Source organism: Triticum aestivum, chromosome 1B (genome assembly GCF_018294505.1).
Source record: "Triticum aestivum cultivar Chinese Spring chromosome 1B, IWGSC CS RefSeq v2.1, whole genome shotgun sequence".
NCBI classification, from domain to species: Eukaryota; Viridiplantae; Streptophyta; class Magnoliopsida; order Poales; family Poaceae; genus Triticum; species Triticum aestivum.
In genome coordinates, this window is record NC_057795.1 from 343,615,763 (window position 1) to 343,759,941 (window position 144,179).

A 144,179-nucleotide genomic window follows, 5' to 3' on the forward strand; every position below is an offset into this window, starting at 1 on the left:
TATACCAAGGCCGCTTGGCAAACCTCAGGCCATTCCGAGAAAGTTAACACCCGCTCACAACAGGAGAGAAGAAGGGGACGCCCGATGACATAGGAGTGCCGGATTGCAAAACGGACAACGGGGAAAATGCTCGGATGCATGAGATGAACACGTATGCAAAATGAAATGCACATGATGACATGATATGAAATGCATAAGATGACATGGCAAAGTGCAACACGCAAGCAAATGACATGGCAACGACGGCAAATAACTAGCAAACACCTGGCGCAACGAATCTGGGGCATTACACTTTTTCAATATTTTGAAAAATGGCAGGGCGCACTCAGCAGACTTAGAGATAAACCTGCTGAGAGCGGCCACGCAACCGGCAAATCTTCGTACATCCTTGACGCTCTTTGGTGCTTCAATCTGCTCAATGGCCTTGATCTTGTCGGGATTGGCTTCAATTCCCCGCTGAGACACGAAGAACCCGAGAAGCTTGCCGGAGGGAACTCCAAACACACACTTCTCGGGGTTCAGCTTGAGGTTGATCTTGCGCAGATTTGCAAAGGTCTCATCTAAATCCTGAATCAGTGTCGCCTTGTCCTTGCTCTTGACCACTATGTCATCCATGTAAGCTTCTACATTTCTGTGTATTTGCGGCTCAAAAGCGTCATGGACCACCCTTGCAAATGTTGAACCAGCATTCTTTAATCCGAAAGGCATCCGTACAAAACAGTATGTGCCACATGGAGTGATGAATGCGGTATTCTCCTCATCCTCTTCTGCCATGAAGATCTGATTATATCCTGAGTATGCGTCAAGAAATGAAAGCAAGTCACATCCGGCCGTGGAGTCAACAATCTGGTCAATGCGCGGCAAGGGAAATGGGTCTTTGGGACAAGCTTTATTAACATCGGTTAAGTCGATACAAAGCCTCCATTTCCCGTTTGCCTTGCGCACGACTACAGGATTGGCCAACCACGTGGGATCGAGCACTCCTCTGACAAGGCCTGCTGCTTCCAACTTCTTGATTTCTTCTGCGATGAATTCTTGGCGCTCCACTGCTTGTTTCCTGACCTTCTGCTTGACGGGCCGCGCATGAGGACAAACGGCAAGATGGTGCTCGATCACTTTCCTGGGAACACCGGGGATGTCAGACTGTTGCCACGCAAACACGTTGACATTCGCCCGCAGGAAAGCAACGAGCGCGCTTTCCTATTTAGGGTCGAGAGTGGCACTGATGGTGAAGGTACCACCAGTGCCGTCCTCCTTGGCGGACACCTTCTTGGTCTCTGGTGGAGCTGCCTTTGCCTTCTTACACTTGTCGGTGGAGCTCGATGGTGCGTCCTCGATGGTAGCGCAGCACTCCGAAGAGGTGCGCTTGCCGGAGTGGGCATCAGAGCTCTTGCCAGACTTGGTCTTCTTCTTCCCCCCAGGAGCTTCAGCGGCAAGTGACTTGCATTCTGCTGCGGCTGCTGCTTCCCGGTAGATCTTGTCGGTGCAGATAAGGGCATCCTTCTTGTCGCTGGGGACAGAGATGACGCTTATCGGACCTGGCATCTTCAGCATGTTGTATGCATAGTGAGAGGCTGCCATGAATTTGGCGAGCGCTGGACGGCCGAGTATCCCATTGTAAGGCAATGGAAAATCAGCAACTTCAAAAGTGACCCTCTCAGTCCTGAAGTTCAGCTCGCTGCCAAATGTCACCGGCAACGTGATCTTTCCCTTTGGCTTGCTCCTTCCCGGATTGATTCCTTGGAATGTGCCGGTCTCTTGGAGCTCGCTGTCAGGGATCTGGAGCTTCTGGAGTACCGCGGAGGAGATCAGGTTCAAGCCGGCCCCGCCGTCAACTAGCATCTTTGTGACCTTGAGGTTGCGGATAGTTGGTGAAACCAACATCGGCAAGCACCCGACCGCAGTTATGCGATCAGGGTGGTCTTCAATATCAAAGATGATAGGCGTGCTGGACCATTTCAGAGGCTTGCGTGACTCGACAGGTGGTTCTGCCGCATTGACTTCCCGCACCCATTGCTTGAGCTGGCGGTGTGAAGTATGCAGAGAAGCACCGCCGTCAACGCACAGGACCTCTGTGGCTTTCTGAAACTCCTGCTCATCGGCCTCATCATCATCCATATCTTCATCTTCGTCGTCATCTTCATCCTTGTCGCGGCCGCGGGGGGGGGGGGGGTCTGTCTCCTTGCCGCTGCTTGGCCTTGCCGCGGCGTCCTCCTCGGCCGGGACGTTTCTTGCCGGATCCTCCAGTACCTTCTTGGGCATTCTCCTTGTCGCGTCACTCGTACTCAGCCTTCTGCTGCTCGACAAGCTGCTCGACCTTCTTGCAGCTCTGGAGATCATGGCCCTTGGTGCAGTGGATCTTGCAGTACTGCTTGTCGGAGCCGCCCTGCTTGTCGGCGACCAACACAGCCTCGCCGGAGCTACCAGCTTTGGTTTTCTCGGCACCACCTCCATTGCCGGACAGCTCAACAACTAGCACGTCTTTGCCTTTCCTCTTCCTGTTGTTTCGCCGCCAGTTTCTCTTTGCCGGGGCAGCATCTTCGCTGTCAGATCCTCCTGCTCCTGTATTCTCTCCGGGGAGTCTCCTCCCTTCCTCAGCACGTGCACACTTGTCGGCCAGGGCATATAGCTCACTGACGTCTCTGATTTTGCACATCGCCATCTCCACCCGCATCCTGCGGTTACGCACGTTCTGATGGAACGCGCTGATGACCGTGGCGGGGTGGACATCTGGGATTGTGTGCTGTACACGGCTGAATCTCTGAGTGTACTTGCGCAGGGACTCTCCTTCCTTCTGGACGAGTATATGAAGGTCGCTCTCTTGGCCATGAGGTTTGTGGCCGCCTGTAAAGGCGCCGACAAACTGATGGCATAGATTCGCCCATGAGGATATGGAGTTGTCCGGCAAGTGCATCAGCCAGGATCTAACATTGGGCTTGAGCACCAGCGGGAAGTAATTGGCAAGGATCTTGTTGTCCCGTCCCCCGGCAGCTTGCACCGCAATGGTGTAGATGCTGAGGAACTTCGACGGATGCGTCTTGCCGTCGTACTTCTCTGGTACGTCTGGCTTGAAATTCTTCGTGCTGGGCCACTGGACTTGCCGCAGCTCACGAGTGAACGCAGGGCAACCTACCGCGTACGACAAGTCGCCTGGTTCCCCTGGCGCATGCATGTCGACAGCGGGCCCAGCGTGCTGGCCTGATTGACATCGCGCTTCTCTTTGGCGCTCGATGCGAGTACGAGCGTCTTCTTGCTGCCGTTCCTGAAGAACTTGGCGCTGATCGCGACGAGCTCGCGGATCTGATGATGTGGTGGAGTCAGTGTCAAGGTTGACCCGGCGAGTCGGCGATCTTGGCCTTCGGGGTGGAGAATGCACGATGGTTGCACCCCCACCGCTCTTGTCGCCATCAGCTCGTGCCTGGCAATCTTGCCGCGGCTTCGACGTACTCGGCTGCCGTGGAGTGTCGCCGTTGGCGAAGCCGATGAGACTCTGAATGGTGGCCCTCCAATCGTCAATCTTGTCCGCCGTCGGAGGGTAATCTAGGAGCAGTTGAGCTCGGGCCAACGCTTCTTCTGGAGTCTTCGGTGGCGGCGGCGAACGGTGCGAGGAGCGGGATATGCTCAGACTCCCAACTGGGTTGGAAGGAGCAGTATCCCGTCCAGGCGACCGCGTCTTGCTCGTGCCAGCATGCTGGCGTGCATGCTGGTCTTGAGCGCCCTAAGATCCACCAGCTCGATCTTGATCCAACGAACGTATGGTACCACGAGTACCATGATGCTGTCGGTCCCGCGCCTCCTGAGATGGGTGCGGTGCATGTACGGACGCCGAAGTTTGCGCAGCCTTGTCCTTGGACCTGGCAGCACCGTGAGGTCCCTCATCGACGCCCACACCTCCGCCGGCGTCTACCCCACCACCCGTTTGCTCCGGTGGTGGTGGGATCGACATGGACGGAGCAGCCACCTCCGAAGCCTTCTTCTTCGGCGGCATGTTGATGAAGAGGATGAAGATCTAACTCGCGTGAACGCCGGATCAGGTTCACACAACCTCGACGCCCCCTACCTGGCGCGCCAAAGATGTCATGGGAAACGAACACCTATGGGACCGGCGGACCGAGCCCCTTCCGGCTCGGCAGGGGGCGGAGATCGCACGAAGAGCAGATCGAGGCGAAGCACGCGAGTGGTTTACCCAGCTTCGGAGCTCTCCGGAGAGATAATACTCATACTGCTGCTTGTCTGATTGTATTGAGTTCTTGCTCGGGAGCACCGAGTGCTACAGTACACCTCAGCTGCTAACGAGACCGAGTGTGAATGCTTTCTGGTTTCGAACCCTTCAAACCCCCCTCCACGTTGCGCATGGGCCTCCTTTTATATGCTCAAGGGGTCACCGACAGGTGGCAACATAGACAAGGGAAAAAATGGAAAAGGAATGTGGTTGGTACAACTACTTGTATAGTGTATCATACCTAACCCTGACGGCAGGGGACAAAAGCATTAAATGCCCGTCCGTGTCACCCAAACAGTGCAAGAAAAGGACCGTCATGAGCGCCGCCGCTTGCCACGATGGCCATCTTGTCATCTCCGCTTGCCACCTTGCACCGCTAGCTGCATAGCCTCTTGCCACGCGCGCCTGGGAAGGTCCCAGGGCGACACGTTGGTGGATGTGCTGGAGCGCGGGTACAGAGTGGTAGCTTTGTCACGGCAAGCGCCTTGCCGCGATCGTTGTCTTGTCGCGTCTGAAGCTTGTTGCTCACTGGGTCTTGCCGGGACGCGCGGCGCGTCGCGGCAAGTTCCTTGAGATGCCTTGGTTGGCCTTTCTGGCAAGCTCCTCTTGCTGGGGTCATGTCTCCTCGTCTTGAACACTTTGTTCTTGAATGGCTCCAAAGGAACCACGGAGGACCTTGGCGGTCACCCGGCAAGCCTTGCCGCGGGGCGCTGCAACTGCCCGTGACCAAGTTTGGGATACTAAGGTACCCCTACTTTAGTACACCGACAATTACCCCACTGTGGAAGTTTGCAAGCAGTTGTAAAATACTCTAAATCCATGGTATAAGATGTATCATAGATATCAAATAGGACACTAGGAGAACTACGTGTACAGTTATATTTAAACCTCCGCATAAAGGAATCAGTCAATTGGTAGTACTGAGGACACTTATCTTGTAAGAAGTCCTCCAGCTCAGCAATACGCACATACGCATCAAATTCCTCCTTCAAGCCTGCTTCGACCATAAAATCGTCGGATGGCCACTCACGAGTTCGTACATCTGCGTCCCTCGGTAATTCAACATCTTGCTCATGTATAGCAATCCTGGGTCCTTTCTTTACCAAGGAACCACCTTGGTACGTTCTCCTAGACATAATTCTTTTTCTGAAAAACTTCTAAAATTTTACTAACTTCAAAATAAAAGTTAATAAAACTAAACAAGATTGGTAGCAACTACTCCTACAAGTGCCTAGAGCATATATCATGCATTAGAATTACTTGGGACCTCATAAATTTGACATGCAAGCTCAAGAACATGGTCACCTATGCAGCAAAAATTTGCAATGAATAAAGCACTAGAACAAAAACTAATTGGACCAGTGGAGGAGTCACATACCAAGCAACAATCTCCCAAAGCAGTTTTGTGAATGGAGCTTTGAGCAAGGAGATCGAAGATCGCAGCAAAATGGGCTAGAACTCATTTTTGAGCTGGATGGGGATCTTTTTGGGAAGAAGATGGAGTGTGTGGGTGCTGGCATAAGTGGAGGGGGGTCACCCGGGGCCCACGAGACAGGGGGGCGTGCCCAGGGTAGGTGGTCGCACCCTCCACTCTCGTGGCCTGGTGCTTGCCCCTCCTGCATTGATTTTAGTGCCTAAAATCCTCAAATATTCCATAAAAAATCATACTAAATTTCCAGGGCATTTGGAGCACTTTTATTTTCGGGATATTTTTTAATGCACGGATAATTCAGAAAATAGACGAATAATAATATTTTTTCTTTATTTATTCTAAATAACAAAAAGTAAAAAGAGGGTACAGAAGGTTGTGCCTTCTAGTTTCATCCATCTCATGATCATCAAAATGAATCCACTAACAAGGTTGATCAAGTCTTGTTAACAAACTCATTCCGAATAACACGGAACCGGAGAAATTTCGAATAACACTAAGTTACCTCAATGGGGATATGAACATCCCCAACAATAAGAATATCATACTTTTTGTTGACAGTAGGAAGAGGAAATTCAAAACCTCCAATAATGATAGTTGGAATTTTTCCAATAGAATTGATGCTATGCACTTGAGATTGTTTCCTCGAAAAGTGTACCGTATGCTCATTACCATTAACATGAAAAGTGACATTGCCTTTTTTGCAATCAATAACAGCCCCTGAAGTATTCAAAAAGGGTCTACCAAGGATAATTGATATACTATCATCCTCGGGAATATCAAGAATAACAAAGTCCGTTAAGATAGTGACATTTGCAACCACAACAGGCACATCCTCACAAATACCGACAGGTATAGCAGTTGATTTATCAACCATTTGCAAAGATATTTTAGTAGGTGTCAACTTATTCAATTCAAGTGTGTGATATAAAGAGAGAGGCATGACACTAACACCGGCTCCAAGATCACATAAAGCAGTTCTAACATAATTTCTTTTAATGGAGCACGGTATTGTTGGTACACCCGGATCTCCAAGTTTCTTTGGTATTCCACCTTTAAAAGTGTAATTAGCAAGCATGGTGGAAATTTCAGCTTCCGGTATCTTTCTTTTGTTTGTAATGATATCCTTCATATATTTAGCATAAGGATTTACTTTAAGCATATTAGTTAGGCGCATATGTAAGAAGATAGGTCTAATCATTACAGCAAAGAGCTCAAAATCTTCATCATCCTTTGTCTTGGATGGTTTGGGAGGAAAGGGCATGGATTTCTGAACCCATGGTTCTCTTTCTCTACCATGCTTCCTAGCAACAAAATCTCTCTTATCACAACGTTGATTATTTGATTGTGGGTTATCAAGATCAACAGCCGGTTCAATCTCTACTTCATTCTTTTTGCTAGGTTGAGCATCAGCATGGACATTATCATTAACATTATCACTAGGTTCATGTTCATCACTTGATTGTGTTTCAACATCGGAGACAGAAATATCATTGGGATTCTCAGGTGTGTCTACAGTAGGTTCACTAGAAGCATGCAATGTCCTATCATTTTTCTTTTTCTTCTTTTTAGAAGAACTAGGTGCCTCTAAATTATTTCTCTGAGAATCTTGCTCGATTCTCTTAGGGTGGCCTTCAGGATACAAAGTTTCCTGAGTCATTCTACCAGTTCTAGTAGCCACTCTAACAGCAAATTCATTTTTATTATTTAATTCATCAAGCAAATCATTTTGAGCTTTAAGTACTTTCTCAGCTTCAGTAGCAACCATAGAAGCATATTTGGTAATGAGTTTGAGTTCACCTTTAACTCTAGCCATATTATTGCTCACGCGTCCTATCTCGAAAGCATTATTCTTTAACTCTCTACCAACATAAGCATTAAAACTTTCTTGTCTAACCATAAAATCATCAAATTCATCTAAGCATGGGCTATGAAATTTAGTAGAGGGGATTTCAACTTGATCATATCTATAGAGAGAATTTAACTTTACTACTTGTGTCGGGTTATCAAGACAATGTGGTTCTTCAACAGGCGGTATATTAAGACCATGTATTTCTTCAATAGGAGGTAAATTCTTAACATCTTCAGCTTTAATACCTTTTTATTTCATTGATTTCTTTGCCTCTTGCATATCTTCGGGACTAAGAAATAAAATACCTCTCTTCTTTAGAGTGGGTTTAGGAATAGGCTCTGGAATTAGCTCAATTGGTGCAGGAATTGCCTCAGGAATTGGCTCAGGAAGAGTCCAATTATTTTCATTGGTCAACATATTAATCAATACTGATTCAGCTTCGTCGACTGTTCTTTCCCTGAAAACACAACCAGCACAACTATCCAAGTAGTCCTTGGAAGCATCAGTTAGTCCATTATAAAAGATATCAAGTATTTCATTTTTCTTAAGAGGATGATCAGGCAAAGCATTAAGTAATCGGAGAAGCCTCCTGCAAGCTTGTGGGAGTCTCTCTTCTTTGTTTTGCACAAAATTATATACGCAAGGCAGCTTGTTTCTTATGAGCAGGGAAATATTTAGCAGAGAAGTAATAAATCATATCCTGGGGACTACGCACACAACCAGGAGCAAGAGAATTATACCAAGTCTTAGCATCACCCTTTAATGAGAACGGAAATATCTTAAGGATATAAAAATAGCGAGATCTATCATCATGAGTAAACAGGGTGGCTATATCATTTAACTTGGTAAGATGTGCCACAACAGTTTCAGATTCAAGGTCGTAAAAAGGATCAGATTCAACTAAAGTAATAATCTCAGGATCAACAGAGAATTCATAATCCTTATCAGTAACAAAGATAGGTGAAGTAGCAAAAGTAGGGTCAGGTTTCATTCTAGCATTAAGAGACTGCTGCTTCCATTTAGCTAATAACTTTTTAAGATCATATCTATCATTGCAAGCAAAGATAGCTCTAGAAGCTTCTTCATTCATAACATAACCCTCAGGAACAACAGGCAATTCATAATCATTGGGAGAACTTTCATCATCGCTATCATCAATAATAGCATCTTCAATAATTTCATTCTCTCTAGCCCTAGCAAGTTGTTCATCAAGAAATTCACCTAATGCCAAACTAGTATCACGCACAGAAGTAGTTTCATCATAAGTATCATGCAAAGCAGAAGTGGCATCATTAATAACATGCGACAGATCAAAATTCATAGAAGTAGCAGGTTTAGGTGTCTCAAGCTTACTAATAACGGAAGGAGAATCTAGTGCAGAGCTAGACGGCAGTTCCTTACCTCCCTTGTAATTGAGGGATAAATCTTGGTTCTTTCATCTTTCAAGTTCCTCATAGTGATCAACAGATATAAATCCCAAGTGACTCAGAGAGAATAGAGCTATGCTCCCTGGCAATGGCGCCAGAAATTGGTCTTGATAACCCACAAGTGTAGGGGATCGCAACAGCTTTCGAGGGTAAAGTATTCAACCCAAATTTATTGATTCGACACAAGTGGAGCCAAAGAATATTCTTGAGTATTAGCAGTTGAGTTGTTAATTCAACCACACCTGGATAACTTAGTATCTGCAAAAAAGTATTTAGTAGCAAAGTAGTATGATAATAAAGGTAACGATAGCAAAAGTAATATTTTTGGGTTTTGTAGTGATTGTAACAATAGCAACGGGAAAGTAAATAAGCGAAGAACAATATGTGAAAAGCTCGTAGGCATTGGATCAGTGATGGATAATTATGTTGGATGCGATTCCTCATGTAATAGCTATAACATAGGGTGACACAGAACTAGCTCCAGTTCATCAATGTAATGTAGGCATGTATTCCGTAAATAGTCATACGTGCTTATGGAAAAGAACTTGCATGACATCTTTTGTCCTACCCTCCCATGGCAGCGGAGTCCTAGCGGAAACTAAGGGATATTAAGGCCTCCTTTTAATAGATAACCGGAACAAAGCATTAGCACATAGTGAATACATGAACTCCTCAAACTATGGTCATCACGTAGAAGTATCCCGATTATTGTCACTTCGGGGTTGTCGGATCATAACACATAATAGGTGACTATAGACTTGCAAGATAGGATCAAGAACACACATATATTCATGAAAAAATAATAGGTTCAGATCTTAAATCATGGAACTCGGGCCCTAGTGACAAGCATTAAGCACAGCAAAGTCATAGCAACATCAATATCAGAACATAGTGGACACTAGGGATCAAACCCTAACAAAACTAACTTGATTACATGGTAAATATCATCCAACCCATCACCTCCAGCAAGCCTACGATGGAATTACTCACGCACGGCGGTGAGCATCATGAAATTGGTGATGGAGGATGGTTGATGATGACAACAGTGATGAATCCCCCTCTCCGGAGCCCCGAACGGACTCCAGATCAGCCCTCCCAAGAGAGATTAGGGCTTGGCGGCGGCTCCGTATCGTAAAACGCGATGAAACTTTCTCTCTGATTTTTTTCTCCGCGAGACAGAATATATGGAGTTGGAGTTGAGGTCGGTGGAGCCTTAGGGGGCGCACAAGACAGGAGGGCGCGCTGGGGGGGGGGGGGAGGGCGCGCCCCCACCCTCGTGTACAGGGTGTGGGCCCACTGGTCTTGATTCTTTCGCCAGTATTTTTTATATTTTCCAAAAAGTGCGTCCGTGGATTTTTAGGACATTCCGAGAACTTTTGTTTTCTACACATAAAACAACATCATGGTAGTTCTCCTAAAAACAGCGTCAGTCCGTGTTAGTTTCATTCAAATCATGCAAGTTAGAGTCCAAAACAAGGGCAAAAGTGTTTGGAAAAGTAGATACGTTGGAGACGTATCACGGAGCGACTGTTGGAGACGACGCGTCTTGAAGAAGCCAGTCCTGACGAGCCTTCGGGACTCTGAGCCTCGGGAGCCTCTGGAGATCCGGGCGGCTCGGCAGGGTCCATCTCCATCTCCTCGAGGAACGCGCGGTGCCTGGACACCTGAGCTTCCACAATGCTCCTCATCAGGCGCTGGTGAGCAGCGACCGCGTTTGGAAGGCTGAAAGGCATGTGAACGTAGCTGTGAGGTGGACCCTCGCAACATCCCACATGCGAAGGCCAGAAGCGCTCCTGAGACGCGACTCGATTGAGCCCTGGGTAGTCGATGCAGACGGGCAGCCCACCATCCTCGCCTGGATGGGGAGCTATGCCGGGTAGGCGGCGACTGCCACACATGACTCTCGACTCCTGCAGCTCCTAAGTGACCCTGGTGATGAACTCTTGAGGGTTGGTCCCTTCTTGCCTTATGCCTCCTTGAGGGAAGCGTGCCAAGAAGCACGCCTCCAAGTGGTGCACGAGCGCCTCCCTCGTGATCTTGGCAAAGTCAGTGGCCCTCGAGGAGAGAGCCCCCGAGCCTTGCCCGAGGAGGGCGCCGGGCGCGCCTTCCTACGCGCTGGAGGGAGGCGCCACTTGGATGGGCGCAGGTCCTGGCGCGGTGTCTCTGGAGGCGCCTGACTCCTGAGGCCTTGAGTTGGGTGATGTCTTCTTCTTCTTGGGAGCTGCTTCGGGGAGGTTTCCACTCTTGCTTTTTGGGTCCTGGACTGATGCGGCTTGAAAGGCACGCTCGAGAGAGCACACTGCATCCTTCTCTTCACAGGGGACTGTGATGACTCCGCTGATTCCCGGCATCTTGAGGACATTGTAGCCATGGTGAGTCACTGCCATGAACTTGGCCAAGGCTGGATACCCGAGGATGGCATTGTATGGCAGCTAACGTGGGCAACGTCGAAGTCAATGAGCTCGGTACGGTAGTTCTTGTGTTGTCCAAAGGTGATAGGGAGGCGAACCTGCCCTATCGGGATAGTGTAACCATCAGTGACTCCTGAGAAAGGCTTGGTCGGCTGAAGCTGATCATATGGCACTTGGAGATTATTGAACGTCTCAATGGATAGGATGTTGAGTCCTGCTCTGCCGTAGATGAGGGTCCTGGTAACTTGCACATTGCTGATGACTGGGGAACAAAGCATTGGGAGGACACCGGCTGTTGCCGCACACTTGAGCTGATCCGCTGAGCTGAATGTGATTGCGCACGTGGACCACCTGAGGGGGCGCGTGGCCTCGAGCTTAGGGAGGACTGCATTCACCTCGCGAGCAAACTGCTTGAAGATGCGCTGAGAGGCTGGGGCCTGGGCACCACCCAAGATGCAAGCGATAGCACGCGGCTCCTGGAAGCCCCCAGCCCCCTCGTCCTGATGATGGTCGTCATTCCTTCTTGGCGGTGGTGGCACAGGAGGAAGGCTTATGTTGCCTTGTGGGCGATCCTCACGAGGTTGATCCCTCCAAGCTCCCTCGTGAGGCTGGTCCTGCCAGCAGTCCTCGCGAGGCCGGTCACACCACCTTTGGCGAGGGCCACGATCATCCCATCTTCCTCCACCTCTTCCTACACCTCGGCCATAGCCCCGGTCGTTGCGCTCGAGGCGTCAACCGACACGGCCTTTTCACACGGCCCCGAGCTCTTGGCATTCGTTGGTGTTGTGGGTGTGGAGATCGTGGTACACGCAGTACCGACTACCCTTGGACGACTCCGGCTGGTCCCTGTCGCGCTTCGTATCTGGCTCTCCTGCGAGCACAGCCGCCCCTTTGCGCTTCACATCCTTGGCCTTGGCTTTCTTCTCTTCTGGATCTGCAGTTGGGAGCTCGAGAAGGGAGAGGCGTCCCTCCTCAACCCTTGCACACTTGGTCGCCAAGTTGAACAGCTCCAGAAATGTGCACAGATATTCGTCAATCGCCAGTTCCTCCTTCATCTTGACGTCGCGGACGCCGTCGGAGAATGTTGAGATGATGGCCTCCTCGGTCACTTTGGGAATCTTGAGGCGAGCGCTTTTGAAGCGTTGGATGTACTTCTGCAGGGTCTCCCCGGGTGGCTGCTTGATGTGGCGCAGGTCACCCACGGCCGGTGGACGGTCGCGAGTGCCCTAAAAGTTGGCGATGAAGCGGGTGCGCATCTCGTCCCAGGAGGAGATCGTGCCGGGAGGTAGGTTCAGGAGCCAGGTGCGGGCGCCGTCCTTGAGCGCCATGGGAAACAGTTCGCCATGACCTTTTCGTCCCTGTTGGCCGCTTCGATGCCCAGCTCGTAGAGCTGCAGGAACTCCGCGGGGTCGGCAGTGCCGTCGTAGCGAGGAGGCAGGTCCGGCTTGAACTTGCCCGACCAGGCGACACTGCGTAGCTCAGTGGTGACGGCACGGTAGCCTGCAGTGGCCATCGAAGCTCTTTGCTGACGCGGGGCTTGCTCCTGGGGATTCCCGCGCGCCGCTGCCAGGAGCAGCGCGGGGTCCTGATGCGCTGGCGTAGGGATGTGGTCATGGCGTGCCGGTGCAGGAAGCACACGAGCACCTTCTTGGGGACGAGTGATTACTTGGCGGCTCCTTTCTTGTCGTGCAGGCGCTGGATGCGGTGGGTCTCGTCCAGGTGCCGCGCATCTTGGAGCCAGGGTGCCTTCTTGGGTAGGAGGTGGCGGAGGCACCTCCTGAGCTGCATCACCCGCGCAGGACGGAGAGCGAGGCAGCAAGAGGGACGGGGCGGGGAGCCCCCTGCGGCGCTGACGAGCTCGGTGATGCGAGCAAGCCACTCCTCGTAGATGTCGTCGACGAGACGGTAGTGCAGGAGCTCATGCGCCAGGAGAAATGCGGCATGCGCGTCCGTGGGAGCATGACGGGCGTGCGACGACGAACCAGCTGGGGTCAGCGATGGGTGGTGGTGCGGCCTTCCCGCCGCACCGAGGGGTGCAGCGATGATGCCTGCAACTTGTTCCCCGCCAGGCCGGTAGCGGCAGGCGACGGAGAACGACGGGGACACCCGCCGACGGGAGCCGTTTGGGCGACGCGGGCAGCGAGAGCAGCCCGATGCTCGGCATGAGCCCGGCCAGCGTCAGCCATGGACACGACGGACGATTGAACATGGAACATCGAAAGAAAGATTCTGGTGCACCCCTACCTGGCGCGCCAAATGTTGGATGTGGGGTTCCGGCAGACCCTTGAGGTTCGAACTCTGGGGTGTGCGTGAAGATCTTCCCCCTAACAATCCACGTCCAAAACGTCTCGTGAGAATCTAAGCTAAACGATGAACAACACGAGGGACACAAGACTTACTGGTTCGGGCCACCGTTGTGGTGTATACCCTGCTCCGGTGTGTGGTGTGTTGGATTGCCTCAGGAGCTGATGATGACAGTTGCAGAGGAAGAACAGCTGGTGTGGTGTTCTCGTAGGAAAAGGATTCGATCCCCCCCTCTACTGTGGTGGCTATCTCTATTTATAGAGGACTTGGTCCTCTTCCCAAATATTGAGTGGGAAGGGCGCCAACAATGGCCATTTTAAAGGGGAACATCTAGTACAAGTTATCCTGACTAAAGTTGGTCTTCGGCTGCAAAAGGCACTGGCGATGACGCCGTCTTGGGCTCCACGGTGACCTCCATCCTGCCGCTCTGCTGGTCTTGGTCTCCTTGCATCAAAATGGTAACCTTTGCCTGATGCCTCGGTACTCCACGCATGTGCTTGCCCTCTTTGCACCAAAGAGGAAACAAGGACACTGCGCAGGCCGGTGCCCGCCTGGTCTCGATTCGTCATGGTTTGCGTCATGAGCACCTCGCGAGGTACCCTTGCCTTCATCTCTCCGCCTCCTCGCGAGCCTGCCTGATGAAGCCGCTCCTGAGGAAGCCTTGCGTCGTCCGCCCCGCGAGGATTGGCCCCTCGCGAGGGTCTTGGGTTTGCATTGATGAACATGGGCCGTACTCGGCCTGCACTTGAGCCACGCCGCAGGCCGCAGGTAGGCAAGTCTGGGGACCCCCATTCCCAGAACGCCGACACGCTTCGCGTCCTCCTTGTCCCATATAAGTTCCACCACTCTATAACCACCGGGACCGAGTTGGTGGACCCCTAAGTTCAAGTCCCGCATATCTTTGCCCCACTAACTTGATTCCACGGTTGCGCTGCTCTCGCACTTGATCTTGAACTCCTTGTAGTCATCTTCGCTGATCGAAGGATTTTTCGACTTGATCTTCTCATAACTATCACCTTTGTCAATCGTTCTCTTCACCATGCTTCTCCAAGTAGACAGGGTCGTGCTCATCTTCATGAGGGCGGCACTATTCACTTTATTCCCTGAGAGGCGTGTGTTTGCGACGTCACGTGGGAACTTGTATTGTTCGTGCAGCTTCGTGAAGAGGAGGCGGCGCAAATTCCCTCGGTCAGGATGCCTTAGGTTCTCGGTGTTGGTCAAGACGGTGCTTCGGAGAATGCACCCGAGCTGAACCGCGTACCCCTTGACTAATTCTTTGGGCGCCGTTGGATGCCCCTCGGAGGACACTTCAGTAAATTCCTCCTTGACGGTGCCGAGCATGTTCAGGCGCCAGTCCTTTCGTTGCCTCTTCGGTTGGCTGCCATCTGTGCGTGCGCCGCCATCATCACTGGTGGCATCCTCGGCGGCAACATCAGTGGTGTCATCCCCGACGCCACTAGGGGTTGTGTAGTCAGGATCGGTGTCTTCCTTGACGTCCTCACAGCGGTGAGGTTCTTCCTCTATCACCTGGGACAGCTCCGAGAACTGCTTGCCCTAACTGTCAGCCTCATCGTTGTGGGCCATGTTTCGCTCTAAATAGGAAAAAGTTTGGCCAAAAAGTTGGTTATTGTCGAGGAACAAGATCATGGTCTCATCATTTAGGGTTTGTCGACACCGAGGCATCCTAAAAGCTAAGCTTTTATCATTTAGGGTTTGTCGACGCCGAGGCACCCTAAAATCCTAAGCTTTCATCATTTAGGTTTTTATCGACACTGAGGCACCCTAAAAGCTAGGGTTTTATAATTTAGGGTTTATGAACGCTGAGGCACCCTAAATGCTAAGTTATGTTTTCATCATTTTGGGTTTATCGATGTCGAGGCACCCTAGGTTGACTAATATATATGGGTATCTTCTAATAATATACCTTATCAAGGAAAGGGAAGGAGAATTCTAAGTTGGGCCTAATCGCTTGGCTCTATTGCATCCTATGGTTTAATGTAGCAAGAATAAAGGGGCAGTTGATCCTACTTAATTAAGTACTAAGATACCCCGGCCCATGCATTAGTCGCAAGTACCCCATATGTCCTATTTTAGCAAAGTCATGCTAAAATTCATGGAAAATTTCAGCATGACCTTTGCTAAAAATAGGACATATGGAGTACCCGAATTTGCCAGAATGGAAGTTAATCGACATTCCGGCAAACTCAAGGGCCTCTTGGGGTACCTGCAAAATCATTATCCCCGCGTAATGAAGTCGCCAGTTGGTCATTTTAGAAGATCACAAGTAGCATCATCACAACTACAACATCATCAGTAGCAGCAGCAGTGAATATAGGCATAACAGCAGCAGCAGCAACAGGTTTATTCTTCTTCTTCATAAACACTAATTGTCTAATTGAGCAATACATCGACAGTGTGAACAAATAAAAACACAAACTACACCTACATATTTGGGTACCTCTATGGTAGTAACATGCCATGCTCTACCTAGAGCTACTGCAGCACGATGAACCCCTTAAACGGTATACTATGAGAACCCAACGACCATATAAACATCTAAATTTATATATACTTAGCATTCATGGCAGTTCTAGCTACAACATCAAAATCAAGGAGAGATAGGTCAGATTACACAAATAGGTTCCATATTCTGAGAGAAAAGAACAAGTGATAAAATGTATAGCTGGAGCTTTTAAGAAAAAGTTGCAGAAGCTTGTAAAACTATACTTTGAAGTTGAAGCTTTTAAGAAGAAGAAATCCAGCCGGATAACTATAAGGTAATGATGTTCAGAAGATGGCAGATAATGATTTCCTCCTTAAATCACTGCACTGTTGATTGTTCATTCTCCAAATTTACCATACAAAATTGACTCTACTCCATGCTTGAGAACTTTCTTCTGCACTGTCAGACATGAGGAGGGTAAAACCCTCTGATATAATTCGAACCAAGTGACAAACTGACACAACATGATTGGGGAACACCCAGAATAAATCCAGACGCCAATACATGGTACATTGGTTGTCTGTCATTCAGCAAAGAGATATCTTCAGAAAACAAATAGGAGTACTGTACTAGAGTACTCTGAATATCACCACTCTCATATCCTAGATAAAACCAAAATGACATATCATTGTTTAGTTCGGCTAGCAGAATTTGTTGTGTAGGTAGTCACATTCTCACATCTGGACATAAATCCCCTCACTCACATCTACACCTACCAATATCATATGGTTACGGTAGCAGATGATTCCTGGACTACACTCTTAAAATCATTTTGGGATCAGTGGAAAACAGTTAGTGCCAAATTCCTGCTCCACTTTTCTGTCTTGTTTTTTCACTAAAAAACTGATATGGGAAAAGTAGTAAATAATTAGCACTAGTTGGCTGGTACAGTAACAGATGGCAACCAATTGACAATGTGGAGCAGAATTTTGTCAAGGTGATGTCAGTCATGATGGTCATAACCAATTACGGTATCCAGAACTAGAAAGTAACAAACGTCTAACTTCCATATAACTCATGATGGCGCAAAAAATTCAAATGGTGAGTAGCTTGGGTTGGCATGTCTCAGACTCATTTGTGCACTGGTAACTAGTTTTTTACAGCAACCAACAACAACACTAATCAGGGAGCTGCCTGCATATTTCTAAAAGAGAAGGAAAATTCTGTTTGCTTGTAAACTTGCCGGAGGCTACAAAACTAGTGTAAGTTGTCGCTGTTCTACACACACTTAGTTCCAATTCATGACCATTTCAAGTTAAATGTTCTTCCTGTCTTCCAGGCCCATCTAAGCATGTCCGCACACTCAATAACTCTGTGACTACTTCTAATGGAGGAGAGGAGGAACAACAGAGGTGGCAACTCACATTTGCTTCTGGTGGGTGTTGAGGTAGGACTTCTCGCAGTACTCAGAGGCGGAGTAGAGCTGCGACCGCAGGTTCTTGATCTCCTGCATCAAGCTTGGCCACAACGCGTCAAGAAGGGGAACGGGCCGGATCCCCGAAAGGTCCTAAAACAATTTATAGCTTAAAAAAGAAGAACAGGGAGTTGGAAGACAGAGGATGGCTCACTGTGGAGGAGTGGAGGACTGCATGATCTGCAGCTTTGGGACGGAGGCGCCGTAGGCAACCGATGCAGAGGGGTGCAACGGCGGCTTCCCGTTGTCCCAGCTACGACAAAGGGCAGAGGGGCAGATGGGCCCTGGAGGAAGCTGGGCTGCGGCAGGAGTGGGTCCCGGCGGCAAGGACTGAGACGGAGAGGCGGGCCCGGCGGCGGCGCTGGAACCCTAGCGCTGGCCCTGCTCGAGTTCGAGCCGAGCAAAGGAGGGTTGTTTGCCTGTTCGGTCGGAGCACCTCGTCGGAGCGGGCACGTCGGTCGTCGGAGCGGGTGTGGAGCGGGCGCGGGGGTCGTCGGAGCGGGTGTGGCGAGGGAGGGAAGGGGGATCTGGCGAGAGAGGGAAGGGGGATCGGCCGAAGGGGGATTAGCTAGAGGGGGAAAGGTTAGTAATGGCGCACCCCCTAGTGGTGCGCCATTAGTAATTTTTTTATAGCAATGGCGCACCTCCTGGCAGTGCGCCATTAGTAATCTTTTTTTTGGATAGCAATGGCGCACTCCCTAGCGGTGCGCCATTAGTAAAAAAATTAGGATTTTTTGTTGCCTAGTGGAGGGCCGGCAGCGGCGGCTTGAACCCTAGGTCTTGCTCCGGGGGGGGGAGGGGGTGGGTGGTGCGCTCGGCCGATTCCGTTCGGGGGAACCGGGCGAGGAGACGGGGGATGCTGCGGGGGCTCGTTGGCGGCGCTGGAGCGGGGGAGGGTGCGGGGGGTCATTGGCGGCGATGGAGCGGGGGAGGGTGCGGGGGGTCGTCGGCAACGAGGGGAATCTGGCGAGGGGGGATAGCGATCGAGATGGAGGGGGATTTGGCGCGGGGGGTGCGCCATAAGTAACCTTTTTTATTATTTTTAGTTGCGTCTAATAATTTTTTAGAAAATGACGATCAAATTTGAAAACATTTATGAATGTGAAAAAATATGATCAAATTTGTTATTTGAAAATATTAATGAATATGAAAAATAATCATCAAATTTGTTATTTGAAAATATCATCAAATTTATTATTTAAAAATATCATCAATATTTGTTTTGGATTTTAGTTACATTCCTTTGTGAATTGGTAAAACATTTATGAATATGAAAAAATATCATCAAATTTGAAAAAATATTCATGAATTCAAAAAGTGCCCATGAAATTTAAAAATATTCATGAGTTCAAAAAATATTACCAAATTCAATACTTTTTGTGAGTTATAAATTCAATACCATAATAAACATAAATAAATTTCATGAGGACACTAGAACAGAAGAAATATCATTTCAATATGTCGAAATACAATCGAGAAATGAAGGCTACAATTTAAATACAATCAATCTTAGCTAGCTATCTGTTCAAAATCTTCTTGCCCTTATTTTTCACAAATGGAGTTCTTCTCTTGAACGGACATCCTATAGGTAGGGTGGTCCTGCTTCTTCTTATGGTGTATGCTGGTACTTCATCGTGGTCATCATGTTCCATCTTCGGGTCGCCGTACTTGTCGAAGTCTTGCTCATTGGCGACTCCATCCATTCCGATCAAATTCCTTTTGCCTCTCCTCATGACAACACGACTGGGCTTTCACGGGTCGGTAATGAAGAAGCATTGGTCCACTTGGGAAGCCAGTACCCATGGATCATTTTTCGTGGTGACGTTTGCGCCCGCGGTCTTGGATTTGGCTTCGGGTATAACCATGGTGGTGAAATATCGGTCTTCTTTTAGGACGCTCTTGGCCCATCTGACAGGGAACATCGGGACCTTCTCTCCAGCGTAACTCAGCTCCCAGATCTCCTCAACCCTTTCGTAGTATCTGTCCTTCACTACAAGAAATATGTCAACTTGTGACCACCACTATTGGTCACTGAATGGTCACTGTTTTCAATTTGTGACCTTTTTGTGACCAAAAACATAAGGTCAAAAGCTGGCCGTCATTAACTGACTATAGCGACCTTTCTTCTGGAATGGTCGTAGATGTTTATGACCAAAATATGTCTACTTGGCGTTTTGTTCACTAGCAGCCTCCCGAGGCCACGTAGGCATCCGACGTGGCAATCTGATGTGGCACAAGAATCAGCCCGGTCCAATTCGGTTTTCGACATGGGCCTAGCCCAACAATACAACCTTTTGTTTTTATTTTTACCAATTTTTGGTCAGGTTCATGGGCCAAGCCTAGCATTGTAGCCTTTTTTATTGTTAGTTCCCATGGACCAGGCCCACCAATTCAGCCTTTCTATATTCTGGGTCGTGGCCTTTTTGGCTCCAAAGTTTCTGATTTTTTTTCAAAAGATGGGCCCACTAATGAGATGGGACCAGTTCTAATAAGTGGGTTATATTGTTCAGATCTCAATTTTCCAGTAAACAAATAACAATACTAAATCAAAGCAGACAGAAAATAAAATGATTCAAACAGAGCATAACTAATCCGGAAAAACATGGTTCACATCATGAATACAATCAAACAGAGCCAAACTTGGCACATTATTACAATCAACCATGGTTAACATCAGGTTTACAATAATAAGAAGTTCACATCTGGTAACACAACTATCAAAAAAATATAACTAGATATGATATATAACTATCTCTAATGAGCCCGACTTGTTCATCCTGGACCTCAAGACAAAACACGAAGGAAGGCTAGCATCTGCAAGTTATCAAACAAAATGGTTAGGAACAAAATAAAAGAAAATCTAACAGCATGTTAGAACAAGCAAAATGCGACTTTTTCATCATTTAAGCATAGAATGACAGGGTCAACAACATTTCGATGTTTGTTAAATGAACCAGAATTTCAATGTTTGAACAAAAAAATATATACAGTAGATCATATGCGGTTTAAATCACCCCCTAAGGAAAGACACGTTGACACCAATATTTGGCAACATCTATAGAAATTGGACCTCGTAAACATGCAATGTGGAATTTGTATCTCAAAGAAGTACACAGTACATAGATTTATCAAGTTTAATTACCATAGAGAAGCCAAATGCTAGTAACTCATGATTAGTACACAAGACCTGATTCAGCAAAGTAAACAAGAAGGTGGCTACAATAAAAAATAAGCTCATCAGAGAGAATAAAATGAGTGGAACTACAGTACATCCTCTACATTGTCATGTTCACAAGATTAAAAGTAAGCTCAGCATAAGCATATGAGTTTTGTTTGGCACCACCACATCAAAAGACAGTTAAAAGTACGCAAATTGGACTAGTTACCAGAAGCACAAGATCAGGTCACAAACTTAAACTGTTATACAGGAGGATAAACAATCATGTACTTATTTCCTATAGAGCAGGAAGTTGGGCATGTTATTAGTGAAATGTGGGGCATCAAGCAGAAATAGACACCATGATAGTTCTCTACACATAATACAGATAATCAGCACACAATATGGAGGATGGTTTTTCCCTACTTCAATCCAATATCTGAGATGAAGAGGGAGCATGCATGTGGATGGGACCTGGAGGGCAGGGGCCGGCATGAGCGAGAGCAGCACCCGGGCCACCTCGTGCATCGTCGGCCGGTCAATGGGGTGCCACTTGGTGCACAGCAGGGCCTGGAACGCCTTCTGGACCAGCCCCATGTCCGTGCATGTCACCGACACCTCCGAGTCCACCGCCTCCATCACCATGTCGTCATCGGCTCTCGACATTATCTACACACACATAGAGACAGGGTGGTCAAATGATCATACCATGACAGTATATAGAAACCATTGAAGCACATCATGCATGCTGAAAGATCGTAACATGGTTGACAAAAGATAACTTCAATCTCACTCTTATCAGTTACTTGCACAATGCAATGAAAAGATAGCTGTAATATGATCTGAGACTCGGGATGAGTAAATATTAGGATCTATGAATTCGCACAACAGAGGATACTTCAATATTACATATTCTACATAAAACTAAACTAGAGCCTCGTATCCTACTACACGACTACAGCCCAATATGTTCAGGTATGCTTAATAATTAACCTACATGAGCACTTCAAGTCAAATTACCATCATAATAAGTATGAAGATAAAGGAAAGCAAGAAATAGCAAACTAGAAACCTCAGGAGGCGAAATAAGTAGCATGGTACTGAGAATACAAGTACTGAGAATACATGTATGCTTAATAATTAACCTACATCAGCACTTCAAGTAAATTGTTGTTATGGGTGAGACAAGAGCACAGGTGGTGCTTCTAGAGAGGGAATTATGGGCACTCGGAATAAATTAACAGAGTTTGTCCATGGACTGTCACATGCAGCAACATAGCACTAGTGCTCTTGTGCTTGAGCAAGAAGAATATATATAATACACGGGCAGCAGAGTTCGTGCCAATAGAATACAGCGGCAGTGAGTAGTAGTAATTAACAGGCAGCAGTTAGACAATTCACATGAACATGCTAACAAGTTAAGGCAGCATTGAAGCAACGGGTAGCAGTATCCACAAAAGCAACAATATAAGCTATGACAAGCTCACTTGAAACTTGGCATATAAACAAAGTGATGGGTGAGACAAGAGCAGCAGGTGGTGCTTGGCCTCCAGGTACCCCATAACCTCGCCCGTCGGCAGCTGGTTCTTCCTCACCTATACCAATACACAAGCAGTCAAGAACACAAGAAAATGAAAAGAATACTCAGTTTCGATGGATCAACATACAACACAACCAAGGCAGTTATAAGAAATAAATGACGGTCTTTCATCAGCAACATGGAGGAACATAAATGGAGGAACACCTAGAGGGGCATTTCTTTTCATTTCGATGTTTCAGACATCTATCATTGTTTCACTCAGCAAATCCAGAGAGCAAACATACAATGTGGATAATAATCAAATTAAGCATTTCAGAGGGCCAAACCAGCCAATGATTTTGTGGCCTACGAAGCTAATGGCACACTACCACACCAGTAAGCAGAAAATCAAATTTCTCCCTTAGGTGTAATGTTTGGCACACTACCTACTGGTGAGTCAATTCACTTTACGTTGCTATTGAAATTAAGTTCAGGAGTAGGATGCACCTAAACTTAAATAAGTTGACATTAGAACTGACACACACAGGAGGGACTAATAGTCAACAGTATTAACGCTGAAATACTGCAGTATCTGATTCGAACAAACAAATTACTTTAACAATCTCCAGTCACACATGTTGTCTGGAAAACACAACACTAGGAAATCCTCATCGTCTTGCATAATCCTGACTGCATACTGCAATACCCATCCAACAATTTTGATCGGTGAAATAGGCAGACATCAGACAACTTGCAGGTTGCAGCTACTTATTTGGGTATTATTCAGAGGTGTGTGTGTGGTAACACCCTAACAGTAAAGACTACCTGCTACTTCTGCCAAAGGAAGGAGACGCACGCGCCAAGTGGAAGCTCCCCTGCTGCTTGTTCTGGCAGCACGCGACAGCGGCAGCCCCTCACGCACCACCTGGTCCGCCATAGTCGCGTGTTGCGCCACCGGCCGTCGTGACGGCCTTGACTTGCTGGCCATCGCCTGATTTCGCTCCCCCACCCGCTGCTCCGCCTGCAGGTACATATACCAATAACTTGCTCAGGTCAAACAAGCTAGGGCACAATAAAAATTCATGAGACCCTCTCGAACAAGCTTGATCAAAAGAAAAGGTGGAGATCACATAGAAAATAAATGCACAACATAAAAAAACTTCCTGTTTCACCCAACAACAGCGTCATAAACATGTACAAACAGAGAGTTGCTGAATATTATGTACTTTTCATATGTAGCATCCAATAGAACATCGATAAACATTATTAGCTTGCCACAGCAACTTAATTTCTTTTCAAAGGGAGCCACGGAATGTTTTTCACTGTGGGTGATGAGTGCATTCTGTAATACACGGTTGAAATTGTGAAGCACAAAACCAAACCAATCTCCAAAGGACGCCTACCGACCATGCTGTGAATTCAATTATCCTTTTTCAATTCTCCCTCTCCAAAACCACAAAGCATGTGACTGTAATTAACTGAAATACTCATATTGAAGTGTAATTTTGTACTTAAATTAAATAAAAAGCTGTCGCGAAGCTTGTGAGTGCACAGATATGGACGGCTAACTCCCTCCTATCGAGACAAGATCCTAACAACCTGTAGCTACCAAAAGGACCATACAATACCAGATGAGGTCAAGCAAATAAGCAAGGAGGGCAAAACACTGGCTACAGCACATTCACTGCTCATGTATTTCGTGAAGGTTGAAAAAGTTTGAGATTATTTGAGTATGAAACAATTGCTTGGCTTGTCATCGGGGGTATAGAATTTGGGAACATCTTTGTGTGATGAAAATGAAGCATAGCCTAACTATATGATTTTGTAGGGATGAACTTTCTTTTGCCATGTTATTTTGAGAAGACATGATTGCTTTGATTAGTATACTTGAAGTATTATTATTTTTGTGTCAATATGAACTTTGGTCTTGAATCTTTCGGATCTGAATATTCATATCACCAGTAAGAAGATTTATATTGAAATTATGCCAAAGTATCACTCCGCATCAAAAATTCTTTTTTATCATTTACCTACTCGAGGACGAGCAGGAATTAAGCTTGGGGATGCCTGATACGTCTCCAACGTATCTATAATTTTTGATTGCTCCATGCTACTTTATCTACTGTTTTGTAATATATTGGGCTTTATTTTCCACTTTTATATTATTTTTGGGACTAACCTATTAACCGGAGGCCCAGCCCAGAATTCCTGTTTTTTGCCTATTTCAGTGTTTCGAAGAAACGGAATATCAAACGGAGTCCAAACGGAATGAAACCTTCGGGAACGTGATTTTCTCACCGAACGTGATCCAGGAGACTTGGACCCTACTCCAAGCAGTGCTAGAGGCGGTCACGAGGGTGGAGGGTGCCCCCCTGGGCGCGCCCCCTACCTCGTGGGCCCCCTGACGCTCCACCGACGTAGTCCTTCCTCCTATATATACCTACGTATCCCCGAACGAACAGAACAGGAGCCAAAAACCTAATTCCACCGCCGCAACCTTCTATATCCATGAGATCCCATCTTGGGGCCTGTTCCGGAGCTCCGCTGGAGGGGGCATCCACCACGGAGGGCTTCTACATCAACACCATAGCCCCTCCGATGAAGTGTGAGTATTTTACTTCAGACCTTCGGGTCCATACCTAGTAGCTAGATGGCTTCTTCTCTCTTTTTGGATCTCAATACAATGTTCTCCCCCTCTCTCGTGGAGATCTATTCGATGTAATCTTCTTTTTGTGGTGTGTTTGTTGAGATCGATGAATTGTGGGTTTATGATCTAGTATTATCTATGAAAAATATTTGATTCTTCTCTGAATTCTTTTATGTATGATTGAGTTATCTTTGCAAGTCTCTTCGAATTATCCTTTTTGGTTTGGCCAACTAGATTGGTAGTTCTTGCAACAGGAGAAGTGCTTAGCTTTGGGTTCAATCTTGCGGTGTCCTTACCCAATGATAGAAAGGGTTGCAAGGCACGTATTGTATTGTTGCCATCGAGGATAACAAGATGGGGTTTTTATCATATTGCATGAATTTATCCCTCTACATCATGTCATCTTGCTTAAGGCGTTACTCTGTTTTTAACTTAATACTCTAGATGCATGCTGGATAGCGGTCGATGAGTGGAGTAATAGTAGTAGATGCAGAATCGTTTCGATCTACTTGTCTTGGACGTGATGCCTATATACATGATCATTGCCTAGATATGCTCATAACTATGCTCAATTCTGTCAATTGCTCAACAATAATTTGTTCACCCACCGTAGAATACTTATGCTCTTGAGAGAAGCCACTAGTGAAACCTATGGCCCCTGGGTCTATTCTCATCATATCAATCTCTATCACTTTATTTACTTGCTTTGTTTTTATTTTGCTTTTTACTTATTACTTTGCATCTATCTATCAAAAATACCAAAAATATTATTTATCATCTCTATCAGATCTCACTTTCGTAAGTGACCGTGAAGGGATTGACAACGCCTAATCGCGTTGGTTGCGAGTTGCTATCGTTTTGTGTAGGTACGAGGGACTTGTGCGTGGTCTCCTACTGGATTGATACCTTGGTTCTCAAAAACTGAGGGAAATACTTACGCTACTTTGCTGCATCATCCTCTCCTCTTCGGGGAAATCCAACGTAGTGCTCAAGTGGTAGCAAACGGTCCTAACCGGGTCTATTGTCGTGCCTCTCGCCGGTGCCTCCAACGAGGGAAGGTTATGGGCGTGATGTACCCTCGCCCTGTAGGCAAGCATAACCTTGTGTGCCCGTTGTTGTTGTTATGTGCACGTGTCCCAGAGTGGGATGGGCCACGGCGGTGGTCGTTGAGGTGTCTGGAGGTAGACACGGGGCCACCCATGATTTAGCCCAGAGGGGAGTAAGTCGGAGTGGCCGGGAGAGTGTCATGACAGTAGATCGGTTTTGTCGGAACACCGTTGGTCCACCCGAATGGGAGGGCGAGGCCATGGGTTCCATAGTGTGGGTACAGTGTACTAACCTCTGCAAAGTGTATATTAATCTATCGATAGCCGTGCCCGTGAATAAGGGCCCAGGTCGAGAGAAGGTCACACCATGAGTCAACAGTAATAAGAATAATGTGCTTAATAACAGTGAGATATGTTGGCCAAGTGTTGGTCAGGTTGTGATCCCCGTAAGGATCACGGGCCATGTAGTGGTCGGGTTGTGATCGCCGTAAGGATCACGGGCCATGTATTGGTCGAGTTGTGATCGCCGTAAGGATCACGGTTTGAAACAAAGTGTGGTCATGGTTGTGATCGCCATAAGGATCACGATGGTATAGATGATACTGAGTTGTTGTATATTCATGATGTTGTACGAGAATCGTGGATAAAGGTCAAGCTCCTTGTGGTCGTTTATTGATTACTACGGCATTGTTTATGCCAAGCTTGATTTGATCCTGAGATGATCGTGTGATGTCCGAGGTTGGTAAGTGATGCATGTGTTGGTTACGAGGTAACCGAGTAGAATAAGTGGTGCATGTAGTGACATCATGCTGCATGATAGTATTGTTGGATTAATATGTTCATTCCATGTTCATGTTATGTTAGCAGTATCATGTTATGTTGATGATGCCATGTTATTCTGATGATATCATGTTTAACCTATAATTGCCATGCTGTTGTCTGTCTTGAATGCTTCTGGATTATTGTGAGCTTGCAAGTACATTCAATGTACTGACCTGGCGTGTCATGCCAGCTTGCAGGTCATGCCGGATTTGATTGCTTGCTTGTTGTGGTTTCCGTTCATGCAAGCTAGGATAAACGTTCCAGCCAGAGTCCCTGCGGAGTGGAGTTCACCACCGTCGCCGTTGTTCCACTGCTAGAGTTATTCCGCTGCTTCGAGTTGTTCTGCTGCTTGGATAGACCAACTGAGGATGGCGTAGTATCGTCGTACCGATGTTATTCATTGTAATATCGGAGACCTTGTAATCATATTCGTGTAATAATAGAAGGCTGGTTTGTTCTATGCTAAGCAGTGCCATATTCCAGAAGACTTCTCCTCGATCTCTGGGCTGGAATACGGGGCGTTCAGGTTTCTCTGAGCCGGGGTGCCACAACCATGTTGTTGTGTGTTGCCAGAAGACAAGGTCTCTGGGCTGGCAATGCAAGGTAAACCAGTCGCTCTGAGCCGGGGTGCCACAGATGGTAATTGATTTATCACTAGTTTTAGAATGCTTGGTCGTGACAATCAACTGAAGCCACAACCAGAAGTCTCCATCGCGTAATACTTTACAGTCGGTCGCACCAACAGACTATCGGTCGGACCCACATTTCACCGAAGGGACATGCATCGGCTTGGTCTGACATGTAAGACCAGTTACATCACTGACTGGTGCGACCGCATTTGAGCAGTGTAGTACTCCCTCTATCTCAGTTTACAAGTATTGCATGTGTACCTAGGTCGTTAATTTGACCAACTTAATAAGAGGCATACATTACGAAAAATATATCATTACAAACTTCAAATATTCTATTTTTAATGATATATTTTTTATGTTAAACAATTTATTTTATATAAGTTACATTGACGACCTAGATACACGTGCAAGCCTTGTAAACTGAGATGGAGGGAGTACTTGAAATTTATGTTCCACTAAACTCATCGGGAGCCATTTCGGGCCTCGAAACCAAAACCATCAATTAATCTTTACCTTTGTCCCCATCACATTCCAAAGTACTAGTGGTACAATTAAGTGCAAGCCTGATCACACCTACTAGTACGTACCAAACCTGAACGTGTTCCCATTATGCAGGTTTTAGTATTAGTGCTAGTACTTAGGTTATAAAAAGGGGAACTACCTAACTGAAAATTACTCTACCTTCCTCCTCATAAGTCCTTCTTCTTCGTCCGTCCTTGCCATGGCCAGTGTGCAGAGCTCTAGGTCGAGAACAACTCATAAAAAGGGAGCGGCAACCAAGGCTGCAGAAAAAAGAGGGCTCGCTGCCACGCAGAGACCTCGAAAGATCTCTCATGGGCAGGCGATGGCTCCCAGGAGCGCCCTAGCCGCGGAGGCGAACATGCCGATCTGGTGGCGCTGGAGTCGTTATCCCTCGACGGCATGCCCAATCATCTCAATAAGCACCTCAATAAGCAGAAGGAGTTCATCCATAGCTTGGTGGATCTGCTGAAGGAGGGCCTCGACGACATGCCCGTTGAGCTCAATGAGCAGGGGGAGTTGACCGCCGGCTTGGTGATGCTGCTGAAGAAGAGCATTGCCTCGGAGAAGAAGGCGACCGGCGAAATCCTATAACTTCCGGAGGACAAGGCGAAGCTCTGCCACAAGCTTGACCTGCTGAAGGAGGAGAACACCGGCTGGAAGAAGCTGCATGAGAATAGTAGTTCCTCGATGAAGATGCTACAGGCCCTCATCATGGAACAGAATGAGGAGTTGGTGAAGCTCCGCATCGAGCACCCGGCTGCTGTCAAGGTATGTAATGCGGCCGTGGAACAGATGATGAAGGCTCGCGTCGAGAAATCCCACATCATGGACAGAATGAAGAAGATGGCAGAGGAGACGCGCAAGGAGATGGAGGTTGTGGAGGCGATGAAGAAGCATTTACGACTCCGCGGTAGCAACCCTTCATGTAGTAGAGAGCAGCGCCCCAGACTTGTGTGTGCGTCTTCCTTCTTTTTTTGGGATGATAATCTTCCTTCTTCTTTTGCCCCTGTGTTTCTTCTTTTGCTTCGGGCGTTCCGCTGCACATGTCACGTTCTCGGCGAGGCATGAACAGAACAATGCTAACAATGAAATGAATAGCAAATTAGATCATTTTTTATCGCCATATGGCATTGGGCTGCCGTGTTTCGTGCTCCTCTGTCGTACTACTCCAGTGGAAAACTTGAGTATACCGCATGGTTCTTTGCTCCTCCTCAGGTCGTCAACACATTTATACGAGCAGTCAAATCACAAGGCCCCGCATTCCAGCAGTAATGAGCCGTCAAATCACAAAGGCCCACGCCACTCTTGAAACTGACCAAGCTAGACTGCCCCGCCCTCTAGCCTTTTAAAAAATGTATATTTTTGTACAGTAGTAGTATCGATGGATTGCGCCATGGAGCAAAACTAACAAGATGAAATTAAAGAAAAAGTGGTACATATAGAAAGTGCTCTTAGCCAAATTATGCATATAGTACTATTAGAAAAGCTAGTACGTGCTTAAATGGGGTGCTAAATTATATTAAAGAAATTAGTATACCTATTTAATTCTTGGGTTCTTATTATTTATGCCACTAGTTGTGTATCACTACTCAGTTTTGCCATTAGAAGTTACAACTACTCAAAAATACCATCGATCCGTGAGATGCCTGCTCAAAAATGCAATTAGATATCTCAAAAATGACTTCGTTAAGTTAGATGTTTGCTCAAAAATGCCAATAGACATTTTTATTTTCAACTCAAACCGGTTGACCATGTTATATGACAAAAATAAGCCGATTCTCACAATCATAAGTGTGGCCCCGCTTGTCAGTACTAACCAAGCAAATAATTTTACAGGAAAATAAGAACGCTGTTGGGATCAAGTAGGCCCCACACTTTATTTTACTGTAGTGAGATAGAGGGAGAGCTGGCATGTTGGTCCATCGGTATTTATGTCATTATAACATGGCCAAAGAGATTTGAGTCAAAATAGTGGTGTCCAACACAACACACCCCTCAAATAAAACTAAGCACCCTGAAAAATTCTTTGACAACTAAACTGCTGGCTATATGATGTTGGCCATATATATTGTACGTATATAATGTGAAGAAACGAGTGGTGGTACTATACCAACTAAAAGATGAAATGTAAGAAATACGAGTATGTACATACTAAAGAGTTAAAGTAACGAGAAGGAACATAACATAGTTCTGCTGGGGGCTCAGCACAACACACCCCTCAAATAAAACTAAGCGCACCTGAAATTAAACTAAGCAACTAAACCGGTAGACACTGCATTAGAACCACCATAAGCAATGACACTGCCACCTTACTCGGACTCCTCGTCGACGTGCTCGACTTCATCCTTGTCCCTCTTCCTCTTGGGTGATACTTCTTTGCTTGAACCGCACACTTGCCTCTTGCTCTTCATCCAACCCTTGTAGATATTGAAACAAAGGTAGCCATCCATTGCAGAGTAGTGGATGTGGTCTATATCTAGTACATTCCACTCCCATGCATTATGAAACATGAACGAAGGTTTCTTCAGTGTACCGTACGAAGGATGAACCATGGCTCCTGCCAGGATCAGCATTGAAGGCTGATCACGGGAGGGCACCAGCCCTTTCTTCTGTAGGTCGAAGGGGTTTCCTACAAAGAGGCCTATCCGATCCACGACATCCCTGTCATTCCTAAAGTCTACAGTAACAAATTTGACTTGGGCGCCCTTCAGGAAGTTCTTAAATTCCTCGCACTCAACGTCAGATGGCATATGTGGTAGACCAAGCATAAGTCATGCACACAAACATGGATCATGGTGGGCTTCTTCTTCTCTGCCTCCTTTAGATTCTTCTCGCTTTCCAGGACTGTGGTATACTCAACATCTAGCCAAGCGACCCACTCATCCTTTGAGTTTTCGAACATGCGTCTGAAGCGAGCAAGGCATCCTGTCACCGTCTCGTAAGAACGGGTGTAGATGATGTCGAACTCATCGCTGGTGATGGTTCTAACCTTGTACTCACCACTGATCATGGAGATTTGGGACGCCATGGATTTGGGAGGAGGGTTAGGATTAGTGGAACTGCCGTAATGTGAAAGGACGGGACGACTAGGAGCGAACTGGAGTAATGTTAAAGGATGTCCGGGGACGAGTAGGAGCGAACTGCCAGGGGTTTTTGTAAAAATGTTGAGTGGGGCATGCGAACGGCAGGGTGGTGGCTTGCCTCGTGGATAAATGGATTCATGCATAGTACTATGGGGGCCCAATTAGATGTCATATCTACTCGACGCCCAATTAGATGGCTTTCGATGTCATGTCAAGCGTCGGGAAAATTGCAGGTGATACGAAGCCTTCCATTTTCCCATGATACGGGCTTCCGAGAGCCCTTGGATCTGAGATCGAATGGTTGTATGGCGTGATTCTAGACCTATGGGTGAATATCCTATCTTGGAGGGTTATTCTGCAAATTTACAGCAACTTACCATGCGACCGTTTGATCTCAGATACAAGGGTTGCCAGTAGCCCGTATCATGGTCGTGCCTACCATGACCGTCGCCTCGCTCACGCGGTCGCACCCTTGGAGATTTAAGACGGTGCGTTAGGCTATCTAATGTTGGCGTGTTATACATAGTCATCACTTAGTCACTCATACAACAAGGTTAGCTATAAGGTTGTCTATAAGAGTATTTTTTACTTCTCTCTATCTCTTTCTTGGTAGTATTTATTGCATTTGCCAAGGAGTGACCTCTTCCAATGAAATGGTAGTCTCAAGTCATTAAAAGCATGCACACCCCACATCTCTTATTGGTTGATATGTCAAGAAACAAGAAACGATGTACTCCCTCCTTTCCGGTTTATAGGGCTTATCTCAACTTTTTGTTTTTTTCCAATTTATAGAGCTCATCTCCATCTCATTTTTAGTTTCTGAGATGCATTAAATCTTTGAATGTAAGAATTAAAAAGGAACACACCAATGCATGTAACGTTTCTACTTAGGGCATCTCCAATGGTTGTAAGATAGTTGTTGGTAGACTTTGCCACATAGGATTTTTGATGATGTGTCATACAATAAATGAGGGAAGAGAGGAAGGTTGTATGTACATGAACCAACACCCCTTGCACAAGCTCCAATGTAGAATGAGAGAGCACCTTATTTATTATCTCACATCCTATTGGGAAAACTAGATACAACCCATTGGAGTTGTTGTATGTTAAGGTGTTGGTTGATGACATGGAATATTTTACAAACAAGCTAACATACAAACTGTTGGAGATCCTCTTATCTAGTGGCCAAGCATGCATGCACTGCAATTAATCCAATTTAATGCATGAGTTTAATGGGGTAGTTTTGTAAAGTACGAGATACATTCCTCCACTCACAAAATGCCTTGATTGATGAGATTTCATATTTGAGCCTTATAAACCGGAAAAGAGAGAGTAGAAGTTAATGCACCACGCCTAAGTGTTTTGGGATTATTTGGTTTTCGTAAGATGACTTGCACACCTAGATGGAGGGAGTAATTAACTTGCCACATCATACTTTATGCCTATGTGGCAGGCTTAGCACCTGTACAAGCAAGTACAATAGTGGCCCATAAGCCCGCTTACATCGCATTTTTGCGTATGTGGAGGAAAGAGGCAAGGAAAAAGTGTAGGAGTGGGCTCTCATGCAAGAGCCAGCCTCTACATGGTGGAGGATTGGGAGAGGCACCTATATACCATGGAGGTGGTCAGGAATCGGGAGACTCACACAGGTCATAGCGCCGCAGTTAAAATGATAAAATGGCAAGTCAAATCAGGGGCCCCACCTATCCAGCAGTAACTCGCTGTCAAATCACACAGCCCTATGTTTGCAGCAGCCTACTCCCTCATCTTCTCGCATCTCTGTTGAACTGACTAGCGGAACTTCCCCACCCACCGTGCGGTAAAAGCCCCGTTCTCGACTTTTAAATAGTACAGTATACTAATATTGTATCCATGGATTGCGCCATGGAGCAAAGCCTCGAGAAAACAGCGGCACACATGTACGAAGTATATAACATGCCCGTCGCGTTCGCGTGGCACCCCTGATGGTCGGTCGGTCTGGCACGCCGCTCCTAGAATGGAACGCACATCATATTGCGTTTGAACACACATGTGGGACCGCAATCGAGAACCGACCATAGGTACACTCCCTGGCCCCGCAAGTCGGGTGAGTTAATAGAAGAGAGAGACGAGCGATAGTACTAGAGAAGTGTTGTACAAACATTGGTGCCTGGACTATCCCTGCATGACACGGAAGATCAGTTCGTCCATGCATGTGACCACACTCCAGCAGACATGCCTGGATTGGCTATCATCTACATATCGTGCAGGCTGTGTTGTACAGGGCTATAGTTCTGCTGAGAAATCTAAAAAAAGGTTTCTTGTCATCTCGCAATATTAGGTGTCATGTGCTTCGGATCACTGCGAGGGTTATACAACGACAACTAAGTTCCTCCAAGGCGCTGGTCATTGGGGGTACATGCACGAAGACTACTCGGCTTCCATCTAGGTCAAGCCGGCTATGTTAATTAGGACATCTATCGAAGGACCCCTTTTCTATGAGTTTATCTTTAATTTGAGCTTTGATCCTCGTCTAGTTTGTCTCCTTTGGGCAGTGAGGTTATGGTTTCTTGTCATGTGGCATTTTTTCGTGTTATATGTTATAATCCGGTGCTTTAGATCAAAATGACGACAACTGCGCCTCCGGGGCACATGCATGAAGACTTCTCGATAGTCATTGACGAGGTCAAGCCGACTCCGGTAGACAAAAGAAAACTAGTAGTCCACCATATAGGCAGGAGCCTCCGTCCTTGCTTGCTAGTCTTGCTCTCTTCACAAAGTCTCGTCCTCTCTAGATCTAAACACGACAGCGGTGGGTACACTCTCTCTCACTACTCACCGCTGGTCACAGATCCAGCCGGATCCTCTCCGACCGGGAAGGTGAGAAGGTGCAATGTTCATGCGGTCGTCCTCGGTGATGGCTCTTACCCACTTCCAGCGCGTCCTGATTAGCGTGCCTTGTCGTTCTCTCCCAAGCACCGCTGGCTAGGGAGGGCCTCCAACTCCTTCTTCCTCATTGTCATAGTGTGGGCAGATCTGGTCTCCCGCTGCCCACCTAGCGACATCCCGGCGACCCTCGGGTATAACTTCCTTCCAAACCGGCCTTTCTCTACTTCCCGAGCTCCTGACTTCGATGCATTTATATCTTTTACTATTTCCCAGGCCCCCTCATAGATAGGATCGATTGGCTGTTCGAAAGCCACCTAAATTTTGACTGTTAAGAGGTAAAAGTAGTTCATGCACTCGAATCTAGTACTACTTGGTTCAAACAAGGAAGAAAGGGGGTGGGGGTAGGGGAAGATTTGTTACCTGAATCTAGGACTTGGTCAAAAGAGGAAATAATGGGGGCGAAAAGTAGTAGAGACTGGCTATCCAACTGGTCTCTTGGTCTAATAGGGAAATAAAGGGAAACGCAATACAAACTCAATATAAACCCGATCTACTAGTTGAAAAAGGAAATAAAGTGGGGACTGGGGGATAAGTCAACAGAGTAAGTCCAGCACTAGATTTGCTAGCCTCACACAGTATAAGGTGACTATACTAGCCGAACAAAAATGGGACCAACCCAGATATCATGTTCTGATGTTTGTTGCCCCGAGCCACTCTTATGTAATGCCACTGGTAAAATGTAGCAGTCGCACTGTTAAAAGTAAGGACACGTTAAACAATTGTTGTTTTGAATGTAATGCCTCCAGTAATATGAATCAATGGCACTTTTTTTCATGTCCTTCTAAATTTCCCATTAAGATAAGTTGCTTCTTTTCATTAGAAATGCAACTGTCCTAGTCCGCCTACTCTCCCGTGCCCAAATACCGACTCTGTAGCAGCTGTTAATGTAATGTTGCTGGTAAAATGTAGCAATGGCACCATTAAAGTAATGTCATATTTAACGGTTGTCATAGTTAATTCTAATGCCCACACTAATATCTAGCAATGCTGCTGCTTTAGAAATTGCTACTGTCCTTGTAGGATTGCTATTCAGATAAGGAACATGCTTCTTTTCATTTGATGTATGTTTCATCACTTGTTTATCACCCTCCTTTCCACCTTTTTTGTGCAAACAGAGACATACATTTCACGCTTGATCTTAGTTGAACTGCACAAATAATATCCAAATTATAGTTGAACATTCCAGGAGCTTCACAACCAACCTTGATGTTGCTCAATTTTATTGCAACTAATGAAGAAGAAGCTATGTGGGTTTCGTTTTCTGATGGAAATGGAACCGGGGCTGGAGCCCTTTTCTTAAGAAAATGAAGAAGAAGCTGCTAGCTCATGGGACATTGCTTAATTTTAGGTGAATTGCGCCAAAAGGTCCCATGAATTGAATCATCCATGTTGGTGACTGGTGTCATCCCTTCTACGATGGTGTTGACTGCAGATATGGTTCCCATAACGAGGTATGTTTCTTTTTGGTCTGACCGTTTGCCAAACATCCTGCATGTTGAGTCTGCTCTTGTGCTACTATTTTGGCACTGCCATGATAAATCAGTAATGTTATTATTTTGCACCTAGATTTTTTTATATCGAAAGAGGTGGTTTCCTCCGATTTCATTAAAGAAACCCTACCATAGAGAACCATTATCCGACAACATCTCAGTGTAAATGGGCAGTTATGGAACTATGGAACAGCCTGGATTTTGGCCCTTTTCTTTTTCTTTGGATTTATTTGGTTTTTGCTCTATTTTTCTTTTTGGAGTGGTTCAGTGGCCTTGCCACCTGGGAAATCATCCAAAATTCCCCTCCCAAGTGGATCATCATTCTCAAAACCTTGCCAAGATCATGTCACTCCTTGACCAAAGCCTAAACTCTTTTTCTAGGGAAAATTCCTTTTTCATTAAAGGAATAACCCTATCTGCCCTAGGTTGTGAGCAACCTATATTTTCTGTCCATCCAAAAATCCCCAAATAATTCTCATAATTCCTTTGGGTCATATATATATCAAATATGCCCAAACATTTCCTTGGCTAGTTAAAAAATAATCCCCCAATAATCCCTTTTCTATGCTGCCCTGAATGGCACTTTGCGAAGGAAGTGTCATTTATATTTCTCCTAGTGCCTCCCAACCTTTTTGGGCATGTTTATATGTCCAAGTAATTGCCCCATGCACAAGTTCAAATTTATTTGCCTAGCCAATCTTCCTCAGTGAATTTTCAAAGTTTCTATCAAACAAAAGGCTTCGTGAAGGAAGTACTAGCTAGGAGTACCCAAATGAGTTGATCTTTTGCGTACTACTTAATGTGCTCATATTAACCCCCTCCACCCATTTGCATCCCTATCCAATCATCTATGTGAGCACACGAGAAAATCTTTGTTTCTGGCAATATTTTCAGGTTGTGAAACAAGTGTATTTTATATTGCTTCAAAAATCCTGATAAGTTACCAGATCATTCTTATACCCATGAAACATCTCTGCACCCAATTTGGCATCATTTCATTGAGCCATTTGATCAACAAAACTATTCCAATTTTTTGTCCAGAGGAGATGTTTGTGAAGCAAGTACCAGTTTGGCTTTGCCAAATGGTATGAGACATTTTGAGCATCTTCATAAGACCAAATGACTCTGCCTTGCCCAATCTTAGCCCTAGTTGCTACTCCATGTGAGTGCACCATCATGATCTAGTTTCCGAACCATTTTGGTCAGTTGTGAAGCAACTGCAGTAAATCTTGGTCCATTTCTCCTCAAACTCTCCAGGACTGTAATCCTTCCTAGCCTAAACACTCGAGACATAACACTTGACACATAGCAGCCCCCTGTTCATCACATTGAGCTAATAAAGTTTACTGCAGTAAACTTCAAAGCTCACTAACCTTTTAACAAAAGCCTTTTTAACCAAGTTATAACGGTAGTTGAGACCTCCCCTGGATGGACTATGCCCTAGACAACATTGGCCAGCCATTTGGCCCCTCTGGATGCCAGTCTGCGCGGTGTCTACCACTTTGGCATGCAATGGCCGCGTCCAGATTGCTTTCTTGCTCGGGCCACTCCCCCTCTCGTCGTCTTCGCGCTCGTGAGCGTGCCTACCAGTTGGCCCGCGTCGTTGCTGTCCCCCTGGACTCACATCCCCCTCCCGAAGCCTCCTTGTCGGCGCTCGTCGGCGCTCACCCATGGGAGCACTGTGGCCGACTGAGCTTTAATGGCGCTCGGCTTCTTCCTCTGCCCTCCCCTTGACCTCTTCTGCCCATGAGCTCTCTGGCTCGTCCAAATCCTCATCGTCGCATTCCCCGTGCCCTCTCGTGCTCGCTGGCCCCGCCAGAGCGTCGGCCGGATGCGCATGGCGGCACCCGAGCCCATCTCCCTCGCCCACCTATATATAGGCCTCCCCCGAGCCTTCCGAGTTCACCACCAGCCTCTCCACACTCCACTACCCCGCCCAAACCTCTTCCCCGAGCACCGGAGCCCCTCTGCTCGTCCTCCGTCCGCCACGGCCGCTACCCCCTCCGGCCTAAATCCAAACGAGTCGAGCTCGCTCCCTCCGTTCTAGCACCACCAGAGGCCTCCCTGCTCCATCTCAAGCCTCCCCCACCCCTCCTTTGGCCGCTGGAGCCCCCGTGGCCGCGTGCCCAAGTTCGCCCAAAACCATCATCCGCCGCGACCGAGGCTCCGCCCTCTCCTGCGCTCTTTGGTGGCCGAGACCTATCTTATCGAGACCGCCCCATTCCCCTGATTACGCCGGTGGTTCGGGGTCTCCGAACGGGGGCCGAAGCCGCCAGAAACATCGCCGGAGCCCCGCCTCTCTCCTCTGCTGTGGCGGGTGCCACGTCCCTTCCCCGCGATCCCTTCTGGGCCACTCGGGTGCAGCATCGCGCGACGATCCCTCCGGTGGTCCGAGCTCCGCTGGAGCTGGCCGGAGTCGCCGGGGCTGGCGCTGGCAATGCCTGAGCCTCGCCTCTGCTCTGCTCTGTCGGGGGGAAGAAGAAGGAGGCGGGAGGAGGGAGTTGACCAGCGCGTAGACCCCGTGGGCCCCAGGCGTCAGCGACCTAGAGGCCGGCCCCACCCCGGCCACGTGGATAAGTGGCAGACCCTCCTGTAAGCCACACGCGTTGACCAGCCCATGCCACGTTAGATAAGTGAAAGCGCATTTCCTTTTTATGTTTTCGCTGACCGAAAGCGTATTTCTAACATTGCGTTTCCGCCTTATCCACTCAGGGACTTGGTTGTGATGTTACTTTTGAAGAAAAGTCCCTGAACTTCAACACCCCATAACGTTTTAACCGTAGCTCCAAATGAGGTGAATCCAAAGCCCACTTCTTTGTTTCATCGAGCCCGTTCTGTTGGTCTCATTTTCCCTATGGTTTGACACTGTGAAAATGACCATTTTTCCCCTGCCCTTAATCAGCCCCCTATGAGAGAGAATGATTTCCGACGATTCTTTCCGCGAGATTCTCGCACTTTCTCCTGGTGCTTTCTTCCACCCCAGGTTAGCCACACCCTCCATTTGCATCACTATAATGCAGTGACATGGTTTAATTCATTTTGAACTTGTTTAAAATATTGCTTTAGCAACATGACTCTGTGCATGGCATTGGAGTATTAGTGGTTGGTATTATGATTGTTTCATGATATCTGTTAGTATGTGTTGGAGTATTACTCTGGATATCATGCTACCTTTGGATTATTAGTAGTTAGTATGATTATTTTCATGATGCTAGTTGGTGTTTTGTTGCTCGGAGTATTATTTTCGGAGATGATGTTTACATGTGGATCTTAGCTGGATAGCTGTATTCTTGTTATTGGAGTAGTAGGACTAATGTTTCGGATTCATCATGATAGTAGTGTTATGCTATCCTCGAAGTATTTTGAGATGATGATATTATACTTGGATTATTTGTTGGACATTGCTATGACTTGGATTATGGTTTGATGGTTGACATCGGAGTATCAGTTATCATGGTTATATTTTTGGGGATAAATTTTGTCAGTAAGTTGGTCAGGTACCGCCGAATCGAACTTTTCTAGTGGAACCACATTTGCCGGTATGGGACGGCCCTAGTGCGGTCTATTGTCGTGCCTCTCGCCGGTTCCTCTAACAAGGGAAGGTTATGGGCACGCGCTACCTGATCAGGTAGGCGGACAAAGCCTTGTGTGCATGTTGTTTGATTTTTTGGATCCGTGTCCCTGTGTGGGATGGGCCACGACGGTGGTCGATGTGTCTTGAGGTAGACATGGGGCCACTTATGACTTAGCCCAGTGGGTAGTGAGTCAGAGTGGTCGGGAGAGTGTCATGGCAGTACGATTTTGTCGGAACGCCGTTGGTCCACCCAAATGGGAGTGCGAGGCCATGGGTTCTGTGGTGTGGCTATAGTGCGCTACCTCTGCAGAGTGTATGTTTAACCTATCGATAGCCGCGTCCTCGGTCATGGGCATGGGTTCGTACTAGGGTCACAGAATGACTTATAGGTCAAAGATATGTGGATATTTGGAGCAGTACAGATTGGCCAAGAATTGCTCGGGTTGTGATTGCCGTAAGGATCACGGGCTAGGTATTGGTCGGGTTGTGATTCCCGTAAGGATCACGGGCCATTTATTGGTCGGGTTGTGAACGCCGTAAGGATCACGGGCCATTCATTGGTCGGGTTGTGATCGCCGTAAGGATCACGGTTACAGTTTGGTTTTGATCATGAGGTGATTGAGATGGTATATTGCTTGGCCGGTTAGCCAAGAGTGATATGGTTATGGAGATCGGAGATGGTGATTTATCAGTATTGTAGTGGTTTCATATTATGCTTAGGAGTTGTTGTTATATCATGGTAGCTGTTAATTTAATTAACCTGATTAATGCTATGTTGTTGTCTTGCCTTGATGTTTTTGGTTATTGTGAGCTTGGAAGTACATTCAATGTACTGACCTGGCATGTCATGCCAGATTGCAGGTGATGCCGTGATTGATTGATTGCTTGTCGTGATTTCTGTTCGTGCGACCTAGATCGTGTCCTAGCCAGAGTCCCCACGGAGTGGAGTTCACCACCTTCGTCATTGTTCCGCTGCTAGAAGATTTCTACTGCTACGAGTGGTTCTGCTGCTAGCATAGAGCAAGTGTAGTATCGCAGGCGTAGTGTCGCCATGCTGATGTGCTTCTTTGTAACATCAGACTTGTATTATTATTCTTGTAATAAGAGCTGATTTGTTCTATGTCAAGCAGTGCCGTATTCTAGAGACTTCTCCTAGATCTCTGGGCTGGAATACGGGGATTTCCGGTTTCTCTGAGCCGGGGTGCCACAGGCTTGGTATCAGAGCAGGTCTGGCTGTAGGACGCCTAGTTAGCGCAAGCGGTAGAAACTGGTAGAAATCGGTAGTATAGAGTCTGGCTTGTTTATTGCATTTGGTTGTTGCATTTGTTTGTTGCATAGCATGCATATAGCCTTAGTATTTGTACTAACGGTTTATCTGGTGAGTGTAGCTGGCATCGGTTCGGATCCACTACAGCTCAACCTTTGCATTTCTCCAGTTCCTTTTTCTTTCGGTGTTTGGTGTCATTTCTGTCCCAGCAGAGTGATGCCAAGTGATCCCGACACTGTTTGCAAAAATGGTTCTCAGGTATCGCGGCGATGTCTTTCCTTCAGTCCCGTCTATCGTTTTAGTGATGGACATCCTTCTATCCCGGATCGTTCTTTTATTTTGTTGTCTTGGCAACCCTTAATGATCTTAGTTATCAAGAAAGGGCAATGTCAGCAGCCTCAGCTTTTCCCCGCTATCCTATTTCTTTGACGAGTACGGATATTTTTACATCCGCTTGATAATAATCTGGGTGCGACCTTCGTGTCCCACTGCATGGTTACCAAGTACGTCCTCGCCTCCGAGCTAGTTCAGGTTGCTACCTGGCTAAGCTAGCACTTGGTGTAGCGCTGTTTACACCAATTGTTCCACACATTTATTCGTCCTCGTGCACATTGTCACAGCATGCTAGATCGTAGAACCGGAGATCCTGCGAAATTTGTGTGCTTAAGTAGGCATGCATATTGTGTAACTAGCAGTAATATGTGACATTGATTGTGCGTGAATTGTTTGTTGTTGTGTGCTTTTGTTTAGTTGCGTTTTCTTTTGCTTCTTTCTTTTTGGGCCCCGGTGTTACATTATTTTCCCCCTATAAAGAGTTTCCCATCCACCGACACCGGACCCAAAGAAGCAATAAGGATTTGAAATATTTGAAAGAAGCTCAGCTAGACATTATTGGCTACCCATTCAACTGCATTATGGGATTAAAATCTGCTCAGAATACCAATGGTGTATTGAATTGTATCAGCATCGAGTCCCCGTCAGTGCAAAATCCTCACAGCAGTTATGATCCAGCCAGCAGAAAGACAAGTCAGGTACAAGACCAACGATATATTTTCAGACAGAGGTATGGATCATATACAAAATTTTGGCTCTGCAATGCATGATGTTTGAAATATGTTATCATCTGAAATAAAGCCAGAATGTGGTACGATCAAGCAAGGCAGCCAAACCATTTTTCTCATGCAAATAATCAGCCTCAGAATATTAAGGGCGTGTGTATGGATTTTAGTCTGCATATCAGTATGAAGTTTTGGATATAAGAAACTCAGTCTTCTTCCACACACTATCGGAAGAAATTTATGATGCAAGGCTCCTAAATTTTTCCTCAACATGCTATGTGAACTATTTCCGGCCCATGATACCCAGTCTTTCTCAACAAGACACCTCAGTAAAGGCTTCTGACAGACGGAAATGATTTTTTCTCAACAAGCAAACCCGAGGAGAATCTTCTTTAGTAGGAACTCAGGCTTCTCCAGCACAATAAATCATACCAAGCTTCGTGTGTAAGCTATAGAGCCTTCTTCTGCACGATATCCAGGCAAAAGATTTAAGAAGAACTGAACAAGTCTTCCTCAGCAAGCTACTCGGATGGCTTCTCTTGTAAGCCATTCAGTCTGTGTCAGTATCATACTATTGCACTACCGTTAGAGATTATATGATGAGTTGCCAATATATGGCAGCACCGCTCAAGAATCAGACTTGCAATAATTTTGTCAAAGGCACAATTCAAACAAAATATATGCCTACCGCAAGGATCGATTGATCGGTGGCATATCCTTCTTATATATGGTGAGCATGTATCCCCAGTCATATCAGTCACCCATACGAGATGCGACAGTAATCGAGCAGATATACCTAAGGAAAGTAAGGATCCAACAACTTCCCGAGTCAACCACAAGGAATAATGTCAAAAATATTAATCACCTCCATGGTCATACGAAGAACCAAGGACATGTGTGGCCAAGTTATTTCAGTAAGGTATCCTAACAAAGACAATCATGACCGTCAAAAGGATGAGACTGACAGCAACGTTATGAGAATTTTTGCATGACAATCCGGGTCCGGATACCCAACTCAGTTGGAGGCCATAATTCCATATGGATCCCCAAAGGCATACTCTTAGTGACCTGCTCTATTTACAAGGATTTTTCATATCCCACTGACCCGCTTGATATGGTTAGTGTGGGATATCCAAGTCTATTCTGTCAGACCCAAGATTCCTTGGCAACCTTAGCAGTTTAACTTCAGCGGCAATGTTAAAGCATATCACAGCCTATTACCACAGATGGGTATACCAACAAAATGAGAAAAATCAAAAGTCAAACATTTAGCTCAGACCCGGTATACTCACCAACGAAATCAAGTACATGGTCAGTCTGTTAGGAAAAGCATTGGTCCGTCAGCCCCTGTCGGGCCAGTCTCAAAATGTAAATATTTGAGGTATGACACAACTATAACTCCATACACCAACATATTGCTCATGATAGAAGGAAGTCAAATCTTTGGTACATATCTCATGCTTGAGCCAAAGAAATAAATCAAGATAAATCAGTGCCACCTGTGAGCAGTCAGATTGCATCAGGAGATGGCCATGATAATTCTCAGCATTTATTGAAACCAGAAGGCCTGCATTTATTTGAAGCAACCACATGACAGAAGCAAGAAGGTTTTCCTGACCAAAGGAAAAATTTATGCTCAGATCCATTGGATACCACCATAGATATGAGAAAATTCACGGCAGTAGAAGGATTCGGTATGTGAGCAAAAATCCGTCAGAATTTGTGGAAAGGTGAAGCAAACCACCCCAGAGCAAGGTAAGTTGATCATCTGAAATTCTCGGGGGAACAATAACTAAAGGAAAAAGGATACCCAAGTTGGAGGCGGTGTACTCAAGTCATACTTGTTCCCTGAGCAACCAAATCTCGAGGACGAGATTTCTGTAAGTGGGGAAGGTTTGTAACAGCCTGGATTTTGGCCCTTTTCCTTTTCTTTGGATTTATTTGGTTTTTGCTCTGTTTTTCTTTTTGGAGTGGTTCAGTGGCCTTGCCACCCGATAAATCATCCTCAATTCCCCTCCCAAGTGGCTCATCATTTTCAAAACCTTGACAAGGTCATGTCACTCCCTGACCAAACCCTAAACTCTTTTTCTAGGGAAAATTCCTTTTTCATTAAAGGAATAACCCTATCTTCCCTAGGTTGTGAACCAACCTATATTTCCGTCCATCCAAAAATCCCCAAATAATTCTCGTAATTCCTTTGGGTCATATATAGCTCAAATATTCCCAAACATTGCCTTGGTCAGTTCAAAAATAATTCCCCAATAATCTCTTTTCTATTCTGCCCTGAATGGCACTTTGTGAAGGAAGTGTCATTTATATTTCTCTTAGTGCCTCCCAACCTTTTTGGGCATGTTCATATGTCCAAGTAATTGCCCCATGCACAAGTTCAAATTTATTTGCCTAGCCAATCTTCCTCAGTGAATTTTCAAAGTTTCTGTCAAACAGAAGGCTTTGTGAAAGAAGTACTAGCTAGGAGTACCCAAATGAGTTGATCTTTTGCATACTCCTTAATGTGCTCATATTAACCCCTCCACCCATTTTCAGCCCTATCCAATCACCTATGGGAGCACAGGAGCAAATCTTTGTTTCTGGCAATATTTTCAGGTTGTGAAGCAACTGTATTTTATATTGCTTCAAAAATCCTGATAAATTACCAGATCATACTTATACCCATAAAACATCTCTCCACCCAATTGGGCATCATTTCATTGAGCCATTTGATCACCAAAATTATTCCAATTTTCTGTCCAGAGGAGATGTTTGTGAAGCAAGTACCAGTTTGGCTTTGCCAAATGGTATGTGACTTTTTGAGCATCTTCATAAGACCAAATGACTCTGCCTTGCCCAATCTTAGCCCTAGTTGCTAGTCCATGTGAGTGCACCATCATGATCGAGTTTCTGGACCATTTTGGTCAGTTGTGAAGCAACTGCAGTAAATCTTGGTCCATTTCTCCTCAAACTCTCCAGGACTGTAGTCCTTCCTAGCCTAAACACTCCAGACATAACACTTGACACATAGCAGCCCCCTGTTGATCACATTGAGCTAATAAAGTTTACTGCAGTAAACTTCAGAGCTCACTAACCTTTTAACCAAAGCCTTTTTGACCAAGTTCCCACGGTAGTTGAGACCTCCCCTGGATGGACTACGCCCTAGACAACATTGGCCATCCATTTGGCCCCTCTGGATGCCAGTCTGTTTGGTGACCACCGCTTTGGCATGCAATGGCTTCGTCCAGATTGGTTTCTTGCTCGGGCCCCTCCCCCTCTCGTCGTCTTCGCGCTCGTGAGCGTGTCTACCAGCTGGCCCGCGTCGTTGCCGTCCCCCTGGACTCATCTCCCCCTCCCGAAGCCTCCTCGTCAGCGCTCGTCGCCGCTCGCCCACGGGAGCACTGTGGTCGACCGAGCTTTGATGGCGCTCGGCTTCTTCCTCTGCCCTCCCCTCGACCTCTTCTGCCTGTGAGCTCTATGGCTCGTCCGCATCCCCGTCGTCGCATTCCCCGTGCCCTCCCGTGCTCGCTGGCCTCGCCAGAGCGTCGGCCGTATGCGCACGGCGGCACCCGAGGCCATCTCCCTTGCCCCACCTATATATAGGCCTCCCCGAGCCTTCCAAGCACACCACCAGCCTCTCCACACTCCACTACCCTGCCCAAACCTCTTCCCCGAGCACCGGAGCCCCTCTGCTCGTCCTCTGTCCGCCATGGCCGCTGCCCCCTCCGGCCTAAATCCGAGCGAGTCGAGCTCTCTCCCTCTGTTCTAGCACCACCAGAGGCCTCCCTGCTCCATCTCAAGCCTCCCCCACCCCTCCTTTGGCCGATGGAGCCGCAGTGGCCGCGTGCCCAAGTTCACCCGAAACGATCATCCGCCACGGCTGAAGCTCCGCCCTCTCCCGCGCTCTTCATTGGTCGAGACCTATCTTATCGAGACCGCCCAGTTCCCCTGATCACGCCGGTGGTTCGGGCGCTCCGAACGGTGGCCGGAGCCGCCGAAACCATTGCCGGAGCCCCGCCTCTGTCCTCTGCTATGGCGGGTGCCATGGCCCTTCCCCGTGATCCCTTGTGGGCCCTCAGGTGCAGCGTCCCGCGGCGATCCCTCCGGTGGTCCGAGCTCCGCCGGAGCTGGCCGGAGTCGCCGGGGCCGGCGCCGATAGTGCATGAGCCTCGCCTCTACTCTGCTCCGTCGAGAGGAAGAAGAAGAAGGCGGGAGGAGGGAGTTGACCAGCGCATGGACCCCGTGGGACCTAGGCGTCAGCAACCCAGAAGCCGGCCCCACCCCTGCCACGTGGATAAGTGGCGGACCCACCTGTAAGCCAAACGCGTTGACCAGCCCACGCCACGTCAGATAAGTGAAAGCGCATTTCCGTTTTACGTTTTCGCCGACCGGAAGCGTATTTCTAACTTTGCGTTTCCGCCTTATCCACTCAGGGACTTGGTTGTGATTATATTTTTGCAAAAAAAGTCCCTGAACTTTAACACCCCATAACTTTTTAACAGTAGCTCCAAATGAGGTGAATCCAAAGCCCACTTCTTTGTTTCGTCAAGTCCGTTTTGTTAGTCTCGTTTTCCCAATGGTTTGACACTGTGAAAATGACCATTTTGCCCCTGCCCTTAATCAGCCCCCTCCGAGAGAGAACGATTTCCGGTGATTCTTTCCGCGAGATTCTCGGACTTTCTCCATGTGATTTCTTCCACCCCAGGCAAGCCACACCCTCCATTTGCATCACTGTAATGCAGTGACATGGTTTAATTCATTTTTAACTTTTCCAGTGCAACCACATTTGCCGGTAAGGGACGGCCCTAATGCGGTCTATTGTCGTGCCTCTCGCCGGTGCCTCTAAGGAGGGAAGGTTATGGGTGCGCGCTACCCTGATCAGGTAGGCAGACATAAGCCTTGTGTGCCCGTTGTTTGAGTTTCCGGATCCGTGTCCCCGTGTGGGACGGGCCACGATGGTGGTCGATGTGTCTTGAGGTAGACACGGGGCCACCCATGACTTAGTCCAGTGGGGAGTGAGTCGGAGTGGCCGGGAGAGTGTCATGGTATTAGATCGGTTTTGTCGGAACGCCGTTGGTCCACCCGAATGGGAGTGCGAGGCCATGGGTTCTGTGGTGTGGCTACAGTGCGCTACCTCTGCAGAGTGTATGTTTCGATAGCCGCGTCCTCGGTCATGGGCATGGGTTCATACTAGGGTACACCATTAGATCAACAGTCACATGACAGAATGACTTATAGGTGATGGATATGAGGATATTTGGGGCAGTACAGATTGGCCAAGTATTGGTCGGGTTGTGATCGCCGTAAGGATCACGGGCCAGATATTGGCCGGGTTGTGATCGCCGTAAGGATCATGGGCCATTTATTGGTCGGGTTGTGATCGCCGTAAGGATCACGGGCCATTTATTGTTCGGGTGGTGATCGCTGTAAGGATCAGGGGCCATTCATTGGTCGGGTTGTGGTCGCTGTAAGGATCACGGTTACAGTTTGGTTTAGATCATCAGGTGATCGAGATGGTATACTGCTTGGCCGGTTAGCCAAGAGAGATATGGTTATGGAGATCGGAGATGGTGATTTATCAATACTGTAGTGGTTTCATATTATGCTTGGGAGTTGCTATTATATCATGGTAGTTGTTAATTTAATTAACCTGCTTAATGCTATGTTGTTGTCTTGCCTTGATGTTTTTGGTTGTTGTGAGCTTGCAAGTACATTCAATGTACTGACCTGGCGTGTCATGCCAGATTGATGGTGATGCCGTGATTGATTGGTTGCTTGCCGTGATTTCTGTTCATGCGAGCTAGATCGTGTCCTAGCCAGAGTCACTGCGGAGTGGAGTTCACCACCTTCCTCGTTGTTCTGCTGCTAGAAGATTTCCGCTGCTACGAGTGGTTCCGTTGCTAGCATAGAGCAAGTGTAGTATCGCAGGCGTAGTGTCGCCGTGCTGATGTGCTTCTTTGTAACATCAGACTTGTATTATTATTCTTGTAATAAGAGCTGATTTGTTCTATGTCAAGCAATGTCATATTCCAGAGACTTCACCTTGATCTCTGGGCTGGAATACAAGGTGTTCCGGTTTCTCTGAGCCGGGGTGCCACATGCTTGGTATCAGAGCAGGTCTGGCTGTAGGATGCCAAGTTAGCGCGAGCTGTAGAAACTGGTAGAAATCGGTAGTATAGAGTCTGGCTTGTTTATTGCATTTGGTTGTTGCATTTATTTGTTGCATAGCGTGCATATAGCCTTAGTATTTGTACTAACGGTGTATCTGGTGAGTGTAGCTGGCATCGGTTCGGATCCACTACAGCTCAACCTTTGCGTTTCTCCAGTTCCTTTTTCTTTTGGTGTTTGGTGTCATTTCTGTCCCAGCAGGGTGATGCCAAGTGATCCCGACACTGTTTGCAAAAATGGTGCTCAGGTATCGCGGCGTTGTCTTTCCTTTAGTCCCGTCTATCATTTCGGTGATGGACATGATTCTATCCCGGATTGTTCTTTTATTTTGTCGTGTTGGCAACCCTTAATGAACTTAGTTATCAAGAAAGGGCAATGTCAGCAGCCTCAGCTTTTCCCCGCTATCCTATTTCTTGGACGAGTACGAATCTTTTTTTCTGTCCTCTTGATAATAATGTGGGTGGGACCTTCGTGTCCCACTACATGGTTACCAAGTACGTCCTCGCCTCCGAGATAGTTCAGGTTGCTACCTGGCTAAGCTAGCACTTGGTGTAGCGCTGTTTACACCAATTCTTCCACACATTTATTCATCCTCATGCACATCGTCACATCATGCTAGATCATAGAACCGGAGATCCTGCGAAATTTGTGTGCTTAAGTAGGCATGCATATTGTGTGACTAGCAGTAATATGTGACACTGATTGTGTGTGAATTGTTTGTTGTTGTGTGCTTTTGTTTAGTTTTGTTTTCTTTTGCTTCTTTCTTTTTGGGCCCCGGTGCTACTTTATTTTTCCCCTATAAAGGGTTGCTCATCTACCGACACCGGACCCAAAGAAGCAATAAGGATTTGAAATATTTGAAAGAAGCTCAGCTAGACATTATTGGCTACCCATTCAACTGCATTATGGGATTAAAATCTGCTCAGTATACCAATGGTGTATTGAATTGATTATCAGCATCGAGTCCCTGTCGGTGCAAAATCCTCACAGCAGTTATGATCCAGCCAGCAGAAAGACAAGTCAGGTACAAGACCAACGATATATTTTCAGACAGAGGTATGGATCATATACAAAATTTTGGCTCTGCAATGCATCATGTTTGAAATATGTTATCATCTGAAATAAAGCCAGAATGTGGTACGATCAAGCAAGGCAGCCAAACCATTTTTCTCATGCAAATAATCAGCCTCAGAATATTAAGGGCGTGTGTATGGATCTCAGTCTGCAAATCAGTATGAAGTTTTGGATATAAGAAACTCAGTCTTCTTCCACACGCTATCGGAAGAAATTTATGATGCAAGGCTCCTAAATTCTTCCTCAACATGATATGTGAACCATTTCCGGCCCATGATACCCAGTCTTTCTCAGCAAGACACCTCAGTAAAGGCTTCTGACAGATGGAAATGAATTTTTCAAAACAAGCAAACCCGAGGAGAAGCTTCTTAAGTACGGAACTCAGGCTTCTCCAGCACAATAATCAGACCAAGCTTCGTGTGTAAGCTATAGAGCCTTCTTCTGCACGATATCCAGGCAAAAGATTTAAGAAGAACTGAACAAGTCTTCCTCAGCAAGCTACTCGGATGGCTTCTCCCGTAAGCCGTTCAGTCTGCGTCAGTATCATACTATTGCACTATCCTCAAAGTTTATCTGATGAGTTGCCAATATATGGTAGCACCGCTCAAGAATCAGACTTGCAATAATTTTGTCAAAGGCACAATTCAAACAAAATATATGCCTAATGCAAGGATCGAGTGATCGGTGGCATATCCTTCTTATATATGGTAAGCATGTATCCCCAGTCATATCAGTCACCCGTACGAGATGCGGCAGTAATCCAGCAGATATACCTAAGGAAAGTAAGGATTCAACAACCTCCTGAGTCAAGCACAAGGAATAATGTCAAAAATATTAATCACCTCCATGGTGATACGAAGAATCAAGGACATGTGTGGCCAAGTTATTTCAGTAAGGTATCCTCACAAAGACAATCATGACCATCAAAAGGATGAGACTAACAGCAACGGTATGATGATTTTTGCACGACAATCCGGGTCCGGATACCCAACTCAGTTGGAGGCCATAATTCCATATGGATCCCCAAAGGCATACTCTCAGCGGCCTACTCTATTTACAAGGATTTTTCATATCCCACTGACCCGCTTGATATGGTTAGTGTGGGATATCCAAGTCTATTCTGTCAGATCCAAGATTCCTTGGCAACCTTAGCAGTTTAACTTCAACGGCAATGTTAAAGCATATCACAGCCTATTACCACAGATGGGTATACCAACAAAATGAGAAAAATCAAAAGTCAAACATTTAGCTCAGACCCGGTATACTCACCAACGAAATCAAGTACAAGGTCAGTCTGTCAGGAAAAGCATTGGTCCGTCAGCCCCTGTCGGGCCAGTCTCAAAATGTAAATATTTGAGGTATGACACAACTATAACTCCATACACCAACATATCTCATGCTTGAGCCAAAGAAATAAATCAAGATAAATCAGTGCCACCTGTGAGCAGTCAGATTGCATCAGGAGATGGCCATGATAATTCTCAGCATTTATTGAAACCAGAAGGCCTGCATTTATTTGAAGTAACCACATGACAGAAGCAAGAAGGTTTTCCTGACCAAAGGAAAAATTTATGCTCAGATCCATTGGATACCACCGTAGATATGAGAAAATTCACGGCAGTAAAAGGATTCGGTATGTGATCAAAAATCCGTCAGACTTTGTGGAAAGGTGAAGCAAACCACCCCAGAGCAAGGTAAGTTGATCATCTGAAATTCTTGGGGGAACAATAAATAAAGGAAAAAGGATACCCAAGTTGGAGGCGGTGTACTCAAGTCATACTTGTTCCCTGAGCAACCAAATCTCGAGGACGAGATTTCTTTATGGGGGGAAGGTTTGTAACAGCCTGGATTTTGGCCCTTTTCCTTTTCTTTGGATTTATTTTGTTTTTGCTCTGTTTTTCTTTTTGGAGTGGTTCGGTGGCCTTGCCACCTGGGAAATCATCCTCAATTCCCCTCCCAAGTGGCTCATCATTTTCAAAACCTTGACAAGGTCATGTCACTCCCTGACCAAACCCTAAACTCTTTTTCTAGGGAAAATTCCTTTTTCATTAAAGGAATAACCCTATCTTCCCTAGGTTGTGAACCAACCTATATTTCCGTCCATCCAAAAATCCCCAAATAATTCTCATAATTCCTTTGGGTCATATATAGCTCAAATATTCCCAAACCTTGCCTTGGTCAGTTCAAAAATAATTCCCCAATAATCTCTTTTCTATTCTGCCCTGAATGGCACTTTGTGAAGGAAGTGTCATTTATATTTCTCTTAGTGCCTCCCAACCTTTTTGGGCATGTTCATATGTCCAAGTAATTGCCCCATGCACAAGTTCAAATTTATTTGCCTAGCCAATCTTCCTCAGTGAATTTTCAAAGTTTCTGTCAAACAGAAGGCTTTGTGAAAGAAGTACTAGCTAGGAGTACCCAAATGAGTTGATCTTTTGCATACTCCTTAATGTGCTCATATTAACCCCTCCACCCATTTTCAGCCCTATCCAATCACCTATGGGAGCACAGGAGCAAATCTTTGTTTCTGGCAATATTTTCAGGTTGTGAAGCAACTGTATTTTATATTGCTTCAAAAATCCTGATAAATTACCAGATCATACTTATACCCATAAAACATCTCTCCACCCAATTGGGCATCATTTCATTGAGCCATTTGATCACCAAAATTATTCCAATTTTCTGTCCAGAGGAGATGTTTGTGAAGCAAGTACCAGTTTGGCTTTGCCAAATGGTATGAGACTTTTTGAGCATCTTCATAAGACCAAATGACTCTATCTTGCCCAATCTTAGCCCTAGTTGCTAGTCCATGTGAGTGCACCATCATGATCGAGTTTCTAGACCATTTTGGTCAGTTGTGAAGCAACTGCAGTAAATCTTGGTCCATTTCTCCTCAAACTCTCCAGGACTGTAGTCCTTCCTAGCCTAAACACTCCAGACATAACACTTGACACATAGCAGCCCCCTGTTGATCACATTGAGCTAATAAAGTTTACTGCAGTAAACTTCAGAGCTCACTAACCTTTTAACCAAAGCCTTTTTGACCAAGTTACCACGGTAGTTGAGACCTCCCCTGGATGGACTACGCCCTAGACAACATTGGCCAGCCATTTGGACCCTCTGGATGCCAGTCTATGCGGTGACCACCGCTTTGGCATGCAATGGCCGCGTCCAAATTGGTTTCTTGCTCGGCCCCCTCCCCCTCTTGTCGTCTTCGCGCTCGTGAGCGTGTCTACCAGTTGTCCCGCGTCGTTGCCATCCCCCTGGACTCATCTCCCCCTCCCGAAGCCTCCTCGTCGGCGCTCATCGCCGCTCGCCCACGGGAGCACTGTGGCAGACCGAGCTTTAATGGCGCTCGGCTTCTTCCTCTGCCCTCCCCTCGACCTCTTCTGCCGGTGAGCTCTATGGCTCGTCCGCATCCCCGTCGTCGTGTTCCCTGTGCCCTCTCGTGCTCCCTGGCCTCGCCAGAGCGTCGGTCGGATGCGCACGGCGGCACCCGAACCCATCTCCCTCGCCCCGCCTATATATAGGCCTCCCCGAGCCTTCCAAGAACACCACCAGCCTCTCCACACTCCACTACCCTGCCCAAACCTCTTCCCCGAGCACCGGTGCCCCTCTGCTCGTCCTCCGTCCGCCACGGCCGCTGCCCCCTCCGTCCTAAATCCGAGTGAGTCGAGCTCTCTCCCTCCGTTCTAGCACCACCAGAGGCCTCCCTGCTCCATCTCAAGCCTCCCCCACCCCTCCTTTGGCTGATGGAGCCGCAGTGGCCGCGTGCCCAAGTTCACCCGAAACGATCGTCCGCCACGGCTGAAGCTCCACCCTCTCCCGCGCTCTTCGGTGGCCGAGACCTATCTTATCGAGACCGCCCAGTTCCCCTGATCACGCCGGTGGTTCGGGCGCTCCGAACGGTGGCCGGAGCCACCGAAACCATCGTCGGAGCCCCGCCTCTGTCCTCTGCTGTGGCGGGTGCCACGGCCCTTCCCCGCGGTCCCTTGTGGGCCCTCAGGTGCGGCGTCCCGCGGCGATCCGTCCGGTGGTCCGAGCTCCGCTGGAGCTGGCCGGAGTCGCCGGGGCTGGCGCCGGTAATGCCTGAGTCTCGCCTCTGCTCTGCTCCGTCGGGGGGAAGAAGAAGGAGGCGGGAGGAGGGAGTTGACCAGCGCGTGGACCCCGTGGGCCCCAGGTGTCAATGACCCAGAGGCCGGTCCCACCCCTGCCACATGGATAAGTGGCGGACCGACCTGTAAGCCACACGCGTTGACCAACCCACGTCACGTCAGATAAGTGAAAGCGCATTTCTCTTTTACGTTTTCACTGACCGAAAGCGTATTTCTAACTTTGCGTTTCTGCCTTATCCACTCAGGGACTTGGTTGTGATGTTATTTTTGCAGAAAAGTCCCTGAACTTCAACACCCCATAACTTTTTAACCGTAGCTCCAAATGAGGTGAATCAAAAGCCCACTTCTTTGTTTCATCGAGCCCGTTCTGTTGGTCTCATTTTCCCAATGGTTTGACACTGTGAAAATGACCATTTTTCCCCTGCCCTTAATCAGCCCCCTCCGAGAGAGAACGATTTCCGGTGATTCTTTCCGCGAGATTCCCGCACTTTCTCCATGTGATTTCTTCCACCCCAGGCAAGCCACACCCTCCATTTGCATCACTGTAATGCAGTGAGATGGTTTAATTCATTTTGAACTTGTTTCAAATATTGCTTTAGCAACGTGATTCTGTGCATGGCATTGGAGTATTAGTGGCTGGTATTATGATTTTTTCATGATGATATCTGTTAGTATGTGTTGGAGTATTACTCTGGATATCATGCTACCTTTGGATTATTAGTGGTTAGTATGATTATTTTCATGATGCTAGTTGATGTTCTGTTGCGTGGAGTATTATTTTCGGAGATGTTGTTTACATGTGGATCTTAGCTGGATAGATGTATTCTTGTTATTGGAGTAGTAGGATTAATGTTTCGGATTCATCATGATAGTAGTGTTATGCTATCCTCGGAGTATTTTGAGATGATCATATTATGCTTGGATTATTTGTTGGACATTGCTATGACTTGGATTATGGTTTGATGGTTGACATCGGAGTATCAGTTATCATGGTTATATTTTTGGGGATAAATTCCTTCAGTAAGTTGGTCAGGTGCCACCGAATCAAACTTTTCCAGTGCAACCACATTTGCCGGTATGGGACGGCCCTAATGCGGTCTATTGTCGTGCCTCTCGCTGCTGCCTCTAACGAGGGAAGGTTATGGGCGCGCGCTACCCTGATCAGGTAGGCAGACATAAGCCTTGTGTGCCCGTTGTTTGAGTTTTTGGATCCGTGTCCCCGTGCGGGACAGGCCACGATGGTGGTTGATGTGTCTTGAGGTAGACACGGGGCCACCCATGACTTAGCCCAGTGGGGAGTGAGTCGGAGTGGCCGGGAGAGTGTCATGGCAGTAGATTGGTTTTGTCGGAACGCTCTTGGTCCACCCGAATAGGAGTGTGAGGCCATGGGTTCTGTGGTGTGGGTACAGTGCGCTACCTCTGCAGAGTGTATGTTTAACCTATCGATAGCCGCGTCCTCGGTCATGGGCATGGGTTCGTACTAGGGTACACCATTCGATCAACACTCACATGACAGAATGACTTATAGGTGATGGATATGTGGATATTTGGAGCAGTATAGATTGGCCAAGTATTGGTCGGGTTGTGATCGCGGTGAGGATCACGGTCCAGGTATTGGTCGGGTTGTGATCGCTGGAAGGATCACGGGCCATTTATTGGTCGGGTCGTGATCGCCATAAGGATCACGGTTATAGTTTGGTTTTGATCACGAGGTGATCGAGATGGTATATTGCTTGGCCGGTTAGCCAAGAGAGATATGGTTATGGAGATCGGAGATGGTGATTTATCAGTATTGTAGTGGTTTCATATTATGCTTAGGAGTTGCTGTTATATCATGGTAGATGTTAATTTAATTAACCTGCTTAATGCTATGTTGTTGTCTTCCCTTGATGTTTTTCGTTGTTGTGTGCTTGTAAGTACATTCAATGTACTGACCTGGCGTATCATGCCAGATTGCAGGTGATGCCGTGATTGATTGATTGCTTGTCGTGATTTCCGTTCGTGCGAGCTAGATCGTGTCCCAGCCAGAGCCCTGCAGAGTGGAGTTCACCACCTTCGTCGTTGTTCCGCTGCTAGAAGATTTCCGCTGCTACGAGTAGTTCCGCTACTAGCATAGAGCAAGTGTAGTACCGCAGGCGTAGTGTTGCCGTGCTGATGTGCTTCTTTGTAACATTAGACTTGTATTATTATTCTTGTAATAAGAGCTGATTTGTTCTATGTCAAGCAGTGCCGTGTTCTAGAGACATCTCCTCGATCTCTGGGCTGTAATACGGGGCGTTCCGGTTTGTCTCAGCTGGGGTGCCACAGGCTACTACTGGACCGGACTGAGTACTAGCAGGAGATAAGTTCGCCACATAAGCTAGCAAGGTAGGGGGACGCAGCACCAGCTTGACCAAGTTTGGATTACAACCCAAATGCTACCACAGAAACATCAGGGGGGGAGATGGGGCCAACTTCAGCATCCCAGTCTAAGCACCCCGGCCTCCATCCTTGCGACGCATAGTACACCTCGTTTGCCACCTGATCGACCCTAGTGCCACTGATAAAATGAAGTAATAATACTGTTAAAATAGAGTGAGTGTCCTCTCTATCAATTCATTTGCAATGAGATATAGAAAGTGCTTCTCTTTGCTAGTATATGTTTTATCAACTAGTCCCGTTGTTAATGTTTAAGCATTTTTGCAAACTGGGGTGCTTAATTTTAGTTGATCCGCACAAAAATAGAGATTGGAATGTCTCAAGGCCCCTCCTTGTACTACTGTTGTACACTGATGTTCATCACTGGCAGAAGGTGTATCGGGGACACTTGGGTCGATTTCCAGTATGAGGCGTAATGTATGAGGCGTCGCAGGGCCCATCTCGCCCTCGCAGCATGACATACTATATACTATCGCAATATTTTATTCTATTTATTAGTGTAAGTTTCATCAACTAGCGCCACTATAATGTAATCGCGCTTTTTCATTATCTGTGCAAATAGGGTTATTCAGCTGCATTTTGGTGGCACTACACAAATGTACGGATGGAACCGGCATATATGCGGAGTCCGAGGTGCCAAGTAAAAATTACCGACACCAACCCTGCTCCTTCTAAGCATTGGCATCCACCACCACCAGTGGGATGTGTGGAGCTCACTGTGGATGGATCTTTCTCGGGAGCAAACCCTCTAACCAAATACTAGTAGCTTAGACTTCAAAAAAACACACTAGTAGCTTATATTGGCAGTTTTCTAGGGAGTACTCTTTTCTGACAGAAGCACCAATCTATTTTTCTTTATTTGTACACAGTGTCACAACTTTGACCCAAAGGTCCAGCGCTATTTTAGGGTGATCGGTGTAGTACTCGGAGACTGATTGTAAGCATGATTTTTATTAGCTATCACACTGATTGTAAGCATGAGCAGATGGAAGATTAGGTTAGTGCGAAGCATACCTTAAACCCTACCAACGCAGTTGAAACAAGGCGAGCGTCGAGGGAACCATGGAGAACGGCGGGTAAGCAACGTCGCGCCATCCGGCCTCCTGTTGCAGTGGCCTAACGAATACTCACGTGGCTCCGGCTGGCTCTACACCTTCACAAACGACACACCACCTCCGACCTTCGACCTGTACGCCCACCACCTCCGCCGGACTTTTGCCTTGGGTGAATCTGTCTGCTCCATCGCCCAGAGGAGATACTCAATGAACTCGAAGGACTGCGGCGTGACTGCCGCCGAGGAGTATATCGCCGCGTCTCGCTCTTTCGCATACATTGCCACATGGCCCTCACCGTCGTAGAAATCTCCCACTCATTGTCAAACCAAGTAAGGATCTCCTTCAACTTGGCTAACTTTGCCTGGTCGCCGCTGGTGATCTGCCTAATTCGCTCCTACATCCTCTCCATAGATGTCCTTTTGAGTGGTCTGATGCTAGCTTTGGAAGATGGGAGGAGAGACGATGGTCTTGCAATAGAGAAGAGGGAGAGGCGAGATGGTGGTTTTGGAATGGAGATGATGGAGAGGAGAAGAGGGTGGTTTTTGCAATGGAGAAGAGGGAGAGGTGAGACGGTGGTTTTGGAATGGAGATGATGGAGATGAGAGGTTTCGCTGCCTTTTGGTCGCTGACAGGTGGGCCCCGCACTTGGTGGGACCCATGTGTGAGTGTCTCAATTGTAGGATGGGCTACGTCAGGGGATCCTCGTCTGAGGATAGAGGACGTGGTTTTGCAATGGAGAAGACGGAGAGGCGAGGTGGTGGTTTTGGAATGGAGATAATGGAGAGGAGAGGAGGTGGTTTTGCAATGGAGAAGAGGGAGAGGAGTGTGCGGAAGCGATTTAGGATTGGACGAGAGGGCCGGCGCTATGACTGGATCAAAATCAAAATCGATTTACCCTTCAATTAAGAAAGCGACCCTACATTAACTAGTCTCCCTTTTATTCTGGGCATAATTGACGATGATTTTACGTTAGAGAAATAATATAATTTGAAAGTACATTTAGATACGAACCAAACGATACAATTTTTGGTGACATGCATTCACATTTTGCTTGTCAAATATAGTACGTGGTATGTTATAAAACAGTACGTGGTCAAACTTTGACCCAAAATACGCAAAACAAAAAAAGACTTCCAAGACCAGCGCCGCTCCTCTCTTAAACCACCGCCGCTCCTCTCCTATTCCAATCTAAATCTAGCGCCGCTCCTCTCCTCTTCCATTTTATAAACCACCGCCCCTCCTGTCACATCCCTAGTTCTGACAATGCCTAGTGCATGCATTAGAGTGTTACATCATGTTTAAATTTCATTTAAACCTGAGATGGGGATTGACTAAGCCCTAGCACCAAATGAATTCAACTAGGGTCAAAATAAAACCTTTTCATTGAACTCAAAATGTCCTCTAAAAATGTTCACCATTTCTGGTTTGAGGTGGAAGCATCTACCAAAATTGGTTTATATTTTTGCAGGACATATTTGGTCACTGAATTAAATCATATAGTATTTTCATTTGGGCATTTAAATGCTATTAAATATTTCAAATGCTCAAATAATCATAAACTAAAATGTTTACTGTTGGATATATTCTAAACAGTAGCCATGATTAGTTTCATGATTTTTGAAAGTGTCTGAGTATTTTTATTAAAGCCCTAAATTTACAGAATAATAGAAAACTGAGATAATTAGAAAAAGAGAGAGAGAGAAAGACCCGTACCTGGGCCGCTTACCTGTAGCCGGCCCAGCTGCACCAGTCCAGCCCACCGGGGCAGAGCGGCTGTCTTCAACCTCTGCCAGTAGGCAGAGGCGAAGTAGCACGCACGCACGCGCGCACGCGGAGGCCTCCACCTCCTGCTTCGCCGTGGCAGCCTCCCCGAATCCCTCGCGACGCCACGGAGACGTCCCCGACCCCCTCTCCCTTCTCCCTCTCTCCCGCATCCTCATCCTCTCCCCGGAACACTCTCCCCCCCCCCTCCTCTGTTCTCCTCACCGAGCGGAGCCCGTCGCCGCCGCTCGCCATAACCACGGCCACCGGGCCTCCCTCGCTCCCCCGACTAGCCCAGAGGCTCCGCCTCGACCCCCTCTTCCCTCTCCACCGACCCACGGCCCTCCGGAAGCCCTGCAACGCCGCCACCATCGCCGTTCCGTCGCCGGCCACCGAAGCTCACCGATGTCGATTCGCCGCCTCCGACGCCTCCCCGAGCTCCCCGAGGCCACCGTCGCAACCCCTGTGAGCTCCGCCACCGTTTCCCCCTCTTTCCCTCTTCGTTTGGTTGCCGTAGCCGTCGCCCCCTTGATGACCGAAACCCGCCGCCGTCTGTGATCGCCGCCGACGTGCCTCCGGCCACCTAGTGGCCCGGCTGTCGTGCTCAGCTTCCTCCCCGCGCTGCCTGGAACACGTAGGTGCCCCGCACGAGCCTCCCCGGCCACCGTAGCGTCAACCCCGAGCTCGCCCGAGCTCCGGCGACCGCCACGCTCGACGCCGGTGACGACTCCGGCCATCTTAGGCCCAGCCGCTGCCACTACTCGACGCGGACGAGTGCCCGCGTCACGTAGACGCTCTCCGCCAGCCATTTGGTCGCCGGAGGAGGAAACCCGCACCCCTCCGCCGTCTCTGGCTCCGCCGGCGACGAGTCGCGGGTCAACTCCGGCGAGTTGACCCAGGTTTGACCTTCCCCGTGTGTCACTGACATGTGGGCCACCCCCCTGACATTTTAGTTAGTATTAGTTTAACACTAATTAACCTAGGTTAGTTAGCTGATTAGTCGCTGACCAGTGGGCCCCGGCCCCACAAACAGTTTAGTTAGAATTAACTTAAGGCTAATTAACTTGGTTAATTAGTTGTGTCACTGACCAGTGGACCCCATTGGTCAGGTTTGACCTGAATCTGCCCCGTTGACCTGATGACGTCAAGGTGATGTCATGCTGACGCATTAAATGATTTTCTGGATTTAAAATAAGTCAGAAAATCCAGAAAATTGTATAAACTTCTAAAATTCATAGAAAATCAACCATAACTCCAAATTAAATAAATTATATATGAAAAATTATCAGAAAAATTCAAGGAATCCATCTGTACCATTTTCATGCATGTTAGAACAACTTATTGCTGCTGTTTAGCACAAATCATACTAATGGCATTTAAATATCCACATATGGAGTTTGAATTTAAATCTTGGATTCAAACCAACTTCATTTAATCTGGTTTTAGGTGCATTAGCCCAAAACACATTCATATTGCCATGTCATAGCATGCATCATATTGTGCATTGCATTGATTGTGTTTCTTCTGTGTTTGCCGGTGTTGTTCCCCCTCGGTAGACGTTGTATCGACGATGTGATCGTTGACACTGATGAAGACTCAATGTTATCTTCAGAAGTGCCAGGCAAGCAAAACCCCCCCTTGTTCATTCCGATACAATCCTACTCTCTCGCTCCTGCTCTCTTTTACTGCATTAGGACAACACCGATTCATCTGTTACTTGCTGCGGTAGTTGAACCCCTCTATCCTCTGCATGACCTGTCATTGCCACAGTAAATAGATGAAACCCACTAGCATGAGTAGGAGTTGTTTGAGCCCTGTTGTGCCTACTCATTCATGTTTGTTTGTCATGCCTGCTACTGCTTAGAGTTGAGTCAGGTCTGATTCATCGGGGATGAATCAGAGGCGTGTGAACATGTCCTACCGTGTGTGAGCTAAGTGTGTGAATACGATTTGTTAAAGGTAGCGGTGAGAGGCCATGTAGGAGTACATGGTGGGTTGTCTCATTGCAGCCGTCCTCAGGAACTGAGTTCTGTGTTTGTGATCCATGATTCAGCTACTACCACGCATTGGGCCCGAAACCAATGGACCCTCTCGGCTTCTTGATCACCCTTGTCCTCTGTCCAGGAGTTGCAAGTAGTTTCTGGTGTTTGTAGTATGCTGGAGGCCGTGCTCAGCGCTGACCGTAGGGGTGGGCTGTGATGCGGTAGGCACGTGGCACGGTGTACCAGGCGCCCGTTTGGTGTCTCGGGAACCCTGTTCACATCGTTTGGGGCTGTGAGCGAAACTCTGGTCGGATCTCCTCATGGATGGAACCCGAATAGGCGATAAACCTGGACTAGAGACTCGAGTGTTTAGGTAGGCCGTGGCCGACACCCACGTTGGGCTTCCGCTTGAAGGTTGCCGAGTACATGTCGTGTAAACGGCGGTAAGTGGTGATAGCGTGTGTGAAGAAGTACACCCCTGTAGGGTTAACATCATCTATTCGAATAGCCGTGTCCGCGGAAAAGGACTTCTGGGTTGCTTATATCAGTTCATAGACAAGTGAAAGTGGATACTTTAAAATGCGCAAGATAAGCGTGAGTGCTATGGATGGCGTTCTCGTAGGGAGACGGGAGCGGATCCATAGTGGTGTGTTGATAATGATGCATATGTAGATAGATCTGATGTAAGTCTTGCTGGGTACATTTGTACTCACGTTTGCCTATTTTATGTTTTTGCAAAGAGACTTCAGTCTCACTAGTAGTTCCACGTGGACTTCGACGTTTAGCTTGTTACCTCAGCTACGATCTTGTGCCCTCGGCAGGATCTGGTAGATAGTCAGGCTTCTCAGCCTTTTTCAGTTATAGATGTCTGTACCCAGACATGATAGCTTCCGCTTGTGCTTTGATTTGTATGCTCTGAATGTTGGGTCATGAGACCCCTGTTTGTAATATCTCGCTCCTCGGAGCCTATTGAATAAATTACTTGAGTCGTAGAGTCATGTTGTGATGCCATGTTGTGTTTGCACATATCGAGCATATTGTGTGTATGTTATTGAAATGCTTGGTATGTGTGGGATCTGACCATCTAGTTGTTTATCTTTAGTAGCCTCTCTTACCGGGAAATGTCTCCTAGTGTTTCCACCGAGCCATGGTAGCTTGCTACTGCTCCGGAACACTTAGGCTGGCCGGCATGTGTCCTTCTTCGTTCCTGTGTCTGTCCCTTCGGGGAAATGTCACGCGATGAATATCGGAGTCCTGTTAGCCCGCTACAGCCCGGTTCACCGGAGTCCTGCTAGCCCAGTGCTACAGCCTGGATTCACTCGCTGATGACCGACACGTTCGATGCTGGGTCATGAATGCCTGTCCCTATAAGTCTGTGCCACTTTGGGTTTACGACTAGCCATGTCAGCCCGGGCTCCTTATCATATGGATGCTAGCGACACCGTCATATACGTGTGCCAAAAGGCGCAAACGGTCCCGGGCTAAGGTAAGGCGACACCCGTGGGAATACCATGCGTGAGGCCGCAAAGTGATATGAGGTGTTACATGCTAGATCGATGTGGCATTGAGTCGGGGTCCTGACAGCGTTGGTATCAGAGCTTGACTGCCTGTAGGATTACCAAGCCAAACTGGTCGAAGTTGAGTCTAGAAATGCTTTAGTTATATGTAAGGGAATTGATTGTGGGATGGAACGTAAGGCTCTTTTTACTCCTTATACCTCATGGGCTTCTGATCTGAGTCATCATCTTATCTTTCCTACGGGGATTAAGAGCTAGGCTATCTCTTCTTTCTATCAGGATCACGTATTACTAGTCCGCAGACTTATAGATTGTTGGGTTAAGCTTGAGTTCAGTTCCTACTACTTCCGTATGTTAATTGTTGATCTCGAAACCTTGATATTGTGCTTCTGAGTGGTTATGCCACCATTTTTGTGAATGTCTCAAATCTTTTCTGAGCATTTACAGCCGTTATGCTGTCCGAGTCATCCCAGGTTTCTAAGTAGTCTGATGCATTTGCAAATCCTTTTCCTCTGGTTTCAATGTCTTTTAGGCCTGGTTAATCACCCAAATTGTTGAGTTGAGGTAAGTTATTGCCTTGACATATAGGTTGGAGCTATTATTATGACCCTAGGTGTCTTAGGGGATCATCTAGTAATTTAGCCATGATTTGTGTCCCAGTGTGATGATTCTGGCTTTTATTCTCGAAAGCATCCCGTGATGCCACATAGTTAGTAGGTATTCTACTCCTGGGTTCTTGAACCCGAGATTCACCCTACTTACTTCATGTCGATAGTGTTTGCTAGTTCCTTTAGGATATTAGTAACTTCGCGATATTCCTCGAAGTTCGTGGTACTTCCTTCTTCCAAATACTATGAACTACTTATGGCAGAAGTTCCTCGTTGAACTGAAATATCACAACAGGATTATTCTTGAGGAGTTCTCCAGTCATAAATCGTGACTCTGCCAGTTCTACCTTTCTGCATGGGTTATCCGGAAGAAATATGTTGAACTTGGTTCGACATACTAATCTATGCATCCACAACTCAGAAAATTATATGTTCCTTTGAGTTGTTCTCTTTAGTTGCATTCTGACCCTCGTCTATCAATTGATAGTCAAGAGTATGCGTGTGTTCCTTTATCGATGCCTATTACTCTTGTGGTCCGTCAAGCCATTCTATCACAGAATGACTAGGAGAAACAAACTCCAGTACCTCTTCCATATCCAGGATTGGGTCAAAGAAGTTGTGCTCCGCAGATCAAATTGCTAATCCAGCTTTTGTTCTGTTCTACCTTGGAGTATTACCATCTTTATATCGGGATTGTTATAGGAATTGCACACCATCCTATGAACTCTTGGTACAGTGATACTTCTCACCATCATTAGTCATTCCTCGGCCCTCGTGTTGATGCAACCGGAATATCGACAAATGAATTGTGATGTGTGAAATCAATACTCCCAGCAACCTTGTTGCTTGGTAGTTAAAGGGTAATAATTTCATTCTTAGCGTGTTGGTTTTTGAATCATCCTTCTAAGATTGATCGTGCTACCTTGTCCATCTTCCTGGTGCACACTTCGATTGATGAGTTAGGATTTTGTCAAGTCCTCACTCATTTGATCATATCGTCTCGCCCTCAAAAGCGAGATTGTTCTCGAGCTTAGTAACATATCGGTGGTTCGTGATTTTCCGAATATCTTCTCGAAAGTATCACCAGGCTGTCACCTGACTGTTATGTTGAGCTCGTGATCAAGTTGGTTTCTTGTGAACCACTTTCTCTCCAAGAATCGGTGTTAGATATCCCTGAGCTAGTTGGTTAAGCTAAACGACAACTTGGAGGGTTGGAAGATAAACGCTTGCCTGACTTAGTTCGTTCCAAAGGGATATTCTTGTGTAGTGTGTGTTGAAGAAAGATGATATCTTCATCGATTGGTCCCTGTGATCAGTTGCTGGACCTATCGTCTTATCAATCCTTTGATTTGAGTATGGGCTATCATCCAATCAGACCAGAACCAACGATATTCGTAATGTTGTCTTACTCGTGGTTGATCCCTCGAGCATACACCATTATATCTTTTGGGTCTGACCAATGCTATCACTTGTTCTCTTAACTATGGAATTCCTTTTAAAAGGAAACCCAGATGAATTGTTGTTGAGCCCATTGACAACATCCTTATCTCCTCCATGATTTTGTTGAACATTAAGTTAGTGTTGGAAACTTTTTAAAGCATTTTCTTCATGCTAGCTCATGAAGTATTTGTTGATGAAAGGAGTGACTTCCTTTTATACACGTGCATTTGGTGAAAGTTGCCGCCGTGAATTTGAGAAAGTTAGTTTTGCTTCCTCTGGAATCATCCCAAGTCAGTCATGCACACGTGCGAAGTATTCTGTAGTCTGGAGGCTTGCAACCTTCATTCTATATGTGTCCCTAGCACACTAAGCCACTGATTGATTTGTTCAAGGAGAAGAAGTTCCTTCTTAAGAGTATACCTTATGCAAGGATTTTGATACCCTCGTTGATGGTTCCCCACCTGAACTCGGTAGTGTTTTATTATAAGACTACTACATGGCCATGCTTGTCTAGGACAGCGTGTTCACATGTTTGTAGTAGAACCAGCTCATGTTTTGGAGCTTGCTATCGTAGTTCATTTCCTGAGAATCTCGCAACGTCATCTCGTCGATTTGTGTTGCAAACTTTCATTTTTCCTCCTAGACTCGATGAGTCTGGAATATCCTGACACCAACCAGATCTGAGTCTCAGGCAGATATGATGGTTGGAACATTTCCCAAGAACTATAATATTGGTCCCTCGATAACCGGTAAAGTGGATGTCGTGGCCAACACACCCAGCCGGAAGACCTGTTATTATAATATCTTGATTGATGAAGTTGGCCACCTCCCCATAGGGATTTCGTAGGATTTACTCCCTAGTTGCCCCTATGGATTTCTGTATTCCGAAGTCCGACCTTTTTACTTGATGTTCTAGATATCAAACCATATCTATGAATGGGTACACTAGCACATCAAGGAGAACATTAGAAGCGGAGTGCTAAATGTCTCTCGGTCGATCATCCAGATTTTATTTCCTTGGCCTCGCTAAGGTGAAATCTGAGAAAGTGTTATCCTCCTTTGCATCTGCATCGTCCATCACCATTCATCATGGTAGCAAGTTGTGTTGCCAGGATCCTTGACACGGATGTTGGTAAAACCTTGATGATTATGGAATTTCTCAAGTTCTTGAGAGCACGCACAAGCGCTAGGTGTTATCATCGGCACTAACTGGGTTTGCTCTCAGCTTCCTCGGTTATACTATAACTTCTCAAACAGTGGATTCACTCTTTATTGTTGGGTTCTTCCCCAGTTACCAGAATCATTCCTAGCATTTGCATTTTGTTCCCAGCTTGCACCGTCAATGTGCCATTCTACCATGGGTCTCTTCCATTTCCGGTGATAAGCAAATTCATCCATTGCGTTGTCTTCAACAAGGTAATCCACATCATCCAAGTCCGAGTATGCCATTCTACCGACCCCCTCCAAACGATCGCTCGAGAATTGTCTTAGGCTGGTTTAAAGAGTTTCAATGATCTCTGAATCAAAAGTAATTCTTTTTGCCGCTTAAGGGGATATCTCTACGAGTCACCTTCCCTAAGGTGTATCGTTATGGTATCATGGCAACTCAACTCCTCGCTACGTTGACAACCGTTTACCACCTTCTTAGGTGTGGAATTGTTGTCTATCTAGTGAACCCTCGTCATCCGTTTCTTTCCACCCCTCTTGATGTGTATCTCGTGTCTCAACCCGAGAGATGGTTCTAAGTCTCATTCCGTGAGTTAATCCTGAGTTGTTCTACCTTCGAGAAGACCGGCCCTTCTAGAGTCTCTTTCTTCTCTCCATGTCATGTTGGCAGGATTTCTCAGAGCAAGACTTCAAGACAATAATGGTGAATGAATCAACGTTCAACTGAAGTGCACCCTGGATCGTGAAGATTATACTAGTTGCATTTACCTTTCACTCTACCCTATGCTCGAACCTCGAGACGAGATTCTTGTTTAGTGGGGGTGAGTTGTCACATCCCTAGTTCTGACAATGCCTAGTGCATGCATTAGAGTGTTACATCATGTTTAAATTTCATTTAAACCTGAGATGGGGATTGACTAAGCCCTAGCACCAAATGAATTCAACTAGGGTCAAAATAAAACCTTTTCATTGAACTCAAAATGTCCTCTAAAAATGTTCACCATTTCTGGTTTGAGGTGGAAGCATCTACCAAAATTGGTTTATATTTTTGCAGGACATATTTGGTCACTGAATTAAATCATATAGTATTTTCATTTGGGCATTTAAATGCTATTAAATATTTCAAATGCTCAAATAATCATAAACAAAAATGTTTACTGTTGGATATATTCTAAACAGTAGCCATGATTAGTTTCATGATTTTTGAAAGTGTCTGAGTATTTTTATTAAAGCCCTAAATTTACAGAATAATAGAAAACTGAGATAATTAGAAAAAGAGAGAGAGAGAAAGACCCGTACCTGGGCCGCTTACCTGTAGCCGGCCCAGCTGCACCAGTCCAGCCCACCGGGGCAGAGCGGCTGTCTTCAACCTCTGCCAGTAGGCAGAGGCGAAGTAGCACGCACGCACGCGCGCACGCGGAGGCCTCCACCTCCTGCTTCGCCGTGGCAGCCTCCCCGACTCCCTCGCGACGCCACGGAGACGTCCCCGACCCCCTCTCCCTTCTCCCTCTCTCCCGCGTCCTCATCCTCTCCCCGGAACACTCTCCCCCCCCTCCTCTGTTCTCCTCACCGAGCGGAGCCCGTCGCCGCCGCTCGCCATAACCACGGCCACCGGGCCTCCCTCGCTCCCCCGACTAGCCCAGAGGCTCCGCCTCGACCCCCTCTTCCCTCTCCACCGACCCACGGCCCTCCGGAAGCCCTGCAACACCGCCACCATCGCCGTTCCGTCGCCGGCCACCGAAGCTCACCGCTGTCGATTCGCCGCCTCCGACGCCCCCCCGAGCTTCCCGCGGCCACCGTCGCAACCCCTGTGAGCTCCGCCACCGTTTCCCCCTCTTTCCCTCTTCGTTTGGTTGCCGTAGCCGTCGCCCCCTTGATGACCGAAACCCGCCGCCGTCTGTGATCGCCGCCGACGTGCCTCCGGCCACCTAGTGGCCCGGCTGTCGTGCTCAGCTTCCTCCCCGCGCTGCCTGGAACACGTAGGTGCCCCGCACGAGCCTCCCCGGCCACCGTAGCGTCAACCCCGAGCTCGCCCGAGCTCCGGCGACCGCCACGCTCGACGCCGGTGACGACTCCGGCCATCTTAGGCCCAGCCGCTGCCACTACTCGACGCGGACGAGCGCCCGCGTCACGTAGAAGCTCTCCGTCGGCCATTTGGTCGCCGGAGGAGGAAACCCGCACCCCTCCGCCGTCTCTGGCTCCGCCGGCGACGAGTCGCGGGTCAACTCCGGCGAGTTGACCCAGGTTTGACCTTCCCCGTGTGTCACTGACGTGTGGGCCACACCCCCTTGACATTTTAGTTAGTATTAGTTTAACACTAATTAACCTAGGTTAGTTAGCTGATTAGTCGCTGACCAGTGGGCCCCGGCCCCACAAACAGTTTAGTTAGAATTAACTTAAGGCTAATTAACTTGGTTAATTAGTTGTGTCACTGACCAGTGGACCCCACTGGTCAGGTTTGACCTGAATCTGCCCCGTTGACCTGATGACGTCAAGGTGATGTCATGCTGACGCATTAAATGATTTTCTGGATTTAAAATAAATCAGAAAATCCAGAAAATTGTATAAACTTCTAAAATTCATAGAAAATCAACCGTAACTCCAAATTAAATAAATTATATATGAAAAATTATCAGAAAAATTCAAGGAATCCATCTGTACCATTTTCATGCATGTTAGAACAACTTATAGCTGCTGTTTAGCACAAATCATACTAATGGCATTTAAATATCCACATATGGAGTTTGAATTTGAATCTTGGATTCAAACCAACTTCATTTAATCTGGTTTTAGGTGCATTAGCCCAAAACACATTCATATTGCCATGTCATAGCATGCATCATATTGTGCATTGCATTGATTGTGTTTCTTCTGTGTTTGCCAGTGTTGTTCCCCCTCGGTAGACGTTGTATCGACGATGTGATCGTTGACACTGATGAAGACTCAATGTTATCTTCAGAAGTGCCAGGCAAGCAAAACCCCCCCTTGTTCATTCCGATGCAATCCTACTCTCTCGCTCCTGCTCTCTTTTACTGCATTAGGACAACACCGATTCATCTGTTACTTGCTGCGGTAGTTGAACCCCTCTATCCTTTGCATGACCTGTCATTGCCACAGTAAATAGATGAAACCCACTAGCATGAGTAGGAGTTGTTTGAGCCCTGTTGTGCCTACTCATTCATGTTTGTTTGTCATGCCTGCTACTGCTTAGAGTTGAGTCAGGTCTGATTCATCGGGGATGAATCAGAGGCGTGTGAACATGTCCTACCGTGTGTGAGCTAAGTGTGTGAATACGATTTGGTAAAGGTAGCGGTGAGAGGCCATGTAGGAGTACATGGTGGGTTGTCTCATTGCAGCCGTCCTCAGGAACTGAGTTCTGTGTTTGTGATCCATGATTCAGCTACTACCACGCATAGGGCCCGAAACCAATGGACCCTCTCGGCTTCTTGATCACCCTTGTCCTCTGTCCAGGAGTTGCAAGTAGTTTCTGGTGTTTGTAGTATGCTGGAGGCCGTGCTCAGCGCTGACCGTAGGGGTGGGCTGTGATGCGGTAGGCACGTGGCACGGTGTACCGGGCGCCCGTTTGGTGTCCCGGGAACCCTGTTCACATCGTTTGGGGCTGTGAGCGAAACTCCGGCCGGATCTCCTCATGGATGGAACCCGAATAGGCAATAAACCTGGACTAGAGACTCGAGTGTTTAGGTAGGCCGTGGCCGACACCCACGTTGGGCTTCCGCTTGAAGGTTGCCGAGTACATGTCGTGTAAACGGCGGTAAGTGGTGAGAGCGTGTGTGAAGAAGTACACCCCTGCAGGGTTAACATCATCTATTCGAATAGCCGTGTCCGCGGAAAAGGACTTCTGGGTTGCTTATATCAGTTCATAGACAAGTGAAAGTGGATACTTTAAAATGCGCAAGATAAGCGTGAGTGCTATGGATGGCGTTCTCGTAGGGAGACGGGAGCGGATCCATAGTGGTGTGTTGATAATGATGCATATGTAGATAGATCTGATGTAAGTCTTGCTGGGTACATTTGTACTCACGTTTGCCTATTTTATGTTTTTGCAGAGAGACTTCAGTCTCACTAGTAGTTCCACGTGGACTTCGACGTTTAGCTTGTTACCTCAGCTACGATCTTGTGCCCTCGGCAGGATCTGGTAGATAGTCAGGCTTCTCAGCCTTTTTCAGTTATAGATGTCTGTACCCAGACATGATAGCTTCCGCTTGTGCTTTGATTTGTATGCTCTGAATGTTGGGTCATGAGACCCCTGTTTGTAATATCTCGCTCCTCGGAGCCTATTGAATAAATTACTTGAGTTGTAGAGTCATGTTGTGATGCCATGTTGTGTTTGCACATATCGAGCATATTGTGTGTATGTTATTGAAATGCTTGGTATGTGTGGGATCTGACCATCTAGTTGTTTATCTTTAGTAGCCTCTCTTACCGGGAAATGTCTCCTAGTGTTTCCACCGAGCCATGGTAGCTTGCTACTGCTCCGGAACACTTAGGCTGGCCGGCATGTGTCCTTCTTCGTTCCTGTGTCTGTCCCTTCGGAGAAATGTCACGCGATGAATATCGGAGTCCTGTTAGCCCGCTACAGCCCGGTTCACCGGAGTCCTGCTAGCCCAGTGCTACAGCCTGGATTCACTCGCTGATGACCGACACGTTCGATGCTGGGTCATGAATGCCTGTCCCTGTAAGTCTGTGCCACTTTGGGTTTACGACTAGCCATGTCAGCCCGGGCTCCTTATCATATGGATGCTAGCGACACCATCATATACGTGTGCCAAAAGGCGCAAACGGTCCCGGGCTAAGGTAAGGCGACACCCGTGGGAATACCATGCGTGAGGCCGCAAAGTGATATGAGGTGTTACATGCTAGATCGATGTGGCATTGAGTCGGGGTCCTGACACCTCCTCTCCTGTTCTAATCCAAAACTAGTGCTGCTCCTCTCCTCTTCCATTCAAAAAACACCGCCGCGAGTGAAGGTATTGTGGAGAAGTAGATCGATGGAGGAGTACAACCGATACGTGAGGATCACAGACGGCGGCCCTGTGAAGCTAGCTAGGATGTTGGAGGTACAGTCTTGGTTTGACAATAAGGACCAACTAGCAGCGACAGCGAGATCCATGGCCAAATATCTGCAACAGAGCGAAAAGGCGGCGATACTCCTGAAGGGAGTCACACGGGAGTACATAGAGCTGCTCCTCTAGGCCATGGAGCAAACAGATTCACCGAATCCGGTCGTGAGGGAGCGGTGGTGGGAGTATCGATCCTAGATGGAGCATCCACCAGAGATTGAAGGATCGAGCATCTACAGGTGCCATTTGTGAGGGTGTCGTGTCAAAGCGAGCCGGTGGAGTCTTCGTCGACCGAACCGAACTGCAAGAGGAGAAAAGCACTTGGCCCGACGACGCTTCCCCGCCATCCTCTCCCTCTCAATTCACGTCGTCTCATGGGGCAACTGTCTGCCACCGAGGAATAGGAGGGGACTGTCCCCCTGCTACCTCTTGAGCAATGCGTTGTATTTCCCCGAAGAGGAGAGGATGATACAGCAAAGTAGCGTAAGTATTTCCCTCAGTTTTTGAGAACCAAGGTATCAATCCAGTAGGAGACCACGCACAAGACCCTCGTACCTACACAAAACGATAGCAACTCGCAACCAACGCTTAGGGGTTGTCAATCCCTTCACGGTCACTTATGAGAGTGAGATCAAATAGAGATAATATTTTTGGTATTTTTGATAGATAGATGCAAAGTAAAAAGTAAAAGGCAAAGTAAAAACAAAGCAGGAAAATAAAGTGATAGAGATTGATATGATGAGAATAGACCCCGGGGCCATAGGTTTCACTAGTGGCTTCTCTCAAGAGCATAAGTATTCTACGGTGGGTGAACAAATTACTGTTGAGCAATTGACAGAACTGAGCATAGTTATGAGTATATCTAGGCAATGGTCATGTATATAGGCATCACGTCCAAAACAAGTAGATCGAAACGATTCTGCATCTACTACTATTACTCCACTCATCGACCGCTATCCAGCATGCATCTAGAGTATTAAGGTAAAAACAGAGTAATGTCGTAAGCAAGATGACATGATGTAGAGGGATAAATTCATGCAGTATGATAAAAACCCATCTTGTTATCCTCGATGCCAACAATACAATACGTGCCTTGCAACCCTTTCTGTCACTGGGTAAGGACACCGCAAGATTGAACACAAAGCTAAGCACTTCTCCCATTGCAAGAACTACCAATCTAGTTCGCCAAACCAAAAAAGATAATTCGAAGAGACTTGCAAAGATAACTCAATCATACATAAAAGAATTCAGAGAAGAATCAAATATTTTCCATAGATAATACTAGATCATAAACCCACAATTCATCAGTCTCAACAAACACACCGCAAAAGAAGATTACATCGAATAGATCTCCACGAGAGAGGGGGAGAACATTGTCTTGAGATCCAAAAAGAGAGAAGAATCCATATAGCTACTAGCTATGGACCCGAAGGTCTGAAGTAAACTACTCACACTTCATTGGAGGGGCTATGGTGATGATGTAGAAGCCCTCCGTGGTGGATGCCCCCTCCGGTGGAGCTCCAGAACAGGCCCCAAGATGGGATCTCGTGGATACAGAAGGTTGCGGCGGTGGAATTAGGTTTTTGGCTCCTATTCTGATCGTTCGGGGATAGGTAGGTATATATAGGAGGAAGGAGTACGTCGGTGGAGTGTCAGGGGGCTCACGAGGTAGGGGGGCGCGCCCAGGGGGGCCCTCCACCCTCGTGACCGCCTCTGGCACTACTTGGATTAGGGTCCAAGTCTCCTGGATCACGTTCGGTTGGAAAATCACGATCCCGAAGGTTTCATTCTGTTTGGACTCCGTTTGATATTCCGTTTCTTCGAAACACCGAAATAGGCAAAAAATCGCAATTCTGGGCTAGGCCTCCGGTTAATAGGAAGTAATATAAAAGTGGAAAATAAAGCCCAATATAGTCCAAAACAGTAGATAAAGTAGCATGGAGCAATCAAAAATTATAGATACGTTGGAGACGTATCAGGCATCCCCAAGCTTAATTCCTGCTCGTCCTCGAGTAGGTAAATGATAAAAAAGAATTTTTGATGCGGAGTGATACTTTGGCTTAATTTCAATGTAAATCTTCTTAATTGTGATATGAATATTCAGATCCGAAAGATTCAAAGTTCATATTGACACAAAAATAATAATACTTCAAGCATACTTATCAAAGCAATCATGCCTTCTCAAAATAACATGGCAAAAGAAAGTTTAACCCTACAAAATCATATAGTTAGGCTATGCTTCATTTTCGTCACACAAAGATGTTCCCAACTTCTATACCCCCGATGACAAGCCTAACAATTGTTTCATACTTAAATAATCTCAAACTTTTTCAACCTTCATGCAATACATGAGCGTGAGCCATGGATATATCACTATGGGTGGAATAGAATATGATGATGGGGATTGTGTGGAGAAGACAAAAAAGGAGAAAGTCTCACATTGACAAGGCTAATCAATGGGCTATGGAGATGCCCATCAATTGATGTCAACATGAGGAGTAGGAATTGCCATGCAACGGATGCACTAGAGCTATGAATGCTCAACAAAAGAAAACTAGTGGGTGTGCATCCAACTTGCTTGCTCATGAAGACCTAGGGCATTTGAGGAAGCCCATCGTAGGAATATACAAGCCAAGTTCTATAATGAAAAATTCCTACTATTATGAAAAGGACAACTTTATGAGACTCACTATATGAGGAACAAGGTGCTACTTTGAAGCACAATATATGAGACTCACTACATGAAGAACAAGGTGCTACTTTGAAGCACAAGTGTGGAAAAGGAGATAGTAGCATTGCCCTTTTTATATTTTTTTGGGCCTTTATTTTTTTTTTGGGCCTTTCTCTTTTTTTTTATTTGGGAAATGCTCTAATAATGATGATCATCACACTTCTATTGATTACAACATAAGGATTACAACTCGAAACTTGGAACAAGATATGACTCTATATGAATGCCTCCGGCGGTCTACCGGGATGGTGCAATGAATCAAGAGTGACATGTATGGAAAATAATGCATGGTGGCTTTTCCACAAATACGATGTCAACTACATGATCATGCAATGGCAATATGACAAAAGTAATGTATGTCATGATGATGATGATGGTGGAAGTTGCATGACAATATATCTCGGAATGGCTATGGAAATGCCATGATAGGTAGGTATGGTGGCTATTTTGAGGAAGATATAAGGAGGTTTATGTGTGATAGAGCGTATCGTATCACGGGGTTTGGATGCACCGGTGAAGTTTGCACCAACTCTCAAGGTGAGAAAGGGCAATGCACGGTACCGAAGAGGCTAGCAAAGGCGGAAAGGTGAGAGTGCGTATAATCCATGGACTCAACATTAGTCAAAAGAACTCATATACTTATTGCAAAAATTTAGAAGTCATCAAAATCAAGTACTACGCGCATGCTCCTAGGGGGATAGATTGGTAGGAAAAGACCATCGCTCGTCCCCGACCGCCACTCATAAGGATGCACAAGCCAGGTACACTTCATGTTTCAAATTTGTTACACAACTTTAACCATACGTGCATGCTACGGGACTTGCAAACTTCAACACAAGTATTTCTCAAATTCATAATCACCCATCTAGCACGACTTTGATATTATCACCTCCATATCTCAAAACAATTATCAAGCATCAAACTTATCTTAGTATTCAACGCACTCAAAAGAAAGTTTCACATATCTTGAATACCAAGTATATTAACATTAAGCAAATTACCATGCTATTAATGACTCTCAAAATAATCTAAGTAAAGCATGAGAGATCAATAGTTTCTTTAAAACAAATCCACCACCATGCTCTAAAAGATATAAGTGAAGCACTAGAGCAAAAATTATCACACTCAAAAGATATAAGTGAAGCACTATGAGCAAAACTATCAAGCTCAAAAGATATAAGTGAAGCACATAGAGCATTCTAAAAAATTCCAATTCATATATGGCTCTATCAAAAGGTGTGTACAGAAAGGATGATTGTGGTAGACTAACAATCAAAGACACAAATAATACAAGACGCTCCAAGCAAAACACATATCATGTTGGTGAATAAAAATATAGCTCCAAGTAAATTACCGATGGAAGTGGATGAAAGAGGGGATGCCTTCCGGGGCATCCCCAAGCTTTGACTTTTTGGTGTCCTTGGATTATCTTGGGGGTGCCATGGGCATCCCCAAGCTTAGGATCTTGCCACTCCTTGTTCCATAATCCATCAAAAGAATTCACCCAAAACTTGAAAACTTGACAACACAAAACTCAACAGAAATCTCGTGAGCTCCGTTAGAGAAACAAAACAAAAGACTATTTCAAGGTACTGTAATGAACTCATTATTTATTTATATTGGTGTTAAACCTACTGTATTCCAACTTCTCTATGGATTATAAACTATTTTACTAGCCATAGATTCATCAAAATAAGCAAACAACACACGTAAAACAGAATCTCTCAAAAACAGAACAATTTGTAGCAATCTGTAACTAACGCAAACTTCTGGAACTCTAAAAATTCTACCAAAATAGGAAGTCCTGAACAATTTGTTTATTGAACAACAGCAAAAAGAATCAACACAAAATCACGTTTCTGTGATCTTATCTAAATTCGTGCGCGCAAAGTTTCTGTTTTTCAGCAGAATCAAATCAACTATCATCGTAGGTTATCCTATAGGTTCTACTTGGCACAAACACTAATTAAAACATAAAACCACATCCAAACAGAAGGTAGATGGATTATTTATTCCTAAAAAGAAGCAAAAACAAAAAAACAAAATAAAATTGGGTTGCCTCCCAACAAGCGCTATCGTTTAACGCCCCTAGCTAGGCATAAAAGCAAGGATAGATCTAGGTATTGCCATCTTTGATTTTAAATTTTTTTGGCGGAATCATGCTCGAATCCGGGAGGTTCTTTCCGCTTCCCATCATATTTGGAAATTTTTAGATCTAAAGAATCCAACCGCTTATTACAAAGAGTAATCAACATATTCATGCGGTGAAGATTTCCGCTAACACTTTTAAGAGGCTCAAGAGACTTTTGTAAAAAAATTGTTACTTCGCATATCTTCTCAGACACTTGGGCTTCTTCCTGGGTAGGATGAGATCCTTCCTTTTGGGGTAGTGTTCCCACTATTCCCTCTATAATTTCATGTGCAATACTGGGATCAATCTCAATGAAATTTCCCTTGGCAATGCAATCCAAGAGTTGTCTATGCGTCATATTTAACCCAACATAAAAATTGCGAAGAAGAATTCTAAAGTTCACCTCTAGGGTGCACTTACGATAAGATTCCATCATCCTATACCAAGCATCTTTTAAGTTTTCTCCTTGCCTTTGCTTGAAGTGAAGAACTTCAAACTCGGGAGATATAGGAGCAGATAAGGAATTAGACATAAAGAAAAGCAAACTAATCACACGAGCAAACAAAAAGGCAACGAGAAAAAGAAAACGGGAAAGAGAAGAGGAGATTGGGAAAGAGAGGGCAAATAAAACGTCAAAGGTGAAGTGGGGGAGAGGAAAACGAGAGGCAAATGACAAATAATGTAATGCGAGAGATAGGGATTGCGATGGGTACTTGGTATTGCTGACTTGCTTGCGTGAGCCTCCCCGGCAACGGCGCCAGAAATTCTTCTCGCTACCTCTTGAGCATTGCGTTGGATTTCCCCGAAGAGGAGAGGATGATGCAGCAAAGTAGAGTAAGTATTTCCCTCGGTTTTTGAAAACCAAAGTATCAATCCAGTAGGAGACCACGCACAAGTCCCTCGTACCTACACAAAACGATAGCAACTCTCAACCAACCTTTAGGGGTTGTCAATCCCTTCACGGTCACTTACGAGAGTGAGATCTGATAGAGATAATATTTTTGGTATTTTTGATAGATAGATGCAAAGTAAAAAGTAAAAGGCAAAGTAAAAAAAAGCATGTAAATAAAGTGATAGAGATTGATATGATGAGAATAGACCCGGGGGCCATAGGTTTCACTAGTGGCTTCTCTCAAGAGCATAAGTATTCTACGGTGGGTGAACAAATTACTGTTGAGCAATTGACAGAATTGAGCATAGTTATGAGTATATCTAGGCAATGATCATGCATATAGGCATCACGTCCAAAACAAGTAGATCGAAACGATTCTGCATCTATTACTATTACTCCACTCATCGACCGCTATCCAGCATGCATCTAGAGTATTAAGTTAAAAACAGAGTAACGTCGTAAGCAAGATGACATGATGTAGAGGGATAAATTCATGCAATATGATAAAAAACCCATCTTGTTAACCTCGATGGCAACAATACAATACGTGCCTTGCAACCCTTTCTGTCACTGGGTAAGGACACCGCAAGATTGAACCCAAAGCTAAGCACTTCTCCCATTGCAAGAACTACCAATCTATTTGGCCAAACCAAAAAGGATAATTCGAAGAGACTTGCAAAGATAACTCAATCATACATAAAAGAATTCAGAGAAGAATCAAATATTTTCCATAGATAATACTAGATCATAAACCCACAATTCATCGGTCTCAACAAACACACCACAAAAAGAAGATTACATCGAATAGATCTCCATGAGAGAGGGGGAGAACATTGTATTGAGATCCAAAAAGAGAGAAGAAGCCATCTAGGTACTAGCTATGGACCCGAAGGTCTGAAGTAAACTACTCACACTTCATCGGAGGGGCTATGGTGATGATGTAGAAGCCCTCCATGGTGGATGCCCCCTCCGGCGGAGCTCCGGAATAGGCCCCAAGATGGGATCTCGTGGATACAGAAGGTTGCGGCAGTGGAATTAGGTTTTTGGCTCCTGTTCTGATCGTTCGGGGATACGTAGGTATATATAGGAGGAAGGAGTACGTCGGTGGAGCGTCAGGGGGCCCACGAGGTAGGGGGGCGCACCCAGGGGGGCGCCCTCCACCCTCGTGACCGCCTCTGGCACTACTTGGAGTAGGGTCCAAGTCTCCTGGATCACGTTCGGTTGGAAAATCACGATCCCGAAGGTTTCATTCCGTTTGGACTCCGTTTGATATTCCGTTTCTTCGAAACACTGAAATAGGCAAAAAAAACAGCAATTCTGGGCTGGGCCTCCGGTTAATAGGTTAGTCCCAAAAGTAATATAAAAGTGGAAAATAAAGCCCAATATAGTGTAAAATAGTAGATAAAGTAGCATGGAGCAATCAAAAATTATAGATACGTTGGAGACGTATCACCCCCCAGCCCAATAGTCGGGCAGGTTGTGAATTCTCAGGAGGAGCTTAAGGTTGTCAGTATTTGTAGGTTGTAAATTATGCTTTGCATTGTGTATTTTGATAGTACTTTCATATATGAATGTCTTTTGAATTTCAGATTTGCAGTATTGAGCATATGTCAGGACCCCGACTCAATGCCACATCGATCTAGCATGTAACACCTCATATCACTTTGCGGCCTCACGCACGGTATTCCCACGGGTGTCGCCTTACCTTTGCCTGGGACCGTTTGCGCCTTTTGGCACACGTATATGACAGTGTCGCTAGCATCCATATGATAAGGAGCCTGGGCTGACATGGCTAGTCGTAAACCCAAAGTGGCACAGACTTACAGGGACAGGCATCCATGACCCAGCATCGAACGTGTCGGTCATCAGCGAGTGAATCCAGGCTGTAGCACTGGGCTAGCAGGACTCCGGTGAACCGGGCTGTAGCGGGCTAACAGGACTCCGGTATTCATCGCGTGACATTTCCCCGAAGGGACAGACACAGGAACGAAGAAGGACACATGCCGGCCAGCCTAAGTGTTCCGGAGCAGTAGCAAGCTACCATGGCTCAGTGGAAACACTAGGAGACATTTCCCCGTAAGAGAGGCTACTAAAGATAAACAACTAGATGGTCAGATCCCACACATACCAAGCATTTCAATAACATACACACAATATGCTCGATATGTGCAAATACAACATGGCATCACAACATGACTCTACGACTCAAGTAATTTATTCAATAGGCTCCGAGGAGCGAGATATTACAAACATGGGTCTCATGACCCAACAATCAGAGCATACAAATCAAAGCACAAGCGGAAGCTATCATGTCTGAGTACATACATCTATAAATGAAAAAGGCTGAGGAGCCTGACTATCTACCAGATCCTGCCGAGGGCACAAGATCGTAGCTGAGGTAACAAGCTAAACATCGAAGTCCACGTGGAACTACTAGTGAGACTGAAGTCTCTCTACGAAAACATAAAATAGGCAAACGTGAGTACAAATGTACCCAGCAAGACTTACATCAGAACTAACTACATATGCATCATTTTCAACAAGGGGATGGTGGGGTTTAACTGCAGCAAGCCAGCTTTGACTCGGTGGCTATCCTGAACTACGACTGCAAGCAACTCTTTTGAGGTGGCCCACACGAGTCCACATATTCACCATATCAATACACCACTATGGAACCGCTCCCGTCTCCCTACAAGAACGCCATCCATAGCACTCACGCTTATCTTGCGTATTTTAGAGTATCCACTTTCACTTGTCTATGAACTGATATAAGCAACCCAGAAGTCCTTTTCCGCGGACACGGCTATTCGAATAGATCATATTAAACCTGCAGGGGTGTACTTCTTCACACACGCTCTCACCACTTACCGCCGTTTACACGACATGTACTCGGCAATCTTCAAGCGGAAGCCCAACGTGGGTGTCGGCCACGACCTACCTAATCACCTAAGTCTCTAGTCCAGGTTTATCGCCTATTCGGGTTCCATCCATGAGGAGATCCGGCCGGAGTTTCGCTCACAGCCCCAAATGATGTGTACAGGGTTCCGTGACACCAAACGGGCGCCCGGTTTACCCGGCCACGTGCCTACCGCATCACAGCCCACCCCTATGGTCAGCGCTACGCACGGCCTCCAGCATACTACAAACACCAGAAACTACTTGCAACTCCTGGACAGAGGACAAGGGTGATCAAGAAGCCGAGAGGGTCCATTGGTTTCGGGCCCAATGCGTGGTAGTAGCTGAATCATGGATCACAAACACAGAACTCAGTTCCTGAGGACGGCTGCAATGAGACAACCCACCATGTACTCCTACATGGCCTCTCACCGCTACCTTTACCAAAACGTGTTCACACACTTAGCTCACACACAGTAGGACATGTTCACACGCCTCTGATTCATCCCCGATGAATCAGACCTGACTCAACTCTAAGCAGTAGCAGGCATGACAACAAACATAAATGAGTAGGCACATCAGGGCTCAAACAACTCCTACTCATGCTAGTGGGTTTCATCTATTTACTGTGGCAATGACAGGTCATGCAAAGGATAAAGGGGTTCAGCTACCGCAGCAAGTAACAGTTGAATCGTTGTTGTCCTAATGCAGTAAAAGAGAGCAGGAGCGAGAGAGTGGGATTGTATCGGAATGAACAAGGGGGTTTTGCTTGCCTGGCACTTCTGAAGATAACATTGAGTCTTCATCAGTGTCAACGATCACATCGTCGGTATAACGTCTACCAAGGGGGAACAACACCGGCAAACACAGAAGAAACACAATCAATGCAATGCACAATATGATGCATGATCATGACATGGCAAAATGAATGTGTTTTGGGCTAATGCAACTAGCAACAGATTAAATGAAGTTGGTTTGAATACAAAATTCAAATTCAAACTCCATATGTGATTATTCAAATGCCATTTAATTGATTTGTGCTAAACAGCAGCTATAAGTTGTTCTAACATGCATGAAAATGGTACAGATGGATTCCTTGAATTTTTCTGATAATTTTTCATATATAATTTATTTAATTTGGAGTTACGGTTAATTTTCTATGGATTTTAGAAGTTTTGGTTATTATCTGAAATTTATAAATCATTTTTGATTTATTTTAAATCCAGAAACAAATACTGCGTCAGCATGACGTATTAGTGATGTCAGCAGGTCAACGTGGCTGGTCCAGGTCAAACCTGGCCAGTGGGGTCCACACGTCAGTGTCTCAGACTGGTTTGTGTCGCTGACATGTGGGCCCAGTCAACGGCCACGTCAGCGCGGTCAAAACTGACGTGTGGGGCCACGGCAATTAGATTAACCCTAATCTATTTTAGTTAGCCGGTTGGTTAGGCCGTGGGGCCCACCTGTCATAGACCCAGGGGAGGTCAAACCCCTGGTCAAACGACTCAATCCCGCCGGCGTTGAGTCGCCGGTGAGGCCGAGGCGGCGGAGGCCTTCGGGTTTCTTGCTCCGGCGACCAAACGGACGGAGGAGGGGCTCTACGGATAGCTGGAAGAGTGCCGCGTCTTCCTGTGGAGTCGGTTGGGGTCAGGGCGGCCGGAATCGGCGCCGGCGATGAGCTAGGTAGCCGCCGGAATTCGGGTGAGCTCGGAGTCGGCGTTAGGGAGCACAGCAGAGGGTGCGGATGGGTGCTATGGCCTCCTGGGGGTGCACTGAGCACGGCTGCGTGCTCGGTTGCAGCTCTAGGCAACCGTGGCTACGGCGGCGACATGGCCGGCGGCGAAGAGCTTTCGGGCTCGGCGACATACGCGACTATAGAGCGCTATCGAGTGCGGTAATAGGGGGAAACGGATCATGAGCTCACAGTGGTCACGTCGAGATGGTCAACGAGCTCGAGGAAGCGACGACGGCGACGAATCGACGATGACGGCCTTCGGTGCCCGAGGAAGAAGAAGATGATGGCGCCGGCATTGCAGGGCTTCCGGTGATGCTTGGTTTGGCGAGGATGACGCTGGAGGCGATACGGATCTCGGGAACACGGAGAGGGAGCGGGGGAGTGGCTGGCCGCGGTGTTTCTCAGCGGAGTGGCAATGGCGGCTTCGGCCATGAGGGGAAAAGAGCAGGGGAGTGAGAGGGAGAGAGCAGGGAGGCAAGGGAGCGGACGAGGGGGTTCTAGGGGGGTGTCGTGGCATCCTTAGCCGATCCGGGGCGGGGCGGCAAGCAGGAGGTGGCTCGGGCGCGTGCGCGCGCGCTCCGGCCACGCGCCTGCGCCTACTGGCGCGAGGAGGAAGATGACAAGGGGGAGGAGGTGGGCTGGGCCGGCCAGGTGGGGGAGCTGGGCCGGCTGGGCTGGACAGGTAAGCGCCAGGTAACTTCCTTCTCTCTCTTTCTTTTATTTCTATTTCAGTTCTGTTTTCTTTTATTTAATCTGTTTTGCCACTGTTTTGAATTTAAAAAATAATTCAAACAATGCCAAAACTCCTCTGAAAATATTTATGCTGCTTAATGGATTTTTCCAAAAGCACATAAAATGTTTCAGGGTATTTGGAAATATATTCTATACAAGTTATGAATATAGTTCCAAATGCAAATAAAGTAATGATTTAAATTCAGTGCTCAAAATATTCCTCAAAAATGTTCATTATTTTTGGTTTGGTGCAAAACCCTTGCCAAAATATAACCAACATTATTTAAGGCCATTTTGAAAACATTGAATGCATTTTCCATGGTTCTTTGCCCCTCTTTTATTTAGGTTTTTTTTGAGGCTTCCAAAATTCCTCAGTTCAAGTTTCAGTAATTTAATATGATGCCTGGATGAAGATGCAACTATTTACAAACAATATTCTAGGGCTGTGACAACTCACCCCCACTAAAAAAAAATCTCGTCCCGAGATTCAAGCGTAGGGTAAGGTGAAAGGGGAACGCAACTAGTACAATCTTCACGATCCAGGTTGCACTTCATAGAAACGTTGATTCGATCACCATCATTGTCTTGAAGTCTTGCCTTGAGAACTCCAACTATCATGACAACGAGAGGAAAGGAAGGACCCTAAAGAATTGTTCTTCTCGAAGGTCGAACAACTCAGGATTAACCCACGGAATGAGACATAACAACATCTCTCGAGCTGAGACACGAAGCACACCTCTAGAGGGATGGAGTGGAACAGATGACGAGGGTTCACTAGGTAGACAACAATTCCACACCTAAGAAGGTGGTAAACGATTTCCAACGTAGCGAGGAGTTGAGTTGCCATGATACCATAACGATGCACCTTAGGGAAGGTGACTCGTAGAAATATCCCCTTAAGTGGCAAAAAGAATTACCTTTGATTCAAAGATCAATGAAACTCTTTAAGCCAGCCTAAGGCAATTCTCGAGCGATCGTTTGTAGGGAGTCGGTAGAATGGCATACTCGGACTTGGATGATGTGGATTACCTTGTTGAAGACAACGTAATGGATGATTTTTGCTTATCACCGGAAATGGAAGAGACCCATGGTAGAATGGCACATTGGCGGTGAAAGCTGGGAACAAAATGCAAATGCTGGGAATGATTCTAGTAACTGGGGAGAGGCTCAACAATAAAGAGTGAATTCACTGTTTGAAAAGGGCCATAGCATTGCCGAGGAAACTGGGAGCAAACCCAGTTAGTGCCGATGATAACACGTAGCGCTTGTGCGTGCTCTCAAGAACTTGAGCAATTCCATAATCATCAAGGTTTTACCAACATCCATGTCAAGGGTCCGGTAACACAACTTACTACCATGATGAATGGTGATGGAGGATGCAGATGCAAAGGAAGATAACACCTTCTCAGATTTCACCCTTGGCGGGGCCAAGGAAATAAAATCTGGATGATCGACCGAGAGTTATTTAGCACTCCGCTTCTAATGTTCTCCTTGATGTGCTAGTGTAACCCATTCATAGATATGGTTTGATATCTAAAACATCAAGTAAAAAGGTCAGACTTCGGGAACACAAAAATCCATAGGGGCAACTAGGGAGTAAACCCTATGAAATCCCTATGGGGAGGTGGCCAACTTCATCAATCAAGATATTATAATAACAGGTCTTCCGGCTAGGTGTGTTGGCCACGACATCCACTTTACCGGTTATCGCGCGACCAATATTATAATTCTTGGGAAATATTCCAACCATCATATCTGCCTGAGATTCAGATCTGGTTGGTGTCAGGATATTCCAGACTCATCGAGTCTAGGAAGAAAAACGGAAGTTTGCAACACGAATTGACGAGATGACGTTGCGAGATTCTCAGAAAATGAACTACGATAGCAAGCTCCAAAACATGAGTTGGTTCTGCTACAAACATGTGAACACGTTGTCCCAGACAAGCAGGACCACAAAGTAGTCTTATAATAAAACACTACCGAGTTCAGGTGGAGAACCATCATCGAGGATATCGAAGTTCTTACATAAGTCCGGATTAGCTCTTATGAAGGAACTCCTTCTCCTTGAACAAATCAATAAGTGGCTTGGTGTGCTAGGGATACATACAGATTGAAGGTTGCAAGTCTTCAAACCACAGAATTCTTCGCACGTGTGCATGACTGACTTGCGATGATTCCAGAGGAAGCAACATTGACTTTCTCGAGTCCACGGCGGCAACTTGCATCAAATGCACATGAACTAGAGGAAGTCACTTCTTACATCCGAACATATGCTTCATGAGCTAGCATGAACAAATGCTTTCAAAAGTTTCCAACACTAGCTTAATGTTCAACAAAATTATGGAGAAGACGAGGATGTTGTCAATGGGCACAACAACAATTCATCTGGGTTTCCTTTTAAAAGGAATTCCATAGTTAAGTGAACAAGTGATAGCATTGGTCAGACCAAAGATGTAATGGTGTATGCTCGAGGGATCAACCACGAATAGGACAACATTACGAGCATCGTTGGTACTGATTTGACTTGACGATGGCCCACACTCAAATCAAAGAATTGATAAGACAATAGGTCCAACAACTGATCACAGGGACCAATCGATGAAGATATCATCTTTCTTCAACACACACTACACAAGAATATCCCTTTGGAACGAACTAAGTCAGACAAGCTTTTATCTTCCAACTCTCCAAGTTGTTGTCCATCTTAACCAACTAGCTCAGGGATATCTAACACCGATTCTTGGAGAGAGGGTGGTTCACAAGAAACCAACTTGATCACGAGCTCAACATAACAGTCAGGGAACAACCTGGTAATACTTCCAAGAAGATATTCGGAAAATCACGAACCACCGGTATGTTACTAAGCTTGAGAACAATCTCGCTTTTGAGGGCAAGACGATATGATCAAATGAGTGAGGACTTGACAAGATCCTAACTCATCAATCGAATGGTGCACCGAAATAAGGACTAGGTAGCACGATCAGTCTTAGAAGGATGATTCAAAAACCAACACGCTAAGAATGAAATTATTATCCTTTAACTACCAAGCAACGAGGTTGCTGGGAGTATTGATTTCACACATCACAATTCATTTGTCGGTATTCCGGTTGCATCAACACGAGGGCCGAGGAATGACTAATGATGGTGAGAAGTATCACTACGTCAAAATTCATGAGAGTTGGTGCAGTTCTCATGACAATTCTGACATAAAGGGGGTAATACTCCAAGGTAGAACAGAACGAAAGCTGGATTAGCAATTTGATCTACGGAGCACAACTTCTTTGACTCAATCCTGGATATGGAAGAGGTACTGTAGTTTGTTTCTCCTAGTCATTCCGAACTAGAACGGCTTGACGGACCACAAGGGTAATAGGCATCGACGAACGAATGCACGCATATTGTTGACTATCAATTGATAGGCGAGGGTCGGAAACAACTAAGATGGGACAACTCAAAAGAACATATGATTTTCTGAGTTGTGGATGCATGGATTAGCATGTCGAATGAGGTTCAACATATTTCTTCTGGATAACCCATGCAGAAAGGTAGAACTGGCAGAGCCACAATATATAATAGAGAACTCATCAAGAATAATCCTGTTGTGATATTTCAGTTCAACGAGGAACTTCTGCCATAAGTAGTTCATGGTATTTGGAAGAAGAAGATACCACGGACTTCAAGGACTATCGCAAAGGTTACTAATATCCTAAAGGCACTAGCAATTACTATCAACATGAAGTAGGTAGAGTGAATCTCGGGTTCAAGAACCCAGGAACAGAATACCTATTACTAAGTAGCATCACGGAATGCTTTCGAGAATAAAGGCCAGAATCTCACACTGGGAACACAAAACGTTGCTAGATTACTAGGTGACTCCCTAAATACCTAGGGTCATAATAGTAACTCCAACATAAATGTCAAGGCAATAGAATACCTCAACTCAACAATTAGTGTGATTGAGCTGGCATAAAGGAGCATCGAAACCAGAGGGAAAGGATTTTGCAAATGCATCAGACGATTTAGAAACCTAGAATGACTCGGACAACATAACGGCTGTAAATGCTCAGAAAAGACTTGAGACATTCACAAAAATGGTGGCATAACCACTCAGAAGCACAATATCAAGATTTCGAGATCAACAATTAACATACAGAGGTAGAAACTGAACTGAGGCTTAATCCAACAATCTATAAGTCTACGGATTAGAAACACGTGATCCTGATGGAAAGAAGAGATAGCCTAGTTCTTAATCCCCGTAGAAGAGAAGATGATGACTCAGATCAGAAGGCCATGAGGTATAAGGAGTAAAAAGAGCCTTACGTTCCATCCCACAATCAATTCCCTTGTATAACTAAGAATTTCTAGACTCAACTTCGACCAGTTTGGCTTGGTAATCCTACAGGCAGTCAAGCTCTGATACCAACGCTGTCAGGACCCCGACTCAATGCCACATCGATCTAGCATGTAACACCTCATATCACATTGCGGCATCACGCACGGTATTCCCACGGGTGTCGCCTTACCTTTGCCCGGGACCGTTTGCGCCTTTTGGCACACGTATATGAAAGTGTCGCTAGCATCCATATGATAAGGAGCCTGGGCTGACATGGCTAGTCGTAAACCCAAAGTGGCACAGACTTACAGGGACAGGCATCCATGACCCAGCATCGAACGTGTCGGTCATCAGCGAGTGAATCCAGGTTGTAGCACTGGGCTAGCAGGACTCCGGTGAACCGGGCTGTAGCGGGCTAACAGGACTCCGGTATTCATCGCGTGACATTTCCCCGAAGGGACAGACACAGGAACGAAGAAGGACACATGCCGGCCAGCCTAAGTGTTCCGGAGCAGTAGCAAGCTACCATGGCTCGGTGGAAACACTAGGAGACATTTCCCCGTAAGAGAGGCTACTAAAGATAAACAACTAGATGGTCAGATCCCACACATACCAAGCATTTCAATAACATACACACAATATGCTCGATATGTGCAAATACAACATGGCATCACAACATGACTCTACGACTCAAGTAATTTATTCAATAGGCTCCGAGGAGCGAGATATTACAAACATGGGTCTCATGACCCAACAATCAGAGCATACAAATCAAAGCACAAGCGGAAGCTATCATGTCTGAGTACAGACATCTATAAATGAAAAAGGCTGAGGAGCCTGACTATCTACCAGATCCTGCCGAGGGCACAAGATCGTAGCTGAGGTAACAAGCTAAACGTCGAAGTCCACGTGGAACTACTAGTGAGACTGAAGTCTCTCTGCAAAAACATAAAATAGGCAAACGTGAGTACAAATGTACCCAGCAAGACTTACATCAGAACTAACTACATATGCATCATTTTCAACAAGGGGATGGTGGGGTTTAACTGCAGCAAGCCAGCTTTGACTCGGTGGCTATCCTGAACTACGACTGCAAGCAACTCTTTTGAGGTGGCGCACACGAGTCCACATATTCACCATATCAATACACCACTATGGAACCGCTCCCGTCTCCCTACGAGAACGCCATCCATAGCACTCACGCTTATCTTGCGTATTTTAGAGTATCCACTTTCACTTGTCTATGAACTGATATAAGCAACCCAGAAGTCCTTTTCCGCGGACACGGCTATTCGAATAGATCATATTAACCCTGCAGGGGTGTACTTCTTCACACACGCTCTCACCACTTACCGCCGTTTACACGACATGTACTCGGCAACCTTCAAGCGGAAGCCCAACGTGGGTGTCGGCCACGACCTACCTAATCACCTAAGTCTCTAGTCCAGGTTTATCGCCTATTCGGGTTCCATCCATGAGGAGATCCGGCCGGAGTTTCGCTCACAGCCCCAAACGATGTGTACAGGGTTCCGTGACACCAAACGGGCGCCCGGTTTACCCGGCCACGTGCCTACCGCATCACAGCCCACCCCTACGGTCAGCGCTGCGCACGGCCTCCAGCATACTACAAACACCAGAAACTACTTGCAACTCCTGGACAGAGGACAAGGGTGATCAAGAAGCCGAGAGGGTCCATTGGTTTCGGGCCCAATGCGTGGTAGTAGCTGAATCATGGATCACAAACACAGAACTCAGTTCCTGAGGACGGCTGCAATGAGACAACCCACCATGTACTCCTACATGGCCTCTCACCGCTACCTTTACCAAAACGTGTTCACACACTTAGCTCACACACAGTAGGACATGTTCACACGCCTCTGATTCATCCCCGATGAATCAGACCTGACTCAACTCTAAGCAGTAGCAGGCATGACAACAAACATAAATGAGTAGGCACATCAGGGCTCAAACAACTCCTACTCATGCTAGTGGGTTTCATCTATTTACTGTGGCAATGACAGGTCATGCAAAGGATAAAGGGGTTCAGCTACCGCAACAAGTAACAGTTGAATCGTTGTTGTCCTAATGCAGTAAAAGAGAGCAGGAGCGAGAGAGTGGGATTGTATCGGAATGAACAAGGGGGTTTTGCTTGCCTGGCACTTCTGAAGATAACATTGAGTCTTCATCAGTGTCAACGATCACATCGTCGGTATAACGTCTACCGAGGGGGAACAACACCGGCAAACACAGAAGAAACACAATCAATGCAATGCATAATATGATGCATGATCATGACATGGCAAAATGAATGTGTTTTGGGCTAATGCAACTAGCAACAGATTAAATGAAGTTGGTTTGAATACAAAATTCAAATTCAAACTCCATATGTGATTATTCAAATGCCATTTAATTGATTTGTGCTAAACAGCAGCTATAAGTTGTTCTAACATGCATGAAAACGGTACAGATGGATTCCTTGAATTTTTCTGATAATTTTGCATATATAATTTATTTAATTTGGAGTTACGGTTAATTTTCTATGAATTTTAGAAGTTTTGGTTATTATCTGAAATTTATAAATCATTTTTGATTTATTTTAATTCCAGAAACAAATACTGCGTCAGCATGACGTATTAGTGACGTCAGCAGGTCAACGTGGCTGGTCCAGGTCAAACCTGGCCAGTGGGGTCCACACGTCAGTGTCTCAGACTGGTTTGTGTCGCTGACATGTGGGCCCAGTCAACGGCCACGTCAGCGCGGTCAAAACTGACGCGTGGGGCCACGGCAATTAGATTAACCCTAATCTATTTTAGTTAGCCAGTTGGTTAGGCCGTGGGGCCCACCTGTCATAGACCCAGGGGAGGTCAAACCCCTGGTCAAACGACTCAATCCCGCCGGCGTTGAGTCGCCGGCGAGGCCGAGGCGGCGGAGGCCTTCGGGTTTCTTGCTCCGGCGACCAAACGGACGGAGGAGGGGCTCTACGGATAGGTGGAAGAGTGCCGCGTCTTCCTGTGGAGTCGGTTGGGGTCAGGGCGGCCGGAATCGGCGCCGGCGACGAGCTAGGTAGCCGCCGGAGTTCGGGTGAGCTCGGAGTCGGCGTTAGGGAGCACAGCAGAGGGTGCGGATGGGTGCTATGGCCTCCTGGGGGTGCACTGAGCACGGCTGCGTGCTCGGTTGCAGCTCTAGGCAACCGTGGCTACGGCGGCGACATGGCCGGCGGCGAAGAGCTTTCGGGCTCGGCGACATACGCGACTATAGAGCGCTATCGAGTGCGGTAATAGGGGGAAACGGATCATGAGCTCACAGTGGTCACGTCGAGATGGTCAACGAACTCGGGGAAGCGACGACGGCGACGAATCGACGATGACGGCCTTCGGTGCCCGAGGAAGAAGAAGATGATGGCGCCGGCATTGCAGGGCTTCCGATGATGCTTGGTTTGGCGAGGATGACGCTGGAGGCGATACGGATCTCGGGAACACGGAGAGGGAGCGGGGGAGTGGCTGGCCGCGGTGTTTCTCAGCAGAGTGGCCATGGCGGCTTCGGCCATGAGGGGAAAAGAGCAGGGGAGTGAGAGGGAGAGAGCAGGGAGGCAAGGGAGCGGACGAGGGGGTTCCAGGGGGGTGTCGTGGCATCCTTAGCCGATCCGGGGCGGGGCGGCAAGCAGGAGGTGGCTCGGGCGCGTGCGCGCGCGCTCCGGCCACGCGCCTGCGCCTACTGGCGCGAGGAGGAAGATGACAAGGGGGAGGAGGTGGGCTGGGCCGGCCAGGTGGGGGAGCTGGGCCGGCTGGGCTGGACAGGTAAGCGCCAGGTAACTTCCTTCTCTCTCTTTCTTTTATTTCTATTTCAGTTTTGTTTTCTTTTATTTACTCTATTTTGCCACTGTTTTGAATTTAAAAAATAATTCAAACAATGCCAAAACTCCTCTGAAAATATTTATGCTGCTTAATGGACTTTTCCAAAAGCACATAAAATGTTTCAGGGTATTTGGAAATATATTCTATACAAGTTATGAATATAGTTCCAAATGCAAATAAAGTAATGATTTAAATTCAGTGCTCAAAATATTCCTCAAAAATGTTCATTATTTTTGGTTTGGTGCAAAACCCTTGCCAAAATATAACCAACATTATTTAAGGCCATTTTGAAAACATTGAATGCATTTTCCAGGGTTCTTTGCCCCTCTTTTATTTAGGTTTTTTTTAGGCTTCCAAAATTCCTCAGTTCAAGTTTCAGAAATTTAATATGATGCCTGGATGAAGATGCAACTATTTACAAACAATATTCTAGGGCTGTGACAGCATATGAAGTATTTTATGAATTCTAGAGATCTATTTTTAGCACTTAAAAAAATGTAGTTTCATAGGAGTATAAAAGTACAGACAATGTGATTCTCAGAGAAGAAACTGCAAGTTTCAGTTTCAGATAAGAAACTGCAAGTTCAGTTTCAGATAAGAAACTGCAACTTTCAGAGGCAGAGCATTTATATTAACACGTCCTTTTCAAACAGTGTTAACATCATGTTGGATGTTTTATTCATGGTCGAAAATGGAACTACCGGCCAGTTAACATCATGCTGATCAACATTCATGCATAGCACATCTTCATATGATGCACAGTAAAAAAGGTATGATATTTTCAAAATGCCCAGACAATGTCGAGTGTGCGAAAAACTGAGAAAACGAGGGACGGAGTTTTGGCAAGTGTTGGACGTGGTGTGCGTAGATGAAAATGGGGACCCACATGTCAATAATGGCATAGGCAAAAAATTTGGAGATATTTTCCCTGCATCAGGTGGAATTGAAGCCGGGCGGAACAACTGTCGGGTAGTGTCACTTGGCCACTAGGCTAGTTCAGTAGTTTCGTTACAAATAAGGCACTGCCTCAAGTGGTCCGATCTCCTCCTGTGCCTTTGTGCGCTCGCAGCGGCGCCGCTGTCTGCCATTGTGAACATGCTGAAAAAACGAGAGGAATCTGGAGAGGACTATACATGGAGAGGCAGACAGTCGGGACCGACCAGGTCTATGGCCGTACGCAAGCAAGTGCCTCATCGAAAAAATGCTTCCTCCTAACGCTATACTAACGTTGGGGCCCACGGGTTTGTCAACATAGTTACATTTTTAGGTGCATCAACGTAGTTACTATAGGAGATAAATTCTCAACGAAGCCGGGGAGCTGGCAGGTATCCTTTATTATCACTGGGGCAGCAAATATCAGCTGGGTTTTGGGCTGCCCCGTCTAGGATTTCCTTTTTAACATCCGCAGCCGATGACATGTCGGTTTGTATTTTTTTGAGGCCGTCATTTATCGACCGGCCTATGACCTCCCATCCGAGGTTTTATTTTTCCTGAAACATCGGCAGTCCAATTTATGTATTGTTTTGAAAAAAAGGCAGAGGTCTGTTCTATTTTTCTATATAAGAATAGGAACGCCTCGTCCAACTTATGTTTCCCTTCTAACTATATTATATATATTTAAATTATTTTATATGTTATTATATATTATTGTTATTGTCATCATATATTTAGCAGATACTTACACATGTAAGAAAACAATATCCCACATCTTATTAACTTATAAAAATAATTTCTTAACAATAAAATCCTAGATTTTTTTGGCAACGAAAATCCTGGTGACTGTGTACAAAAGCTTGGTAAGATTTAAGGACCAATGTAATAATAAATCACATATTATTTAAATATATTTATAACAAAATGCTAAGCCCCTGTTTCTTTTTGTTATAACATTGCTGCGCCCAACCCAACATTGTAATTAGAATCAGCCCAGCAAAATCGTTTATTTCGAGAAAGTGCAAATGGCCTGTAAATTTTTAGGAAAAAAATAAATGGGCCGCATTGATGCTACACTATTTGTTCACCCAGCCCAGCAAATGGACTGTAATTCTAAAAAAAAGATCAAATCGACTACAAATTCTGAAAAAATTGGTTGAATACGTGCCACATTTTTGGAGGCTGAAATGTGGCCCAATAGGTCGAAGCCAACGCAAGTCATTGTCAACTTAGTCAACAAATCATTCTGACATCGTTAGCCGTTGGATTTACATCCAACGACCGGCATCCATCTTCAATCTCTCGTCTTCTTCCTCCAGCGCCGCCGGGACCACCTGCTCCCGCCTCCTATTGCTAGCAGATCTGGTTAGCACGCTTCACTATGAAGCTCTACCCCATCGTTATCCAGGCAATCCCTCCTCCCCTCCACACTTCCTATTCTTCTCCACCGACTGCCAAACCACACCGCACCAGAACCAGTTAACCCTCGTACACCTCTCCATCTACGACTCTACTCCCGCGTTTCCCATCTTCGGCTCGTTGCTGTCTGGGGCCTCGCCGTCGTCCACCACCTTAGGTGCGCTCAGTGCGGAGTGGTCAACATGGTCAATGAACGACATCCATCAGACGTAGACTGTGCGTGGAGAGGCTGACAGCTGGGTCCATGATCGCACGCAAGGAAATGCCTTCTTATTACGTGCAAAATAATGATTCATCCACCTGACAGCTGGGACCCATCGAAAGGGCCTCTGTATTTCACGAAAAAAACTTTCCCCCCGCTGACAGGTCAGACCCACCAGCTATATCTTCGCACGCATGGAAGTGCCTCCTTATTACGCATAAAAAAATGAATACCCCCTGCTAGCTGGGACCCACCATAGTGGGAGGCTGATTTGTGGGCCTACTAAGTTGATGGAGACGGAGGGCTTTGTCAACTTAGTCAATATGAATGATTCTAGCTCCTGTGACAGTACGATGTCCATCCAACGGCCGTAGTGCTTATTCAACCTCTGGTATTCTTGCTCCAGCCGCCCAAACCAGCGCCGGTTGTATCGTGTGCTCCTGCCTCCTGTGGCCGGCTGTGATGCCGCGGAGGCCTCACCGCCCCCTACTACTCCCACCGCTGGCCAGGCCATCCCTCTACTCACCCACACCCCCCTGTTATTTTGCGGTGACGGCAACGTCACATCGCAGCCGAACCAGTGAACCCTCGTACTCCTCTCCGCATGGGCATCCACTATCGCGTCTTTCCCGACTCCGCGTCGTCCCCTTCCTAGGCCTCGACATCGTCCACCGCCCTGGCGCTCTCGGTGCGGCATGGTCAATGTGGTTAAGGAACGAATTTCATCGGAAGAGTACTGTACGTGGAGAGGCTGACAGCTGGTTCCACGGTCGCAGCAAGGAAGTGCCTCCTTATTACACGAAAATAATTATTCCTCCACCTGACAGTAGGGACCCACAGGACGGGCCATCGTATTTCGTGAAAAAATGTCCCCCCCCCCCCCCCCCCGATTGTTGGGACCCACCAGCTACATCTTCGCACGCAAGGAAGTGCCTGACAGTCGGGACCCACCTGGTCGAAGCGTACGTAGCGTTTTCATTCAGGTCGCGAATGTGTATGTACATACGACCGGTCTGTCTACAGGCTGCAGCGATGAACCGTGTGCGTGTAAGGAAGGGAACGTGTCATAGTAGAGGTGCACACATGTCGTAGTAGAGGCACGTAGGTAGCATGTACACGTACGTACAACGGCCAGGGTGCAAGAAAGTAAATATGGCCACGTACGTACATACGGGCGGGGTCTCGAACGCGTACTCGCGCATACGTACGGCCAGGGCTCATGTACATGGCTGGGTCGGAATTGAGAAGCTACACCGTCGTCGTGTTCATGGGGAGGCAACGGAATGCTTCATGTTCATGGGGAGGCAACGGAATACGTCGGGTTCATCGGGAGCCAATCGGCTTGGATGGAACAGCCGATGGAAACGAGGCCTGGCATACCGCAGAATGGAGGAAACGGCCTTGTGTTCGACTGGCCACGGTCGAAATGGGATCCTGTTCATCGGGAGGGGTGTGGCGTTCTGCAAAACGGAGGAAACGGACCTCCTACGGTCGAAACGGGGTCCTGTTGATCGGGAGGGGTGCGGCGTACCGCAAAATGGAGGAAACGGACTTGTGTTGGAGCACTACGGTCGAAACGGGGGTCCTGTTCATCGGGAGGTGTGTGGCGTACTGCAAAACGGGACTCCATGGGATATTGTTCATCTCCAACGTCGACCTCCTCCAGCCTCCACGGGCTACTGTTCGTCCAACGTCGACCTCCTCCAGCCTCCACCTGCGACTGTTCATCCACGGGCTCCTGTTCATCCAGCCTCCACCGCGCGCTCCTCCACTGGCTACTGTTCAACCAGCCCTCTCGACGGGGTCCTGTTCAACCACCCCTCCACGGGCTACTATTCATCCACCCCTCCACCGGCTACTATTCAACCAGTCCTCCACGGGGTCGTCCTGTTCATCTAGCCCTCCATGGGGTCATGTTCATCCACCCCTCCACCGGCTCGATTGATCGAGGTCTTGTTCATCCAGCGGCAACGGCCTCTACTACCACAGGGTCCTGTTCATCCAATCCCCCACCAGGAACTGTTCGTCCAAACCCCCCAACGACGCTCACTGTTCATATAGAGGCAGCATCGATCAGCTTCAGTTAGCAACAGTAGCGAAGGAATCACTCGTGTTCAGTTAACAGCAAGGGATTGATCGATTGCTCGGGTTCAGTAACGCGTAGCCTGCAATGCAATCGCTCGGTTCAGTTTGACCCCAACGCCTCGCTCGGGTTTAGTTAGAGTGCAACGGCTTGCACACACGCGCGTACGTACGAGAGAAATGTGCGTCGCTCGGCCCCCAACCACCCACCGTAACCGGGAACTCCCCGATATTTTCCTCGCCCTCGCTTCTACCATGGTTTTTTCCATCATGGACGGCCCAAAGAATGTCATGCAGCTGCATCTCCGGCCCACCCAGGACGAAATGCCCATTTTCTGTCATGATTTTTTGTCAAAGAAGTAGGACCCCACCACATCTATGATGATACCGGGTTTTGTCACAATTACCATCTTAGAAGTGTCATATGTATGACAGAAAAAAATCGTTCAGCCCAAAATGTCACGGATGTGTCTTTTTTTTATAGTGCCATCTGAAATCTTGTTGTGCCGTGTAGTTTCCCACGCTTTGTATTCTTTCAATGCCGCTTTGTCTTGAACTGATATGATTTGAACTGTGTCTCTATTTTGATTTGGCAAGACCATGCAGTGACCATATGACATAGATATATGTTCGTTTGATGCTTTTATTATGTACTACTTGGCAATAGAAGACTTGGTAGTTTAATCATGTCCACCTTACTAATGAATTGGTTAACCGAAATGAGTTTCATATACTAGTACATGCCAAACCTATTTTTTATGTGTCTGCTTGTTTCTTCTTTTAGAGTGCTGACAGAATATTGGGGAAGAGTGCCTTATTAAGCAATGGTAAAGGAAGTAATGTAGATAAGGTTCAGGATAGTGAGACATCCTTGTTGGTCTCCAACAAATCTGATAAAACAGCTAAGCAAAACAATCTTGAAGACAGTGAGACAACCTCAAAGTCTTGTCTTGGTTTAGTATTCGAGTTACTGGCCACTACCGCTTGCACAAGCTATTCAAACTCACTATCTGAATCACTTCAGTTTCTTGAGTCTCAACTACAAACTGAAACACATCGATCAGCTGTGCTGCGAAAAGAAGCGGAAGGACTGCGGAAGTCCCTGGAGCATTCAGATGCATACTTTCTAGTGCAACAACAAGCGTTGGAGGATTTTAGCACCAAATGGGACAAAGCTAATAAGATTACTAAGCTTATTGCCAGCATGGTGGATACCCAGTATAACATTTCTTGAGCTATTCTGAAGTTGTTTGAATTATGGACTTGTTTTGCTGATGCATTTATTTGCACTGGTGGCCAATTTAGACGGCCAGTGTATGTAATATGCAGCTTTGTTCCCTATATTTGTACTGGTGGCGAACTTTGATGACCAGTGGATGTAATATGTGTAATAGCCTTAATAGCCTAGCATTAGTTCCTTGCTTATTTATTTCCTTATTGTCTTGTTTAGTTGTTTGCTTGTAGTCACTGTAGTTCTTTTTCCGCGTTTTTCAAGTGGCCACAATAAACTAGGCCACAATAAACATGGAAACACACGGACTGTTGTGACCATGGTCCTGCTACCTGCTGTAGTGACGATGGCCCTCCACGGGTTGTACGATCCATGGGCCTTCCATGGGCCATAGGATCCATGGGCCTTCTACGGGCCGTAGGATCCATGGGCCTTCTACGGGCCATAGGATCCATGGGCCTTCTATGGGCGGTCTCATCTATGGGCCTTCTACGGGCCGTATAATCGTTTTGCCAAACATGGGTCGTACTATTCGTGGATCAATGACGGGCCGCAAAATGAGTCGTAAACAAGATAGAGTGGAAATCGTCTATTTTATGGCCCGACCATAACAGGTCATTAATAGGCCGTAATTGATGACGCTACGAAAACAGCCCAACGTGTTAACGGGCCACAAGCAGACCGACTATAACCACGGGCTGAATTTGGTCCACAAGCTGAACAGGCCAATAATGGACCGTAAGTAATCCAATTCTGGAAATGAGCCCAAGAATAAATGGGCCCTTAGAAGGCCAAAAGTTAACATGGGCTGGAAACGGTCGATGGACTAATGGGCCGTTAATGGGTATAAAGCGATACACTGTTCATTACTGGCCAGTTTCACCACGGGCCCTTAATGGGCCAAGAGTTACAAAGGGCCTCATATGGGAAGAAAGACGTCATGGGCCATACATGGGTCGGAAGTTACAACGGACTGGAACCATACTGTACAGCCCAGATGACGCTACTGGGCCTAGTTCAGATAAGCCTTAATGGGTTGTGTTGGTGCAACAAACCCTGGGTCTGTTGCCCAACTGTGCACATGCACAAGATCAAGATTGAAGCACCAGCTCAAGTCAGAGATTGAAGAGCCAAGAGACTTGAAGAACCAACATGCAGCTCAGAGGGACCAAGACTGAGTCAAGAGAGCAAGATATCAGCAAGAGAAGGGCCACCCTTGGTAGGCAAGCGAGCCCAGCAAAGGGCGAGGACACAACCCGAAGCAAGCAACCAAGACTCTCCGGAAGAGCCTGCCGGGGCTCGTGGGGGATAAACCGCCCCACCAACCACTCAAGCATGACCCATGTCATCGATCAGTGCAATGTCGAGCCGCAAGATAATTAAGTGGCAGCCATTCGCCACAAGGCAGCCATTTCCTACAGAAGAAACCCACAGGTGACACCCGTCCTGCGACGTGTCAAGAGAACAGGCACGGAGCTGGCGAAATACCCCGGAGGGCCTTGCCGGGCAACCAGTGATGTGACACTAAGCGGTGCATTTAATGCACCCTGTTAGCCCGCAGAGTTAGGTATGATAACACTGTTTGCTATGGTATCAGTGGATAATGACCACTTTGCCACTGTGGTGACCCCTTAATCTATAAAAGGAGACACATGGCACTTGTAGGAGGGGTTAGAGGGTTGGAAAGTTGACAAACTCAAGCCACCGTACGCGCGTAGTCACTGCGGCCCTGAGGCAGACCTTGCCGGGCAAGTGTACTACGCACCACCACACTCATTCCACCATCAATTCACCAAAGTAGGAGTAGGGTCTTATGCCTCACGGCGGCCCAAACCTGGGTAAATTGCTTGTGTGCTCTCTGTTGTGATGCCGTGTGCTGATCTGCTCTTTGTGCAACGCTACGCCCCCCTGCCGAACCAGCAAGGGGCCACCCGGTCTCATAGGTGGCCGCGGATATCCCATGACATCTTTGGCGCGCCAGGTAGGCGGATCGCTTGCGTGAACCTGACAGCGTGCGCAGCGCGCCATCTTCATCCCCATATTCATATTCGACGACGCCATCGACCATGGCGCCAAAGAAGAAGTCCGGCCCTTCGGCCCATCCATCCACCTAGAAGGCTCCGCCCCCCGCAGCCTCGGATGCTGCTGGGATGCGGAAACGAGCGAGGACATGAGTGCTACTGGGGGCGTGGTTGGAGCAAGTGGCGCCATCACCACTCTCCCCGTGGCCAACGTGGGGGATGGAAATGTCGGAGGAGAACAGCATCAGCAACATCTCGACAGGCACGCTCCGCAAGGTGCGGGCGAGAGGGTCACTCCACTTGCACCCCCTCCTCCCACCAGCGGGTGCAACCATAGCAACGGCGCTCGGTCCAGGGTGAGCCATCGCCCTTCGGCCGTCCCGGCCACGGGGGCGGTCACGGCGCATGAGCCTCCTCCCAGGCGAGCCGACCCGACCGCTGCACCCAAGGGAGCCACAGACCTTCGAGCACAATCACCGCGCGACCCCACTGCCTAGGTGCTCATTCCACAACATCGTAGGCATACCACCGCTGTCGTTGCCGCCACAGGCATTGTCAGGAGCTAGGCGATGGTACGGTCGACGCCATCAACATCCATGCCAAGCACAACCACGGAGGCTATGGCGCGAGCTCAGCTACTACTGAGGTTTCCGCCGGCAGCCAAGCAGATGGATGAGTGGCGTGCTACCATCCAAAGCCTGCTCGGTTTCGCCGAGGCTGGGGGCTCGCGATGAGCTAGCCCACCACGACCTCCCCAATTGACAGCAACCGCCTGTACTGCTGCCCGAACAGAGGGGGCTGTCCCCACGGTGCAGTCCCCACCATGGCAGCCGGCGCGAGCGCAGCAGAATCAAGACCCCGACAACGTCTCGATGGCCTCTTCCAAGCCTCGAGCACGTCGAGGCAAACGTCGAGCCCCAGAGGATAGGCGGCAGGGACACGCATGTGTCGCCATATATCAGTGCCGCGACGACCTCCGCCAGACCAACGGGTGCGGCGGCCTCAACATCGCCGAGCCTACACTCGGTGTTGGCGGGTGCCTTCCTTTCGAGGTCAGCTGCCCTGCCTTTACACAAGAGTGGAGGCAAGTCTGTTAGCTGTCCGTTCGTACGTTCAAGCTAGAGATACCTGAGAAGTACTACGAGAGGATGAACCTGGTAGAGTTCCTGAGTATCTGCACCATCGCTGTTCAGGTTGCCGGGGGAAGTGATGAGAAGATGTTCACCAACTACTTCCCTTTGGCCCTCAAGTCCAATGTGAGGTCTTGGATGATGCATCTGCCGGAGATCTCCATTTCGTCATGGGCAGACCTGTGCCACGAGTTCATCAATGCCTTCACCGGTGGCCACCAAGAGCCCGGCAGGTCCAGCGACCTGCACCTTCTCTAGCAGAAGGAAGGAGAAACCCTTCGTAAGTATTTAGAGAGATTCAGTAAAGTTCATAGGAATATTCCAAATATCCATCTGGCAGCGGTTATAGAAGCCTTCCAGCCCAGTGTGTGCAACCGTCGCATTCGTTCTAAGATGAATGTGCGGTTGCCCAAGACTGTGAAGGAGCTATACACACTGGTGGATAAGTGTGCTCAGATGGAGGAAGGAAGGAAGTTGCCCGGAGAGGAGGATTACATCAGTATTGATTCACAGGATGAAGATGAGTCAACCAGTCAGAGAAAGGGCAAGAAGTGCAGTAAGAAGCCAAGAGATAAAGCAGTGATGATTGTAGAAGGTTCGGGCTCACCTAGTGTAGGACCTTGAGAAGAGGTGTCTAGAGGGGGGGTGATTAGACACTAAGTACCAAAGTTGCAGTTTTTAAGTTTCCTTAAGTTTAAGTGGAGATTAGGCACAAGTTTAACATTCACAATACATATCAAGCAAACATGCAAAGAGTATATGGGCAGCAGAAATTAAAGCATGCAACTTGCAAGAAAGTAAAGGGAAGGGTTTGGAGGATTCAAACGCAATTGGAGACACGGATGTTTTTGGCGTGGTTCCGATAGGTGGTGCTATCGTACATCCACGTTGATGGAGACTTCAACCAACGAAGGGTAACGGTTGTGCGAGTCCACGGAGGGCTCCACCCACGAAGGGTCCACGAAGAAGCAACCTTGTCTATCCCACCATGGCTATCGCCCACGAAGGACTTGCCTCACTAGCGGTAGATCTTCACGAAGTAGGTGATCTCCTTGCCCTTACAAACTCCTTGGTTCAACTCCACAATCTTGTCGGAGGCTCCCAAGTGACACCTAGCCAATCTAGGAGACACCACTCTCCAAGAAGTAACAAATGGTGCGTTGATGATGAACTCCTTGCTCTTGTGCTTCAAATGATAGTCTCCCCAACACTCAACTCTCTCTCTCATAGGTTTTGGATCTGGTGGAAAGAAGATTTGAGTGGAAAGCAACTTGGGGAAGGCTAGAGATCAAGATTCATATGGTAGGAATGGAATATCTTGGCCTCAACACATGAGTAGGTAGTTCTCTCTCAGAAAATGTATGCTGGTAGTGTAGGTTTAGTCTGATGGCTCTCTCTACGAATGAAGAGGAGGTGGAGGGGTTATATAGCCTCCACACAAAATCTAACCGTTACACACAATCTACCAAACTCGGTGGGACCGAATCGTTAAACTCGGTCAGACCGATTTAGCAAATAATGTGACCGTTAGGGTTTTCGGTGGGACCGAAATGCAACTCGGTGAGACCAATTCGGTTAGGGTTAGGGCATAACGTATTCTCAGTAAGACCGATTACACAAACTCGGTGAGACCGATTTTGGTAATAAGCTTTCCAGAGAGTTGGTCAGGCAAACTCGGTTGGACCGATTACACAAACTCGGTAGGACCGATTTTGGTAAAGAGTTAACCAGGAAGTTTGCATTGTAATCTCGGTAGTGCCGATTGCTCAAACTCGGTGAGACCGACTTTGGTAATGGACATACACAGAGAGATTACAATCCCATCTCGGTGAGACCGAGATCCCTATCGGTAGAACCAATTTGCTTTAGGATTTGTGGCAGTGGCTATGACTTATGAAATCGGTGGCGCCAGATAGGAAGAATCGGTCTGACCGGTTTTGGCTTTAGGTTTAGGTCATTTGTGGAAGTGGGAAAGTAGCTGAGGGTTTTGGAGCATATCACTAAGCACATGAAGCAAGAGGCTCATTAAGCAACACCTCATCCCTCCTTGATAGTATTGGCTTTTCCTATAGACTCAATGTGATCTTGGATCACTAAAATGTAAAATGAAGAGTCTTGAGCTTGAAGCTTGAGCCAATCCTTTGTCCTTAGCATCTTGAAGGAGTTCCCACATCCTTTAGTCCATGCCACTCCATTGTTGAACTTATCTGAAACATACTAGATAAAAGTGTTAGTCCAACAAGAGATATGTTGACATTAATTACCAAAACCACCTAGGGAGCACTTGTACTTTCAATCTCCCCCTTTTTGGTAATTGATGGCAACATACATCAAAGCTTTAGATAAATATATAAGGAATAGCAAGTAAAGCTTTGGAAAGACATGTAACAAACATAGGCTCCCCCTACATGTATGCAATCATGTGAATATGGAATATAGAAGCATGTGAGAGCATAAACATGATAGAGCAGGCAATGTGTTACATGTATCTTGGCCATATGCATCAGAGCAAAGAATATTAAAGAAAATACCTTCATGCTCATGAGTCCTTGCAAACAGTATGTACATCAGCAAGAATTCCTCATACACATGATTTTGATGCATATACTTACCTTGAAGTCTTGAGTTGGCTTAGGATGAAATGAACCTGCATAAACAAGGTTAGATAACACAGATACATCTACTAGCCAGAGCAAACAAAAGAAACCACAAGAATACCAAGACTGGGATGACATGTAGAGAGTGAGTACTAAGTACCACATTGAATTAGACATGTCCCCAAGAGTAAAGATATGCAATGAATTTAAATGATTTCTTTCCCTTAGATGTCTTGCTCCCCTTGAATCTATCATGGGACACTGGGAGAAGATAGGGAATAGAGGATCAGAGCTGAAAAATCAGAGCTGAAAAATTAGAGCTGAAAGATATAAATGATCATCAGAGCTAATGTATGCTAATGCAAATAAGCACAACAGATCATATGAACATGCCTCTCCCCTTAAGAAGACATGTGAGCATCTCTCCTCTTGAACACCAAGCATCTGGGATCCTTGAGAAATACTTTCTACTTAAGTATTCTCTCCCCTGGAGATCTCTCTCTCCCCTTGAAGATCTCTCTCCCCCTTAAGGATCTCTTTCTAAATGATAAGCTTTGATGTTCTCTCTCTCCCCCTTTGACATCAATTTCCAAGAAGGGTTTTCTGGAATCCATCGAATGGGTTTGGTCCTTGAGACACAGCACAAAGCAATGATAAAAATGTGATGCTTGTAGAGGACAAGATTCATTGAGTGGAGCTGGATCAGTAGAAACATAGAATATGTGGCAAACTATTTTCCTGATGTGAAATCAGTGGCACCGAGTGGTATGCTTCGGTTGTACCGAAAGGATTCGGTTGGTCCGAAAATAACAAATCGGTAGAAACGAGTTCATCTCAGAGAAAACACTTGTCACCTCAGCTCACTTAGACTAGTAAGATCTCACAAGGATTTGCAAGGAATTTACTGAAAGATGTGCAATGAATGTGATGCAGAAAATGCAGAGCAAACAGAAAGAAATCTAGATGAAGTTTTTTTGAAAGGGGAAACAAATATGCATGTGACAAATGCAAAAACACGGAAAATAACACAAGAGAACTTCATCTGGAGATGGTCGGCGACAAAGTCACCTATGTTAGAGTATATTGACTTAGGAGTCAAGTGAGATCACTTGATAATAGGTCATACTCATCGTTTAAGCTCAAAATGGGCTTGCCATTTTTCGTTTAATCATCTTGATGTATTCACATCTTGTCGAGTTGCTCTAGCTCATGACTTGGAATAAAGCTTCTCTAAGATGGAATAACATACCTTGGTTGGTGGTGTTGTCCATGTAGTTGAACTTGTGTGAGTTGCTCAAGGTTGATGTAGCTCATCAAGAATTTGGAGCACCACTTGGAATTTGAGTCCATCTACCTACATGGGTTAGTTCTTGCAAGGAAGAGCACTTGTGTATCCAAAAATGACAATCATGAAGTTCAACATAGAATTTGTCAAAGGATATGTTTGAATGGTTTCGTGCTTCCTTGTCTTTATCCACCATAGTGTAGAGACTTGGTGATGTAGAGATTGCTCAAGATGTGAGTAGATTACAATATCATGGAATTTGATTCCACCAACTACCTACAGGGGTTAGATAACATGCAAGATACAAATATATACAAGACATAAGATTTCCATCATAAGAGAAATATCAAGGATTAGTCATAAGCTCATGTCTTGCATGTATCCAATGCAGTTTCTACTCCAAGTTTGAAGCATCAATGATGTTCAATTCTCCTCTTAACCTTCAAAATACTTTCTCATCAAGAGGTTTAGTGAATATATCCGCTAATTGCTTTTCGGTGCGAACATGCTTAAGATCAATGTCACCCTTAGCAACATGATCTCGAATGAAATGATGACGAACTTCAATATGCTTAGTTCGAGAATGTTGCACAGGATTATGACCAATTTTGATAGCACTTTCATTATCACAAAGCAATGGAACATGTCTCACATATATCCCATAATCTTTAAGAGTTTGGGTCATCCAAAGTAATTGAGCACAACATGAACCAGCGGCAATATATTCAGCTTCGGCGGTGGACAAGGATACCGATATTTGTTTTCTGGAGGACTAAGACACAAGAGATCTACCAAGAAATTGACAAGTACCCGAAGTGGACTTTCTATCAACCTTGTCTCCGGCATAGTCCGAGTCGGAATAGCCAACAAGATCGAAAGAGGCCCTCTTAGGATACCAGATGCCAAAGTTTGGTGTATGGATTAAGTATCTCACTATCCTTTTCACGGCCTTAAGATGACATTCTTTAGGAGCAGCTTGATATCGTGCACACATGCACACACTTAGCATGATATCGGGACATGAAGCACATAGATATAACAATGAACCAATCATAGAGCGATAAACCTTTTGATCAACCGGTTCACTATCTTTGGTCAAGTCAATATGTCCACTAGTAGGCATGGGTGTTGACATACCTTTGCATTCTTGCATATTGAACTTCTTGAATAAGTCCTTGGTGTACTTCGTTTGAGAAACAAAGGTTCCTTCCTTAGTTTGCTTGATTTGCAACCCAAGGAAGAATTTGAGTTCACTCATCATAGACATCTCAAACTTTTCCGACATTAGCTTCCCAAACTTTTCACTAAAATGAGGGTTAGTTGAACCAAATATAATATCATCAACATAGATTTGGCACATAAATAGTTCTCTATTAACCCTTTTAGTAAAAAGAGTAGAATCGATTTTCCCAATTTCAAAGCCTTTTTCAATAAGGAACTTGGTCAAGCATTTATACCATGCTCTAGGAGCTTGTTTAAGACCATAAAGAGCTTTGTGAAGTTTGTAAACATGATTGGGTTTCTTAGGATTGACAAAGCCGGGAGGTTGCTTAACATAAACTTCCTCCTCAATTTCACCATTTAGAAAAGCACTTTTAATGTCCATTAGGTACAAGGTGATATCATGATGATTAGCATAGGCAAGTAAGATGCGAATGGACTCAAGTCTAGCAACGGGGGCGTAAGTCTCACCATAGTCCATACCTTCGACTTGTGTGTAGCCTTGGGCTACGAGACGTGCTTTGTTGCAAACTACTTGTCCATATTCATCTTGCTTGTTGCGAAACACCCATTTGGTACCGATGACGTTGTGGTTGTTGTCGGGCTTCTCAACCAATGTCCAAACTTGGTTCCTCTCAAAGTTATGTAGCTCTTCATGCATAGCATTTATCCAATCCAGATCTTCCAATGCTTCTTCAACCTTCATAGGTTCAATGCTAGAGATGAAAGAATAGTTTTCACAAAAGTTAGCTAAACGAGTTTTAGAGCGACTGATTCTCCCGGTTTGAATGTCATTGTAGATTTGCTCGACGGGATGATCTTTAGCAACTCTTGCTCGAACTCGTGAAAGATTTTGCTTGGGTCTTCGTTGAACATCTTCTTCATCTTGTTCTTCTTCTTGGCCTTCTTCATTATTGGCGTTGTCGTTCTCTTGTCGTGGTGGAGAAGGAGGTTGTTGACGTTCATCTTGATGCACTTCCTTGTTTTCTTCATCTTGGTGTGTCCCACTTGTGGATGCTTCCGTGTCAACTCTTGGTTCACCTTGTCGTGAAGTAGAAGCTTCCACTTGGACAAACGAGGTACTCTCCTTCACCTCCGTTGGATGAACCTTGCCAATAGCCAAGTCTTGAATTGCTTCCGAAGGATCTTTGTCTCCTACATCAATTGGCAATTGCTCTACTTGCGAGCCATTAGATTCATCAAACTTCACATCTACCGTCTCTTCAACCTTTCGGGTGAAATTGTTGTAGACACGGTAAGTGTGAGAGTTTGAGCCATAACCAAGTAGGAAACCTTCATGAGATTTAGGAGAAAATTTAGAGCGACGATGCTTATCAAGAATGTAGCACTTTGAGCCGAATACTCGAAAGTATCCAACTTGGGGTTTGTTACTGGTGAGGAGCTCGTAGGCCGTCTTGCCGAGTAGCTTGTGAAGATACAAGCAATTTGTTGCATGGCAAGCTATCTCAACCGCTTCTGCCCAAAAGTGCATCAGTGTCTTGTACTCATCAAGCATCGTTCTCGCCATTTTGATGAGAGTTCGGTTCTTCCTCTCAACAACTCTGTTTTGTTGAGGTGTGTACGTAGCCGAGAACTTGTGTGAAATCCCTTCTTCGTCAACAAAAGTGTCCACATTTGCGTTCTTGAACTCCGTTCCGTTGTCGTTGCGGACCTTCTTGATCTTCACTTCAAATTGATTTTGGGCCTTCCTAGCGAAGTTTTTGAAGATCTTTTGGACCTGCAATTTATCATCGAGAAAGAACACCCATGTAAATATTGAAAAATCATCAACTATAACTAGACCAAAAGAATTTCCACCGAGACTCTTGTAAGAGTTGGGACCGAAAAGATCCATGTGAAGTAGCTCGAGTGGCCTCCTTGTGGTCATGATGTTCTTCACGGGATGCCTTCCTCCAACCTGTTTACCTGCTTGACAAGCACTGCAAAGTCTATCCTTATCAAATATGACATCGTTAACTCCAAGGATATGATTTCCTTTAATAAGCTTGTCAAGGTTTCGCATACCAACATGACCTAGTCGTCTATGCCATAACCAACCTTTTGAGGATTTAGCAATGAAGCAAGTTTTAGGTTGAGCCTTTTTAGTGAAATCAACAATGTATAGATCACCTCTACGCACACCCGTAAAGACCATTTTATGATTGTCTCGATGAAACACTTGGCAATCTACTTCAGTAAATAGAACATTGAAACCGAAATCAGCAAGTCTAGATACTGAAAGTAAGTTGTACCCAAGAGATTCAACGAGCATAACATTTTGTATGGAGCTATCATGTGATATGGCCACCTTACCGAGGCCAACCACCTTACCCTTTGAGTTGTCACCGAAGGTGACATACTTTCGAGGACTATCATTATCAGCAAGCTCACGAAACATGTCTTTATCTCCGGTCATGTGATCGGTACATCCACTATCAAGAACCCATTCCTTTCCTCCTGACATATATCCCCGAAGATTTGCCATAAGACGAAAGTGTCTCATTGCATCATCAAGATCGAAGTCACTATCATCATCCTCATCATAGTATCCATGTTCAACATCGTCATGTGGTGGATCAAGTCCTAGAGAGGGTAATTCATTAGAATGGGTTTGACAATGATCTTGCTTATGAATTTTTATAGCTTCGGAAATAATATCACTAATAATGCCAACATTTCCTTTGGCACCCATAAGGTTTGTAAGCTCAAATAGACGATAACCAAACATAGGATCACTAGAATTCATCTTACTCAAAGCAATATATTTATGGAGAATTTCATCAAGATTTTTCAAGGAATAATCTGGAAATCGTTCCTCAAGAAATTTCCATATAGTGTAGGCACACTTGAAAGTAGGAAAGCATCCAATCAAGTTTCTAGGCAATCCTCTAATGATAAGTTCAGCAGTTCTAAGATTCCTAATCATGTCAATTGACTCATCATGGGTAGGATGCATAGGATCAACATAAGGAGCACAAGGGCTAGCAATGTACTTGTTCAAATGATATTGATTGAAAATAACAAGCATCTCATTTTTCCACTCATGAAAATACTCTCCATCAAGAATAGGCACTCTATGTCCAAGACTCCCAATAGTAGACTCATCCATCTTCCTCCAATGGTGATTAAACCAAAGCAATGGAGACCAATGCTCTGATACCACTTGTAGGACCTTGAGAAGAGGTGTCTAGAGGGGGGGGGTGATTAGACACTAAGTACCAAAGTTGCATTTTTTAAGTTTCCTTAAGTTTAAGTGGAGATTAGGCACAAGTTTAACATTCACAATACATATCAAGCAAGCATGCAAAGAGTATATGGGCAGCGAAAAGTAAAGCATGCAACTTGCAAGAAAGTAAAGGGAAGGGTTTGGAGGACTCAAACGCAATTGGAGACACGGATGTTTTTGGCGTGGTTCCGATAGGTGGTGCTATCGTACATCCACGTTGATGGAGACTTCAACCCACGAAGGGTAACGGTTGCGCGAGTCCACGAAGGGCTCCACCCACGAAGGGTCCACAAAGAAGAAACCTTGTCTATCCCACCATGGCCGTCGCCCACGAAGGACTTGCCTCACTAGCGGTAGATCTTCACGAAGTAGGCGATCTCCTTGCCCTTACAAACTCCTTGGTTCAACTCCACAATCTTGTCAGAGGCTCCCAAGTGACACCTAGACAATCTAGGAGACACCACTCTCCAAGAAGTAACAAATGGTGCGTTGATGATGAACTCCTTGCTCTTGTGCTTCAAATGATAGTCTCCCCAACACTCAACTCTCTCTCATAGGTTTTGGATCTGGTGGAAAGAAGATTTGAGTGGAAAGCAACTTGGGGAAGGCTAGAGATCAAGATTCATATGGTAGGAATGGAATATCTTGGCCTCAACACATGAGTAGGTAGTTCTCTCTCAGAAAATGTATGCTGGAAGTGTAGGTTCAGTCTGATGGCTCTCTCCATGAATGAAGAGGAGGTGGAGGGGTATATATAGCCTCCACACAAAATCTAACCGTTACACACAATCTACCAAACTCGGTGGGACCGAATCATTAAACTCGGTCAGACCGATTTAGCAAATAATGTGACCATTAGGGTTTTTGGTGGGACCGAAATGCAACTCGGTGAGACCGATTCAGTTAGGGTTAGGGCATAACATAATCTCGGTAAGACCGATTACACATCGGTGAGACCGATTTTGGTAATAAGCTTTCCAGAGAGTTGGTCAGGCAAACTCGGTTGGACCGATTACACAAACTCGGTAGGACCGATTTTGTTAAAGAGTTAACCAGGAAGTTTGCATTGCAATCTCGGTAGTGCCGATTGCTCAAACTCGGTGAGACCGACTTTGGTAATGGACATACACAGAGAGATTACAATCCCATCTCGGTGAGACCGAGATCCCTATCGGTAGAACCGATTTGCTTAGGGTTTGTGGCAGTGGATATGACTTATGAAATCGGTGGCGCCGGATAGGAAGAACCGGTGTGACCGGTTTTGGATTTAGGTTTAGGTCATTTGTGGAAGTGGGAAAGTAGCTGAGGGTTTTGGAGCATATCACTAAGCACATGAAGAAAGAGGCTCATTAAGCAAAACCTCATCCCTCCTTGATAGTATTGGCTTTCCTATAGACTCAATGTGATCTTGGATCACTAAAATGTAAAATGAAGAGTCTTGAGCTTGAAGCTTGAGCCAATCCTTTGTCCTTAGCATCTTGAAGGAGTTCCCACATCCTTTAGTCCATGCCACTCCATTGTTGAACTTATCTGAAACATACTAGATAAAAGTGTTAGCCCAACAAGAGATATGTTGACATTAATTACCAAAACCACCTAGGGAGCACTTGTGCTTTCACCTAGTACCTGCAAGAAAGCCAAGGCTGAGGCCCCCGGCAAGGAAGCTGCCGCGTGCATGCTTGCTGGGAAGCCGCTGCCGCAGAGAAAGTTGGGAAAGGTGACGGCCCGTACTGCAAGATTCACCAGACCGAAGGCCATGACCTTCAAGAGTGTTACCAGGTTGTCGGATATCGGGTTCCGGCAAAACCCTTAAGATTCGAACTCTGGGGTGCGCATGAAGATCTTCTCCCTACCGATTCACCCCCCAAAACATCGCCGCGATTCTAGCTAGCACGATGAACAACACAAGGGACATGAGATTTATATAGGTTCGGGCCACCGTTGTGGTGTAATACCCTACTCCTATGTGTGGTGTGGTGGATTGCCTCTGGGGCTGATGATGAACAGTAAAGAGGAAGAACAGCCTCGCGAGGGGTCTTCTTGTGGTGGTTGTATTCTACTTGGGAAGCATTCCATCCCTCCTACTGTGGTGGCTATCTCTATTTATAGAGGCCCTAGTCTTCTTCCCAAATATTGAGCGGGAAGGGAGCCAACAACGACCATTTTGAAAGGGGACAACTAGTTCAAGCTATCCTAAATAAAGGTGGTCTTCGACTGCCAAAGGCACTGGCGATGACGCCGTCTTGGGCTCCATGGTGACCTCCGTCCTGCCGCTCTGCTGGTCTTGGTCTCGTTGCACCGATATGGAAAAACCTTTGCATGATGCCTCGGTACTCCATGCCTACGCTTGCCCCCTTTGCACCAAAGAGGAAACGAGGACACTGCATAGGTTGGCGCCCGTCTGGCTCCCGCCTGGTCTTGATCTTCATGGCTTGCGTCACGAGAACCTCGCAAGGTATCCCTTGCCTTGATCTCTCCGCCTCCTCGTGAGCCTGCCTGGTGAGGCCTCCCCTGAGGAGGCCTTGTGTCGTTCGCCCTACGAGGCTTGGCCCATCGCGAGGGTCTTGAACTTGGTTAGATACAAATGCTCTACGTCCTTAGGTCCCGGCCCTCCAGCGAGCTCAGCCGCCGCTGGTATGCCAGGTCGCGATTCCGTGGACAAGGCCAGGGGGTGAGGGCTAGAGAGCCAGTAAGAGCTCATAAGTCGTGATGGTCACGCGCCCCCCTTTTAACGTGCAAGCGATTTGCATGAGGGAGAGAATGCCCGTGGTAGGCGGTAGATGATAATCATAGGCAGGTTAAGCATGAGAGGCAAATCAGCTTAGAGAAAAGCAGGAGGGATACACGCCACTGGGTCAGGACCGAGCGGCTTGGGGATGATGCAGCCCGAGGGGAGCCCCAGCAAGGTAAACTATAAACATAAGCAAAAGGGATACATGCCGCAGGGACAGACCCATGCGACCTAGGAATGATGCAGCCCTGAGGGCGCTCCCAGCTGAAATGAACTTGAAAGATGTCACCTGATACCATTGTAGAGGGGGTGTTGGAGTAGCTGAAGGTGCGCGGTGAAGAGACTGACCCTCACGAGCCACCGGAGCCCTGAGCCTCGGGAGGCTCTGGGGGTCCAGGCGGTTCCTCGAGGACCATCTCCATCTCCGCCAGGACCGCGTGGTGCCTGGCCTCCTGAGCTGCCTGAATGCTCTGCAGATGGCGCTGGTGAGTGGCAGCCATGTTCAGCAGGCCGAAAGGCATGCGAACGTAGCTGTGCGGCGGACCCTCGGAACATCCCTCGTGCGAAGGCCAGAGGCGCTCCTAAGATGCGGCTCGGTTGAGCCCTGGGTAGTCGATGCAGACGCGCAACCCGCCATCCTCGCCTGGATGGGAGGCTACGCCGGGAAGACAACGATCGCCGCGTATGACTCTTGATTCCTGCAGCTCCTGAGTGGTCTTGGTGATGAACTCCTGAAGGTTGGCCCTTCCTTGCCCTGTGCCTTCCTGAGGGAAACGTGCCGCAAAGCACGCCTCCAAGTGGTGCCTGAGCGCCTCCCTCATGATCTTGGCAAAGTCTGAGGCCCTCCAGAAGAGAGCCCCCGAGCCCTGCCCGAGGAGGGCACCGGGCGCACCTTCCTATGCGATGGAGGGAGGCGTCCCTTGCATGGGCGCGGATCCTAATGCAACACCTCGGAGATGCCAACCTCCTGAGGCCTTGAGCTGGGAGATATCTTCTTCTTCTTGGGAACCGCCTCAGGAGGGTTCTCGCCCCTGCTGTCTGGGTCCTCGATTGATGTAGCTTGAAAGCCGCGCTCTAGAGAGCACACCGCATCCTTCTCTCCGCAGGGGACTGTGATGATTCCGCCGCTTCCTGGCATCTTGGGGACATTGTAGCCATGGTGGGTCACTGCCATGAACTTGGCCAAGGCCGGATACCCGAGGATGGCATTGTATGGCAGGTGAATGTGAGCAACGTCGAAGACGATAAGCTCGGCGCGGTAGTTCTTGCGCTGTCCGAAAGTGATAGGGAGGCGGACCTGCCCTATTGGAGTGGTGGAGCCATCTGTAACTCCTGAGAAAGGCTTGGTTGGCTGAAGTTGATCATATGGCACTTGAAGGTTGTTGAACGTCTCGACGAACAAAACATTGAGTCCTGCGCCGCCATCGATGAAGGTCCTGGTAAAGCATTGGGAGGACGCCGGCTGTGGCCGCACACTTGACTTGATCTGCTGAGCTGAAATTGATTGCGCACGTGGACCACCTGAGCGAACGCGTGGCCTCAAGCCTGGGGAGGACTGCATTCACCTCGCGAGCAAACTGCTTGAAGATGCGCTGAGAGGCTGGGGCTTGGGCACCTCCCAGGATGCCAGCGATAGCACATGGCTCCTGGAAACCCCCAGCCCCCTCGTCCTGGTGGTGGTCATCATTCCTTCTTGGCGGTGGTGGAAGAGGAGGAAGGCCTGCGTTGCCCTGCGGGCGATCCTCACGAGGCTAATCCCTCCAAGCCCCCTCGCGAGGCTGGTCCTGCTAGCGATCCTCGCGAGGTCGGTCACGCCACTCCTGGCGAGGGCCTCGGTCGTCCCATGGTCCTCCACCTCTTCCTCCTCCTCGGTCGTAGCCCCGGTCGTTGCGCTTGGGGCACCGACCGGTACGTCCTTCTCGAACGGCTCTGAGTTCCCGGTATTCGTTGGTGCTGTGGGTGTAGAGGTTGTGGTAGGCGCAGAATCGGCTACCCTTGGACGACTCTGGCTGGTCCCTGCCGCGCTTCATGTCTGGTTCTGCCACGAGTACGGCTGCTCCTTTGCGCTTCACGTCCTTGGCCTTGCCTTTCTTCTCTTCTGGGTCAGCAGCTGGAAGCTTGAGGAGGGAGAGGCGCCCCTCCTCAGCTCGCGCGCACTTGGTCGCCAGGTTGAATAGCTCCAGAGATGTGCACAGATCCTCGTCGATCGCAAGCTCCTCCTTCATCTTGACGTCATGGACGCCATCAGAGAACGCTGAGATGATGGCCTCCTCAGTCACCTTGGGAATCTTGAGGCGAGCGTTGTTGAAGCGCTGGATGTACTTCTACAGGGTCTCTCCATGCTGCTGCTTGATGTGGTGAAGGTCACCCACGACCATAGGATGGTCGCGAGTGCCCTGGAAGTTGGCGATGAAACGACTGCGCATCTCGTCCCAAGAGGAGATCAAGCCGGGAGGCAGGTTCACGAGCCAGGTGCGGGCACCATCCTTGAGCGCCATGGGAAACCAGTTCGCCATGACCTTTTTGTCTCCGTTGGCCGCCTCGATGCCCAGCTCATAGAGCTGCAGGAACTCTGCGGGGTCGGCCGTGCCGTCGTAGCGAGGAGGCAGATCTGGCTTGAACTTTCCTGGCCAGGCAACACTGCATAGCTCGGCGGTGAAGGTGCGGCAGCCTGCGGTGGCCACTTGGAGCCCTTCACAGTCGCGGGGCCTATTCTTGATGGTTCCCGCGCGCCGCTGCCAGGGGCAGCGCGGGGTCTTGGCATGCTGGTGCAGGGATGCGATCTTGCTGTGCTAGAGCAGGGAGCACGCGAGCGCCTTCTTGAGGCCGAGGGATTTCTTGGCAGCTCCTTTCTTGTCGTGCGGGCGCTGGACGCGATGGGTCTCGTCTAGGAGCCACGCGCCTTGGAGCCTGGGCGCCTTCTTGGGGAGGAGGTGGCGAAGGCACCCGCTGAGCCGCATCGCCCATGCAGGACGAAGGGCGAGCCAGCGAGAGGGACGGTGCAGGAGAGCCCCCTGCGGCTCTTACGAGCTCGGTGATACGAGCGAGCCACTCCTCGTAGAGGTTGTCAACGGGGCGGTAGTGCAGGAGCTCACGTGCCAGGAGCAACGCGGCTTGCGCGTCCGTGGGGGCGTAACGAGCATGAGATGACGAACCAGCTGGAGTCAGCGACGGACTGGTAGTGCGGCCTTCCCGCCGCACCGAGGGATGCAGCAACGATGCCTGCTGCTCGTTCCCCGCAAGGCCGGTGGCGGCGTTGGCGGCGGGCGACGGAGAACGACAAGAAGGCCCACCGACGGGGGCCGTCAGGGCGACGCGGGCGGCGAGAGCAGCCCGGCGCTCGACGCGAGCTTGGCGAGCGTCTGCCATGGATGCGACGAAGCGATGGAACGCGGAACAGCGGAAAGAAGATTCCGGCGCACCCCTACCTTTAGGATAGCTTGCGGTGATAGTTGTGTTGATCCTGCTGAAAATCAGAAACTTTTGCACCCAGTAAATTAGTTTTGTTAATTCACAGAAACGTGCTCCTGATCTGATTCTTTTTGCTCTGGATTGGTACATGAATTTCTAGGACTTCCTAATTTGGTAGGATGTTTGGAGTTCCAGAAGTATACGTTTGATACAGATTACTACAGACTGTTCTGTTTTTGACAGATTCTATTTTCTATGTGTTGTTTGCTTATTTTGATGAATCTATGAGTAGTATCGAAGGGTATGAACCATAAATAAGTTGGAGTACAGTAGATATTACACCAATATGAATTTAGAATGAGTTCATTACAGTACCTAAGTGGTGGTTTTATTTTCTTATACTAACGGAGCTTACGAGTTTTCTGTTGAGTTTTGGGTTGTGAAGTTTTCAAGTTTTGGGTAAAGATTCGATGGACTATGGAATAAGGAGTCGCAAGAGCCTAAGCTTGGGTATGCCCAAGGCACCCCAAGGTAATATTCAAGGACAACCAAGAGCCTAAGCTTGGGGATGCCCCGGAAGGCATCCCCTCTTTCGTCTTCGTTCATCGGTAACTTCACATGGAGCTATATTTTTATTCACCACATGATATGTGTTTTGCTTAGAGCATAATTTTATTTTGTTAGTATTTGCTTGATGTTATTTAGAATAATGTTTTGCATCTTTATTTTCAATAAAAATGTCAAGGATAGCCTTTGCCATGCTTATTTTGCTAGTATATATGTTGCTGTTTGAAAACAGAAAGTTTACCGCTGTTGCAAAAATTCCCTAGAAAAGTCGGAGCATGATATAATGTTGAAACTTTTTTCTTGATGAGCCCTGATAAATTTACTACAGTGGGAATTTTATTTCATAATTTTTGGAGTTAGGTAAGTATGATGAATCTTGCATTCTTTACAGACTGTACTGTTTTGGCAGATTGCTGTTATGTTTGCATTGTTTGCATATGGTTGCTTGTTTAATGATTCTATTTGAGGATAGGAGTGTTAAATATGCAGAGGCATTTAGTATTCAATGTGGAATAATAATTTTAGTGATTTTTTACAGTAGAAAGTGATAAGGTTTTGCATTGGTTTATACTAACCTATCTCACGAGTTCTTGTTGAGTTTGTTGTGGATGAAGCTTTTAATAAAAAGAGAAACCATGATATGAGAGGAATTAAGGAGACACAAAATTTCAAGCTTGGGGATTCCCAAGGCACCCCAAGATAATATTTCAAGAAGTATCAAGCATCTAAGCTTGGGGATGCCCCGGTAGGCATCCCACCTTTCTTCTTCAACAACTATCGGTTAGTAACGGTTGAGCCTAAGTTTTTGCTTCTTCACATGAGTTGTGCTATCCTTGCAATGTCATTTTATTTTTCTTTGCTTGCTATTTGATTAAAATACGAAGAACTGAAATTTCTTAATGTTAGAGAGTCTTCACATAGTTGCACAATTATTCGACTACTCATTGATCTTCACTTATATCTTTCGGAGTAGTTTGTCGTTTGCTCTAGTGCATCACTTATATCTTTTCGAGCACGTCGGTGGTTATATTTTCTAGAAATTGCTAGTCTCTCATGATTCACTTATATTATTTTGGGAGTCTTTTAGAACAGCATGGTATTTGCCATGGTTTTAAAACTTGTCCTAGAATGGTAGGCATCCAAGTTGGGTATAATAAAAACTATCATAGAAAGTGAATTGGATGCTATGATCAACTTGATGCTTGATAATCGTTTTGAGATATGGAGGTAGTGATAGTAAAGTCATGCTAGTTGGGTGATTATGAATTTAAAGAATGCTTGTGTTGAAGTTAGTAAGTCCCGTAGCATGCACGTATGGTTAAAGTTGTGTAACAAATTTGAAACATGAAGTGTACCTAGCTTGTGCATCCTTATGAGTGGCGGTCAGGGACGAGCGATGGTCTTTCCCTACCAATCTATCCCCTAGGATCATGCGCGTAATACTTGATTATTGATGACTTCTAAATTTTTTCAATAAGTATATGAGTTCTTCTGACTAATGTTGAGTCCATGGATTATGCAGACTTTTACCTTTCCGCCATTGCTAACCTCTTCGGTACCGTGCATTGCCCTTTCTCACCTTGAGAGTTGGTGCAAACTTCGCCGGTGCATCCAAACACCGTGATACGATATGCCCTATCACACATAAACCTCCTTATATCTTCCTCAAAGCAGCCACCATACCTACCTATTATGGCATTTCCATAGCCATTCCGAGATATATTGCCATGCAACTTTCCACTGTTCCGTTCATCATCATCATGACATACTTTACTTTTGTCATATTGCCATTGCATGATCATGTAGTTGACATCGTATTTGTGGCAAAGCCACCATGCATTATTTTTCATACATGTCACTCTTGATTCAATGCACCATCCCGGTACACCGCCGGAGGCATTCATATAGAGCCATATCTTGTTCTAGTTTCGAGTTGTAATTCATCTGTTGTAATCAATGAAAGTGTGATGACCATCATTATTGGAGCATTGCCCAAAGAAAAAATAAAAAAAAAGAAAAAAAGAGAGGAAGAAAGGCCAAAAAAAGGAAAAAAGAAGAAGAAAATAAATGAAAAGGGCAATGCTACTATCTCTTTTCCACACTTGTGCTTCAAAGTAGCACCTTGTTCTTCATGTAGTGAGTCTCATATATTGTGCTTCAAAGTAGCACCATGTTTTTCATATAGTGAGTCTCATAAGTTATCTTTTTCATACTAGTGGGAATTTTTCATCATAGAACTTGGCTTGTATATTCCTATGATGGGCTTCCTCAAATGCCCTAGGTATTCGTGAGCAAGCAAGTTGGATGCACACCCACTAGTTTTCTTTTGTTGAGCATTCATTTATAGCTCTAGTGCATCCGTTGCATGGCCTACTCCTCATGTTGACATCAATTGATGGGAATCTCCATAGCCCGTTGATTATCCTCATCAATGTGAGACTTTCTCCTTTTTGTCTTCTCCACACAATCCCCATCATCATATTCTATTCCACCCATAGTGCTATATCCATGGCTCATGCTCATGTATTGCGTGAAGGTTGAAAAAGTTTGAGATTATTTAAGTATGAAACAATTACTTGGCTTGTCAACGGGGGTATAGAAGTTGGGAACATCTTTGTGTGAAGAAAATGAAGCATAGCCTAACTATATGATTTTGTAGGGATGAACTTTCTTTTGCCATGTTATTTTGAGAAGAAATGATTACTTTGATTAGTATGCTTGAAGTGTTACTATTTCTTTTATCAATATGAACTTTTATTTTGAATCATTTGGATCTGAACATTCATGCCACAATAAAGAAAATTACTTTGAGAATTATGCTAGGTAGCATTCCACATCAAAAATTCTCTTTTTATCATTTACCTACTCGAGGACGAGCAGGAATTAAGCTTGGGGATGCTTGATACGTCTCCAACGTATCTATAATTTTTGATTGTTCCATGCTATTGTATTACCCCCTTTGGATGTTTATGGGCTTTATTTTACACATTTATATCATTTTTGGGACTAACCTATTAACCGGAGGCCCAGCCCATATTGTTGTTTTATTGCCTATTTCAGTATTTCGAAGAAAAGGAATATCAAATGGAGTCCAAACGGAATGAAACCTTCCGCATTGTGATTTTTTGGAAGAATATCATTCTAGAGGCTTGGAGATCAAGTCAAAAGATCCTCGAGGATCCCAGGAGATAGGGGGTGTGCCCCCCCTACAGGGTGTGGCCCCCTATCACGTGGACCCCTCGAGCACCCCCCGGCCGACTTATTTCACCTATATAACCCTACATACCCTCAAACCATCGAATATCAAGATAGATCGGGAGTTCCTCCGCCGCAAGCCTCTGTAGCCACCAAAAACCTCTAGGGAGCCCGTTCCGGCACCCTGCCGGAGGGGGAATCCATCACTGGTGGCCATCTTCATCATCTCGGCGCCCTCCATGACGAGGAGGGAGTAGTTCACTCTTGGGGCTGAGGGTATGTACCAGTAGCTATGTGTTTGATCTCTCTCTCTCTCTCTCTCTCTCTCTCTCTCTCGTGTTCTCTCTATGGCACGATCTTGATGTATCGCGAGCTTTGCTATTATAGTTGGATATTATGATGTTTCTCCCCCTCTACTGTCTTGTGATGAATTGAGTTTCCTCTTTGAAGTTATCTTATCGGATTGAGACTTCACTTTGAGAACACTTGATGTATGTCTTGCCGTGTTTATCTGTGGTGAAAATGGGATATCACGTGCCACTTGATGTATGTTTTGGTGACCAACTTGCGGTTTCCGCCCATGAACCTATGCATAGTGGTTGGCACACGTTTTCTTGACTCTCCGGTAGAAACTTTGGGGCACTCTTTGAAGTACTTTGTGTTGGTTGGATGAATTTGAGATTATGTGACGCATATTGTATAATCATGCCCACGGATACTTGAGGTGACAATGGACTATCTAGGTGACATTAGGGTTTTGGTTGATTTGTGTCTGAAGGTGTTATTCTAGTACGAACTCTTGAATAGGTTGAACTGAAAGAATAACTTTGAGGTGGTTTCGTACCCTACCATAATCTCTACGTTTGTTCTCCGCTATTGTGGATTTGGAGTGACTCTTTGTTGCATGTTGAGGGCTTGTTATATGATCTATCTATGTTATTATTGTTGAGAGAACTTGCAGTAGTGAAAGTATGAACCCTAGGCCTTGTTTCCTATCATTGCAATACCGTTTACACTCACTTTTATCATTAGTTACCTTGCCGTTTTTATTATTTCAGATTACAAAAACCTATATCTACTATCTATATTGCACTTGTATCACCATCTCTTCGCCGAACTAGTGCACCTATACAATTGACCATTGTATTTGGTGTGTTGGGGACACAAGAGACTCTTTGTTATTTGTTTGCAGGGTTGCTTGAGAGAGACCATCTTCATCCTACGCCTCCCACGGATTGATAAACCTTAGGTCATCCACGTGAGGGAAATTTGTTACTGTCCTACAAACCTATGCACTTGCAGGCCCAACAACGTCTACAAGAAGAAGGTTGTGTAGTAGTCATCAGCAGCTCCCGCCAAGGAAAGCAAAGGAAAGAAGAGGGATTGTATGACCTCCGAAAAGGAGTCCGGGAAGCGTGCCCCCTCCGAGTGCACGGCACCTGTTGACGACGTGACGGAGTGTTCCAATAGCAAGAGATCCAAGGTTGCTGCACCCCAAGTGAAGAAGGTCCCGGCAGGGCTGACTGGCATTGATGGTACCTTCACTATCAGCGCCACCCTTGATGACAAATAGGAAAGCATGCTCGTTGCCTTGCTGCGGGTGAATATCGATGTGTTTGCCTGGCAACCATCTGATATCCCCGGTGTTCCCAGGGAGGTAATCGAGCACCACCTTGCTGTCTGCCCACATGCCTGACCCATCAAGCAAAAAGTCAGGAAGCAGGCCTTGGAGCGGCAGCAGTTCATTGCCGAGGAAATCAAGAAGCTAGAGGTAGCTGGATTGGCCAGGGGAGTACTACACCCTACATGGTTAGCAAATCCAGTGGTGGTCCAGAAAGCGAATGGGAAATGGAGGCTTTGCATTGATTTCACCGATCTCAACAAGGCTTGCCCGAAGGACCCATTTCCCTTGCCGCGCATCGAACAGATCCTAGGTTCCACTTCAGGTTGTGATTTGCTCTCGTTTCTAGATGCATACTCCGGTTATCACCAGATCTTCATGTCCAAAGAGGATGCGGAGAAGACATCGTTCATCACTCCATGTGGTACGTACTATTTTGTCTGCATGCCTTTCAGATTAAAGAGTGTCGGGTCCACTTTTGCAAGAGCAGTCCAGATTGGTTTTGAACCGCAGTTGCACAGAAATATAGAAGCTTATATGGATGACACTTTGGTCAAAACCGAGGATAAGGCCACCCTTATCCAGGATTTGTGTAACGCCCCGGACACACCCGCCGGTGGTCGTTACTCCTGGCGGGATCTAGACTGGCCCCAGAGATCAATACTAGTCTTCTCTGCGCACTTTGTCCTCACTCGTGCGCACCCGGGAGAAACTTCCCGGTCGGTCACCCATCCTGAAACTACTCCAAGCTGAGCACGCTTAACTTTGGAGGTCTGTCCGAATGGGCTCCCGGAAAAGAAGGAATTCCTTATTGATATGAGTAGTCTATCATCCCTAATAAGCCAGGCTATCACAATTTGGAGGAGACATTTGCTAATTTGCGCAAGATCAACTTGAAGATTAACCTGGAGAAGTGTGTATTTGGTGTTCCTTCAGGCCAGCTACTTGGATTCTTCGTGTCCCATCGGGGGATTGAAGCCAACCCCGAGAAGATCAAGGCCATTGAGCAGATCCAAGCACCAAGGATAGTTAAGGATGTAAGGCGCTTGACGGGATGCGTTGCCGCGCTAAGCAGATTCATTTCCAAGTATGCCGAGCGTGCCCTGCCGTTGTTCAAAATTTTGAAGAAAACAGGGCCTATGAGGTGGACCCCGGAAGCAGATGCAGCTTTGCAGGAGCTGAAGGCCTATCTATCATCTATGCCTACCTTGGTTGCACCCAAACCCAGAGAGCTGTTATTGCTTTACTTGGCGGCTACCAACCAAGTGGTTAGTGCAGCATTGGTAGCACAGCAAAAAGTGGATGACGCAGAAAGTGGCCAGGCCACGGTAGAGTAAGAAAAGGATTAGGACAACAGTGAGCATGGCAACAAGAGCAACCCCAGGGACGTGGCAAGGAAGAAAGTGGTGCAGCGCCCAGTGTACTTCGTCAGCTCCTTGTTGCAAGGGGCTAGGTCGAGGTACTCTGGCGTGCAAACGTTGAACTTTGGCCTCATCATGGCCTCAAGGAAACTGCGCCACTACTTCCAAGCCCATGAGATCACGGTTGTCACACGTTTTCCGTTGCAAAGGATACTCTGAAACCCTGAGGCCACCGGCAGAATAGTGGAGTGGGCTGTGGAGTTACCCAGCTTTGGTTTGAAGTTTGAGAGCACATCAACTATTCAGAGCAGGGCATCGGCAGAGTTTATTGCAGAATGGACGCCAACCCCTGATGAGGAAGTGACAGAAACAACTCTCCCCGGCAAGGAATCACCCCAAGAATGGATTATATATTTTTATGGTGCTTTTTCCCTACAAGGTGCAGGGGCCGGTGTCGGTGTCAAAACCGGCGGATCTCGGGTAGGGGGTCCCGAACTGTGCGTCTAGGCGGATGGTAACAGGAGACAAGGGACACGATGTTTTACCTAGGTTCGGGCCCTCTTGATGGAGGTAAAACCCTACGTCCTGCTTGATTAATATTGATGATATGGGTAGTACAAGAGTGGATCTACCACGAGATCAAGGAGGCTAAACCCTAAAGCTAGCCTATGGTATGATCGTTGTAATGTAGGTTGTGTCCTACGGACTAAAGCCCTCCGGTTTATATAGACATCGGAGAAGGCTAGGGTTACAAAGAGTCGGTTACAATGGTAGGAGATCTACATATCCGTATCGCCAAGCTTGCCTTCCACGCCAAGGAAAGTCCCATCCGGACACGGGACGGAGTCTTCAATCTTGTATCTTCGTAGTCTTGGAGTCCGGCGGACGATGATAGTCCGGCTGTCCGGACACCCCCTAGTCCAGGACTCCCTCAGTAGCCCCTGAACCAGGCTTCAATGACGATAAGTCCGGCGCGCATAATGTTCGGCATTGCAAGGCGGGTTCCTCCTATGAATATTCTAGAGAAGATCATGAACACCAGGATAGTGTCCGGCTCTGCAAAATAAATTCCACATTCCACCGTAGAGAGAATAAAATGTCACAAGTCCAATCTGCTGACGTATTTTGCGGCATGACGTCACACCACTACCAAGCCTTTACTTGAATCGTTTTTTATTATACCACCTCACCACGTTTAGCGAAGCGGTTTCCTTGGCACGTCTTGTCGAAGCAGAGATCGTGTTCCCCTTATTCCGGGATTCTCATCAATATGGACGTGGGTAACCCAACCGCGCCATTGATGGTGGCGCTTGGGAGATAAGCGAGTTTTACCAGGCCGGTGGGGGACGCATAGTCTTCGCCCGCCTATATATAAGGGATAAGGATTCACCATTTCACCTACGCCTTCTTCCTCCTTTGCTTATCCATCTCCGCGCACTCGAGCTCCAACGCCCAAGCTCGCGCATCTCATCTAAACCTTCCCCGACCATGTCCGGAGGGGGAGGCAAATGGTTGGCTTCCACCGTTAAGGAGGAGCACATCACCAAGCTGCGCAGCGCCAGATACCTTTCCGGCGATATTGCGCACCGGCTGCCCGACGAGGGGCAGCTCATCCCTACCCCTGGGTCCCATGAGAGGGTCATTTTCCTTCCCCACTTCCTCCGTGGACTGGGCTTTCCACTTCACCCCTTTGTCCAGGGGCTCATGTTCTACTACGGCCTAGATTTCCACGATCTGGGGCCGAACTTCATCCTCAACATCTCGGCGTTTATCGTCGTGTGCGAGGCCCTCCTCTGCATCCAGCCCCACTTCGGCTTGTGGCTCAAGACCTTCAACATCAAGCCGAAGGTAGTGAAGGGCACACAGGCGGAGTGCGGAGGCGCCATGTTGGGCAAGATGCCCAACGTCCTCTGGTTCGAAGGGGCCTTCGTGGACTCCGTCAAGGGGTGGCAATCGGGGTGGTTCTATATCACCGAGGCGCGCGACCCTACGTGGGCGGCGGCCCCCGAATTTAGATCTGGTATCCCTACGCAGCTCACCTCCTGGAAAGAGAAGGGCTTGTTGTGGGGTAATCCGAAGGAGCTGACGGGACTCCGAGCCTGTATCCAGAAGCTGGTGAACAAGAAGCTCAGGCTCGTCGACGTGGTCCAAGTCATGCTCGTCCGCCGGATCCTCCCATGCCAAGAACCGGCATTCAATCTGTGGGAGTTCGATCCGGAACAACACCAGGCGCTGAGCGGGCTCTTCGACACGACGTACGAAGGCGCCTGGAGGGTGCTGTTTAAGGGTGCCAAAGCCCCCGCATCCGCGACAGAAGATCGCGGATTTCACTCGCAGCATCCGGCTGACGAGGTAAGTGATTCTACCCCTTTACGGGACGCTTGTGGTAAATAGATTGATACCAAGAGGGTTTCAATCTCCCTTTTCCTTTGACAGGAATGGATGAAGAAGGCCGAGCAGCTCATCTGCCCGGCTCCCAAGCCAGAAGACCCAGTGGATGCCCGTCTAGCGGGGCTGCTGGTTCCGGCACCGCACGTGGTGCCGGAGAAGAAGGCCAAGAAGGTGGCCACGGGCACTCGAAAGAGTTCCCGTAATCAGGCGTCCGACGACGAGGCGGACTCCACCCCCAAAGACGAGGAGGAGGAAGAAGACTCTCTCCCGGAGGGGGAGAGAGGAAGAGGAATGCTTCCCCAACAGGGGGGGCCGAAGGGTCCAAGAGGGGGAGAACCATTCCCCCGGACAGCTCCGCCAACATCGACGTTGGCGACGAGGAGTGGCCTTCAAGGGCCAGGCCTCCGGCGAGATCGTAAGTATCCGGATCCCTGATATGCAATTTCCTTCGTGTCACATAGTGTCCTACTAATGCCGCATACTGCCCGCAGTCCGGCCGATGATGATTTCCCCGCTTCATCGAGCAGGTCGTTGGCCCCGTCAGATGTGGATTCACTTCCAACTGCCTCTACCCCCCGCGCTGATGAGGACGCCGAGGTGGGATCCCAGAAAGGGACCCATCAGGAGGAGGCTCCGGAGGCGACGCAAGGCAGCCTCCCGGACTTTGCGCCGGACTCTACGTCGGAACCTGCAGTAGTTCCAGAGTCCGGCGGGCGGCCCCTTCGAAAGAAGGGCAAGACCGTGACACCGGCGGCCTTCGTCCAACCGGAGGTTCCGGACAACTTGCTGGACACGCTCAAAGGCGCTTCCATCGAGGAAGAACATCGCACTGTTATGAGTGCGGTGATTCAGATGGTTCAGCTCGCCAAGAGCGGGCTGACCGAAGCCTGCAGTAGCCTTCTAACAGGCTTTGAGGTAAGAAGTTAAAATTATGTAATGTAATACCACATAGACAGTAGCCCCTGATGCTCAGTTCGGTGTTCGGAAAGAAAAGCCGGACTGAGGATCTAAAAAGATATTCGCAGGTTGCTAATAAATTATGTCAATATGGGTTTGCAGGCTGTGCTGCTGACCTCTGCCGCACTGACTGCGGAGGTTGGTACATTAAAGCAAGATCTCAAGCGGTCCGAGCGAGAGCTCGGCCATATCAAGAGGCAGCTCGAGGACAAAGAAGGTGAGTAGCACCACTTTGAATTTTTACCTTACAGAAAAGGATTTTGGTTGCAATAACATTAACGAGGATAATATGGGAATTACAGGGGCCACAAAAGAGGTGGCAGCCCTGAAGGAGGCTGTGTCCGCGGTCGAACAAAGTGCGGCCGCAGAGCGGGCAGAGCGAGAAAAGCAGGAGGCACATGTGGCGGCAGTGCGACAAGAGCTCCAGGCTCTCATGGAGAAGCATGAGAGCTTGGAGCGCGACTCCAAGACTCTGGAGTCCGAGCTCGCCTCGGCTCTCGAAAGTGCCAAGTCCACCAAGGCCGAGGCCCATAAGGCCCTTCAGGAGGTTGAAGATGTGAAGAAGATAGCGGCAAGTAAGGCATTTTTCATGCAAAGCAAGCATGTTAATGTAAACTACTTGACACTTACCCGCATTCGGAGCTCTCCAGGGGTGTTTGCAGATCTGCCGCGTAGTGTGTCCGATGCCGCCGCATTCTACCGTGGCGAGGAGGGGAGCTCAACGGAGAAGGTCTTCTGGTCTCAGTACGCTGAGGCCGGCCATCCGGTGCCCCCAAGCGACCAGCTGAAGCAGCTGGTCGAACTCCACAAGGTAGCTGAGGCCTGGACAGGCCATGCCTGGGAGCTACTTCGGCCTCGTGCGGCGGCTGGTGGATGCGTGCCCCTGGGTGGAGGTCATCAAGCGCTCCGCCTGTATTGAATGTGCTCGTCGGGCCCTTGCCCGCACAAAGGTGCACTGGGGCAGGCTGGATGCGGAGAAGCTTCTCGCTGACCCGCCGCCACCGGGCAAGGAGTATCGTACGCCCGAAATGTATTATAAAACTGTCCTGAAGGGAGCCTGCGATATTGCGGATGAATGCCCTAGAGATGTAATTTTTGAGTAAAACTCGCTATGTATTATCCTGTGCGCTGAAAACTTTGTTCATGTGCACTTTAAGCAACGCTTGTTTAATTTAAAATATTACCTTCTGTGCGGCCGTTTATAAAATCTGAGAGATGGCAAGTCGTTGGCTTCAGCCCCCAAGCCGCAAGTGCTGGGGTGTTCGGGATAACTTGAGCAATCTTGTTCCCATTTTTGGGTCCATCTAGGGAGGTGCTCAACACAACGAACAAGGCAACCGGACTTATAATGCTTGAACACTCTCACTTAGCCATAGAATTCTATAATTTTAAATTTCGGCGAAGCCCCTAGTATTCGGAAGACCGAATTCGAGGCGCTATCCACGCCTTCGTCGGGCATTATCCGGAACTTCGCTCGAAGCGGGGTGAGTCTTTAAGGACTCGAAAAGACCTCTCAAACAACGACCAGTCTCTCGCCTTATCATGCCGGTCAGTTTTAGCTTTCTCCACTGAGGCGCTCGCCCGGCTCAACCGGGGCGCAATCGCAGTGGTTCTCCCAGTGCCACCTTAGCCAACGGAACGGAACGTAAGGCACCAAAACGTGGGAGCCGGGCAAACCCAACTATTGACCCAAGACATGATTCGGAGCCGATTCATATAATGCTATAAGTTTGGGGTGCCGCACTTGTGAAAGTGTTCGGACTTATCACACCATAATGTGGGGAACATAAGCCCCTGGTGTATTAGGCCGTACCAAAATATACGGGTGCAAGATGTCATGCAATGAACATATATATGTAATAACAGGCAAAAAAGTGCTGCGTCATTTATTAAAGGAAGTCTGCTGTGAGTGCGGACTGATACCAATAATGTGGTAAGCAAGGGTTTTGGACTTAGTTAAACATGTCCCCCTCCGGGGATGGGCTGCGGACTTGGTGTATATAATCAAATTTAATGCTCGTAATTGAGACCACCTGAGTGTTCGTCGCCGCATTCTTTCTTCCCCGGCTGTTGCATCATGAATTCGGCAGGTTCACCGCCGGACAGGGCCTCTGGCTAACGGAGTCCTGTGTATACAAAGAAGGAAAATAATAATAAGAAAGAGCCACACACTTGCGAGCCCCTGGTGTGGTCGAGCCGCACTCTGGGTCTATTGTGGTTGTGCCCCTTCCCCTACGCCCATGGTATCTCCAAAGCATAATGATGTACACGGAGGGTTGCTCTTGCGATCGTGCGAGGGCGGGGGTTAGGGCCGCATTGCTACGCGTGCTCTGATCGTGCCAGGTGGTCTTGGTTGGTGTTGCTTCGGGCCCGTTTGGCTGTATCCGGTCATTTAACGCCCGGACTCGAAAATTGCCTTAAAAGGCTGCTCTGTACTTCTGCCGCGAGAGCCGCTGTATGTTCCTCTGTTCGGAGGGAGCGTTCTGTATTTCCGTTGACCGTGATGACTCCACGAGGGCCTGGCATCTTGAGCTTGAGGTATGCATAATGCGGCACCGCGTTGAACTTTGCAAACGCGGTTCGTCCAAGCAGAGCGTGATAGCCGCTGCAAAATGGGACTATGTCGAATATTAACTCCTCGCTCCGGAAATTATCCGGGGATCCGAAGACCACTTCCAGTATGACTGAGCCTGTACAATTGGCTTCCACACCTGGTATGACACCTTTAAAGGTTGTCTTTGTAGGTTTAATCCTTGAGGGGTCTATGCCCATCTTGCGCACTGTATCCTGATAAAGCAGGTTCAGGCTATTGCCGCCGTCCATCAGGACTCTCGTGAGGTGAAATCCATCGACGATTGGGTCTAAAACCAATGCGGCGAATCCGCCATGGCGTATGCTGGTCGGATGGTCCCTTCGATCGAAAGTGATCGGACAAGAGGACCATGGATTGAACTTCGGGGCGACTGGCTCCATCGCATATACGTCCCTTAGTGCACGCTTCCGCTCCCTCTTGGGTATATGGGTTGCGTAAATCATGTTCACCGTCCGCACTTGTGGGGGGAAACCCTTCTGTCCTCTGTTGTTCGGCGGTCGGGTCTCTTCCTCGTTGTCGCTGTTTAGCCCCTTGTCATTGTTTTCGACAATTAACTTGCCTGCCTGCTTGAACACCCAGCAATCTCTGTTGGTGTGATTAGCTGGCTTTTCAGGGGTGCCATGTATCTGGCATAAGCGGTCGAGTATTCGGTCCAAATTGGACGGACCCGGAGTGGTTCTTTTGAATGGCTTCTTCCGCTGACCGGGTTTAGAGCCTCGGAATCCGGCGTTGACTGCCGTATCCTCCTTGTCGTCGCCGTTAATGTGGCGTTTATTTTTGCGTCGACGCGACCTGCCATTGTGGTCCTTAGTATCCGGACTGCCAGAATTTTTACTAAGGTTGTTGCTGCGAGCTAGCCAGCTATCCTCTCCTGCGCAAAAGCGGGTCATTAATGATGTGAGGGCTGCCATGGATTTCGGCTTTTCCTGTCCCTGGTGCCGGGCTAGCCACTCGTCGCGGATGTTATGTTTGAAGGCTGCGAGGGCCTCTGCATCCGGACAGTCGACGATTTGGTTTTTCTTTGTCAAGAACCATGTCCAAAATTGTCTGGCCGATTCGTCTGGCTGCTGGATTATGTGGCTTAGGTCATCGGCGTCTGGTGGCCGCACATACGTGCCCTAGAAGTTGTCGAGGAATGCGGCTTCCAGGTCTTCCCAACACCCAATTGACTCTGCAGGCAAGTTGTTAAGCCAATGCCGAGCTAGTCCTTTAAGCTTGAGTGGGAGATACTTGATGGCATGGAGACCGTCGCCGCGGGCCATATGGATGTGAAGGAGATAATCTTCGATCCAAACCGCGGGGTCTGTTGTGCCGTCGTAGGATTCGATGCTTACGGGTTTAAACCCTTTAGGGATTTGATGATCCATTACTTCGTCTGTGAAGCATAGCGGGTGTGCGGCGCCTCTATATTGAGCAATATCACGACGTAGCTCGAGAGAGCGTTGTCTGCTGTGTTCGTCCCGACCGGAGTGATTGTATCTGGCGCGACGGTATTCGTCGTGGGTCGTGGGGCGCCCTCGTGATCCATAGATGGATCTGGATTGCCTTGCTTTGTCCTCCAATATATCTCGCAAGTCCGGCGCGTTCCCTCTTGGCTTCGCACTTTTGGAGCGATGCCGGGGTACGGTCTTGGTGGAGGGCCTGGATGCCTCTCTATCGCGACCACGGGGTGGTCGGTCTGCCGTATCGTGCACTAGTGATGAAGGTATGTATGATTCCTCCTCTAGTCGGGGGAGCAACTTGCGTCTTGGGTAGCTTTTGGAGGGGCGTTCGAGTTTATACTCTTCGGCCGCGAGGACCTCGGTCCATTGATCGGCCAGCAGGTCCTGATCAGCTTGAAGCTGCTGCTGCTTTTTCTTTAGGCTATTTGCCGTGGCAATAAGCCTACGTTTGAAACGCTCTTGTTCGACGAGATCCTCGGGCACGACGAATTCGTCGTCGTTGAGGCTTGCCTCGTCTTCGGAGGGAGGTATATAATTATAGTCCTCGACCTCTTCGTCTGCCGCCCTCTCGTGAGGGCTTGCTTCTGCATCCTCCTGCGCTGAGTCTTGCTGGAGGGGATTATCTTCGGCACTTTCTGGGGTATTATTATCTCCTGTGCCGGAATCTCAATTCTTGCTGTGGCGGGATTTAGAGCAGCGCCGCTGACGCTGGCGCTTGGGCTGTTTCTTTAAGGAATCTGCCTCCGCTGCTTCTTCGCCGTCCCCATCTTTTGGGGTGTCCACCATGTATATGTCGTATGATGAGGTGGTCTTCCAGTGCCCTGTAGGTGCTGGTTCCTGTCCGTCTCCGGCATTGTCGTCCATAGCATCGATGTCTTCGGAGTCGTAGTCTAGCATGTCGGTTAGATCGTCGACAGTGGCTACAAAGTGGGGGTGGGTGGGCTCTGAATTTCTTCGTCGTTCGTATCCCAACCATCCTGGCCATAATCCATCCAGGACTCTCCGGATAGCGAGAGATGCTTTAGCGAATTTAGGATGTCGCCAAAGGGCGAGTGTTGGAAGATGTCCGCGGTGGTGAATTCCATAACCGGCGCCCAATCAGATTCGATTGGCAGGGGCGTGGGAGGTCCGGAGTCTGGCAAGGAGTCCGGCACCTCGGAGTCACGAGCTTCGCGAGGGACAAGGTTAGTGTTCGGCTCCATCGCCGTGGAAGTTGGAGCCCCCGAGGCGGTGTCCAACCACCGGTCCTCGATCTGGGCGATCGGCTCCGGTCTAAGGGCCGGAGCGGATTCTTGTGCGGCCACCAAGGCACTGTTCGGCGGTAGAGCTAGATCATGCCCATCGTAACAGTGCGGCACGCTTGGCTGTGGTTCGAGTCCGTCAAAGATCAAGTCCCCGCGGATGTCGGCCGTGAAGTTCAGGCTTCCGAATCTGACCTGATGGCCAGGGGCGTAGCTTTCGATCTGCTCCAGATGGCCAAGTGAATTAGCCCGCAGTGCGAAGCCGCCAAATACGAAGATCTGTCCGGGGAGAAAAGTCTCACCCTGGACAGCGTTGTTGATTGAAGAATCCATCGAGCCTATCGGTGACGACACAGAGGAACTCTCAATGAAAGCACCAATGTCGGTGTCAAAACCGGCGGATCTCGGGTAGGGGGTCCCGAACTGTGCATCTAGGCGGATGGTAATAGGAGACAAGGGACACGATGTTTTACCCAGGTTCGGGCCCTCTTGATGGAGGTAAAACCCTACGTCCTGCTTGATTAATATTGATGATATGGGTAGTACAAGAGTGGATCTACCACGAGATCAAGGAGGCTAAACCCTAAAGCTAGCCTATGGTATGATCGTTGTAATGTAGGTTGTGTCCTACGGACTAAAGCCCTCCGGTTTATATAGACACCGGAGAAGGCTAGGGTTACACAGAGTCGGTTACAATGGTAGGAGATCTACATATCCGTATTGCCAAGCTTGCCTTCCACGCCAAGGAAAGTCCCATCCGGACACGGGACGGAGTCTTCAATCTTGTATCTTCGTAGTCTTGGAGTCCGGCGGACGATGATAGTCCGGCTGTCCGAACACCCCCTAGTCCAGGACTCCCTCAGCCGGCATGCTTCTTGTTGCCCCCTCTGGGGAGCACTTGAAGTACGTCGTCCATATGCACTTTGCCCGGGAAGAAGCCACCAACAATACAGCTGAGTATGGAGGGCTCCTTGCCGGGCTCTGGTGTAATGCCCTGAGACCGACGGTCCAGAAGACTTCCATATTTTTGTGACCTCCGTGTGTTTTTTATTTGTGCTTGCTCTATTTATTTTTGCATTGCATCATGTCATCATGCCATCATCTCATAAATCCTTTGCAACTCAACTAAATAAATGGCATGGATCTTTGATCCATTTAAATCGAGGGAATTCACATGGTGATTCTCTTTAAAACATATCCTCTCGATATTTAGAGAGCTATAGTAAATATTCCAATTATTTGGATTTATCGCAAACACACTTACAAAATATCCTAACGCCTTTGTTGTCTTAATTCTTGATCTCCAACTTTGCCATTTATTCTTTCATCATTTTCCGGAGCTTCATCAAAAATCTCAACATTTTGGCCTTTCTATTTTTCTTGGAACGAGCACATTTTTGTGAGTCCGGGAAAATTACTCGCGTGTCCAACTTCTTCCCCTAACCTCCCTTTCTTTTCTTTCTTATCCCTGTTTCTTTTCTTTAGAGTGAGAGAGAGAAGAGAGCCAGCCCAGCCGGCCTCTTGGGTTTGACCATCCATGCCGGCCCATTCGTGCAGCTAGCCCAAGGCCCAGCCGCGCCGTGTTGTTAACCCTAGCCGCACCCAGCGCTCTCCCATCGATCTTCATCTCTCCCTCGTCCTCCCTCCAGCGCCGCCAGCGCTCGATGCTCCCACCTCCCCGCCCGATCCCACTTCTCTCCTTCGACCCCTCCTCCAGCGCCGCTACCCTGTTCCCGATCTCCACTCGCTCGACCCCCTCTCCCTCGTTCCCCTGCTAGCGCCACCCCGTCGCTGGTGACCCGTCTCCGGCCACCACGAGCACCACCAGCAGCAGCTTCAGGAGGCTCCCGCGAGACCGCCCGCTCCTCCCATCGCCACCCGCCGCCGCCGGCGACCACCAGGAGGGCCACCCCGCTCCACCCCTGCCTCAACCCTGCTTCGCCTCTGCACCGAGCCGCTCCTTCCGCCACCATGGCCTCGCGCCTCCCCGTCGACCACCAGAGCCTGCTGCCGCCGCCACCGAATCTGGCTGGGCCTCACCGGGGTCCTCCCCTGCCGCCGCCTTGGTCCCTGCCAGAGCTCCTTGCTGCATCGCTGTCGTGCCCCGTCGCTCGCCTGACCGCGACCACCACCTGAACTTGCTGCTCTGCCCGCACGCGTGCCTCACGCGTTGACTGTGACCAGCTCCATGCCCGAGCGAGCACGCTCCTGATCCCGATGCCCAGTGTCGGCCAAGTCTCGTATGTTGTCCCTGCAAGCCAAGACCACCTCAAGTTCGCCAAGTACCTCTACGTGCGTGTGCGACCATCTTCGGCAAGGACCCGTGTACAACTACACAACGAACCGTGAAGTTTCACAAGATAACATGTACAACTACCGTCGCCACGTGAACACCTACTTCCACTACATCGCGAGAACGTCTACTTCCCTCTACGAAACTCGACCCACTCCGAAATGCACGCTTTAAAGGTATAATCCCGAGATGACGATCGCCCGTGAATGAATGCATGCTTGGTTGTATGAAATGCTCGTGTGTGCACCGTGTCTGAATTGTCATTGCAAGTTCCTCCTTGTTTGCCATGCCGTCGACTCGTGGGAACCCGGTAATCCGGGATCACCCCACCATCTTGCATGACTCGCTCACGTCACACTTCCTTTTGCACCGGTACCTCCATGAGTTATCGGGACCGGAATGTTGCCGTGGCACCATTTCTGTTTCACCGCCGTGGCACCTTTTTCCTTCCGCCATGGCGACAAATGCTTCATAACATGCTTATGTCAACATTTTTATAAAAATTGCATATAACTTGTATATGTCATCCGCATCATGATAACAACATTTAAAATGTTTAAACTTGTTGTTGCATTAAATTGCTAAATGCATATGGGGATTTACCAGATTTGTTGTTTTTATATTCGGCCCCATTTAAATTGTTTAGATGGTATAGTTTTTGTTATGCTTCACCACTTGCCATGTTAACCAATATTTAATATTGTTGGGTACATAACCGAGAGAGAACTAAATAATTGATGTGGTGTTTCGTCAATATGCAACTCGTTGCATATTGGGCTCCATTTAACTTGTAGTTTTGTTTGTGCATATTGCCATGCCATGCTATTTAAACCGGGCATGCATCATACTTGTTTGCGCATCATGCCATGTTTATGTGATGGTTGTTTAATATGTTGTTTGTTTCTTTCCGGGTTGCTTCTCTCGTTAGCTTTGGTTTCGTTCCGGAGTTGTGAGGATCCGTTCGACTTCGTCCGTTTGTCTTCTTCATGGACTCGTTCTTCTTCCTAGCGGGATCTCAGGCAAGATGATCATACCCTCGAAATCACTACTATCTTTGCTATGCTAGTTTGCTCGCTCTTTTGCTATGCCAATGCTACGATGCCTACCATTTGCTTGTCAGCCTCCCAAATTGCCATGTCAAACCTCTAACCCACCATGTCCTAGCAAACCGTTGATTGACTATGTTACCGCTTTGCTCAGCCCCTCTTATAGCGTTGTTAGTTGCAGGTGAAGCTTGAAGTTTGTTCCTTATTGGAACATGGAGATGTTGTTCCTTGTTGGAACATGTTTACTTGTTGGGATATCACAATATATCTTATTTAATTAATGCATCTATATACTTGGTAAAGGGTGGAAGGCTCGGCCTTAGGCCTGGTGTTTTGTTCCACTCTTGCCGCCCTTGTTTCCGTCATATCGGTGTTATGTTCCCGGATTTTGCGTTCCTTACGCGGTTGGGCTATAATGGGAACCCCTTGATAGTTCGCCTTAAGTAAAGCTCCTCCAGCAATGCCCAACATTGGTTTTACCATTTGCACTAACAACCTACCACATTCCCTTGGGTTCTGCAGACTCAAGGGTCATCTTTATTCTAACCCCCCCGGGCCAGTGCTCCTTTGAGTGTTGGTCCGAACTGAGCTGCCTGCGGGGCCACCTCGGGGAAACTTGAGGGTTGGTTTTACTTGTAGCTAGACTCATCTGAGTGTGCCCTGAGAAAGAGATATGTGCAGCTCCTATCGGGATTTGTCGGCACATTCGGGCGGAGTTGCTGGTTTAGTTTTACCCTGTCGAAATGTCTTGTTGTACCGGGATACCGAGTCTGATCGGAGTGTCTCGGGTGGAGGTCTATTCCTTCGTTGACCGTGAGAGCTTGTCATGGGCTAAGTTGGTACACCCCTGCAGGGATTTGAACTTTCGAAAGCCGTGCCCGCGGTTATGGGCAGATGGGAATTTGTTAACGTCTGGTTGTAGAAAACCCGAAGTTGACCTTATTTAAAATACATCAACCGCGTGCGTAACCGTGATGGTCTCTTCTCGACGGAGTCCGGGAAGTGAACACGGTGTTGGAGTTATGTTTGACGTAAGTAGTTTCAGGATCACTTCTTGATCGCTACTAGCTTCACGACCATGCCTTGCTTCTCTTCTCGCTCTCTTTTGTGAATGTAGCCATCATTACTCCATCCTTCCTATAAGCTTAAATAGTCTTGATCTCGCGGGTGTGAGATTGCTGAGTCCCCGTGGCTCACAGATACTTCCAAAATCAGTTTGCAGGTGTCTATGTTACCGAGCAGGTGACGCAACCAGGCTCAAGGAGGAGCTCGATGAAGATCTTGCCCTTTGTGTTGTTTCGTTCTAGTTGATCAGTAGTGGAGGCTAGTTGGGGTCGATCGGGGACCTTTGTCGCATTTGGGGTTCTTCTTTTATTGTGGTTCCGTAGTCGGACCTTGATTGTATCTGGTTGATGTAATGCTTTATTCATGTTTTGTGTGAAGTGGCGATTGTAAGCCAACTATGTATCTCTTTCCCTTATGTATTACATGGGTTGTGTGAAGATTACCTCACTTGCGACATTGCTTTCAATGCGGTTATGCCTCTAAGTCGTGCTTCGACACGTGGGAGATATAGCCGCATCGAGGGCGTAACATCTGGATTGCAGCAGAATTGGGAATCAAGGAGTTGATTATTTGGGGATATTCACAACTTGTGGTGAGACAAGTCAACAAAGATTATCAAAGCCCATTGATGGAAGCATACTTCGAGGAAGTGAGGATATTAGAGGAGCACTTTGATGGGTTGCAAACAGAGCATGTACCCCGTGCGGAAAACAACATAGCTGATCACCCGTCAAAGTGTGCTGCGCAAAAGCTTCCTGTGGAACCAGGAACTTTTGTTCTCCATCTCTCCCAGCCCTCTGTATCACCAGCCACAACGGCTCGAGAAAGGAGAAAGTTGGACAACTGTAAGCCTCTTTCGATCGAGCCATTCGCTCCCGGCAGAGACCTGCCAAAAACAACTCCTCACAGCCTGCTGGACCACCCCTCCAGCCGGGCCTATGGACCCCACGAATGAGGCTGGTGCTCCCATAGCAGAGGAGGTGCCGCTAGTCCTCGTTGCCGAGCCCCAGGCTCCAACTTGGGCAAGGCACATTGTATACTTCCTCCAAATCGGAGAACTTCCCGGCGACCAAGATGAAGCTGAGAAAGTAGCCTAGAGGGCCAGTATGTATCAGGTTGACGATGACACTCTGTACAGAAGGAGGCCCAATGGTGTGAAATTGAAGTGTGTCTGCCGGGAAGATGGAAAGGAACTGCTGGCTGAGATTCACAGAGGAATGTGTGGCTCACACATTGGATCAAGGGCATTAGTTGGGAAAGCATTCCGGCAAGGATTCTATTGGCCCGCAGCCCTCCAAGATGCGGTTGAGCTCGTCACGACATGTGAAGCCTGCCAGTTCCATTCCAAGAGAACATACCTGCCTGCCCAAGCCCTTCAGACAATCCCTCTATCATGGCCATTTTTGGTCTGGGGGCTCAATATCCTCGGCCCCTTCCCTCGAGCAATCAGGGGCTTTGAATTCTTGTTCATTGCCATCGACAAGTTTACAAAGTGGCGGGAAGTGACCGCCGTGAGAAAGGTGACTGCTCAGTCAGCTATCAAGTTCTTGAAAGAATTGGTGTGTTGTTTTGGAGTTCCAGCAAGGATCATCACTGACAACGGCACCCAGTTCATGAGCCACGCCTTCATGCAATACGTTCATGCCCTCGGATGCAAGATCTCATTCGCTTCTATGGCACACCCCCGGAGCAATGGCCAAGCTGAGAGGGTGAACACTGAAGTGCTTCATGGACTTAACACGAGAACTTTTGATACGCTGCAGAAGCATGACAGGCGGTGGATCGAGGAGTTTTCGGTAGTTCTCTGGTCCCTCAGAATGACACCAAACCGAGCTACCGGGTAGACTCCCTTCTCCCTAGTCTGTAGGGCAGAAGCAGTTATCCCCACGGAACTCATTTATGGGTCCCCTTGAGTACTTGCCTACGATGAAGTAGCGCAAGATTAGCATCGGCGTGACAATGCTATGCTACTCGAGGAGAACCGTCTCTGGGCCGCTACGCGTGCTGCACGCTACCAGCAAGCCCTGCGTTGCTATCATAGTCGTAGGGTTCGTGCCCAGTGTTTTGAGGAAGGTGATCTTGTCCTTAGGCACATTCAGTTCGTAGGGTACACACAAGTTATCACCAAGCGGGAAGGCCCTTATCGGGTAGTACGAGTCACCAGTCCTGGTGCAGTCCGTCTGGAGACCGGAGATGGCACTCAGTTGCAAGACTCATGGAATATTGAGCATGTTCGAAAGTTCTACCCGTAAGGCACAGAGGCTGCGGGGCCCTGCCCACAGCCACAGATTGTACATGGCCTTGCCGAAGTTGCATGTAACCCCCTGTAGAAGCCGGGGCGATGACCCCGTGCATGAGAAAATAAAGAAACGCTGTAGGGGGGCCCAACTAAGATTTCATGCATGCAGGAGCACACCCAGATCACTACATAAGAGCATTTGCATATGCATATAGATAGGATTTGCATCCTGCATTCATTTCTCATCTACATGGAGTTACAGGTTCCTGCTGTGAGCTTGACTTCAACAGGGGACGAGAAGATTGCACGACACGGTGTTCCTCGGCAAAAGCTAGACAGATAAGTTTACCTCTTGTCCATTAGTGTTCTGTACAGCTATAACTTTGCATAAGAAAACCTCGCCTCTCTTTTTGAAACTTAGGTCCTCCCATCCATGACTCGAATGCTGCTTCGGTCAGGATGGCCGCAGTAACCTTTGATAAAAAGGAGTTGGCGGGGGGCTGGCCCCTTTGTCTGTTCCCCGACAGACAAAGAGGGTGCCGGCAGGATATCCTGCCGGGGGAAACTCGTTTACTTTTATTAAAGAGGCACTCCACCTCTGCATGGTCATACACATGCACGGGTTCCCGGCAAGACTCGTCTTTTTCATTCATATGCTGATACAAGTACAAGAATTACAGAACACAAAGATGCACTCGAGAGATTACATTATTTGAATTAAATTTTGGCAATTGCCTATGAATTTAAGAATGAAAAAATATAAGTGCCCCATGATCCCCTCTTTTCGTTTTCCCTCCTTCAGGAACTGCGGTGGAAGGAGGAAAAGATGAGAAATGGAGCAGCCAAGCAGGAGCCACCTCGATCCTATCAGGGCTCGTCGAGCACGGCCTGACAAGACCAGGAGTGGCGAGGCTGCGAAAGAGGAGTGCGGGAGACGGGGCGACGCCTTCTGGTCGCCACCTCTAGAGCCAGCAAGAAGCCCCGGCTTGAGCGCCGGTGGAGTCATCCACCAAATCTCAGCCGGAAGACTGCTGGAGGCGAGGAGAAGGCGCCAAGAGAACATCCCTCCCCGGCTACCACCTAAAGAGGCTGGTGATGACGGTGCCGGGGAGGGAGGGGAAGAGTGGAAAGACGAGGCAGCAGGTTGACGGTCAGAGGCGAAGGCGTCAAAGCCATCGTACTCCGACCTGACCCCCTACCATCTGCCTTCTTCATCTTCCCTCACTTTCTCCTCACCACCACTACTCCCAGAGAAACAGCAAGTAGTTGGAGCTGCCGGAGGGCCTGAGACGCGTCACACCCCTCCTTGGTGGGCAGGAAGGTGCGCCTCTCGTTGACAACGGCCCCAAGACCTCCGGGAGGAGCGATGCTGGGATTACCAATGATCTCCAGCCCCGCCTCCCGGCCGAGCCTCGAAGAGACCAAGAAATTCATCACGCCAAGAATCAGGCTAACTCCCCAAGCATCAACACTGGCGTGAGGCAACAATTCCCCCAAGCGGAAGCCAGGGGCTGGCCTCGGGCTCTTCTGTTTAACATCACCAGCGGAAGCACAGAACAAAGAGAAGAAGAAGAGAAACGCAAAGGTGGATGACTCCGCTCTCCTCCGCCCTTCCCTTTTACAGGTCGAGCGGGGAAGAGCAGCTACTCCATCGACGGGCAACCATCGCCCTCCTCTACCAATTCAAGACAGACGGACCCACCTCAAGAGGCTCTCCCACGCCTCGCGCCTCCGTTACCTACCCCGCGCGATGCATGCAGCGTACGTGGCTGAGGATAAGGGCGCGTCGTGGGAAGAGTAATTTGGCGGTTTCTACCTCGTGCATTAGTTATTCACAGGCCATCACTTCCACGGCCCCACCACTATTGGCTTTACACCACGTGCGGGGAAATTGGAAACCGCCCTGAATTCAAGACTAACGAAGCAGCAACGGAAAACATCAAGGGGCCAACCCCTTCAGCAATTCTGCCTGTGCACTTATTATGCCCTACCCCGACGACGCTCGGCAGCGCGTTCGGGGCAGCCCGGGGGCTTCTGTCGGTGCAACAAACCCTGGGTTTGTTGCCCAACTATGCACAGGCACAAGATCAAGATTGAAGCACCAGCTCAAGTCAGAGATTGGAGATCCAAGAGACTTGAAGAACCAACATGCAGCTCAGAGGGACCAAGATCGAGCCAAGAGAGCAAGATATCGGCAAGTCAAGGGCCTCCCTTGCTAGGTAGGCGAGCCTAGCAAGGGGCAAGGCCACCACCCGAAGCAAGCAACCAAGACTCTCTGGTAGAGTCTGCCGTGGCTCGCAGGGGCTAAACCGCCCCACCAACCACTCAAGCACGCCCCACATCTTCGATCAGTGCGTGTCAAGCCGCAAGATGATTAAGTGGAAGCCATTTGCCACATGCAGCCATTTCCTATAGAAGAAACCCATAGGTGACACCCGTCCTGCGACGTGTTAAGAGAACAGGCGCGGAGTTGGCGAAATAGCCCGGCCGGCCTTGTCAGGCAACCATTGATGTGACACTAAGCGGTGCATTTAATGCACCCTGTCAGCCTGCAGAGTTAGGTATGATAGCACTGTTTGCTACCATATCAGTGGATAATTACCACTTTGCCACTGTGGTGACCCCTTAATATATAAAAGGAGCCCCATGGCACTCGTAGGAGGGGTTAGAGGGTTGGAAAGTTGACAAACCCAAGCCACCATACGCGTGTAGTCGCAACGGCCCTGAGGCAGAGCTTTACCGGGCAAGTGTACTACGCACCACCACACTCATTCCACCATCAGTCTACCAAAGCAGGAGTAGGGTATCATGCCTCGCAGCGGCCCAAACCTGGGTAAATTGCTTGTGTGCTCTCTGTCATGCTGTTGTGCGCTGATCTGCTCTTTGTGCAACGCCACGTCCCCCTGCCGAACCAACAAGGGGCCACCCGGTCCCATAGGTGCCCGCGGATATCCCGTGACAGGCCATGACCTAGCGGGCTTTAAATGGGCTATATGCTAACAGGCCATTAAGAGGCTTTCCGTGGGCCGGCCCGCTACCTCTTTGACTAAGGCAAACAGGCCGGCCTTTCCACCGGAATGTGCCTTTGTTGGGCCATGCCATGTGTCGATGTATCATAGGTGCCTCCTGTCCAATGAGTGGATGACAACTGTCCCAACGGTGCGCCAACACGTGTTTCCTCTGGCCAATGAGAATTTTACACATGGAAAATCCCCATTGGTCCGGCTGTTAACGGGTTATCGAATCCAAAACCAGACCCGATAGCTTAACGGCGACCTGTTATGGTGGGTGCCACGTGTCGGTTACCCTTGATGAAAAAAATTCCATGACGCGCCATTTATCGTCATGGAAGTGGACACTTCCGTGATGATAATTTTGGTAATGTCATGGAACACTTCTACGACAGCACAGGTATGACAATCTTGATTATGTCTTGAAATTTTCATGGATGTACATGCATGATAGAAAACGTGACCTGCTGTGACAAACACGTATCATCATGGAAGTGTATTTTTTGTAGTCCACATAATAATGAGTGGGGTTGTACATGCCCCGAAGTCTCCAGAGTGTCGCCCTCGGGCCTCATGGGGGCTCCCACCCACGTCCAAGTGGAAGCACCATGCTCTGCGCTAGCCGTCCACACTGTCCCCCAATGACTATGCCCACGCCTAGTGGAAGCACTTAGCTCCATGCTGGTGAGACGACAAGAACACTAGCTAGGTGCCGGACGCGGCCGTTTGATTCCGCCCTTCTTTCTATAACACATCTTGCTGCCTTTTGGAATGAAATTTGGAATTTTGTGTGTTTATCAAAAGAAAAACGGGGGGAATTTTTCTTGTCTCGTGGCGCTTTCTTGCGTTCTGGCTTTTTGTTTTGCAAGTGAGGCTCGCGCCTGCTGCCTCCCCTGCGAGCACGACGCAAGCGAGGGCTGGGCGTGGTATGCGCGCATCAAGGCACACCCGAGCTGGCTCCAAAGATGCCAAGGCCCCCCAGGGGGCTGCAGTGCAACCCCCGCAAGATCGTCACGCGCACACCTTGTCGTGACCCGGCGATCGGCTCCTCGTGAGGCCCACTTGGGTGGGCCAGCAGGCTTTCCGGGAGACTTAAAACCTCACGAACCCCGGAGGACTTGCGTTAGGAGGAGAGCGCGACCGTGACCTCAGGGCTCCCTCAAGACCCGCGGAATAAAGATAAGTTGCAACAACTACCCCGCTCAGGAGCCCGTGGGCTTGCGATGACACATTCCAAATCCTACTTTTAAAAGGCATATCGTTGTTTCATACATTATAAGGGGCCCCCCTTTCAAAAATGCTTTTACGCCCCACAGGGCTGTGCCTGAAGGTTTTTTGCATGCAGATTAAGGCAAGGCAGACCTAGCTAGAGGCGCTACCTTCGGTGCTATCCTCGCCATCTTCATCCGCGCCACCCGCGCTGTCACTAGAATCGTCTTCATCATCATCATTTGCGTCGCCTTCTCCGGCCGTGATCATGATAGCATCGTCCTCGGGAGCAAACTCTGTGACCAGGGCGTCCACATGGTCGTTCGCCAGGTTTTCCTGGATAACCCTGGGCACGGGGGCTATGGCGGCGTCAAAGTCAAAGTGGGGGTCGAGGTTGAGGAGGTGGCTAAAGACGTGTGGGAACGCGCGCCCTAGAATGCCCCGGCTCCTCTCTTGAACAAGCTCGCGAGCCCTCGTGGCCCGGTCCTCCAAATGGGTCACGATCTCGGTGAAGAAGCGAAGGTGGCTGGCTTCATCATCCTCGTGCGGGTGGGTGACGCTCCCCTTGCAGATGGTGCCTAGGTCCCTATTGGCACTGACCCTGAGATCCTGGAGCATCAAGGCACGCACGTGCTGCAGTGTCTGATGGCGGCACGCTTCATCTGCGTTCTTCTTTGCGAGAGATGGGACGCCATCAACCTACTACTAAAGCAAGAACAGGTCGGCACGAGCAGAGGCCAAGTCAGCTTGAGCAGAGGCAGGAGCTTTGGCGGCCCTCTCGCGCTGCTCCGGCTCGTCGAGCTTTGTCTTGATGGCAGCAGTCATGTCCTTGACCTCGGCCTCCAGGAGCTCCATCTTAAGGCGGTACTCATTGGTGAGAGCCACTCGAGCCTTTGCTACCCTCCGGTCAGCCTCCTCCTGGATCTTGGCCTCCCATGTGGCGACGGCGTCCTCAGCCGTGGCTGCCTGGCGCTCCCTCACCTCCAGCCGCTCAAGCTCCAGGCTGTGCTCCAAGACCTCAAGCGCCAGCATCTCCTCGCGATCCTGGACCTCTTCCTCATCGGAAGGGGCGCTGTCTAGTGATGCTGCTAGGGCGGCCCTGCGCTTTGATCTCCTGCTCAAGGGCGTCATTTGAATCATGGAGCCCCCGCTTTTGCTCCTTGGCCGCCTCATGATGGCGGTTGGCGGCCTTGGCCTCCTCCAGGGCACGAGCGCAAGCCTCGCGAGAAGTTGCAAGGGACACCGCGGTGCTTGCGCTGGCACGCTCATGCTGAAGATGCCCGAGCACTACTAGGGAAAAGGCTAGCAGCAGCGCGGGTTTTAGATGTATCAGTAGCGTGGGTACCCGCGCTACTAATAAGGCGCTACAGCTAACTCATAGCAGTAGCGCGTGCGCACCCGCGCTACTGCTACACAAGTGTAGCAGCAACGCGGTTAGAGGAAGCTCGCTACCGCTAGTAGCGCTAGCGCTCTTTGGCTGGACGCGCTACTGCTATTGAGGCGCTGCTGCTAACTTTTATACACTCGCTACTGCTAATTTAAGTAGTTTTTTTGGCATATTTGTTTTGTATTTGAACCGGCTTTGTAGAAGAATCTTTAGCACATAGAAATGTCATCATGATACACATACAAATGCATGTGAGACCACAAATGTAATCATAGCATGTACAAACAAATAGTCTCATCATAATCATCATCCAACACAAAGTGATATCTTGTCATCATCTCAAAAATAGCACTACATGCAAGTCTCGAATACTTGCAACTACAACAACGTCATCCATCTAAACAAAGGTATACGCAAGAAGTGCTATCACTATGAGTGAGAGCGGAACTATGCAGTACATGAGGTGGCGGTTACAAGTCCTCTCTCGCGCTAGTGTGAACCTCAAGTAACTAGCTTCTCCTTCTTGTCTGCTTTTGAAGCCTTTATGGCTGGCGCCTGTGAACCCATTCACTTGCGCCTGACACTCATGCCACTCGTTGTACACCCCCGGAACCTTCCCTTTGTACACAACATAGCATTTCCATCCCGCCATCAAGAAACTAGGTACCTGTTAGAGATGCATGTTCATGAAGAGGATGTACAATCATATATATGCAACAAAATATACTAGAGCAACACCAAAAAAGAAAGGTTAGCAACTAGATGCAACATATACAGTACGCAAATTAATTAACTAGAGGTACGCAGGTCATCGTACGCAAACTAACAAAGTAGCGTTACGCAAGTTCGGCAGGGACCATGGACATCACAAAGTTTCATCGCTACAAAAAGTATACAAGTTCAACCGACACATATCATCATCATCGGCATCATAAATCACTAGAAGTTCCATCCTTCCATATCATCGAGGATGAACCCTAGCTTCTTGAACGGCGTGAGGTCTAGACGTTGCATGCCTATGCGAGTTCGGACGTCAGTTCACGATATAGGGCCGTGGTGGAACATCCCCTTCTCATCGACGACTTCTTTCATGATGATCGTCGCAATGTCGCTTTGAATGCGAAAGAAGTCATCTCTAAGTTTATAATTCGCTTCTCCATGAGATTCTAGCCACTTGTGGATATGATCATCATTTATGCTGTTAATGCGAAACTTTTGGTGATCCGTGTTGAACTGAATCATGAGATGGACGATGTAGAATCCATCCTTCTTGCTGGGTTTTGGGACATGGATGCAGGAGAAGTTAGTTTTATGCGCGAAACCCATCTTCTTGTTCCTTTGTTTCTTGATATGCACGTGGCCACCTCTAAGGCTGAAGCCTTGGAGAGCATCATCTAGAATATTCATTATGTGGGTGTAGTCCTTTTTCTCGTAGTCTCTGGAAGGGTCAAAATACACGGCGTGGGAGACTTGCGGGTAAAGAACGATAAGGACGGCGCGCCCGTTGCTGCGGGGAAAAGACACCTCAAATTATTTCCCATATGAGAGAGAAGGAATGATTGAAATGTACGAAAGGGTTGTCCGGAACTGACTTACTTTGGATGATAAGGCACGAGGACAATTTCCCGGTCCTTATTCTGTACCATGAAGTTTTGGAGGTACTCCCTAGCAGTTTCATGCTCAAAGTCGCCGAGACTCAAGAAAGACTCGTGCATGTAGTACGGATCCGCCACACAGATTTGCGAGACTTCTTCACTCTTCATGACGGAGCTCATATGTAGCGCAAAAAGGCGGACGATAGTAAAATCAAGCCGCCTTGTTAGAAACATCTCAAAGATATGGTCAAACCGTAGGAAGAACACCTCCGCGGGCCGTGTGTCGACGTAGCACTTCCCCTCAGGCACACGAGCCTATGTCAGATATCCTGGATCCTTTGAGGCTAGTATGCTTTTCTCAGTCGATAGCACATGGTCGTGCAGTCTCCTGAGATCCCCTGATAGTGCCTCCAGCGGTTTCGGTGGTAGCATCGGCTCGCCCGTGAGATGGAACATGACCGCACCTTTCACGGGTACACGCTCTTCAGAATGCATCGTCTGGCTACTGTGTGCTCTGGCTTGTTTGGAGGCAGTTACCTTCCCCGATCTCTTCCTCTCCTTTTTCTTGGGCACACCTTCCAGACCCTTCCTTAACCCCTGCCCAAGTGTTCCCGGGCTAAGTACTGTACGACCCTCGCGCCCAGCTAGTTGAGCCTGTGTTGAGGCAGCATCTTCAGGCGTGTCCTGTGAAGATTTCATGAAGAGAGACTTTTTGCAATCCATGGTACGACCCTGCCCGGGCATATCATCCATATCTTCATTAGCAAGCTGATAGCCCGATTCGTCATATGGTTGACTCATCATATCTATGTCACAGTCATACGCGTTTGTATTGAGGTAATCCATAGGGTCGACCTCCGTCTCATCATCCATTATCTGTTCTACAGGAGAAATTACATCAGCCAGTACTATTGCACCCCCTTCATCATGTCGTCCGCCGCTCTCACCCGGCACTACAGGAGCTGGTAATTGCGTAGGCGGGGTGGTGGTCTCCGCACATGCTTGTTGATGTGTGGTAGTTATTGGTGTGCTCTCGGCCGGATCCAGACGAATAAGATTCTTCGGCCATAGCAGCACCCAACCCTTGCAGCGTCCAATCCACGGCGGGGTCTCGTCGTCCGCTCCCACATGCTGTACTGGAGGAGGCAAATCCTCGTGCCCCAATTTCACACTGGTCAAGCTAACCCTAAAGTGCCCAGCGGGGATCGGCTGCTTGTGGAACGTGCGTTGAGAGGGGTCCATTATCATCCCCTTTCCCACGTCCACCTTCTGGCCTTTGATCAAGTAGAGTATGGTGCACGGGGTTTCTTTCGCCTGCAAACACATATGTCTGTGGCGTAAAACAACCGAAAGGCAACAAAAATGGAATATTATCTATATATATATGTTGGTGCGACATGTAATTACCGTGACGGCGTCGAGCTCAGCCAAAGACGAAGGCCCACCTAGCGCGCCTGAGACTGAGGACGGGCTGCTATGAGCGGGAGCGGCTGCGAGAGGAGGCCCGGTTGCTTGAGCAACTGATGGTGCGATGGTGTTGTTGTTCATGGAGTTGCTCGCGACAAAACTGGGCATCGGGAAATCATGTACCGTCTTGTCTGGATTTTCCTTCGCCCAGTTGATGATAACTGGAACCAAGTTAGTAGCGAAATCATTTCTGCAGGCAGTTACAGCTGCATTGACTGCCTGCCGTAGCAACTCATATTTGTCCTCGGCTGCTTTTTTCGCGTCCTCAGCTGCTTTTTTCTCGACCGCAAGCTTCACCTTTGCATCGATGTCCGCCTAACTAAACTTCTTTTTCTGCTTCTTGGCCTCCGGGCCGTCGTTGTAAAACACCTTCCACGTGGCGCCGTCTCCAGTGCCGTGCACACGACCATATTGCGGCCACTGGTCCAACGGGAGTCCCTTAAGTTCGTTCAAGGCCCGGTTGAGAGGGGTGTCCCACTTGGGACTCATCGGAGATGTAGGGCTTTCGGCTGCAAGCCGGGGTTGCTTCTCCAGTAGTCTAATCAATTTCCTTGTGATCTTGTCCGTGTAAAAAACCTTTTTCTCCTTGTCCCACTTGTAGCGGGCCCTGATGAAGTCATGCTCCAAGGGGTTGGTGAACTTCGCGAAGGGGTCTGGGAGACCCGTGGCTTCACGTTCCACGTCCTCCTTATCCCATATGGGCCTTTTACCGAGGTAGCCACGGCTTCCGAGGCGATGCTTCCCCGTGTTCCTTTGCTGAAGGCTTTTGAATTTCGCAGCCTTAGCCTTGGCTGCCTCGGTAGCGCAAGTGTCCTTAAACTTTTCGAACTCCTCTTCCGTAAGTGTCGGATTTTCCTCCAGAATCTTGGACAGGGGTTCATCAGCCTCAATAGCTCGTTTCACCCTCCCTTTCCAGGAGGCCAAATCATTGCTGAACATGCCCATGGCGTGATTGTTAATCTTTTTCATCTTCAGATCATCCCACGGTTGTTCTATGTTATCATCCCGGTCGGGGAACTTGAATCT

At 47.7% G+C, this 144,179-nt stretch overlaps 1 protein-coding gene across 1 annotated transcript; it reads right to left on the reverse strand.

Moving 5' to 3' along the window:
• Nucleotides 1-22,001: 22,001 nt before the first annotated feature.
• On the reverse strand, nucleotides 22,002-23,858 carry LOC123091187 (uncharacterized). The gene is made up of 2 exons (XM_044512622.1): nucleotides 23,064-23,858; nucleotides 22,002-22,314 (listed from the first exon to the last, which is right to left on the reverse strand). The coding sequence occupies exons 1-2, from the start codon at nucleotides 23,269-23,271 to the stop codon at nucleotides 22,130-22,132; spliced, it is 393 nt and encodes a 130-aa protein (XP_044368557.1). The 5' UTR covers nucleotides 23,272-23,858; the 3' UTR covers nucleotides 22,002-22,129.
• Nucleotides 23,859-144,179: the final 120,321 nt, after the last annotated feature.

Bases quoted from the DNA above. Each gene is read 5' to 3' on its own strand.
- LOC123091187 (XM_044512622.1), bottom strand. From the start codon at position 23,271: ATGTACCTGCAGGCGGAGCAGCGGGTGGGGGAGCGAAATCAGGCGATG. The intron at 22,315-23,063 runs GTAGTCTTTACT...GTATTGGTATAG, and splicing joins TCCTTTGGCAGAAGTAGCAG to GTGAGGAAGAACCAGCTGCC.